The 144179-nt window shown below is 47.2% G+C and overlaps 1 protein-coding gene across 1 annotated transcript; it reads right to left on the reverse strand.

Moving 5' to 3' along the window:
- Window positions 1–32658: 32658 nt before the first annotated feature.
- Window positions 32659–98331, reverse strand: TNC (tenascin C). Its single transcript, XM_040631791.1, has 27 exons — window positions 96393–98331; window positions 92435–93844; window positions 90860–91123; window positions 89793–89908; window positions 88927–89083; window positions 85012–85281; window positions 83845–84030; window positions 83508–83597; window positions 81768–82031; window positions 73414–73686; window positions 72567–72839; window positions 71699–71971; window positions 68940–69212; window positions 66120–66392; window positions 58470–58742; window positions 56639–56911; window positions 50795–50917; window positions 49524–49667; window positions 47257–47376; window positions 45290–45433; window positions 44399–44529; window positions 41029–41161; window positions 39083–39234; window positions 38092–38188; window positions 37007–37168; window positions 34914–35077; window positions 32659–33223 (listed from the first exon to the last, which is right to left on the reverse strand). Exons 1-27 carry the CDS (start codon window positions 96847–96849, stop codon window positions 33113–33115), a joined length of 6606 nt encoding a protein of 2201 aa, XP_040487725.1. The 5' UTR covers window positions 96850–98331; the 3' UTR covers window positions 32659–33112.
- Between the last annotated feature and the right edge of the window lie 45848 nt (window positions 98332–144179).

Genomic DNA, 144179 nt, shown 5'->3' on the forward strand with positions numbered 1-144179 from the left:
TTCAGACAAATCACTTCAATTGAAAGTAAAACTAAAATAGTCACATTTCTAGGATACAACTAGGGAGATGATTGCTTTCTCGACTTGTGATGACTTCCAACAATTTTGTAAAAGAGAGAATTAAAGATTTGGAAGCTTGAGACATTCACAGTGGTCCGATGTTTGTAAACAGACACGTTCTTTGGAAAAAGGAGGGGGAGGGGTCAGGTGGAAGTATCTCTATGGTGGTGACCTTTAGCATAAGGGTTGCAAGTAAACTCTGGGTGCTCTCAACCATTGCTGCGGAAAGTGTATACTGAGGAATCTTTCTGGAAGCCAGTTTGGCAACGTGTATCAAAAACACATAAAATGTGTACATCCTTTCATGTAACAATTTTATGTGTCAGAATTTAAGGAAACAATCTGATGTTCACAAAGATATGTTTATTCAAGTGTTCCTTGCTCTATTACTGACATTTCCATAAAATGGAACTACTCTGACTGTAAAAAATAAAGGAAATAGTCAAAAAATTACAGTTTAGGCATATGGGTGGATATTATTAAACCACTAAAAGCCACGTTTTCAGAGAATATTTAGTGATGCAGGGAAATGCCTCACTACAATGTTGAACCAAAGATCACTAACAACGCATACAATATGGCTCTAACCCCCTTTGAAACTTGACTTCTTTCCAGAGGGTCCCGCAGACACCCTATCCTTGTTTTCCTGTCTTCTGACCCCTGCTTCTCCCCTCCTTCTTATGTCCTCAGTGTGAATCTTTTTTTTTTTTTTTTTTTAATAGCTCAAGCTTCCTTAACCTTGATGTTGTTGATACTGTGGGCTGGACGATCCTTTGTTGCAGCTGGGGGCAGGGCTGTCCTATGTTCTGCAGGACATTGAACGGCATCCCTGGTGTCTCCTCACTAGATGCCATTGGCACCCTTCTTCCAGATGAGACAACCAAAATGTCTCTAGACACTGCCAAATGTCCCCTTGGGGACTAAACCACACATCTCCTCCTCCAGTTTTGTGGTTAGCCGAGTTTGGTGATTATTCAACTCTTCTTGCCAGTGAGAGGTACAAACTGAAGATACTTCCTGATTACCACCCCCTCCCCCAGCCGTCTCCCTGTCTCTGTCTCTGTGTCACACACACACACACTCCCATGCACACCCTCGCACACCCCCCACTCCAGCACACCCTCGCACACCCCCCACTCCAGCACACCCTCGCACACCCCCCACTCCAGCACACCCTGATACCCTCACATGAACACCAAGATTAATTCGCTAAGACAACTTAATCGGAGTGCACCCTCGGCGCGTCCCTCCATGGGGCATTCCCAGCAAGAGCTCTTCCCACCATGGGAGTAGATTCCTCACGGAGCAGTCTTTCCTCTCTTGGTTCATCCTCTGGTGTCCAGAGTGAATGGAGATACTTGCGCTCCTAGAGCTCAGTGATCGGGAGGTGACGCTGAGGCCCAAGGTGACTTTACCATTTGTCCCAGTAAATTCTTATCCAAGCAGATAAAGCTGCAAACCAACAAATGACCTCATCATGAACCTCAGGGACCTCATTAAACCCATTTATCCTGCTCTGGACAATTGGGTGCTCATGTGGAAAAACACCATCCTTCTCAGGACAACGGATTGCTCAGCTGGGCAAACCTTCTTGCTGATCGAACAACCGTTGACTCATCAACATTCGCCCCAGGACACTAGACTTTCCATGTCCTCTAATCCCAAACTATTAGGGCAATCTGCCTGAAACACTCAAATCTGGATCCCCAGACACTCTACAGGTCACCTCCCCTTTCGAGACACAGATACTCCCTCACGATGGCGTTCTCCCTTAAGTGACCAGTAAAAACTCAGCTTTGCCCGATAAATGGAAGTCTCCGGGGGAAATGCAGTCCTCTAGGGCCTGTCTACTTTCAAAGAAGGGGGCACCATCAGAAAGCATGGACCCAATGATGCTTACAAAAAGCCCAGGGGGAAATTTTGACATAGTGGTTTCTCTGCAGCTCTGGTCAGATAAGATTCCTAAGCGATGGTGTTGCACTGCACTCCATGAGTAGAGAGAAGCCAACCGGAAGTTTATGGTCTTCCTGCCCATAGCATGTGAGTGCAAGTGGAACAGAGCAAGGGTCACAAGTTTCAGAAGCAGAGAAAAGAGAAAGCACAGAAACGCACACACACAGACCGTGGAATTATGGTTGATTTCATTTTTGTACTTTTCTGTATTTAAAATTAATATCTTCATGAGGATGTCTTCCTGTTCATCAAAGTACTTAGTCTTCTGATTTTAGATAAAATAATAGGTTAATAGAATTCTCTCCTAGAATATAGTGGGCGACCCAGGATACTGACTTCAAGGGAGGGCCAAAGAAATCAGAGACTTAGTCCTGGAGATTTTCCTTTTTCTGCATGGCTCAGAAGAGCACTAGCAAAAATGACTACAGGCTTCGAGGGTGTGTCATTTGGACCAAGACTTACTTTGAAGTAAAAATGAAAAGGATTGCAATTACTGCTCCCCCTCCCACCCCCCCCCCCCCCCCCCCCCCCCCCCCATGTTTCTTTAATCATCTCATGCCTACTAGGAGATGCACTCAGCAGTGAGATGGGATAGGTAAGCCATGGAGCACAGGACAGGTTACAATGACTAGGCACTAAAATAAATCATACGGCCGATACCCAGGGACATGGACGGATGTATAAACTGAGAAAGCCCTTGACCCAGTAAGTCCCTGTAAAGAAGAAGCCTCTGGGGTTGGCTTCAGCCCTACTACTTAGTATTTTGTGACCATGAGCAAAATGCTTCACCTTTTGACAAAATAGTTTCTTCACCTGCAAAGGGGAGATACGTGGACCTTGTCCGGGGAACCTCTTGAGTTTGTTATAGCAATCAAGAGCGAGGACAGATATATACATGTCTAGGACACAGTTCAAAGGCAGGGCACTGTGAGAATACCTCTCAATGTTTCAAATGTCTCATTGACTGATATTAACATAGATTAAGATATTCAGCCCACACTCAATGTAAATGTCAGAGCTACTTAGCTCTATGGGACTGCTTGAGGCAGAGATAGAGGCATTTGAGGATCTCCACCTTATCTCACAGCACCTTGGCCTGGAGAGGGCCCCCCCACCCCCCACCCCCCACCCCCCGCTTGGAGCCTGGTTCCCACAGGGCGGTGGGGAGGGCTGTGTGGGGGCTGGGTATGCCCGGCAAGAGCATACCTAGAGGTAGGCTTAAGTTCTTAGGAATGCTGGCCACAGCTGCCCACCACCCATCATTAACATTTCGTGCCTAGCATGTAATCCATAAACGGATTTTCCAGGGTGGAGTCAGAAATGAGAGGAATGAGGAGAGGCAGCTGGGGAGGCAAAGCTCCTTCATCTCGTATTTATTTATTGTGTGTCCACCAAGGACACACCAGAGCCAGAACACCCAGAGCCAACGCGATGATAAAGTCCACCTGGTCATTGTACCCATCACACGCTTCAAGGGTTTAAGCAATTTGCCCCAGGTCACAGAGCTCACCAATAGCAGAGTAAGAACTCACACCCAGCTGCATGAATCCCCTTCTGCCTAACGCCCGCCAGCTGAGCCGCTGGAGCGTAGGACAGCATCAGTTCTAGATTTCCTACTATAAATTCTCTCCATCACCTACGCATGGCCAGAGGGCAGAGGGCAAAAGAAGGTAAGAAGAAATGAGACCTTCAATGGTTAGTGTTCTTATTTCTCCCACACAAGCAGAATTTTTGCCTAACTATGCAAAATGCTTCACTATGCAAATCATCCCAGAAGTGGGTTAGGTCCTGGGACTAAATGCTTTTGACTTTTGTTTCTTCTGCCGCTCTCCACGTTTTGATTTTAAGGACCAAATAATCCAAGATTGTCATAATCCAATGTTAATGAATGACACATGCATGAAATTTCACAAAAAAATGACTAAATATCCTTTTTAAGAAAAAACTTAATTTGGGGTGGGATGACTTGAGGCAGTAACTTCCCACTTTTCTTTGGCTTTTGAAATACAAAGTGGGGAAAGTCTGTCAAAACAGATTTTGATAGGTTGGGGGAAAGATTTTTCTAAAATCCCTGAGATGCTCAGGATTTGAATAGGGTTACAGTCCTTACTGCTTGTGAACCCACATGCCCACTAGCCGGAAATGTAGTATTTCTTTCTTTTTTTTTTTTTTCAGACTCCCCTAATTCTCCAGATTTTCCAAGAACCTTAGATGCTTACTCAATTCCAATAGGATTAATTTTTTAATAATAATTTTTTATTATATTATGTTAGTCACCATACAGTACATCCCTAGTTTTTGATGTAAAGTTCCATAATTCATTACTGGGTATTATACGCAGGATTAATTCTTTTTCTAAATTCCAAGCCCTGGGGGAGCTGGATTCTCAGCACCTGCTTCTCCCCACCTCACGGTGGCGCTGTGGTAGCTCAGTCCTGCAGAGCTCCAAGGGGGCTTTTCCGGTCCCCCGTGAGGTGCTTGCTGGCCCAGCTCCTCGCCCAGGCTGCAGATCTTACCGTCTTCAGAAGGAATCGTTCTCTCCGGTCACATCCACAGGCCTAGGCATTTTTGTCCACATCGCTACGGTTTTCCCCAAGTGCTATACCCGAACTGGCTTTCCTTGTGTTAACTGTGAATGTGGGCGAGCTTGTGTCTCACTTTTCTAAAGACAGCTTCATTTCTAGTGCCTGTTGTTGGTCTCTGAACCTCTGATGGGGTATGGGCCTTCCTGTCCTCACCTTCCACCTTTTAGAGTTCTTTCTCACTTCAGATCTCAGGGGGCAGCAACTTGGTCCGCTGAGCCATCAGCTCCCCGGAGACCTGCCCTGACCTCCTAAATGAACCGACCCCTCTCGAGCTGCTCTGGGGACAAGTAGTCTCCATAATAACAGCTCTGATGAAATAATACAAGATTCTGTTCCTGATTTCCTCTTGCCCCACAGTGTCGTCCACACTTACGAAACGCAGGGAGCCCAGAACACATTTCTTCTAAGCGATTTCTTTTTCCATATCTTAGTAGAAGAGTGACTAGCATAAACTTCAAATCCATCCCTTCCGATGCGTTCAATCCATCTGACACCCTGTGTGATGCCCTGGCAGCACGGGATTGGGGATATATTCCATGATACTGTGAAAAAGCGTGTTATCTGGCGTCTGAGCGGGGGGCCTTTGAAGCCTGGCTCTCCGTCATCACTTATATGACCGAGTCATTGTCATCTCAAAACACTGTTATCTCAAGGATTCCTCCCCTTGCCTCCTGTTTCCCCCTCGCGGATCCAACACCCCCGCTGCACCCAGATTGATTTGTCCAAATGACTGCTCTTCGAGACAGGCTTTAAAAGAAAAAATTCCCCTTTCCTATATTCGAGTTTTCTGCACTGATCACGCAGTCCGTTTGTGCTTTAGAAAATAAAGCAGGGGGCATGAAAATAAACCACGAGGGCATGCCTATGGCAGTTAAAACGGAATGAACTAGAAGTAAATGCAACATCAGGGCTAGATCTCCAGATCTTTCGGATAAGTGAAAACGTGGTGCAGAGACGTTCGGAATGGTTCTGTGTATGTTCAAGTTTAGATAAACGGAGAGTGAAATGAGTTGAGATCTGAAGGGCCCAGGAAATCGTACTTCCCTTCCCGGCCAGAGTTCAAAACCTTCCCACTGCAGGGGCCACAGGTCAAGCTCTCTGTGCAGCCTCTTGAGGGGCTCTTCTTTGGGGCTGAGGTGGGGGAAAGGGCATCCTCTGTCCCTCCCCTGTGACAAGCTGGGGGTGAAGAACAGCAGAGCACCCTGGCAAATTCTTTCTCGAAAAAGTCCCTAATGCTTCGATTACTTTTTCCCTCAGAAGAATTAAGTATAAACGTTTTCCTAAAGCCTGCAAGTGGGTCATGGGGCATCTTGGCCAACTGTTCTCAAGTCTTAACACAGAATTTCGAGGCTTCAGAATATGGGGCATTGGATCGGTTTGATGGGTATCGCGTTACAGGTGCTTTCTGCACAAACTCCCAGGTAGGAGGAGACCATGCTGTTAACATCATACACCACATTAAGGCCCAAAGTTTTCCCAGTCAGGACCCACTGGTGTTCCTTCAGCACCCGGCTCTTCTGGGTCCAGCCCTGTGCTGGGTGTTCAGACATGAACAAGGGCAGACTCCCAGCTTTGGGGGCATCTGGTTGGAATGACCTCCCCGGTCAGTTCTCTGCAACTGGCCTCTACGCACAGGCTAAGCCTCCCAGGTGTGATGGCATCTGTGTGGATGGCACCGCCTACGTCCCCACGTCCAGGCCTTTGCTAGGTGTTTCCCTCTGCTTGCAGTGACCGTTCTTCTCCCAGCGAACATACGCTCACCCCAAAGGCCAGGGAACCTTTGCGGATACCTGGTGCACGGCGTTTCTCCCACCTGACTCAGATCTCTCCTCTGTACATGGTGAATCCTTCTTCCAGTCGGCCCGGGGTTGTCCATGTCTCCCCCATCGGACTAAGAGCTCCTTGATGGCACAGCCCTTGGCTTTTTATTTCTGTGTTTTCTAAGATGCCAGATGCAGTGACTGGCCCTGGTCTGTTGGAGGAACATCGAACTGTGTCTTTTGGGCCACGAGCGGCATGGCCCTTAGTACACACCACTGCCTCCCCTCCTTCCTGAAGGCGTCCCTTATCCTGAAGGCCCTGAATTCTCAAGGGGTGTCAGGAAGAGCGGCTGTCCGGATGTGTGGAAAGAGCACTGGGCAAAGCACCGGGAGGCTTGGATTTTCACCCCTGCCTTGTGAGCTTCCTGCTCTAGGGACAATTACTTCCCACGTCTGGGCCTCAGTCTCTGCCTGTGGGGGGCCTGTGGCTCAGAGCTCTGAATATGTCTCTTGCTCTTTGCTGTGCTGCTTTCGGATCAAAGCTCCCCTGTGTCTCTGTCTCTCTTTCCCCTCTGTCCTTCCTCTTAGGTGCGTAATAAACCAAGAGTTTACAGTAAAAGCACAGGAAGAGCTGAATGATGTGTTCTCTTCAGGAAAGTACCTGGTCCCCCAGGGAGCCAGAGGCTGCCTCAGGAGCCCCATGCCTCCCGAGCTGTGGGTCCTGAGGGCTTTCAGTGTAGACCCGCCAACCCAACTCCAGCCTTTGATGTGGCTTTGACTGTGCATGATACACACCAGCTGCCCTGATTCAGAGCTGCGGAAAGGCGTGTTGCTCTCTGCCACCGACCCCAGGGATTGAGCAGTGGCGGCGGCGGTGGGGGGGTAGAGATGGAAGGGCCATCGGGGAAATGGAAGAGATTGCGACCCTAACAGCCACACCCCGCCCGATCCCCAGACTCCGGGCCGGACCAACCTGCTGTCCACCGAAGAGGAACTCTGTGCACTTTGAGAAGCCAGGCAACGCTCAGAGGAAATCCCTGGAGACACCACACATTGAATAATCAGCCCCCGAATCTTCAGAGCAGTCTGTGCTCTTATGCAGACCTGAGGAACCCCCGTTTATTCATTCATGTCTTGTTCTTTGTAGAAATGAAGGCGGTGGAGGAGCCTGAAGATATGGTTTCAACTCGTGGCTTTCATTCAACTCATTCATTCATTCAGCCATTCACTCATTCACTGACTTAGCAAAGGGCTGAGGACCTTTGTGACACACGGCGCCGTGCTGGGAATTGGGGGTGCAAGGGTTTTAGATCGACGATACAGAGAGAGAGAGATGAACACAGTTACAGTATAGATGTAATACAGATCTACAGAGACAGCTATAACTGGGCCCTTGCAAAGCTCAGAATCTGGCAAAGGACACAACATTCTACAAACAGGCACAATTAATTGTGGTATCGCCCAGAGGGAACAGACTGGGGAACCACAAACCTATAAAATGGGGGAATTGTGATTTATTCCAGGGGTCGGGCAAGGTTTCCTGCATCGCCATTTGCTCGCTGAGTCCAAGGAAAGGAGGTGGCCAGCCCCCCAGTCCCTACCACAAACACCTGTCAAACTAATTGTCCTGTGCGTTCTGAAGTCAGACTGCTTGAGTTTCTCGTTCTGTCTCCACTCCAAAGTAGTTTAACAGAGTCATGGACCCAGGCTCCTTTGTTCTCCCTGCCAGCCGTAGCCCGAGAGCGCTGCTTTGTTTCAAGGGACGGGAATGCTGTTCCTCCAGGTACCACGACTGTTTTGGGGTGCAAAGCATGGAGGCACCAGATCCTAAAGGGGGCATTTCCTTTCCAAGAGGTTACCCAGGGGTTCCAGCCACTGGATTCTGTCTACCTCTCATTGGCCAGAACTGGATCTTCCCACTCCTCCTAGTGGAAGGGCCGTCTAGGGGAGGCAGGAGGATTTTTACAGTGGGCGCTTTGCCTCTTTGAGCCGAATCAGAGGAGACTGGCTGGGAGACTAGCTGTGTCTGCCTGAGCTTGGACTTGCTTTTGGTAATCTGTATCTTTTCTGCTCTTTTGGCAACACTGACCAGCTTTCCTTTCTGGCAATGAACCTGCTCGCAGGATAGTTCATGTTCTGCCTTCTTGAAACCAAAGGAGGGACCTTCAGGACTTGGAATCCTGAGCAAGAGAGACAAAGATGGAAAAAAGAGTTGTATGTTTATTCTAAGGCCTGGTCAAAACGACTGGTTATTTCCTGCTACCCAGCACCCTGGAACTGCCCAATTTCTGTTCTTTTTACATTGTGTTTTCTAGTCTTCCCTCCTCCCCGCCTCTCCCCACCCCCAGCACCCAGCTCTCCAGCTTTTCATTTGAAGCTCATCTTAGCAGTCAAGTTGGTCGGCTTTTCTGCTTTAGGTCATTGCCCATATGTCTGTGCCCTCCCCTGCCTCCTCTCTTGTGACTGTAAGCTCCTTGAGGGCAGGGCTGGGTCAAATTCATATTCAGGTCTCTTGCTCCGTGTCCATTATAGCCGCAGCAAGGTACTGGGAATTATTACAGGACACGCAAAGCAGAAGACAAGCGTCTTGGCCATGGAGGGATTCCTGACCATGTCTCCAGAACCTTTCCAGAATCCTACTCGCTGCACAGACGTCGTGACTCCTTATTCTTCAGTAAGTTCTGACTCCTGGACTCACGCTCCGCTCTATATCACAACAAATTCTCCCCCCCCCCCGCCCGCCTCCTCTTCCCCCTCCTTTCCTCCTTTGTTGTCATCTTCTTCTTCATCACCATCGTCATCATCGTCATCACCATCGTCATCATCATCGACTTACATTAAGCATTTACTCTGTGCCAGGCCTGTTCTAAGCGTTAGGTAAGACGATGAGCCTCTTGCCCAGGATCGTAGCTAATTCAGGGCAGGGTTAGGGCTCAGACTGGTCAATTTGACCCCATACTTGTGTTTTTGACCCCTCCCTCCCTCAGCCACAAAGGGTCTGGGGATGGCGGGTAACTTCTCCAGCCGTGCTCCGCCTTCAAATCCCCCTCCCCCGCAGAGCTCTGCAGTGCCAGCTGCAGCGCACACAGACCCCCGAGCCCGAGGACCGTGGCGCCGAGCCGTCCTCCACCCGGCCCCGCCTCTGTTCCACGTGACTCGCCTGACGTTCCCACCCAAACACGCGCCCGCGCACCAGGCGTGCGCACTACGTTCTCGCTGCCCCAAACGCCCGCCCCCGACCCACTTGTGGAAATCACACCCTTCACTTGAGACCTATGTCAAGTGATAGAGGCACGTGAAATCCCTCTGGATTCACGCCCCCTTTCAAAGTTGGGCTGCTCTCTTTTCCAGCCTGTGCAGAACGCCTTACTTTCCTCTGGGGTCTAAGGAAGCTGTGTAGGGGAGGGACCAGGGCCTGGGGAACAGACACTGTTGGAGCCCCTTACTAGCTTGATGGATTTGGGCAAGTCATGTGGCCTGAGTCCCTTGGTATCTGTAGAAAGGAGACAGTAGTATATACCTTGAGAATAGGAGACAATTCTCATAAAAGGGCTCATGCCCTTGCCCACCTCACCTCTTCTGCTACCTCTGCCACCCACCCCCTCTCTGAGGCCAACTTGCTAAGCAGCCCACAGGCCTGACTTTCTATTATCTTCCAGAGACTAGATCATCTTGGTGATAATGGCACTAAGAAATGACACTACGGGCTGTTAATCACTTTTGTCTCCTCTGCGAGGGCACTCATTGACCTTGATGTAATTTCCTGGCCTCCCGATGTCTCGGTGCCCCAGTGGCTGGTGAGAAGCACCCTGGACATGAATGTCTGTCCCGCCGAAGGTGGAAATCCCATCTTGATGGTCTTGCCACACTGGCTTATCGGTAAGTCAGATAAAGGACATTACAGACCCTATGTGGAGAAGGGGAGGATGTGTGTACATGTGAAAGGAGAATGACCTGGGCTTAGTTATGGGACTGCCTCTAATTCACTGTGTGCTTCCTCCAAGGTTCTGCCCTTCTCTGGCCTCAGTTTCCCATCTGTACAAGGGGATGGAGGGACTCCATTCCTAAGCAATGTCTACCTGCATCAACTCATTAGGGTCTATGTGCCCGTTTCAGGGGACAATGCTGGCTTTAGAGGCCCCATGGTTTTGAAGGAGGGGTGATGATTGGTGGTGGAGGGGTGATGAATTAGAGGAGTCCAGGATATGTGTGGGGGTGGGTGGGGGGACGGTGACCAATTCAGGGGTCTGCTAAGGGACATCTACCTAGGGACAGTCACTGGGAATTCAGTGCCACTTTGAATTCTTGAAGATTCTCTAGATAGCCTTTGTAGATCACCCGAAAGGCAAGCAGTCGGTGGTCACTGAGTACCTACTGTATACCTACGTGTTACTGATAGGGACCTCACATTTATATCTTATTTTTTATGTGGATAGTTGAGTTACTCAAATACTTTATCTCAGGGCATCATATGATCTTTGGTCCAAACAGCTTTCTTGTTTTAATTTTTATTTTATCAATATTATTTTTCTTCCCTGCACCCTCACTCCCCTCTCCCACCGCCCACACCCATCCTAAAAATGTGTGTATATTTTTGAGCATGTGTCATGTTTATGGTGAATGGGTAAGCTTTTAATTTATATATATGATGCTATGATGTGTATTTCATTCAGTTTCTCCTTCCTCCACTCAATGCTTTAAGACTCTGTCCAAGTCTTGTTGCTAATGGACATAGTTTTAGGGGGTGCACAGCGAGACTCTTCATCACATGGGATTAGTACTACATCGTATCACGAAGATTCTGTCAGTCTGGTGCTAGTAAGTTATTCGTGACCCTCTTTGCTTGCTAAATTTCCCCTTTTTTAATAGATCAGGAGCAGACTCCAGGCTGCGATATCTGCAGGCAGCACACTCCAGCTGAAATTAAATTAAAATGTAATTTTAAAAATGTATTTATTTAAATGGCTTCTTCTAATTTTAATAAGCAACTCTGGTTTTCTACTTAAAGAAATGACATTCCCTATTTAATAGAATCTAAAATGTGGCTGATTATGAAAACAACATTATTCTATATTCCATTAAGAAAGGAAAAATAATTCTACTAATTAAACCATCATACATCACCGAGGGGAAGAAACATGCCTGCTTTCAAAAATGTTAAAATGTGAACAAATATGCATCCACTTCTGTTTCCTTTAGCAAATAAGGTTATTTAAGCAAAGAAGAGAATTGATTGAATGAAAAAAATAGCAAATAAATGACAATAGTCATGATGAGCAAATTTGGTAGAAATGAGGTTGCAGATGTGGGAGTGACCGGAGTTTGGGAAACACTGAATTGTGCCGTGTAGGTGGTCCTCATACCAGCTTTGTAAGGGGCGTGTGCTTACGCCTGGTGAGCAGACAGTTAGGAGTTGTGGCCTTCCCAAGACCACGGCGCTGAGAGCAAATCCACGCTCAGGCAGGTAGGTCAAAAGTCCCTGCACCCGGGTACCAGCAGTTCCTAAGTCGGGAGCTCTGAGGGGCCTTGGGGAGTGCCCAGATCTTGTCCTCTTTCCCTCCCATCTTGAGTCCTTTGAAGCACCCGAATGCTTTCGTGTCAGCAACACCTTCACTTCTGCTTGAGTATGACCTAGTGGATTCTGGCACTTTTCTCACGGTAGCTACCTTATCCGTGAAGAAGTCGAACGATGAGGAGTGCACATTTCTGACATCGAGGCACCCACTAAGGGATGTATGTTGATGTCAGAGAATGTTCTAATTACCGTGGCAGAAGTAGCGGTTGCTTTGTTAGCAGTAAGTTCTTTCACTTTTATTTTTGTTTGACCCTTACCACCATCATGAGTAGATATTCTCTCCCTTTTTCAGGGGGGAAAACTGACAATGTTAACTTGCCCCAAGTGACACATTAATTATTTAATAATTGGGAGAACTATAAGTAGACCCACAAAGACACTGCCTTTCTGTTTATTTATTTATTTTAAAAATTTATTTATTTGTTTGAGAGAGAGAGAGTGGGGGGGGGAAGAGCAGAGGGAGCTAGAGAGAGAATCCTCAAGCAGACTCCCTGCTGGGTGTGGAGCCTGACTCGGGGCTCAATCCCAGGACCCTGAGATCATGACCTTCTGAACTGATATCAAGAACTGGCCACGTAAGCATCTGAGCCACGTAGGCGCCCCTCTTTCTCTCTCTCTCTCTTTTTTTTAATTAAGTTTCTATTTTGAGATAATTGTAAATTCACTATTGTAAGAAACGCTAACAGAGAGAGATCCCGGGCATGTACCAAGTTTCTGGATTTACCACTTTCTCCCTTGTAACACCTTGTAACACTGTAGTCCCGAGTCACAGCCAGGACGCTGACATTGATATAATCAAGATGCAGAACATTTCCATAGGTCTGTCACCTGTGTTGCCGTTTTAATAGACACCCCCACCTCCTTGTCCTGCCTCACTCCCCCCATCCCATCCCTGACTCCAGGCAACTCCTGGCAAAACTGCTGTTTTGCATTTCTATAATTGTGTTGTTTCAAAACGTTACGTAAGTGGAATCATACAGTACGCAACATTTTGAGATTATTTTCCTCACTCAGCTTAATTCTCTGGACATTCCTGCATGTTGTTCAGTGCATCAGTAGTCAGTCTGTCCCTCTCTGTTACTGAGTTCCATGGTCTGCAGGGACCGAAGTCTAACCATTCACCTAGTGAAGGACATCTGAGGTCTTCCCAGTTTCTGGCAATGACAAAGCTTCTATGAAGAGCATTGGAGGTTTTTGTGTGAAAATAATCTTCATTTTTAAAAAAGATTTTATTTATTTATTTTGAGAGAGAGCATGTGCAAGCACAAGCAGGGGGAGGGCAGAGGGAGAAGAAGAGGGAGAGAAGCTGACTCCCCCCTGAGCCCAACACGGGGCTCAATCTCAGGACTCTGAGGTCATGACCTCAGCTGAAATCAAGAGTCAGAGGCTTCATCAACTGAGCCACCCAAGCGCCCCCGTAAGTCTTCATTTTTGAAGGCTAAGTGCCCAAGAGTGCAGTTGCTGGGCTGTATGACAGTTGCATGTTTATTTCTTCAATGAAACCGCCAGGCTGTTTTCCAGAGTGGCTGGGGTACATTATATCCCTTACCAGCAATGTCCAAGTGACCCCAATTCTCTGCCTCCCCACTAACATTGGGTTTGGTCACTAATTTTTATTTCGGCCAATTTGTTAGACGTGTAGCTCTACCTCATTGTGGTTTAATTCACTTTCCCTGACGGCTAACGACATCGAGCATCCTTTTCTTATGCTTGGTTGCTGTCTGGATATCCTCTTTGGTGAAATTCTGCCTTTTTTTTTTTAAATTCCTGAATTGTCTTTTATTCTTCCCCAATATCCTTTCCTTTAAAAAATAAAATTGTCCTGAGAGAATTGTAGATTCATGTGCAATTGCACGAACTGATACAGAGATCAGTAATAAAAAGATGAGTAATGTGAGCAGTGGGCAAAAGATGTGAAAAGGCGTTTCTCCCAAGAGAATGTACAAATGGGCAAGAGGCACATGAAAAGATGCACAGCTTCATCAGCCATCAGGGAAATACAAATTAAAACCGCAGTGAAATAGCTCTCCCCCCTCCCAGTGTGGTTGTAATAAAGCAAAAGACACAAAGTAGCAAGTGTTGGTGAGGATGTGGAGAAATCGAAACCCTCGCAGCTGCTGGTGGGAATGTAAAATGGTGCAGCTGTTTTGGAAAACAGTCTGGCAGATTGTCAAAAGGTTAAACGCAGAGTTGCCATACGATTCAGCAATTCCATTCCTGGGTATACGCTCAAGAGAATCGAAAACTTTCGTCCACACAAAAACCTGTGCGTGGATATTCCCATTAGCATTATCCCTAGCAGCCCCCAATGGAAACAACCCGAATGTCCATCAATGGATGAACAGATAGATAGCATGTGGTCCACCCATGCAGTGGAACCTTGTTCATCAAAAAAAGGAAATAAAATATCGATGCACACTACTGTAGGTGCTGCGTGAAAGACGTCAGTCACCAGGGACCACCTACAGTATGATTTCAATTATAAGAAATATCCAGAACAGACAGGTCTATAGAGACAAGAAAGTAGATGAGTAGTTGCCTAGGGCTTGGGTCATGGGGGTATTAGGAGATGACAGAGACAGGGAGCAGAGTTTCTTGTTTGGGATAATTACAATGTTGTGAAATTATGGTGATGAAGGTACGAGTTCGTGCCACGGAACTGCACACTTTACTCGAGGAAATTGTGTGGTCTGTGAATTGCATCTCAATAAACCTGTTATCCTTTTTTTTTAAAATTTTATTTAGTTATTTGACAGAGAGAGCAAGAGCTTGTGCAAGCAGGGGGAGCGGCAGAAGGAGAGGGAGAAGCAGACGTCCCCACTCACTGGGAAGCCAGATGCAGGGCTCGATCCCAGGCCCCTGAGATCGTGACCTGAGTCCAAGTCAGACACTTAACCGACTGAGCCACCCAGGTGTCCCAAACCTGTTTTCTTTTTTCTTAAAACAAATAATACAGAGATTCTGTATACTCTTTACCCAGGTTCCCCCAGTCGTAATATGTTGCAAAGCTGTAGTGTGATAGAATCCTGAGACCGAGATGTTGAGGTTGACACGATCCACGGATGTTATTTACATTTCCCTAGTTTTCTCATCTGTGCGTGTGTGTGTGTGCGTGTGTGCATGTGTGTGCGTGTGTGCGTGTGCGTGTGTGCGTGTGTGTATGTGTGTGTTTAGTTCTACACATTTTATCACGTGTGTAGGTTTGTGTATCCACCACCACGGTCAAGAGACCAAAGGGAATATTGCCTCTTTTAAAGCCTGGCTCACCCTAGATTGTGTCTGAAGCCGTGCTCCACAGACCTTTAGTTCGGCCTCACCGTTACTAACCCAAAGCAAGAAGTTTGCCTCCGAGCATTTCCTTCTTGCTTGTCAAAGGGCAAGAGTCACAGAAGGCCATGAATTCCCACCCACACCGGAAGAACGGAAGGTTGGGATCGCGGGCACCATTCATCTAGATTCTAGAATCACCCACACTTCTGAAAGAGTAGGAAATGATCTTACCAAAAGGAAGAAGGTGAATTCTGGAAGGGGGGGTACGCCTCCGTGTCTTCACTCCCCGCTTTCTCCTCCCACCAATTTCAAAAGCGATCTACCTCCCAGGCCTGGTGGGTAAGTCGTCAGCGCTTTCGGAGAGCCGGTATTTAGCGGCTCGCCCCGAGCACACGCTGTCAGGGAGAGGACTGGCAATGATTCATCTGTACTAATCCCTGTGTTTTCATCAGCCTTGCTGCTGTTCGAGGGGACAGCCCCGGCCGTTCTTCCACATCATCATCACTTTGGTTTCTCTCAAAATGTTTGCTCAGAAAAAGCCCAGAGTTTGGCCTCGGTTCTTTCTGGGCTTCCAGGGGAATTTCCCGTCCTTCTCGGACTCCAAGGGTGAAGTTGCTAGAAGGTTTGCTTCTTACCTGGCAGGGCAGAAGGTAAAGCTGGCTTCTGCATGGATTGTTGTTGTCGTTGTTGTTGTTAATCAAAGACAAGCTTGCTGTGTTCACATCATTTGGGACGAAGAGCTATGGGAAGAAGGCGCTGATAATTACTCTCTGTCTCTCAACTGTGATCCCGCTGCCCCCAAATCACTGGGCCTGTCATAGCTGACCACGTGCTAGTCCCAGCTCTACCCTCCGCCTGGATTTTGTGACCCAGCCATGATGTGCCCATCTAAAACTTAGCTTACGCAGATCCGTGCCCTACAACCCTAACTGGGGCCCACAAACACTGACTTCATCATCTGACCCCACCCTTGCAAAACCTCAAACTCTGACACTCACGATCTCCGTGAAGCTTCGCACTGTGACCGGAAGGATCTCCTAAAGGAGTACTCCTACTAATCTTACTACTAATATCGCGATTAATTGAGTAACTTTGTGAGACAGATAGAAGCTCAAAGATGCCAAAAGACTTGTCCAAGATCACAGACTGTATGGCCATAAAAATTTATAATAAATGTAAATTTCTCCCCTTTAGCCATGGTTTCCTTGCAGCCTCCTACCTCCTTCAAGTTCATTATCCCAGAGGAAGTACCTGACCTCCTCAGTAAGACCACAGCCTTGCAAACTGGACCTTATCAAGAAGGAAAGGATGACCAGCAGGCTAGAGATTCAAGGAGGAGTTGACGCTGAAGCTTGTGACTGAAGGCAGTCTGATGGCAGAATTCCCTCTTCCCCGAGGGAGGTCAGTCTTTGCCTTAAGACCTTCAACTGATTAGATGCAGCCCACCCACATTATGGAGAGCAATCTGCTTTAAAGAAAGTCTAAATGTTAACCTTATCTGAAAAGTACCTTCACAGCAACTTCTGGATGTGTTTGATCAAATATCTGAGTACTATGGTCAAGCCATGTTGACACGTACAATTAACTATCACAGCAGCTAAGGGTTTTATGGAAAGAAGAGGGGACTGAAACAACCTATGGGGGCATTTGGCCAAGAAAAGAAAAGCACTTTAGATAAATTAAAGAAACATCCAGAACAGAGGGTGGTTCTTGCTAAACTCTCTGCTTGGGGAGCTACCCAGCAGAGCCACCTCGAAGGACATGGTACCATCAGGGCAGCCATCTCAAAGTAACCATGGCAACATGGTGTCTCTTTGGCCCAGAGAGGCTTGGAGGGTTAGCCATCTGCAGCTGCCTTTGGTTCCTGTGTGTGCAGACAGCTGGGTGCCAGTGACAAGATCCATCACAGCAGAACTGAGGTAGTTCTGAACAGCAGGCTGCAGAGATAATAAACCGCTTGGGCTGAAGCCGAATGGATTCACTGCCAGGCCTCAGAAAGTTCTCAAGGACGTGGCCCTGAATCAGCCAAGCAGTGCCCGACTTCACGCAAGCAGAGAGAGAGAGACACACACACAGCAGACCTCAAGTTTCACTGGCTGCAGACTTCAGATGCAAGCCCTAGCAGGTCAGCGTGCAATTGGGTAGATCAAGGGTGTTGCTTCTGACACGAGCGTTGAACTGGCTTTGTGCCTGCGGGCCCCAGGCTTGCCTTCCATTGTGTGGTTGCATAAACCACGCCCAGGCGCCATCTTGGAGGGGAGTCGGGGATGGCAGGCAGAAAACCATGACTTCGAGATTGGATCTTGTTCTCCCAGAGAGACTGAGAAGTTCCTCAAGAGTTTGTTTAAACTATTGGCTGGAATAGAGTATAAATTATATAGAATTTAAAGTCCACCTTTTATCTGTGAACTAGCATGAGGAACTACCTTCATTAGAGACGGCGATGGATTTCAGAATTGATGTGTGATTACCGTTGTGACCTTGTTGTATTAGTAAGCGGTAAATCCGGGAGTGAAGGCTAGCTCTTCATTTCTCCAAACCAGAGTTTCATGCTGAGCCCCAGACAGTGTCAACATGATCAACCGACACACTCCGTGAGCCTCTGCGACCACTGGCCAGCCTTGATCCTGTCTTCTGGACACCCCCCTCTAGCGTGGACTTACTTTGAGGTCAGCTTAGACTAACTGAGGGAAGGACATTTTCATCATTCTTTGTATAACCCACTGCTATATTCTGATTACTTTTATTTTGATAAATTGAAAAAATACAGAAAAGTGTAAGGCATAACATCACACATATTAATGCTATCTAAAGCAAGAAAAAAATGCTAAGGTTTATCATAATTGTTTCTAGTTTTTTTAGACATGAGCAAAGCATTACAGATGTAATTACTGTCCCCTTTGACCTTTACCCCAGACCCATTTCCTTCCTATCTTCCCCGGAAGCTACCAGGTTCATGAGTTTGATGTGGACTCTTCTAGTCCATTAAAAAAAATACTTTTATACACACAATGGCACACATCTGTGAAAAATACAGAATATTTGGTGTGTGGTTTTAAAGTCCAACCAAAGGGTACCCAGATGTATATATAATCTGGGAACTACCTTTTCCACTCAGTCTTAATGAAACTCCGTATTAATGATTTACGTGTACTGCGTTTTATTTGCTCTTCCTGATGGACATTTAATTTTTTTCTACTTTTTAAATTTGTAACCAGAATTTCAGTGGGCATCTCTGTACACGTTTCTCTGGGCGCCCACGGATGTCTCTCTAGGGCATGTTCTGGAAGGGGTGGTGCTGGCTTTCTTATGCACGTGTGAGGTGGGAATCACCCTAGGGCATCAGTTAACTTGTATATGCATCTGTCTTTCCACCCAGACGTTGAATTCCTTGAGGTCAAGGGCCATGTTTTATTCGTCTCAGCACCTGACACCCAGTGTTGAGATAAATGATTAGATGCATGAATGAAAGCAAGCCTCCATCCCTCCCCCTGCTTTCCCTAAGCAGCTTCCCCCTCGCCCTAGCTTGGCGACAGCACAGGGAACTCCCTGCCACAGCTTACAATGCATGTTGCGGGCACCGTCTCATTTAATTACCACAACTTTGTGAGAGGTGCCGCCTTGCCAGTGATGACATGGCGGCTCGGAGAGGCGAGCTCCTGCCGACATGCCGTCATTAGGAATAACGGCAAGATTTGAAGGAGGTCTTTCCAAATCAGAGCCCGTGGCCTCTCCATTCCCTTCGGCTACCCCTCCAGCAACGGGATGGGCTCAGAATGGAAACAGTCTGATCTTTTGCCTTCACAAACATGACAGCTGCCTCAACAATTCTCTGTCCTTTGCAATAAAATCTTGGTTCTCTTAGAGTCTGGGGAAATCACCGTCATGAATTCTCTCCCAGCTTTGAGTATTTAACCCCTGTCTTTCTCTCTCGAGCCTTGAGAGTACAGGTTCCAATCGTAAACTGTGAGCGGTTGCTTTGGTGTCCCTGAAGGCACCTCCACAGGTCTCGAGATGGGAGAGCGAGACCAAAAACTGAGGCAATGTGCGCAAGGTGACAGCAAATTAGAAGTCCGGCTGAGGTCAGTACCGGGTCTTCTGTGACGGGGTCTGGTGCCATCTGATCTGGCTTTTGGATTATCTGATGAGGTTGGCTCTTCTGCACCAGGGAGGAGAGCTGGGCGGTGCTTGGCTTTGCTGCCTCGCTGGTTTCAAGGGCAGTGGGCAAGGACCGGCTCTGGGAACAGACATCATAGAAACCAAAGAATGTGCCTTCAGTGAAGTCCAGCTTGGAAGGCACCAGATGGACGCTCCGAATGATGCTGAATCCACTGGACTGAGGCAGGGACTCCGTGAGCCAAGGTTAGCCAAGTGCTGTAAGAAAGAACTCCGTGAGCCCTCTGGCCAAATGCTATAGAAATGCTTTGCTGCCTCACGTCACGGAACACTGCCACTGGTGGATTTGATCTCTGCTCTGTGGCGTTGTCCAGGGCATCAGGCTCCTTCCCTTGGACTCTTTCCTCTCCAACACATAGCCTGCAACGCCCGTGTCCAAGGTGAATAGGGAACCAGTGGGGAGGTGAGGCCGGTCAGGGGCAGAGCTCGGGCTAGAGCAGGCATGCCCCACTCCGAGGCCAGGGGCTGGTATTTCTACCACACTGTCCTGCCTCTCTGATCCTGTATGCTCCTCTCTGGAAGGGGAGCCATATGGCCTGCTCTACCCATCCTCGGTATCGTGATTGCAAGGACTGGAATATGTTTTATAAATGGGAGCGGCCTGCAGATATAAGCATGGCTGTAGGTTCTTTGCTAAATGACAGCTAAGCATCCTGCTGACCCCAACCTGGAGTCCTTTCTCTCTGGGCCCTGGAAATAGATGACGTATCTGAGAAACATCGTACACGAATGGAAGGACAGTTGCAATGTGACCACAGAGGACACGGTCAATGTCACCGTGAGTCTGAGGACAGGCAGCATCGCTCCCAGGCAATGCTGGTGAACCCGTGCTATGCATGCATTCTGACACCTCTCCCAGCTCCTCCCGCCTGCAGTCCCCGAGCTTACATCTGCAAGGTCAGTTGTTGACCTTGAGCCTGGACGACAGCACCATTGGATCTTGGCAGGGTGGTTGATTGGCCGGGGCCTGCCATTTGGAATCCAAGAAATCTGGATTCACATCTTGGTTCAAGTGCCTAGTGAGCTCACTTTCCTCATCTATAAAATGGGGAGAATGACTTAGAGGGCTGTTTTAAGAACACAATGAGCTCATTATGAAAACTGCTTAGCAGTTGAAAAGAGGCAGCACTCAGGAAAGCTGCGGTTATTTTCATGCCAAATCCAATGTGCTGGTGATGCGTTCTGGGCACTGGCAGAAGGGTTGAGTCAGACCTTCACCTTGTGGCTTCCCTGGTGGCCCCATTTTAGTGAGCGGCCTTTTGCGTCAGTGTCCCTGCCCATCCCAATCCTTTCCCTGAATCTTCGCCGGCTCAGCGGAGGGAGGCCCAAAGACTCCATCTGGTGAGGCCAGATCCCCAGCCGCCACTGCCACCCGAAGGCCCATTGACAGGATTCCTGGGCTAGGCTCTACCATCTTGACTGCCCAGGCAGTGGAGTCTGAAATCTAAAGCTTTCTGTGGCCTCTTTACCCTCTGGCTCGTCCTAACCTCACTGACATAATCTACAGCACTTCCGAGTCTCACTACAACTATGACGAGTTTCTGCCTCAGCCCATCCGGCCTAAAGCAGAGCCAGAGGCCAGAGCTTAGAGATGCTCCCGGTGCAGGAGTGAGGGTGAGAGGAGGGTGAGACAGGGACGAAGGACGGCCAACGTGGGCTGTGCTGTTCGGGTCCTCCTGTGGACAACTGTGGCTTAGTCCCACCGGGGCCCCGTGAGAAGGCACGCTGAACGTGCTTCCTTCCGTGAAAGGAGAGGAACCTGGGGCATTCATCCATTCATTCCTGTCCTTCCTCGGTGGAGGGTCCCCAGGCCTGTCCTACCTCCCACTTGGAAAATGTCCTTGTGTGAGATGGGAGTGGCTTCCCAGGCTCTGAGGAAAGGCCTGAGGCAGAAAAGCGGAGAGGCTGAGAGGTGAGCTTGCAGAAGAGCCCGTGACCCTGCTACTGCGCTGACGTCAGGGACCAGGGAAGGCGCTAGAATGTCTGCTGAGGCCATGTCCCTTAGCAGGCTGTTTCCCACTCCTAGCCTTTTTTGCGCTAACAGTTGCCCTGTGCCTTACTAACGGGCGAGGTGCCAATGTCACCATCCCGTCTGAAGGAGCCTCCCTGTGGTCACTCCTTCCCATGATCCCATGATATGTGTCTTTCCATCAGCCTTCTCTGGCAGCCTGGCCAGTGTGGCCTAAAGCCCACCAGCTCGTGCATGTGTCCTGGTGTTGGATCTGTTCAAACAAGACCAGTACCAGACCGGGGCTGGGCTCATTGCAGAGAAAGAGGGTCAAAGGTCAACGCCAGTCCAGAAAGCAGGCCCAAAATGCTAAAGCTTTGGTTGCTTATCAGGTGTCAGGGTAGAAGGTGTCAGAGTCGGACACAGCAGGCCGGGTAAGCAACGAGCTGGAGAACCAGGCAGCAGGACTTGGGTGCTTGGGACGACGCAGCAGGCCCCCTGTGATTTCCGCACACAGTGGCGGGCTGGCAGGAGGCTCTCCCGGGAAAGGACAAGTTTCACCTCCTGGTCCTGCTTGGCCATGTCAAGGGCACTTCCGTGTATGTGGGTTCCACTCCCACGATGGCCACACCGATGATGTCATGAAAGTGTGGGAGAAGCGGTGACTTCCATACACATCCCCGCGAAGATGGCATTTCCACCGGAGGTCGCTCATTCCGAAACCCTACCGGCGATGCGACCGTAGGACTTGGAAGGAGGTTCTTTTCGTGTTCCGGTGCAAAGGCAACACAGCCTGCGTGGCCCCTGGAATTCGGGAGACTCTGGAATGCGGAACAGCTGGGCAGTACCGTCTGTGGACCACGGTTTTCCAAGCCGCCGGTGAGGGCAGCCACTTCTCTATGCGACCAGCTCGGCAGGACCGGCTCGCCTGCACACGGTGTGAGTCACCTCCGGTCCGTGGGCAGGAGCTGGGGCTGCAGGTGTTTCCTCCTCCCGGTCCCTGGCTCCATTGTCCGCACTGCGGGAGAGGCATTAGGTCAGCGGGAGCTGGCGGAGTGGTGTGTCTGTGGGCAGAGAAGACGTGACCTTTTACCTTAATGGGTCTTTTCTAGCAATAAATAACCTCTTGGCTTGCATTGTTTCTACCGTCAGGTTCTGCCGTTCTGACAGCGGAATGTGAAAGGTGGAAGGCACGTCGGGTTTACTCCCGACGGTGACCAACTGCAGCATATTCATTAGATTCAGTCGTCTCGGTGGGTCCCAGACGACAAGGTTCTAAATTAAACGTTCCATTTTCATTCTGATCCCCCTAAATAAAGCACAACAGTGTGGTGTTGAAGTTCCCCAACCTTCCCCTGCCTCAGTTTTCCTCCTCTGTGTAATGGGTACAACGATATCGCTTACTGGCAGGATTTCAGGTTCCGTTTTCAGGCTAGGAAAGCCCACATTGGGAATTCGTGTGCCAGTTTACATCTCTGATATTCTTCTCGCTTACCTTTTTGTCAGAAAGATTTGTGGATTAAACGCAAAGCAAAATCAGCCTGTTGCGGTGAAAAAGGGAACAGAAATGGGTGGAAGAAACTAGAAGGAATAGATCCGCCGTGGACCGGAGCCACGATGATTGGAGTAAGTGAGCAATGAGTTTGCCCTTACTGTCCTTGCAGCTAAGGCAGTGGGGGGACACACTGGGTGACATGCATTTCACCTCCCGATTGCCCCATCAATTACACATTCGTTTGCAGACGTACATTCTTGGGGGCAGGGAAGGGGGACTAGATGCAGTAGGAGTTTATAATGTGTGTCCTTTAAGAATAAATGGCTTCGGGTGCAGTTTACTGTGTCTGTATGTCCAGCTTTACTAACGAGAACCTGCTAAAGGCATGAATCTTCTGCGAATCCTCCAGAAGATCCCAGAACGTTGCCTTTAGCCGCTGAATGTCTAAGAGGAAATCACAGTGTGAATGAAAGAGAAATGGGAATCTTAGCTGTCTCTCACAATGAGCAAAGGTATCCTTAAATTGTGGATTTCCTTCTCTCCTTCTGCCCCAACCTCTTCCTTGGAGCAGCCACCTGACCCAAGGCACAGGACCTCACCTGCCTCGGCTTCCTGCTCAGGTAACTGAGTTCCCTCATGTTTGTTCCAAGTATTGATCAGCCAGGCAGATGTTTACTGTTTATTTCCCTCGTGTGCAGGATGGTCCGAGGGAGTGGAAGGAACGTGCCGTTTGCCGACTGCCTCCTACATGCCACGTGCTTTCTGGGACACTTTATTTTATTTAAATTCCATTAGCCAACATACAGAACATCATTAGTTTCTGATGTCGTGTTTAGTGATTCATCAGTTGCATAGAACACCCAGTGCTCATCACACCACCAGCCCTCCTTAACGCCCTTCCCCCGGTTACCCCATCCTTCCACCCACCTCCCCTCCAGCAACCCTCAGTTTGTTTTCTGGGACACTTTATATGCATCATGGCATTTATGGAAATCATACCAGGTAGTTACTATGATTTCCAATTTATAGATGAAAACATTCCAAGCTCCGAGATGTCCCACAACTCCATCAAGGTCACACAGCTATTTCCAGAGCAGAGCCAGAGCTCGAAACCACCAATCGATCGATTGATTCATGCATCGATTTAGCTAGGGCTATCTTCCTCGCCAGGTGCTGCGGATACACGGTTTGCTAAGAACTGATTCCTGTGGGAGAAGGAAGGGAAAACTGAGGGGGGGGGGTAAACAGAGGGGGAAATGAACCACGAGAGACTATGGACTCTGGGAAACAAACCAAGGGTTTTAGAGGGGAGGGGGCTGGGGGATGGGCTAGCCCGGTGTTGGGTAGTAAGGAGGGCACGTATTGCATGGAGCCCTGGGTGTTATATGCAAACAATGAATCATGGAACACGACACCAAAAACCAATGATGTACTGTATGGTGACTAACAGACCATATTAAAAAAAACAAAAACAAAAACTGATTCCTGCCTCCAGGACATCCAGAGTCTGGTTGGGAAGGCACTTTCCTGCCCCGTGTCTAGCGGTCTTGACATAATCAATCTCCAGCCTTGCCATCAAACACAGGTATCATACGATGGACATGAAGCCACTTACATTCCCCTTGAACGCTCTTGGCATTTAGATTAAGTGGGAAGAAAGGGTTAAGGAGAGAGCGATATCGGGGGTCAAATGATAACATGATATCCCTCCTTTCCAGAGATGTCCGCTGTGCCAGCCTCTTGGAACTTCTAGGCGGAGTTAGGAAGTGGAATCTGACCCCAAGCAATTTCTTGCAGCAAGTATCTCGGCCCAGGAGTCAGTGAGATTCCCCGGCAGTGGGTCATGGTTGGGGCTGCAGGTGTCTTTTTCTGTAAGGAGCTTGCTTCTAAGAAGCTCAGTAAACCTAGAATTTTTAGGAGATTTAGGGTTTTGCCAGCTTGCAAATGTGGCTCCCGGGCACGTTCCCCGGAGGAAGGGCTTTGAGAACAGTGAACACTGTGTTTATGTCCTGTCTCCCCGAGGGGCTGCCTTCTTTAAATAAATCTGCGTTCTGTGGTCTCTTAACCCTGTCGTGATGGGCTTTCCTTTTGCCGCATTTGAGACCCAGGCCGGAGGCTGAAAACCTGGGGCAGGAGCTTCTCAGCAGCTTGGATGAGACAACTAACTTCGCTAGAGGGAAGGATAAGTCCACTGGGGGCAGGAAGGGGCATTACAACGCTGCTTTCGTGACCGTGTGAACCTTGAGACCTAGGAGCCCCCCGGGGTCAGGAGCCCACTGCTTCTCCGATGGCTTGTCTGCTCCCTGGATGGTTTTGGTCGTGACAAGCTCTTCTCTTACTTCGGTGCCATTTGCCCCCGTGTAGATGTCACCATGGGACCCGAGTTCTTCCTTCTGTGCCCCAACAGGAGGAGTCTGCTTTCTCTCGTCCAGGCCATGCCTGCAGAGATTCTGAGACTGAGGTGATGTCCCTGCTCGTTATCCCATGTTTGTCTCTGAAGGACGTGGTGTTTTCAGTCTCTTCACTATCTGATTGAGTGAGCACCGTTCTAAGGGTGACAGCCGGATGAATGAGCTGTCTATTAAGTGAGGGTAACCCTCTTACACACTGGGTCTGGTGTGACCTGAGAGCCCCTCCTGAGAACTTGTGGGCAGTTCTTGTAAACTGCTGTCTGAATAAAGAGATCGGAATTGTGCGGTACGGGGCTCCTGCGCTATGTGCCGGGGACGTGGTGTTGGACACAGCAGAGCAAGCCAGCCTCTCGTGCAGCTTAGAGCCCGCTCCGTCCGGACCTAGCCCTGTGCTGCCCTTGGATGGAAGTTCTTTGCTGCCTCAGGACTGGGCTTTCGGGTGGAGAGCGATGCTTTTTCAAGCCCAACTCTGATGCTCCTGGAAGGGTGTGCAAGTGGAGTGCAGTCTTTAGCCTCTGCTGAGCTGGGTCTGCCGTGTGGACCAAACACCTCTCACGCACCTGGGGCCTGCTCCAGTCTCTCCTCTGCTCACTGCTTAGAAGGCCTTGATGGTCAGGTGGTAGATACACTTCTTTCTGGAGAAGCTCTTGAACCCATACCTAGGGGAATTTAGTTTATAATGATGCTTCTACCATCCCTGGAAAATTCTCTCTGTGTCTCTGTCTTTGTTCCTGCCTCTGCCTCTTTCTCTCTCTGTTTCTCTTTCTCTTTCTTTTTCTCTCTGTCTGTCTCTCTCTTCCTTTTTCTCTCTCTGTCTCTCTCCCAATTTGGTAAATTTTAAAAGTTAATTCATGTAACCCTTAATTCATTAACCCTTGCGAAATGATAGTTCTCAGTGTGGAGGGGGAGGGCAGAGCCTCCGTCCAAAATTGGGAAGATAGTCTCCAAGGGACCACATGTGTGGAAAGTCCCTGGACAAGAGACTTCGGTTGGATACAACCGTGCTCCGTCTTTCAAATGCCTGATATTTATGGTGTTTTCCATTTACATATCCTGCTGGATTTCTCCCTCCTTGGCTGGGAGACAGTCTCCGCCCCTAGCCTGTGTCCCCAGGAGAGGCTGCTGTCTGGGGCTCTCGACAGAGCAAGTCCTCTGCTGTCTCTTTAAACCACACGTCAGGGTCTGACCTGCTGGGGCGATGGTGTGTGAGCAGGAACTGGATTTGAATCCATACTGGTTGCGTGACAACTTCGAGAAAAATCACTTCTCTGAGTTTGTTTCCGCTTTAAAGGATGATGTGGGGACAGAGCGGACACTCCATGAATTAAACAGAAAATAAGACGAGGCAGTTAGGGCCTGCTTGCCTGTGTTCCTAGGTCTGGTCATGTATTCGGTTAACGTGTAAGAGCCGGGAGGCCACAGAACGGGCTCTGTGCGAGGTGTGGACATACAGCCGGGGGGCAAACACATATGAAGTCCCTGTTGTCACGGAGCTTAATTTCTAGAAGTCATACACGTAAGTACAACAGCAGTGAGTCAGGTGGAAATACGAGTTCTGGGGAAAGAGAAGAGTATGGAGGTTGGGGAGGGCTTGTGTGTGTGTGTGCACAGGTTTGCACACGTGGAGTGCACGTATGTGTTTAGTGGGGCAGTGAGGGAGAGTCTCATGGAGCAGATGATGTTGGGAGGTTGCCTGAAGGAAGTGAGAAAGCCGGCCGTGTGCGTGTGTGTGCACGCACGTGTGCAAGAGCATTCCAGGCGAAGGCTCTGCAGTGGGAGAGTGCTGGGGTCGAAGAACTGCAGACAGGCCAGTGCACCTGCATTGTCCTGAGATGGGCTGGCGTTCCGAGCAGTATCGACGGACAGATCACTCCGGGCTTCCAAGGCCACTGTCATGTCTCGGGCTTTGCTCTAAGCCAGAAGGCAAGCTTGGAGGGTTTGGGCCGGTGGAATGAGGTGATGTGACTCGGCATTTTACGAAGGTCGCTCTACACCTCTTTGGGGGTATAAGACTGTCTCAAGGAGCCAAGGGCTGGGGACGCAGGGCCCGTGGCTACGTTTCCAAGGCCCACGCTGTTCAGGGTGATCCAACGGGATCACCATCCAAGCCAGGCTTTTGAGGAGAGACAGTCAAACAGTAGCAATGAGAGTAGGACCCAGGTCCCATTTCCAGAAGGGCCTCACTCTGTGCTGGCACGGTAAGCAGTAGGAAAGGAGAAGTCCTGAGGCTGAAGGGCCCCAGCAAGCCAGAGGAGCCGACAGGACAGTAGAAATAGTGTGGGCTTGCCCTTCACTCCCAACGATAGGGGATTCGTAATGGAAAGTATGTTAGTGAACCGACATCTCTACACTGGAGACTGAACATTCCAGAGAACGGTGGTGGTTCCTGCGGAATCTGGGTGGGGACTGGACTCATGGGCTCGAAGCCTTCCCTCCCTGTCCCCCATATTCCTATCCCCCCACCCCAGTGTACATTTGCAAGAGGCGAGAAGCAAGAGGGTTTGTGGCGGTTGACATAAGGTTTTGGGCAGCCGAGGGGGACACAGAAACAGAAGAGACAGCCTGCCATGTCCTGCTGCCCCTGGGCAGGATTTGAACCTTTTACGGAGCAGGGGATTGGAGTGAAGGTGGCAGTTTCCCTGGAGGCGTCTAGGAGCCTGGGTCTCCAGCCATGGGAACACATCCGCTAGGAACACCTCCTTGCGTGCCCTCCTAAAGCCGGGGGAGACTGCCACCTGCTGGCTGACATGAGTATTTTACCCTGAGGCTCAGCTTTGGACAACTATCAATTTGAGAGAAAGAAATGTGTGGTTGACATTTTCTCCAGGCTGGGTGCTGTCCATTTTTCTCTTTCAAAGCATCACAACTTCTCATCAGGTTGTATCTTCTTCATTCTAACACTTAGGGATACTCAGAAAAATAAAGCAGCTCGACCAAGATCGTTCAGTAGTTGGAAAACGGGATTCAAGCGCAGCTCTGCCTGCAAAGATGGTTACTTTAAAGAAGTTATGATCCCATTGGCTTTGCAAACTGGAAAGTGTTATGAGGGAACCAGCTTAAGGCGCGTGTCCTTGTGTACCGAATGGAAGAATGGATAAAGGAAGAAGTATGCCCATAGATGCTCCTCGAGGCACTTGGCCTAAGGGGTCAGAAGATCTAAGGTTGCAGTCCTAGCTCGGGCACTTGAAGGTCAAGTGAGCCTCAGAGAAGTCATTTCACTGCTCTGAAACAGTTCCTTACCTGAAGCTGCAAATGTACTGGGCTAACGTGGGAGCTGCTCATTTTGACTGTGTGTGTGGGTGGGTGTGTGTGTGTGTTTCTGAGACACACTGAAAGCTGTTTTCCAGTCTTGGTGAGGTTGGAGTGATTCTCAAGAGGAGACCCCTTTCCTGCTTCCTTCCTGAGCTTTATTTTTTTTTTATAATAATACTTTTTTATTATATTATGTTAGCCACCATACAGTACATCCTTAGTTTTTGATGTAACGTTTCATGATTCATTACTTGCATATAACACCCAGTGCACCAGGCAATACGTGCTCTCCTTAATAGAGCTTTAAATTCGCTTGTGGGACTGGCAGTGAAGGGAGGAGGACAAGGGGAGGGAGCCCTCTGCTGGCCATAAGTATACCACACCCGCCCAAATCCTGGTGGTTTTGCGGGGCAGGGCACCTGTGAGGCCATCCAGCACCCCACTGAGGCCAGAGGACAAGGTAGCAGGAGCAAATGCCTTTCTTGTATGGGAGGGGGCCTTCCAAAGAGCAACGCTGATTTCGTCACTCCTGCCCTAAACACCATCGGCAACTCTCAGCTGCACTCAGAGGACATAAAGCCTTTGGGGCAAGCCCCCGGCCCCCCACCACCTTCACCCTCTGCGTTCTGCCATAGCCTCGCCTTGGCATTAATTCTATTCTAATCACAGTAACCTCCAAGGAGCTTCCCTGATTGCCCCCCTCCCCCAATCCAAAGTCCGAGGAGCAACGCCTAGTCCTATGGGACCCTATAGCCCCCCGGGTTCCTGAGGCTTATGGGGCCTTGACTTCAGCTCCACACACCCCTACTGAGCCGCATCTAGAAGACACTCCCTGCAGGAACTGAGAGCAGTTCCGGAACTGGGGTGTGGACGTGGAGCAGCTCTCTGGGACCCCAAGTCCTATGGGTTTTCCTTCCAAACGTCTCTCAGAACCGTATGCCCCATCTCCATGACCCCATAGCCACTCAAACTCCATCACCTTGCCCTTGCGCCCCTGCAGCCCCTCCCGTCTTGCAGGCCGCAGCACAAAGATGGTTTAGAGAAAAGATATGATCATAATCGTCCCCTGCTTAAAATTCCTTAGTAGCTTCCCACTGCATTTAGGAAAAAAGATCGAAATCCTCATCCTGGACCAAAAGAACCTGCAAGATGGGATTCCTAGCTTGCTTTCTGCACAGTCTGGCCATCTCAGGGCCTCTAGAGATCCTGCCTTCTTCCCTGGTTAATGCCTGCTTATCGTTTAGGTCACGATTCAGATGTCCTTTCTCAGGGAGCCCTTCCCAGTCAGGGTCAGGTCCTCGTTAGATATTCTCGGAGTGTCTTGGCTTTGTTCCCCAAGCCTACCCTGTTTGCTTGTCTGCTGTGGTGGTTGTTGCCGGCCTGCCCTGGCATGGAAGCTGCTCGAGAGACCAGGGCCCGTGGTTATTTTGGTCATATAGTGCTGGGCCTGTGGGGGGTATTCAGTACTGACTTTTAAGCAGAAAGCGGAAAGAGAATCTTGGGGGAGAAGAGAGAGCCAATCAGCACAACCCACCAGGGGCCGCCACCCTGTACTTGGCGTTGGGAGCAAATGGCATGGGAGGGGCAGGCTGAGAGAGGGAGACGGTGGGATGGATTGTCTCAAAGGGCAGGGATGTGTGGGCAGACACTGTGGTGGCCGTGGGGCAGCCAGCCTCCTTGGCTCTTTGATTTGCATTCCTTGTTCAAGGCTAGAAGTCCCTCTGCAGGTGTCCAGTGGGCAGAGTTCAAGTTAGGTGCCCCCGCTCCCACAGGGAGGAGGAGAGAATATTTTCCCCTGTGGCTTCCACGGTCGGAGGCCTGAGTGCAGCGAAAACAGCGGTGCCCAGGATCCCGGAGAGCAGGCCTGTCTGTCAGGGTCCCCGGGAAAGGCAGGGGTAGGGGGACTGTTTCTGAAGGTGCAGGCAGGGTGGGGGAGAGCCACAAGGCCTCGCACGGCCCCGGGTCCGGCAGCAGCTGTGGTGCAGGGACCATCCTTGGGCCTGAAGGGGCTCGAGGGGGGACAGCTATCTGACACCTGGAGAGACCGCTGAGTGGGGTCGGTCAATGGACAGGTGCTGTGCCTCTCCTAGGAGGGAAACTGTCAGCCCCTTGGTGATGCTACAGTGGTGGGGCTGGAAAATAAGATCCCTGACCCCCACCCCCATCCCCCAGTCTCCTGCTTTCAGTGTCCCAGCACTTCCCATTCTGATAGCCAGCCAGAAACCTGAGGGCATGGGGTCCCCTGATAGAATTCATGCGGGGTGGCCTCGAAGGGTACAAGCAGGGAGAAGGGAGGGGAACAGTTGGAGGAAGGGCAAAGGGAAGGCCAGACTCCCTGGGAATTCATTCTTAGTGGATAGGTGGTAGTGGAGAATTGCGGGAGCCCTTTCAGGATGGAGGCGTTTGCTTGGACAAAGCCAGAGTCAGCCCCTGAAGGCCATGTTAGGACTGGTGAGCTCATGCTTGGACCGGGATGTGGGCAGCACTGAGCGTGTTGGCTCAGGCCCTCCGGCCTGCCCATCCCCACATGGGGGCGTCTGCAAGCTTCCCAGGGCCAAGGTTAAGGACTCCTGTGTGATGGGGAATTTGACTCCAGCGTGGCTTCTGGGAAGTACCTCACCCGCCTCATTACCTCTGTATTTGCGGGGAGGGGACAGCGGTGGGGCGCAGAGCCTCCCAAGGGAGCCGTCAGCAGAGGGTTAAGCCTCCCGCTCGAGGCTTGGTTGTTACAGGGAGCCCGTTTGTTCGGGTTTACACAGCCAGGCGAGTGTTGCTATGGCAGAACTGCGGGCGACGAGTCTTATGATCTGGGACAGCCGATTGTGTATATAACGTGACAGCATTTATTAAAGCAAGATAAACTCAGCAGCTGAGGATCTGGCCTGAGCCATAAATTCTTCTCGGCCTCATGTCTGAGCCATCACATTCCATTTGAATGAGGCCTATCAGCCCAAACATTTTCATTAAATAAGTCCCTTTGCTGAAAATCCCCTAGAGAACCAACTAGGAATTGCTCCCCACCCCCACCTTCCCCCAACGCACCCTGTGTTCAAAGACAAATGTGTAATGTGTGGTTCTAACTGGATATTCGACCTTCCCCGAGTACAAACAGATCTGCTGTGCTGGGCAGTGAGTTCCCTCCATCACTAGATGCATTCAGGCTGAGGCTGGGGGACACGGGGTGGGAGGGGGAGATCTTCCTAACAGACATTCCTTCTAGTTCTAAGATCTTGGGATTGTAGGAAAGATCCAGCTGGACTTCCCCGCACTCCATCATTCCCTAACTCACGGCACACAGGGCCCCAGGGAAGGAGGGATTTTCATCAGGGTCCCGAGGGAGAGCAAGAACACTGGGGCCGGAGACCTGAGTTGAAATCCCAGTTCTATGATTACTTGGGTGGGTGGCTGCGGGCAAGTCACTGCACTCCTGTGAACCCCGGCCTGCCATGTATAAAGCCACCGTAGAGACAGCTAGTCCTTACTGGCATTTACTCTACACCAAGAACCACGTTAAGGGCCTCGTCTGGATGACATTTATTTTTTCCGCAGAAATGCTATGCAGTTAAGAAGCGTGAGTAGCCCCCACTTTTTTGATTGGGAAACTGAGGCACAGAGAGGTTAGGGAACTAGGGGATGGTGGAGCCAAGATCTGAACTCAGGTAGTCTGCCTCTGGGCATGTTAATTCTTGCTGGATGACAACTATTTCCTCATCTACATCATGGAATTTCTAGAAGAGGGGTATAAAAGCATCTCTGAAACCATAAGCTCTTAGTCTTGAAAATACTGAGCAAGAAGCTGAATCTCAAGTGGTAACTTTTTCCAACCTCGTTCAACTTTGTTCAAAAAAGTGCTTTCTTTCCCAGCCTGTAGGCCCTCTTCCCTTCTTCCCTTCCTCCTCACTGTTCCTTCCGGGCCTTCTTCCTTCTGTTCAAATACATTGGCTTTGGTGGAATTCAGGCTCAACAATGAAAGGCAAAAACAACAGCCAAATTTAAAAGTACTTGTGCTTTTATTTAAAAAAAAAAATACAATCAGGTACTGTCCAGATGTGTTTTGGAAAGGAAGATCTCTTTAAAAATTCTTAGTTTTCATCGTCATTATAATTATATTAATAATATTAATCATATCCTTAAAATCGAAACAGTATTGCTTTTCTGGTTTTTGTTGCATGAAATGTAAAAAAAAAAAAAGGGGGGGGAGGGTGGGGACGGCCTCCCATGACAGACACCGAATCATCACGAACAAAAATAATGATACTTATACAGCTTTGTGTAAAATACAGCTGGTTCTACCACAAACTACCACTGTACAGCCTACCCCTCTCCCATTCCCAGAGCCACCCAAGAGAAGGACAACCACCGTGACGCCGTCCCTGGAAGATGTTTGCCAATTCAAACAACGAAACAGACACCTGTGGAGACTGTCGTCTTTGGTGCGAAGGAAGGACTCGCAGGGTCGGTGAGGCAGTGCTCCTGCCATCGGCCCGGTGATCCACGGTCAGCTTCATCTCCTGCCAGATACCCGGGTGTGGCTTGATGGTTGGACGGGTTGTATTGAGACTTTGGTAAAATCTGCTTCTTCCTCTGGGCCCTACTCCTCTCCCAGCCAGTTAGTTGGTCCCGGAATTTACGCCCGCTTGCGCCTGCCTTCGAGATTTCGGAAGTTGCTGGGTCTCAACTTCATCTCCGCAAACTGGATGGAATATTCGTGGCCCTTCCAGTGGAACCAGTTAACGCCCTGTGAAAAAGAGAAGACCTCCGGATTGGTTTCCACTAGGCAAGGTGTTCCCTGACCGCTGCTGCTTGGTCGACGGGAACAAAGGGAGTTCTGTTTCAACCCGACCATTTGGTAGCTCAGTAGCCCAGTCTATACTGATCTGGGTAGTGAGGGCTTGCAAAGCTGCTGGCTGAGTCTGACTCGATTTTTTAAATTTCAGTCAGAAGCCACCTGCGTTTGCATTGAGCTCTGAGGGGCCGTCGTGACACAAAATCGTGGTTCGTGAAACTTGCCGTCGGTAGGAGGAGGTGCTGAAGGAATTCAGGTCACGACTGGAGGTTACAGAACGGACGAGCTATATGCAGGGGAGTCTCTCATTGCCAGGATTCCCGTGGGGTGTTTTAATAAGGGTTTGTCCGGAATGGCAGGAGAACACAGGTGGAACAAAATCTTACAACCTGACCTAGAGGGTTAACTCTTCAGGCTCTTACTTGAGACATAAATGGTCTTAACCAGTCATCAGAGCTTTCTGGGCCTCAGTGTCGCCATCTCCCCCCCCCTTAGGGTCTGATAGTGCCAACCTCGAAAGGATGCTATAGGGGTTCAGTGGGTTTGTAAGGGAGCGATCAGAGTGCCGGGCACGTTGCAGGTGCGAAGTAAATACGACTTCCCTCATCTCCAACAGGGAAAAGTATCCTTGGAAATTGCGCCAAAGGTTTTTTTTTTTTTTTTGCCCGAGAAAAGATTATATTTGTGTCCAGACCCTCTTAAGGCCACGTTTGAATCTCCCACAGAGTCTACAGATAGTAGAGTCTGCCCGTCAAAACCCCCAGGGCCCCTTGCCCCAGCAGGGGAGGGGGGTCGGCTTCCAGCAGTGCTCCTAGGAGGCCATCACCTCATTTTCTGACCCCTCTTCTCTTTAAGCGGCATTGGGCTGTGAAGGGGGTTAATGGCTGGTGAAATGAGGCAAGAAAAGAGAGACCCTTTATAGGATTCTAATGGTTTGACATCCACCGAGCGCGGGCAGTCTCTGACTCTGACGGGCGGCTGGGACGTGAGAACGGCTGGCTCGGCCCGTGACCAAACGTGTCTGTGACTACTCAGTTCTGGGGAGCACTTGGTGCCGGGCTGGATGCAAGCCCTCCTCGTTCTACGCTGGGGACAGAGGCCGGAGCGGGAACGTGACCTCGCCGAGTCCACACAGCTACCGGGGCAGAGCCAGAGCTGGGACGGGGCTCCCAGAACTCCTTTGTGGCCTCTCACGTCAGCCCCCATTGGAGGGGAGGGGGATGGAAAAAGAAGCTTCCTTCTGGGCATGTGTTTTTGTTTTGTTTCTGTTTTTTTCCCAGGAGGACTTTGTGTCACTCTGCGGCAGGGGACGAGGAAACAAAGGTGGTACAATAATGCTAGAGTGAAATGCTAGTGTCCTGGGGGCAACATCATTAAGGTGAAAAGAACACCCCATTTTCGCCCCACGTCAGCTAGATGGCCTCCACTTTATCTACTTTCCTTCTGGAGTTCAGACGAAGGTTCGAGGATTTTACCTGACCTGCAGTGTCCCCGAGGTCCCTCCTTGCTGGGAACAGATGTGACACCATGTCCCGGAGGTCGCTGCCCCGGGGTCTCAGCGGGGACCGAGGGGCTCAGCTGCCCACCTGTCACCCGCGACCAGCTTCCCGAGCCCTGCTCCCAACCCTCGCAGTTGGCTCACCTGACTGTGGTTGTTGTCCCCGTACCTCCCCATCAGGTTGACGCGGTGACAGTTCTTGTACCAGAAAGCCCCCTTGTAGGACAGAGCACAGTTGGTGATGGCTGAGTCCGTGTCCTTGTCGAAGGTGGAGAAGGATCTGCCGTTGTGATAAGCCATGGAGTCGCCTGCGGAGAGGAAATACAGATCTGAGGAGTCCAGCCGGGGTTTTCTCGTGGGCTCGGAAGGGCAGACCCGGGGTGGTGACTGAAAGATCCTGGGGTGGGCTCCCTTGAACCCTGGCCCCAGAATTCGTATCGAACACAGGACTGGAGGGAACAGGAGAGTCCCCCGCCCCCAACCCAAGGGCTCATTTCTTTTAGAAGCAGCATAATGTGGTAGGAAGAGCCTTGTGGGTGGCTTTGGAGGGTCCAGCTCTCACTCCCTCGTGTGACCTGGCCCACGTCAAGCCTCTTGCTGAGCCTCAGTGTTCGAATCTTCTAGAAAATGGAATTAGCACATGGATTCCATCCACCTCAGCGTGCTGTTGGGACAATCAACGGATATGAAGGTAGAGGGGTTTGCAAATAGCTGCGATCCTTGTTACTTTTATCGGGTTTTGCGTTCCTTTACATGACGGAGCTCAGAGAGGGAAAGGCGGCACTGATATTTTGAAGCGAGGTACAAAGCGTCTCAGATGCCTCTTTAACGAGGAAGCGACCGAGAGCAGGGAGGTATGGGTGAAACAGGATGCCCCCCCATGGAAAGCAGGCAGCCACAGAGGATGCAGCTCTCCCAGGGCTACCCTAGTGAGGGGGCTTTGGAAATAAATGCAGAGAGAGGCGGGTGGAGACCGCATTCCTGATGCTCAGGGACACCCCCCTCCCTCCCGCCCGCTAACAGTATCCTTCTTGCCTCAAGTCACTTCACTCAAAGAGATATTTATTGCCAGGTAATGAAATGTCAGAATTCTCTGAGGGACACAAGAACGAAAACAGTTTTGGCCCCTGGCTCTCTCTCTTCACTACCGCCACACTGATCTCGAAAGAGCCTGGTCTCTCCTTAGACGGCCTATCTTTCTCTGGAGACTCTTCCCGTTATGGATGTTACCTCCCGGGGCTCAGAGAGGCTGGAAATGTACCACAGCTTCTGTCTTTTCTGTTTTCATGGACATAATTGGACGCCACCGCAAAGCTGGGAAGGATGGCTGTACTGTTAGACCTGATCCCTCCTCGTTACCAAGCACACCTGTCTGCCGCCAAGCCTGCCCCTTGGGTCCACATCAGGCAAATCACCCAACTTTTCTGGGTCTCAGTTTCCTCATCTGTGTCATAGCAACATTGTCCTGGAACAGCATCCATGAGAACTGGAAGGGCGTAATGCTTGCGGAATATCCGCAAAAGGGAGATGCTCCCTCATAGGCCTGAATGCGTGTGGCTTCCTTGTAATTCCTCCTCTCATGTCGAGCCAGAAAATCACCCAGAGGCCACTTTAAGGCCATGCCACCTGCAAGATCTGAGCTACGTTATGCACCAGACATGAACCGCAAAGCCACTTGGCAGGTGGTGAGCTTCTGGCCACGGGGGGGATGTGGGCTGTGGCTGGATGGCGGCATGGCGGGGATGTTCTTGGAAAAGTGCACGCAGCTGGGGGAAGGAGTGGATGGCCTGCTACTCAAATTGTGGTCCACAGACCAGCAACATCCGCGATAGTGGCACGGCCAGGGAAACCCGTAAGAAGCGCAGAATCTTGGTGTGTCCACCCCGGCCCATTAACGGGATCCCCGGGGGTCCTACACACACAAGAAATTTAAATAAACTTAGATGCACTGGATTAGGTGAGTCTTCAGGCCCCCAACAGACTGTCTATCCATCTAAAGTTGGTATCTAAAAATGGGCAAGAAAGAGACCGCTTTTTCTGATTCCCAGCCCTACTCTGTGTTTTGGTGACCAAAGTATCTACCCAGCTCCGCTCAGTTGCAGCTCGGGACTAGTACCAAGCAGGAGTCAGAGATGTGTTGATGTGGTAAGTGGATGGATTCATGAAGGAAGGAGCGAGCTGAACACCCAGGGAAGGCTTTCGAGGTCTCGGAGGCGGGGAGCGTGGCGGTCCCCTACCTGCGGTCCCGCTGTAGCCCTCCACCTTCAGCCTGTAGCGAGTCTTGGCATCCCCCACGCTGAACTTGTCGTAGACGGCGTACGCGGTCTTCCCGTGGTCGCGCAGGTCCACCCGGAGCTCGTACTGCCCTTGGGCTGTGATCTTGTGTAGGTTGTCCAGCCCTGCGGAGGAGAGGTGCGGGTTACAGACGCACGAGTGACTGAGGCCGTTGCTCCTACTCCCTCCCCCCGGGAGGAGCAGCGGTTGGGCTCCAGAAAGAGGTTCGCCTGGCAGAGACCGGGCCTTGCGGTTTGGTCCGCTCCTCGCCGGCACGATGCCAGGTGAGAGAGGACGCTTCCGAGCCTCAGGTAAACTCGGGGTGACGTCTTTGCCCCGCCCACCCCCTAGCGCACTGTGAAGATCAAAGGAGGTAAGGTGGGGAAAGCTCCTTTTAACCTCCAAAGCTCCTTGCAGGAGAGAAGCCGTGGATGCCAACTGGGTGGACATTCCCCAGCACAGGCACCGGAACACGGAACAGTGCCCCCTGCAGGGAGATGGTGGCAAAGTGCGAGCTGCACCGATGGACGGATGGGTGAACGGATGGATGGATGGTTGGATGGATGGACAGATGACGGCTTGGTGGTACTGTGTGGGGAGATTTCAAGGGACAGCTCCACTGCTTATTGGCTAGATTCCTGTGGACACGTGACTTCATCCCTCTTTTCCTACGTGTAAGACAGAATTTTGTACCTTGCCCAGGTGCTAGGAGGCTCAAGGTTATGGCTATAAGGCCCATCTCAGCACCCAGAGCCCAGGACGGAAATGGTTAATAATATCGGTGAGGACGAGTCTGTAAGAGGTTCAGTGAACGACTTCAGGTTACGCTCATCCTTCAGCTCTGGTCGTTGGCCCTCCCTGGATCAGATTTTTATTTTTAATGACCTAGAGAATTTAAAGTCTTTTCCATGGAAGGGTTGATAGGCCGTGTCTACTACCAGAGCTACTGTTTCCTCCTAGGCTCCCTCTCTCCCATGGGTTGCTGTAGCTTAGGAACAATGACAAGGAAGGCAGAAATGGGACACACACACACGCAGGGCTGCATTACCGAGCCAGAATTCTTCTCTGCGGTCCCCAAACCCAGCAGCATAGGCTTTCCAGTTGCGGTAGAAATCCTCACGTCCATTCTTGCGTCTCAGGAACACCTGGAATATAACCAATGAATCAGGGCATGCTTTAGCTATTGGAAGAAAGAGAAGGCATCCTTCTGGGAGGAAGAACATCGGAACTGTGGGAAAAGCGCCAGTCCCCAGCTCTGTCCATCACTAATTGGCTGTAACTCTGGGCAGGCCACCTCCACCTGAAAGACAGGGATTAAAAATACCACCCAGCTTTGGGTGATGGCGATGTGTCCAGGTGGGCTCATCACTTGTTCTAAATGCAACACTCTGGTGTAGGATGTTGATGGGGGAGAGGCCATGCGCGTGGGACAGGGGTCTGTGGGCACTCTCTGCACGTTACGCTCACTTGGGCTGTGAACCTAAAACTGATCTAAAAATAAAGTTTAGGGGCACCTGGGTGGCTCAGTCGGCTAAGCGTCTGCCGTCGGCTCAGGTCATGATCTCAGGGTCCTGGGATCCAGCCCCACGTCAGGCTCCCTGCTCAGCAGGGAGGCTGCTTCTCCCTCTCCCTCTGCCCTCCTCCCTGCTCTTGTTTTCTCTTTCTCTCTCTCTCTCAAATAAAAAAGAAATGGTTTATTAATTTAAAAAAATACTACCCAGCTCGAACAATACTTCACATAAAACTCTTAGTGGTAGATAGCAAATGCTAATTAATCCGCATAATGGGCTCCATGACCACCAACATATTTGTGCATCACAGAGTTGTTTGAGAATCAGATCAGATAAATTACAAGTAAATCATTTTCTCCTGGTTTTTATCCCTGGCTTCTTCCCCATTCCTTCGTTTCAGAGATGGTTCCTAAGCGTCTCTGGATGACAGGCACTATCTTGCAAAACCTCCAAACATTGGTGTCTGAGAACACGGGGAGGACCTGCCCTCCTCCCCGGACCCCACGCCTGAGAGGTCGGGATACTCACGATCCATCCACCCCCATCAGAGGTCATGTCACAGAAGACTTCCAGAGCCTGGGCCTTATCGCCATTCAGATAAATGGTGTAGAGGCCAGAGGTCGTGTCTCCATTCAGCATTGCTTGGGAGCAGTCCCTGGGGAATGGGTACAGGAGTCCAACTGCGGGATAAGANGGAAGAGCGGCCCTCTGAGAGCAGGCGGGTTGGGATAGGAGCATTCAGACTACGGCATATTGGCTAGATGCCTACGAGCACGCAGCTCAGCCTCTCTCCCACTCTGTTCTCCTGTGTGCGAGACGGGATTTCGCAGGGCTGCAACGAGCCTTTAGATATAAGCTCAGTCGCTTATATTCCTGGAAGATGCTAATGGTATCGGTGGGAGGAGAGCCGAGCCGCTGTGAGGAGCGAGTATCACGCTGACCTTGATCTACCTTGAGCGGCCAGGCGGCACCTGGTGAAGACCCAGGTACTGGCAGGATGGCCGGGTCTCTAGCACCAGTCGGTGGCTCGCCGTGGATCAGGGCACTCTACGGGGCATCTAATAACCGTGCTTCCCAACTTCTTCAGAGGATTTGGGAGCCAAAGCCAAGGATTCTAGTCTTGAACTTGCACTCCCTTGCCTCGGGACCCTGGAATGGTCATTTAACAGTTCGGAGCCTGGGAGAGACCAAACAAGAACGCCTGGGGAATCTCCACGTGCAATCATGTGCCGTAAAAACAATGTAAAACTTGATAGGGGTGCCTGGGTGGCACAGCAGTTAAGCATCTGCCTTGGCTCAGGGCGTGGTCCCAGCATTGTGGGATCGAGCCCCACGTCAGGCTCCTCTGCTGTGGGCCTGCTTCTTCCTCTCCTGCTCCCCCTGCGTGTGTTCCCTCTCTCGCTGGCTGTCTCTATCTCTGTCAGATAAATAAATAAAATCTTTAAAAAAAAAAATAAAAAATAAATAAATAACTTGATAGAAATGGACAATCTTGGGGCCGTGCTGAGCAGGTGGGACAGAGAACGGAGGGTTCTGATCTGGCTGCCTTCACCTGAGGCTGCATCATGAGCTGTGTCCTGGTTTATCTCCCGGCCCCGGTCTGGGAGCATCTTTAGGGCACGATCAGCACCGGGTGTGAGGTCTGGCCAAAGGGGCTTTGGCTTCTGCAGCTCCCTCAGTAGGGGTGCGCAGAGTGACCGGAGTGAAGTGTGAAGGGCAGGAGGCAGGGCGGGGCTGCACTCTGTGTATCCCACGGTCAGGGCTGTCCAGGGGCCCAGTCCTCCCTTCCTCAGGAATGCGTGTGTCCTCTTCATGCACCAGAGAAACGCCTTGCACATCTGTCATCTGCAGACGACCCCTGGTGGCAGGGCGCAGGGCTGCTCTCCGGGGCCTGGAAACCCTGAGCCCAGATCTGCCTCTCGCTCGTGCTAGACCCTGGAGTCATTGAGTCTCTGGGAGCCTCAGCTTCCCCGGCAGAGACCTGGGCCTGATGATCCTACCAGCTTGCCGGCAGGACTGGTTTTGATTTCAACCATAGACAGGCTTTGTGAAGGTTGACATGATGAAGGAGAAAAAAACGGGACCCGGCTTCCAATGAGCGCGGCCCACGGCCCCACACTGGGCTAGGAGTTCAGACACAGCACAGGGTTCTCGTGAGGAAGGGATGCTTGTGAATCCTACTGTATAGATGGAGACACCGAGGCTTGCAGAGTGGTGGTAACTTTCCTAAATCACCCAGAGCAAGTGGTGGAGATGGGGCTTGTATCCAGAGGTCTCCCTACTGGCCCTCCTTCCCTTTCACCACGAGGCCCTCAACCTCCTGCACCCACATTCCTCGGGCTCTCAGGGAGTAGCAGGCACTGATTCTTTTAAGAGATTTGATGGAAAAATTCTGTCAAAGTCAGAGAAGTGGAGGGTCGGTCTAGTCTCACAAAGTTCGATCTCAAGGCCCCACTGCACCCTGAGCCCCTTACTTGTGGTAAAGATGGTCTGGACCAGCTTGCTCCTCAGGGGCCCATTCAATGCCTGGATCTTGGCTGTGTAGTGGGTGGAGGGGCTCAGCTCCGCCAGGCTATAGGAGGTGGTTTCTGGACCCAGAATGACTTCCTAAGGGCAGAAGAAAGAATATAATAGTTATTTGCCACATAAGTCCTCAGGGTACAGATGAGACATTCATTCATTCACCCATCCATTCATTTCTTCATTCAAACGAATCCACTGAGTCTCACTCTGTGTCAGGCTCCATGTTCACTTTTGGGACATCAGAGATGGGGAAAGTGCAGCATGAGCAAAGGTCCTGAGGCCAGAAGGGGCAGAGTAGGAGGTAATGACCTACCTGAACCACACTTGGTTTTGGGTGCTGGACTGGGGGAAGAAGTGGACAAAGACCAGATTACAAAGGGCCTTGAGTGCCAAGCCTATGGAATCCGAAGTTTATCACGATGAGGAATGTGGATTCCCAGAAGGTTTTTGAACAAGTGAATGAAGTGAACCCAGCTTAACTTGGTTGCAACATGAATCACACAAAGGGCAAAAGGTTTAGATTTTGAGACCAGTGGTCCCTAATACGGCTCTTTTTCACAGTCCTCTGGGAAGCTTTAAAATAATACACCACCCAGGCTCCATCCCAGACTGGCTGCTTCACAAGAGCCAGAAGGGGGCTCTGCCAGGTGCGTATGTAAGAAGCTCCCCGAGTGATTCTGATGCAGTCAGTTTGGGGCTCTCCTGAGTCAGGGGATGACTGGAGTAGCTCAACAGGCATGGCACAGGGAAAGCCTGAGCCGACCCTGCATATCTCTTTCTAGAAGAGAGATGTCCAGGAGAGGCGTGTGTGTGCCTCTGCCGCCAGACCTCTTCTAACTCCCCCCGTAGTTTGGGACTGCTCACTGCGACTCTGTTCAGAGGACATTCGTTTCAGCTTTCAGGAGGTCTTCCTCCTTTTCAAATCCTCTTTCTAGCTTCCAGTGCCTGCGAATTCACCTTTTAGCAGATGACCTTGGTGTCTGGGATTGGAATTCACCGTCACCACTAGCAAACCCAACCCAACGGTGTCTGCAACCTGCAAACACGGTCGACGAGGTGCAGGCAATAATGAGCCAGTGTGGACGCCCCTGCAAGGTCTTCTCGCATCCTCACTCTGGGCAGGTGAGGTTACCCTGATTCTTGCATGAGGGCTGAGGGGCTGACTTCCAGAGCAGCTGACGGACTTGCTCTCAAGCCATTATTTGTTGGTGGCAGGGGCTGGTCTTACCTCCTGTCTCCCCACATCCTGTCCAGAACTCTCTCCTCCTACACCAGCTGATTTCTTGAGGGAAACATACAGAGTCGGGGACTGGACATGCAAGAAGGTAAGTCAGTAGGCTGACCCTGGCGACCCAGTGACCTTTATGTGGCCCCCAGGTCTGGTCCCTGGGGAAGGATCAGGTATAAAGCCGGGTTCATTCAATGACATGGGGATACAATTACCGCTCAGCTCTCTAGGCTGCTGTGCAAAGCCCTTTTCTAGGCCATCAGGGAAGACTGAAACGAGGCTCAGGACTCGAGGAACACTCAGTCCTAGAATGCTTGCTGGGAAGGGACTTGCAAGGCTGGTGAGTCCAATGCACTCATTTTTCAGATGGGAACACGACACCCAGAGAAGGTAAGGGACTCGCCTCCATGCACACAGTGAGTTAGCTCGTTGTTATGCCAACTCAAAGAAGGGCCATGGTGGTAACCAGAGGTGTGTGTCCGCTTCTAGTGAAACATGGCGGACTGGAAATGCCAGTTTAGCTCTGCTTTCTTCTGAAAGCCCCCACAGTGAGAGTGAAGGGATACAAAGTACAGGCCCATGAGGATGAAGTGGAGGACAGACGAGACAGACAGAGGTGTGCGATGTCCACAGAATCCTGACGGGTGGGAAGGGGTGCGGTGGGGTGACAGCGAGGGGGTAGAGCCCAGCAGGCTGGGGGATAGCTGGCTGAGCTGGGTGGGGGGCGGCGGCCTGAAGCTGGTTCACAAATGCCACAGGGCCCAGCAAGTTCAGGAATGGAATGTGTACAAAAGCAAAGAGGCCTTTGAAGGCCAGTGTGGGGCATGGCTGAACAAAAGTTTGTTTAACAGCATAAATAAGGAACAGACTCCAGCTCTCCCCATCTCCCTCCCACCCCCAGTCTGGATGACTGTCCTTTCCAGTCCAGATGAAAGGCTGAGGTGTACTCTTTGGAGACACCGAGTCAGAGAGAAGACTCTGGATTCAAATCCACCAGGCCCAGCGGAGCTACGCGGGACACAGAAGTGAAGGTATGCACACAGTGGGGGCCCAGGCTCTTCCTCGGGCTATGCTCCTAGCGGCTTGGTTTGAAGGGGCTGGAGGACCCTCTAGAGAGGAGGACTAGCTCAAGAGAAAAGGCTTACAGAACTGCTACATGCGAGTCCCCCAACTAAATTGCTGGGCACCTGCTTACTCTACGGTGAGCCCCATTAGTTGACAAACCCCGTGTCTGCAACTGGAACTCCCACTAGGCTGTTTCATTCTCGGCTCAAGTACAAAAGGACCCTCAGACATTGGGCGGAAGTCTCCAACGTGAAAGATAAAGACCCAAACCAAACAACAGCAGTGAAACATAAAGAAAAAAAAAAGGAACTTTGAAGAAATACTATGTAGGTTGTAGAATAAAATGCCAGTAACGTATATTCTTAGAGATAAACAGAAGATGATACGTGGAAAACAAACAACACGCTAGAGAAAGATGGATGAGCAGGGAATCAGGAAAAGATCTTGGAAATGTAGAGTGCGATGACCAGTATGAAAAGTTCAATAACAAGTTTAGAAAATAAAGTTTTGAGATCAAGTTCACTTGCGTGAAAGGAAGGGCTAAAGTTATTTCAAGTTGGAAAGTAAAAGAAAAGATGTTAATGGGTAGAGAATATAAATAACCATTGCTGTAAATAGCATTAACAGTTGTCCTAAAAACACGGTGATGTATGTTTCAATATCTGAGGGAACGATGCCATCTGCGAGATTGTATATACGGCAAAGATGCCAAAGACGCCCTTGGCTTTTGCTCAGTAAAACATGAAAAGACCATGCATCCGGCTCCTAAAATGTCCTCGAGTCTTGTGAGCCCTGGTTCTTGACCTTGGCGGGCTATCAAAACTGGAGTCTGGTTAAAATGAGACAGGGGGCTGGAGCATATGATCCAGAAGGTCTGGCATGGCATCCAGTCCCTGTTAATTTTTTTTTTTTTTTCCAGCTCCCTAGCTGCACGGAGATGGAGAAACAGCCCGGGGTGATTCTTCTCTCCCCTAAGGATCATGTACAAGTTTCAAACAGCAGCGGGGAGTTTATCTACTTCAAGATACCTTGACTGTACCATCGACGGATTCATACACCAACAGATAACCGGTGACAGGTGCCCGGGGGGGTCTCCAAGTGAGGAGGGCAGTTTCTGACTGAACCTCAGTAGCAGTGAAGTCTCTTGGAGAATCGACATCTGCAGAAGATAAGTCACTTGTTAGCAAATACGTCAGCAACTCTAGGACAAAAACCCCTTGGCTGGGTTATCAGGAAGCCTGGCTTCAAGTCCTTTCCCTACAGTTGATCTATATGACCTTGGGCAGACCTCCCCCATCTGTAAACGAGGAGGCTGAGTCAGAAGACAGAATTCTCTGTGGCTCGTTTCATCCGAAGGGCCAGATTTTCCTGAGCCCAACACACTCTTGATTGGCCTTGGGTGGATTTGGGGAGAAACACACAGCTGTGAACATGATTCCCAACCCCTCTTGCTCTTCAGTAAGGGGACAGATGAATGCTGATATTGGCGTTCATCCCTACCGAGAGGACGCTTCTTCTCTTTCCCTGCTTGCTACAGTTTGTAAAAAGATCCCAATGTATAAAAACCCAATGCACATCTAGGAAAAAGTGCCTGAAAAATCCTTCTCTTAAAAATATTTCCCTGCCTAGAACAGCCGTCATTAAATACTGGGTTGAGGGCCAATGGGGACTGGTTTTCCACTTAAAAAAGCCCTCCTCTTAAAACCGTTTCCTAGTCCGTGGGGAGAACAAGGTCACTTCAGTTCAAAAGGAAATGGTGTGTTTCTCAAGGTCCCGATTGAGTGGGCACTGGTGAACTTAGCTGATGCTGATGTCATCACATTGCAAGGATCTGACTTAAGAAAGAAGGGGTTGGAAAGCATGACCGTTCGAGATGGAGGCTGTGGGTGGGCTTCTTCCAGCTCCTGGCGTCTCTGTACCTGTTGTGAACTTGGTAGTGATGATTGAGCTCTTCTGGGGCCCTTTCTCTGCAAAGATCCTCAGCGTGTACTCCGTGGCAGGCTCGAGGTCGGTCAGAGCGTACTCCACTGTGTTCCCGGACACCGTGCGCGTAATTTCTGGCACTGAACATGAAATACGCACACTGAGACGGTTACCGCTTCCCGTGTGAGCCATCAGCACACTTGGCACACTGCGCACACACCTACTTCTAGCAGAAACTTTCAGTGACCCTGCAGAAAAGCAGGTCTGATTTCTGAAATGACTCACACCCTGTTCTCTCTCTTGAGCGCTCACCTCATATACAAAGGCTTTATCATATGGAGACTAGATTTTTCCAGGCACCAAATTGGGAGGAAGGGGCCTGGGGGTCAGGAGGTGTTTCCACATGGTGCTGGCTGCAGGAGCTCCCAGCTGAGATGGAGGAAGAGCTGGAGGAGAGCTGCAGCTAATGTCTCCAAGCCTCGGGCTCCCAGATTGAACGTGTCCCGTTACTGGCTTCCCCCTCTCTCTCACTTACTCTCATGTCCTTTTATAATCTGGCAAATGTTGTTAAATCACGAGACTGGAGAACCATAAAACTCGGGCAGCTGCAGACACTCTAGAGCCTGGTTAGTGCCTCTCAGACCCACTGGGTCAAGGCCATGGTGGAAACCAAAGCATGGTGCCAGGTGCGTGTGTTTATTTCCTGATCACAGGTGACCGACCACCTTGGCTGGCCAGGGACTGAGAGGTTTGCCAGGGTGTGGGACTTCAGTGTTAGAACTGGGGAAGTCCCGGGCAACCTGGGATGAGTTGATCGTTCTGTTTAGCATCCATGAAGCTCCCTCTCCTGGACCAGGCCCTTTTCTAGGTCTGCGCACTCATCTCGTAACCCCTGCGAACTGTGCTCTGGTTTCCTGTAGGTACGACACCACCAGCTTCCCTGACTCAGAGGAGCTCGCTCATCAGGGATATTTAAGAACTGAAGAGATGAATGAACGAGTGAATGAATGAATGAATGAATGAATAGAAGAGTAAAAAGAATAACCCCCCAAATCTCTCTTCCCTCACTCTCCAACTTGTGCCATGCTCCTAAAGATCTCTCTTAGCTAGTGGCCCAGGGCTGACCGAAGATTTTCAGAGGCCCCAGGCACGGTTACAGTGCCCCTTCATGTTGTCACTGCAAGTCAAACAATTCTGAACCGTAAAACAGGAAACTTACATATGCTTTGGGATTCAGACAGTAGAGTCTTTTTCTAGGGTAACACATGACAGAGGCATGAATTCATTCACTCAAAGACAATCTCTTTCTCCCCTCTCTTACTTGTATTTGACCTTATGTTTGGGTGGCCACGGTGTGTTGTGCCCCAAACATGTGTTCAGTCGGCCAACTAAGTAAATTAATTAGCACAGATGTCTGCAAAGACGAGGAGCAATAATTTCTGATTTCTCCATCACATCTGTTACAACTGGCCTCCTCCGTAGCCTCCAAGAGGCCCAGTGGCTCCTGAAATAGCTTGTTTAAGACTCCAGATTCCAAACTCCTTCTTCCTAAGAGACGGGAGCTGCTGCCGGAGAGGGAGGCTCATGGTGACAGGCAGGGAGACTAGCAGGAGGCGGGGGACAGGCTGGGGGAACGCATGCAGGCTGCAGACGTGCCCTTTGTTTTCCTTTAAATGGCCTACCGGCCTTCCTTGGTATGAACACGACATGGATGCTCTTCGCTTGTAACAAGCACAAGAGGATGGGGAAGGCCTCCCTTGCCACCCTCTGGCCAGGCCCTCTGCAACGACCTATCCAGCCCTGGCCTTCAGCCCATGAGTCTATTCTGGGAGCCGCAAGGACATCACTGGCCCTTCCAAGCTACCCAGGTATTTTTGCCATCCTGGGCCAAACGTGGCAGGGAAGACGAGATCAGCACGACAGACACTCCTCCTGGTGGGGAGGGTCTTAGACATGGCCTTACCTCTCTCCCCTGTGTAGGAGATGACGTAACTATCCACAGGGGCGATGGCTGGCTGCCACATGGCCAAGGCTTCCGTGTCGGTGATGTTGGCTGTCACCAGGCCAGATGGGCCATCCAGAGCTGCAAAGAAAGATGATGAAATGTTGGAGAGCTAGGCAGTCGTGGGGTCAGACATCAGACCACAGCTGCTCTCTCACTGCTCCTGGACTCCTGGTGTTGGGACACGGCACCTGGTGTTGGGACACGGCTCCTGGTGTTGGGACATGGCGCCCGGTGCACGGACAGTTCTATGTCCTGAGTCTGGCACCAGGACGCCCTGGGTTTGAGTCATGATTCCTTCCTTGCTGGCTGGGTTCTCTCGGGTCTCTCTCTCCCCACTTGTACAATGGGGATCCTCATTCTGTCCGGCTTTATCCTCAGTGTTATCCTGATGCTCACGTGATGGTATAGGTGGGAAGGAGCTATCTAAACCGGAAAGGGCTGAACACATGATGAGGGTTATTCTTATTGTTCATATCACTGTTCCCAGGGAAAGAGCTTAGAAAAACAGGGAGCCCCCCAGAGTCAAGGCTGCAGGAGGCTCTTCTGGGCTTTGAACGATAGCTCCAGTTAGGTGGCTGGTGGGCAACATGCAGCCAGGCCCCAGAGGCTGGCGGTCCCCGGTTCTACTGTGGCTTCTCTGCCTGGCGTCTGTGTGCCCTTCTCCAAACCTCATTTCTTCAGGTGTCAGAGAGAGGCTGCTAGAAGGATGAACTAGACATTGCGTGTGTGAAATGTGCTGGGGCAGCGCTCGCTCATGGCGGCTGCTATTACTAACATGACTATTAACATTACTGGAGTCTTCAACATGATTCCCAAATGACTTGTACTGACAAAGGGCGCTGGCCCGTTTAACAAACCCCTGCGATGACCCGGCATCCCTTTCTCAGAAACGAACCTAAATAGGACTATTATCCTCTTGCATTTGCATTTATGACTCAATTATTCCAAGACAACGGCCCTGGGAGGCTGGAGGACAGCTGCCATCAGCTCATTTCAAAGACGAGGCTCCTGAGCCCCAAGAGATGTGAAGACCGGCCTGAGAAGCAGGAGGAGGCAGAGTACTTTTGGGAGCCCCCATGGTCTACTCCCAGCTCCTTCCTGCTTCAGCCTGTCTGTACAGAGTTTCCTTTAAATGCCCAGGACAATGGGCCTCGGGAGGGAGTGCATCTAGCCTTTGCAACTGGAGAGTCCCTGAATGAAAGGTTTCTATGGGGGAAATAAGGGCCTGTGTGGCAGGGCGGACAGGACTCTGGGTTCAGATGGGATGTTATAATTGCATATAATCAACTTTTTTCGACTATCAGGATATTTTTAAAATTTCCTATGAGGCCCATTCTTTGGATCCCTTAATGGATTAGACTGGATAATTGCTGGACTATCAAAGGGTAAATTGTTCAGAGACATGGCTGCCCGAACAGAAATTTTCCACTTCATTCTCCTTCAATGCAATTCATTATTTCCCCCTCCTGACAGTATGCTGTACAAATCAGGTTATAATAGGAAAATAATCCTCTGTTTTAGAAGAACACAGGGCTTGGAGTGAGACTGACCTAAGGTCAAATTTGCTTCAGCATTTACTAGTTAGGTGGCCTTGGCCAAGGTGTTTCATGTCCCTGGATCTCAGTTGTTTCCTCTGTAAAATGGGAACGATAGTAGCCATTTTCATGGTTTAAATGTGAAGGGTTTAGTAACAGTGCCTGGAACACAGTAGCTGCCCAATCAGGAGTGGTTATTTTATAGCTGTCACCATTACCCGACTGGGATGCACCTGCTTGAAAGGGTTCCCTCAAGGGGCAGGGAGGGAAGGGGGGGATTAATGCCCACAGTCATTTACATTTCAGATGTTTTACATAAATCATGTCATGCGATTCTATGGCCCCCTGCAAAGGAAGCAGAATTGTACCCATGTGACAGAGAAGGAAATTAGGTCCTAGAGAAATTCACTGACAGCTCATGTATCTAGAAGTGGTAGACTTGGCATTTCAGTTCAGGTCAGTATGACTCCCCAGCATGTGTTCTTTCTTCCACACTAACCCAAGAAATGAAGGCCCAGGGCGGTTAAAGATGAAATCAAGGTTACCCTGCCTATAAGAGGCCAGGGATGGGCCAGAAATGAGGTCTTTGGCACTCCAAATTCACTCCATTTTCCACTAGGATTTCCCAAATAAAAGAAATTTTTCCAGCTGCTGAGTCATGAGCTATAATGCAGAGGGTGAGAAAAGCACCTGTGGCGAACGATCCTGAGACGGGTTCGCTTTCCTCGAAGCCCTTCATGGCGATGACGTTGACAAGGTATTCGGCTCCAGGTAAGAGCCTCACCAGCCTGGTCTGAGTCTTGGTTCCATCCACGGTTACCACTGACGGCGTCCCTGGAACATGGCAAAAGCAAGATCGGGAATGGTGAACCTCACTGCAACTTACTGTTGCCCCAAGAACGGCTGCATCTGATTTGGAAACGAAACTAGATCTTGATCCAATACCATTTTCTTGACTTCCTCTCATTTGCTCCTACCCTCTGGCATAAGAGAAGAGGTCTTACTTATTGTATAATGCTTTTTTTCCATCCGTACAGATGCCAAAAACTGAGCCAGGAGGGGAAAAAACATGAAGTCACAATGTGCTAAAAATGGCAAGTTTCCGTTCAGTAGAGGGCTGGCATGTTTTTATTTATTTATTTTCCCCACAAAGAATATGAAAAGCTCACTATGTAATGTATATCTGATCTATTTAACCCATCGTCTTAGCTTTGGAATATACAGACTCCCTTCCTAGCAGAGATCCTACTCTTTAAGGAAAGAAGATGGTCATAGTCAAGAGCGTACTCTTATATTTATTAAAAAAGGCTGCAATTTATATTTCTTAGAATTTCAGGGCTGGTGAGGAGCTTACATACCAGCTGGCCAAACTTCCATAGAGCTGCTACAGCACCTCTCTAAAGAGCGTCAGCCATCCTTTCTGGACACACTTCTACTCGCCAGACTGTCTTTGGGCAGATCTGATGGTGCACCCCCCCTTCCCCCACCGTGGTCTTTGTTGTGGCCCCTGCGCTCTGAACTAAAACTCCCACTGCTAGCAGCAAAGCCACAACTCCCCATCTATCCTGAGACAGACAGATTTGAGGACTGAAGGGTAAAACCTCACATATATCCAGGTCAGGATCTGCTTTTCAGATGAGCGTGCCCAAAGAGAAAAGGACCAGTGTATTTAGAGTCTCTGCCGCTGTTGCCAAGCAACACTGGGGTCCGTTTCTCATAGGAGCTGAGGGTTTCAAGGCTGGAGAGGGTCTTCATCAAATGACCCTTTACAAGGGAGCTCTTCCAAGGATCTTACAGCACTTTACAAATGAAATCCACAGAGATGGTCTCCAATAGACGGAAATAATTTTCTTTGGTCATATGTGGGAGGATGGGAATTACCTGAGTCTCTTCACTATCCCACCTGAACCCTCCAGTTGCTCCCCAACCCCCAAAGCACTGCACCCCCTCCACCGCCCTACCTCCTGCAATGGGCACGTAGGTAATCCGGAAGCTCTCCACCTGGGCAGAGGGCGCCATCCAGCGGACAGTGGCCGAATCTTCGGTGATATCTGAGAAACTGATCTCCTTCGGAGAGCCCATGGCTGTCAAGGAGAAAGCACAGGAGAAACCCAGAAACAGTCAACTATCTTGCTGGTCAAAGATTCCTCCTGGATTCCTTACCCAGGAAAACTCGGCCTCTAGAGTTCGTGTCTGAGCCAAGCCTTTAGGATGGAGAATGTGGGGATCTGTGGTCAAGTTGTGACTTGATAGAGACAAGTGTTCTCTCATTCAGGTACAAGGCCCAGGGCCGCAGAGTTGCCATTAGGTTTCATTCAAGTAGAATGTGAACACCACAGCTGATGTCTGAGGAAGTGAGGCTGGGCGGTTTCACGGCTGGGAAGATGCCATCCTATAATTTCTCAGTTTTAGCATTTTTTTCCCCCAAACCTTTGCTTTCTAGTTCCTTTTATTAAATGATAACCAGGACTTGATAAATGTGCGGTTCTTTGTAACTGATAGGGATCAATCCTCATTTAGAAACCCCTGAGAAGAAGGTGCGGTTATAGCCAATTTACAGAGGAGGAAACTGAGGGTTGGTTCTCCAACGCACATTGTTGTGGTGTGACCTTTCTGGGCCCAGGACTGGGCAGCAAAGCCAGCACGGCCCGGGGATCCTGGAGATAACATTGACATGGAAACTGACCTCGACAAACCCATTCCCAGACCTGGATCGAGGTCCAGAGTCGGGACAGAAAGCGAAGTAAACAGCTCCTGAGCACTGGGTCTACCTGCGGGGACAGCCATGCCCATGGGACCGTTTCTGCTACATAAATACCTTCCCCTAAAACCCAGTTTCCGTTGGCTTTTCTCTGTGTATTTTTTGGCTTAGCTCTTTGCCCTCTTCAGCTGACCATGTTTAACCAGAGAGATCAGGAAACAATTTTCAGGTCTCCAGGGAGCTCATTTCCTCATCTTTTCCCTCTCCAACCCACGTTGATCATTAAGTTTTAAAACCCACAGCCCACTTGGGGGGATGTTTCTCCCCCTCTCCATTTTTGTTTCTTCTTTTTGGCTTTCTCCTGTGACCTTTTCTCCTGGTAGTCAGGCTCTGCGGCTGACTGGGGTTTTGCCCTCTCCTTGGAACCAAGCTTTGGAAACCACAAGGGCTCTGGAGCCTGGAAGATCTTGATTGCGCAAATACCGCGGAGGGCCCTGGCAACCTGGGGCGGTTCCCTTCACTTCTGTGAGCCCCAGTGGCTCCATCTGTCCGGTGGGAAAAGTCATGCCCACCTACAGGCGTATTTTCAGGATTAGCAGAGCTAATGGGTGGAAAACCCTTAACAGAATCTGGCAGATAGTAAGAATTCAGTAAACGTGATTCTTGTCTATTTCCTTCCCCATCTAACTCTTTTCCCCAGGGGCTACCCTGGGTTTTGAAGTAACTCCCAAGAAAGAACTAGATAAGGTTGGATGAAGATAAAACCCAGTGAGGTGTGTAAATGCAGGCACCGTGACTCTCCTGTGGCTAGCCTGGTCCACGCCGCCCTTCACTCTGACTGCAAACCTCAGCACATTTTAGATGTATCTTTGTGGCCACAGCCCTTTTTCTCGAGGTGCCAGGTTTTCTCATCTACAAAATGGCAATATTATCTGCCCTGTCTTAGAAGCCGTAAGAATTAGTAGCGTCATACATCCTGTGCACCGGAGGGCCATGCTTGATCAGAATGGCAGCAGGAAAATATTATGCCCAATAACCTGACGGAATGGCACAGTAGTGATGGGAGTCCAGGCTCAAAAGTGTGATATTTTTGGAAGATAGGCCTTCCTTGGTGTGGAAGATTATTTGTTATTTTAGCGTATCTCATTCGGTCATAAATAGTGCCCATAAGTCTCCAGCACCGCAGTAGAGGAGATGGTCAACGGGAACCCGAAGATAGAGCCTCACACAGCAACTAAATCATACTATTGAAAACTCAGGGGATGCCTGGGTGGCTCAGTCATTTAAGCGTCTGCCTTCGGCTCAGCTCATGATCCCACGGTCCTGGGATCGAGCCCGCATTGGACTCCCTGCTCAGTGGGGAGCCTGCTTCTCCCTCTGCCTGCTGTTCCCTCTGCTTGTGCTCTCTCTCTCTCTGTGTCTCTGTGTCTCACTCAATCTCTGGCAAATACATAAAATCTTAAAAAGAAAAAGAAAACTTGAGAGACACAAGCAAGGCAATGCTTCTGTCTCTCTTTCCAAGTGGACGCTTGGTTTTCAATAAAAACCCCATTAGGGAAACATTTGGAATTGCTAAAAACTCCCAAGGAGGGTGAGGAGGGCCTCTATCTGCAATTTGCATAAAAAGTTGCCTCCCCAAATCTGGAGCAAATGCCCATTGCTTTAATTATGTGGCCATGGACAATCATTTTAAAAATTATTCTCCCTTCAACATGTTTTTATGGAATACTTCCTATGTGCCAGCTCCCGTATTAAGCTCCGGGGACAGCTACTGGAGCCAGTATGGTTTAAGAGCAAGGATTTGGGGCTTAGGTGGACCTGAGTTTGAATTCCATTCTGGCCTTCCTAGCTAAAAACACCTTACTCCGTTAGGTCTCAGCTTCCACATCTGTGAAGTGGGGCTGAATGAGGGGCTCCCTGGGTCTGGCTGTGTTATGGTGATTCACAGAGATAAAAGTGTGTCAGTTGTCCTGCTCGTGTGGCAAGGAGTGCATGCTTTATAATTGGTGGCTACCGACTTTATGCTTCATGGGAGTCAGAGCCAGAGGCACGGAGCATCAAGAGCCTGTTCATATGGAAGGGAAGATTGCCCAGCAAGGGTGTCTGCAGACCTTCTGGGTCAGGCCCCCGCACACAATGCCACGGCAACTCAGTGGTGTGCGGTTTCAAGTGCATCTGAACTGGAACTCAGCAGAGGGGTTGCTAGGTTGTCTGGCTGGGAAAGGAACAGTGGGATGGAAGGGGGCACATCCTGGGAGACGGGAGACTACCCCCACTGGCCTCCAGGGTGGAAGGGAGTACCGAGGGTATGTGTCTGGGGGCGGTGATGGGAACAGCTTAAGGAAGCATCTCAGGCTCCTCGCTAAGCACTATAAACTCCAGAAGAGAAAGACAAAGTCAGCATACTTTGTGGTTGGATTTTTAACTGTTTTCTGTCTATTCCAGGGCCCCTCCATTTGGTGCCCAGAGGCACATTGGCCTTTAGCTCCGCAGAGGCAAAGCTGGTCCTGGCAATTCTGGGCTTTCCAAAGAGGGACCACGGCTGTGGGGAAGAAGTGGCTCAAACCATGGAAGGGAAGAGGAGCCACTGCAAATCCAGGGATCGACCTAAGTGTCCATCAGTAGGGGGCTGGTGAAGTAAATAAGCATACGGGACTCACTCTCAGATCTAATAAGCAAGGAACACACATACACCAGAGTGTGGAAGGGTGCTCCCTGCAAAAAAATTTTTAAAAAAGTATAGGTTTTTGTCTAATTTTGTCTATTTGTACAGACAAGAAACTGGTAGTATTGACTGTCTCTATATAGACCAACTAGGGAGCAGGGACAGAGTTGAATAGAGACTTTGGTATATGTCCTTTTTGAATTTTTGAATTTTGAATCAAGCGGCCCATTAAAAAAATAAAATTTACATGAAAACACCCAAACATCATAACATCCTGTTATTATGGGCAAAGAAATTAAATACTTGACATTCATGATCTTATTTAAACCTCACGGCTGAATTCTGAGTTAAATGCTGTTTGCCAGATGAGGGGACCGAGGCTCAGAGAGGAAAGGAGACTTGCCCAAGGCCACACAGCTGGCAGAGCAAGGATGAGACTCCAGGGACTCTGCCCAGAGACTTGAGGCCAGACCGCTACGTGCGCTGCCCCTAACAGCCCTCTCTGCTGCTGGGCACTCGGGGCCAGCAGCCTGCGCTCTGGGAGTGAGAGGAGAACCTGCAGCAGTTTTTATGAAGCTGAAGAGGAACAGAACATCTCAGGGAAGGATTTACAACTGTGCAGGGGAGGAAAGAGGAGGAAGGATGGAAAAACAAAAGAGAAAGTTTACAAAACCGACGAGGTGATGGTGGAATTAGACATATGCTGTCTAAAGGAGTCACTGGTCCTGTCCTCTCCTAGTACCGGAGGAAGCAGGCCATGCGCACACACACGCACACACCCACACCCACACACGCACGCACGCACACACACACACACACGCTTCTCTCTGGCTGTGAAATACAAAGCCCCAAAATAAGAAATCAAAGAAAAGGCTTTCTGAAAGAGCAGGGTCTTTCTTTTTTTTTGTTCTTACAAAAAAAAAAAAAAAAAAAAAACCCCCAAAACCCTCAAAAAACCACCAAAAAACCCTCTTGATTATTCATTCTTTTTTTTTTTTTTTGCTTTAGAACTGTAGGGCCTCTAGCAAAAAGATTGGCAAAACAAAATCAGTGATCAGAAGTAAACTCTGAAAGGCAGTGTTTATAAACCAAGGTCAAAATCAGGCTCTGTCTGGGATCTGAAGTTGTTTTATGGCCAGCCACAGGGAGGAGGAGACAAGGACCCGCATCCCAGGGATAGGGTGTCCAAGTTAATAAGAAACAGGGTTTTTCCTCTGGCTGGGCTGCTGTCTGCACTTCAGCGTTTCCTCTGCGCCCACAGATACTGATTACGGTTTCTGTAGGTGGCTTCTCAGAGCCCAGTGGGTCCTGCAACTTGACATGAAAATACACCCATCTCTGTGCAAAGAGAAGGTGTCGGCTATTGTGTTCTATGCCCGTCGGAGGGGGGAGGTATGTACACTCATTGGTTATCCGTCACCCAGGCTGCTTACATTTAATAGTATTAAAATAAGTATTAAAATAGAATAATAAAATAGTATTAAAATAAGTATTAAAATAACTGCGTCTGGGTTCTATCCCCAACCTGGCCATTGTGACATGAGGCAAATCACATCTTTCTGGGCCTCAGCTTCTTCAGGCACGACCAGAAGAGGCTGGGCTACTCCCTTTCTTAGTCCCTTTTACCTCTCCCTGAGATTTTGTGATTCTTTCTTCTGATCCCTCTTCGAAGCACTCTGTCTCTAGGGAATGCTATGTTTCTCCTTGTCCCTTCCTTTCAGGAACAAATTCAGCGCACCTGTTATAGGTCTTGGCCTCTCAAGAGTCCTGTTACCAATCAATCCTTTCTTTTTTCTCCTTGAAACAATCATATGGAAAAGGGTTTTGCACTTCCCCCTCCAGTGCTTTTCAGAGTTGTTATGAGTATCTATCGTATAAAATCATGAGCTTCATGAAGAGCAGTCTGTTGACCTTGCCAGCTCCCTCCTTTGATCCTTCCTGAGCATGGTACTGATTATTCACACATTGCATCTGATAAATATTCATCTTTATGGGTGGAGGGACCACTTCTCCATTATCCCCTGCATACTGTAAGGTCAAACATTTGCCCAGAGGTACTTCTGCATTAAAAAAAAAATGATGAGCTAATAGGCTGAAAGAAGGGTCTTTCGAATTTAAAAATTGCAATAATTGTAATGATGATGATGTATTAATGAAAAGAATGTAACTCCAAACAGCTTTAATTTGCCGAGCCCTTGCTATGCACCAGATCCTCCGCTATGGGCTCGCCATGAATTATCTCATTCAATCCTCCCAACCCCATTAAATAAATGGCATCCCGGTCTCCTTGCATAAAAGCTCAGCCACACTGTCCACATTCACACAGTCTATAACTGAAAGAGCCTGGCTGCATTCAAAGCTCTTGCAGTGTCCCAGCCCTGTGAAAGAAGACCCCTGCATCACGACTGTTCTCGGTTCTCTCCTGTTTACGTACGGTACCTGTGGTTGCTAGGGCACGGACTGGTTGGGATCGCCTTCCATTGCTTATTCCATACAGTTCAATTTCATACTCAGTGGCCTCTCTGAGACCAGTTATGTCCCTGGTTCGTTCGGGGGCAAGTAGGGTTATTTCCAGTGGCTCAGACTGCTTTTTGGTATCTCTGATTTTGAGAACAAAACTGTCGAAGACCCCTTCATCAGCTGTCCAGGACAGACGGAAACCATCTGGGGTGGCATCTGAAACCAGAAGGTTGTCCACCTCTGGCTCGGCTTCTAGAGGAGAACATGGTGGGAGGAGGAGAGAGAACATCATTTACCAGCTCGTGCGGTCTTCCTCTGCAGGGGCGGGGGGGGAGGGTATCAATAGGCCGTGGCCCTGGCTCTCAGGGACAGAAGTGTCCTGAGATCCCGAAAATAAACTCATTCAACACAAACAAGTAGGTCTAGGAGAAGGGAAAGATGGAGTTACACATCCAATACAAGCCAAATGGATGCTTGCATATGTGAGTTTTGTCTAAAAGCAATTCTATCAACACATCTGGACTCAGCTTTGGCCCCTCCCACGCATTATTAAACAAGTTCAAAGCCAGTAACTTGTTTACACTTGCTCTCTGTCTTCCAATGGCTGAGTGCCCATCCTCTGTGAGACCTTTTTCTTTTCTTTTTGAAAAGACAAATAAACCAGTATTAGCGATCTGTAGAGTTGCCCATGATGATACTGCTGATTATATTTCCCTTGATCCTGAGCAAAATGGCTTTTAAAATGTTATAAATGTTACGGTCTTTTTGCTTTTTTCTTGGAACTCTTGGACTCAAGAAGGCTCCCACTCTTGACTTTGCTGCTTGCTTTTTAAACCATTAGACAAGCGTTCAGAGGGTAGAACTGAGGCTTGGAACCTCTTGTGCTCCGTACTTTGGACTCAAGGTATTATTTTGGATTGCCTTCACTAGACAAAACTCATTGTCAGGGAAAATTTAGAGCTGAGTTTCCCAAAGTGTACTCACAGCAAACTATTCCTGTTTGTTCCTCTTCCTAAAAAGGCATCCAATGTCAAATAAGTTTGGGAAATACTGCCTGGGGTAAGTCTCTCTTGGAAGAGACACATGCATATTGGGATATTCTGTAAAGCCTTGTTGTCAAGGATCCTATTAAACTGTTTCCAAAACTTATCTGAACATGAAATTTTTTCACCAAGCAGGACCTTTGAATATCCTATGGAACTAGTAAAATCTGGAAAGACTTTGGGAAACACAGATTTTTAACTGTTAAAGTTGTTAATGTTATATGTCTCTAGGAATTATTATTAGTCTTGAGAAAATTATGGATTTAGTCTGTGTCAAAGAATCTCTATGACATTAGTGTTTCATAGGTTCGCAGTTGGGTTTCCAGTAACGAGCCCACCTGCTGAGTTTATCAAGATCACAGTTGAGAGGTTGAGATGGCAAATGTTGTAAATAAGTTTTTGAAATATTCTCGTTGGTATATTTCTTTTGAGAAGGCTGAAACATAGCTGTGGACCAGCCACGATGGACACAGAACAGGGTGATGTGGAGTAAGCACACAAGAACTATGGACAAGACATGGTCTAAAAGATTTGGGATGCCAAGTGGCAAACATTTTGAACTTCTCATTTCTGGAGTAGGAGAAGAGGAGTGCTCAGTTGAGACACAAGACAAGGGAGAGTGTGGGGGGAAACACAAAAGAGCAGGCCACATCTATGGATTACGTAGAGAAAATGGACACGGATGTTAAAACCATGGTGATGTGGTAGATGGATTACACGGAAGAGAACCAAGGAGGGGAGAAAATGGCTCACTTGAATCCAAATACCTGTGATAATCTCAGCCCTCAAGGGCTTGGTTTGGTGCCCTTGGGTGAAGCCAGAGACCATAACCTCATAGCCAATGCCAGTTATGAGGCCTCTAAGCTCCAGCTTCCTCTGGGTTCCTGAAAGTGTGAATTCCTGGGGGTCCAGCAGCTTCCCAGAATCCACCACCGTTACTAGGAAGCTGTCAAAGGCATTCTCCGATGCCATCCAGGAAACTGTGAACCCGTAGGGATTAATGTCGGAAATGGTTAGGTTTTCCAGAAGGGGCAGGGCCTCTGAAAGAAGGGAGGAGTGAAAATAACTTAGGTTAGCAGCACTCACCTTGCGGGGATAGCACACGTCTCCACGAATACCGACAGATACCCAATCACTAAATGTGTTAAATTCTCAGAAAATGAATATTTAGTAAGAGCTTACTAGGGGCCAGATGATGTTAGCTCGTGTAAATCTCTCCACAGGCCTACGAGACAGACACTATTCCCATTATGCAGGCAAAAAACCCTGAGTTTCAAAGAGGTTGATTGGCTTGGCCAAAGTCACAGAGCTAATACGGGTTACAGGAAGGCTTTTAGCTGGGTCTCACTCCAAAGGCCATGATTTCTTTTCNCCCTACAAAATTGGATAGCTTTTGTTAGGTTTGGATCCCTTTCTCTGCTTCTGAAGGTCTTGAAGAAAATCAACTCCCCCTGTCCCCCAGATATACTTTATACTTCCTTTTTGGTATACTTCATATGTTTCTATTTCACTTCTAGTTTGCATTTTGAAACAAGCTGATGAGGCCCATTAGTGATACTCATCCTCATAATATATATGAAATAGAGGGAGGCGGTAAGATTTTTTCATGTGCCAGAATTAACAAATCATGGTTGCAGCCCAGGAAGGAATACTAGGATTCATTAACTCTTTGGCTGCTTGTTTTCCTGGATAAAGTTAGGAGATAAAGACATGTCTGGATCTTTAGTAAGTTCTGTTGTCATCTGTTCGTTCATTCATTCACCAAACCTGTGTCCCAGGCACTCTTATTTCTTAGGTGCCAATGGGTCTTCACACACTGGGATTTCCAAAAGGACTGAGCTTATATCACTTAAGTTTCTAAGTGCCATTATTTCCCAACTGACCAGGCTTCATGTCCCCTCTCCTATTTAAACCTCACAATGACACTGTGAAGTAGTTACTGCTACCTGTCCCCTCACCCTCATGACATCTAAGGAAACAGAGGTCAACGACTTATCCAGGATCACACATCTACTGGGTGGCTAAGCTGGCCTCCCTCCCATGCCATCTGATTCTAAGCTCAATGCTCTTTGCACATCCCGAGCCAACGTCTAATTGGTGGACCCCGTCAGGGCTGGCAAGTCTGGAAGCATAAGTAGGATTGGTGGGGAAGGTCCGGCATCTCTAGCAAAACAAAACATGGTATTGGTGAATGTGTTTGTCATCAGAGGGGGCATGGGGCTGGGAACTCCATGACCAAGCCCCACCTCATTTAGAAGCACCTTTTCCATTGCTTCTAAATAGAAACGTTCAAAGAGATAAATGACTTTACACTAATACCCAGAGTCTAATCCACGGGATGCAAAGAAAAATGTTTAAAAAAAAGATTTTTGGGGACTGAATGAACAAGTGAACGGATGCCCTCATTCCTGAAGCAGAGATTTAAATTTTATTGAGGCTTGGACCTGTATTTATTTAACACACTTGCTGTTTGCTTTGAGGCTTTTTTTTTTTTTTTTACCATGTAAGGATCTCCCCCAAATCATAACTCTTATCAAAGGCAGAGATGAAATTGCACATCCTGTGCAAACAGGCTTCTCTGTCTGCAAGACAAGGGTCTCAAGTTCTGTTGCTGAGTTTTGTTTAGATAAATGGCGCCTCATCCGATAGCTAGCCCCTTTGCACCTCTACCCCATCAAAGCAGCGGATTCCAGTGAAAAGGAGGGCGTTCAGGCTAATTAGTCAATCAAGGGCTTGTTATTTATAGCCATTCATGTTCAGCTTTTTTTTTTTTTCTTCCTTTTTCTTTTTAAAAAAAATATGCTTCTTTTACAACTCAGGGTCTTTTCACTTCAAGGATTAGCTGAGACAATGCTGTAACCAGATCTAGGATTCCCAAGACTAGCATTCCCAGCCTGCCTTTCTTCTCTCTGTTCTGTGGGAGGTCCGGTGCGAGGCAAGGCAACAAGTAAGGGCCTGACTGACTGGGATCGGTGGCTGGCCATTCCTCCTTTCCTGCTCACCTCATCACTTTGGGACCCGAGAGAATGGAAGTCCCCACCGCTCCCTCCCCCACCCCACTCAGAACGGAGCATGCTCTGTATTTGAAGACTTGTCTGAACGACTGAATTCACAGTAGGCAACGGGACAGAAAATAGACCCACTGTTCTGATCTCCCATTAAAACACATTCTGCGTTCTCTTAAAAATCGTAAGAAAGTCATGATTTCATACAAATAATTGCTGAGTTTCTATCTAGACTTGTGGATTATTTTTCAGAACACTGCTCCCCCCTCCTATTGCTAGGAAATGGAAAGAACCCAGCATCTGTAAGACGCCTGCTGGATACCAGGCTGTTAAAGTTCATTGTATCCATTTAATTCCTGAGATGAGGGCTGTCCCAAGTAGCTGTCGGTGTCCCTTCTTCATTCATAAGGAAATCGGAATTCAGAGCAGTTAAACACCAACCAAGGTTATGCAGCTAAAAGGATGTGGGAGAAGATCAGAAACCACTCAGGCCTGATATCAAAACCCTCATGTGTCGAGGTCATCATGGCAGCCTCCAATTAAATATTTAATTGAACGTATTAACATATTTATTGGCAGCAATTTAGATGCTGGGAGAGGCCTGGTTTAATGTGAGAATCGGAAAGCAAAGTCAGTCTCCTGAAAATTATCATTAGTGGGAGGCAAGAGACTTCTAAATATTTCCTGAGGTTTGTCAAGCTAGAGATTTGGTAAATCGACACCATTTGCAGTCTTTGCCATTGAGTTGGGATAATCTCAGGCAAGAAAATGTAAAGCCATATCTTTACGAGATTCTTACGTGATTCAAAGAGACGTTGGAGGTCAAGTTCAATAAATGGGTAAACTTTAATTAAGTTTGGATTGATCTACTATTCTAGGTCAAACCTTCAGTAATCTGTTGTAGATGCTGATTTAAAGACAAAGCATTTTTTTAAAAAGAAAAAGATAAATTATTGCATTTCTGGGGCAGGTGGTTTATAAACTGCCTTATGTAGCATGATTTATGGACAAAATTCCTGCTCTTGGCTGTTACTAACTTAGAACTCACTCTACAGCCAGAATCACTAAAATACGGATCAGCTCATAAAGCTAGGCAGGGAAATCCCTGGAAAGTTTATGCAGCTGTCGAATACATGGTCTCCATTTCCCACAAATGGCTGCAAAACACCCGTCTTTGCCATGGGATCTGCGCTCTCTTCACTTAGACGTTTACATCTGGAGTGAAGACTGTATTTGGGGTTGAATTTAGAATGCCTGTCCCCTTTACCCTGTTCCCCATCTCGGAATTCTAAACAGACAAACAAGAACCTCTGAATGAGTACCTGTCATGACAAAGGCAGTGAGGGGCCTGGTGGGGTCCCCAGCCCAGGTGGTCCCTGCCACACTAACGTCATAGCCAGTATTCTCCACCAAGCCTGTGACGTGAGCGTGCTGTGTGTCTCCTGAGACCGTGAATTGCTGGGGCTCATACAGCGAGTGAGAATCGCTAACATTGACAACAATCTTTGCAAAAGGCCCGGCTCGAGTGGTCCAGGACACGTTGAAGCTGTCAGGAGTAATACTGCTAAGGGTTAGCGTGCCCAACTGTGGCTCTGGTTCTGAAGGGACAGGGACATGGGTGAAAGAGAAAGAGAGAGACATTATTAGAGGAAGCAGTGGATTTTTCCAGAATGTAGCCATAGGACATGAAAGTGCCAATCCCTCCAAAGACAGAACATCAGGTTGTGGCTACACAGGCATTGACTATAATCCTAGAGAATATACTGCTTTCTCTGCAGGCATGATGTGTGTTCTTCATAAGGACAGACATGACCATTTGCTGGCCATGTATAAAGAAAAGAACAAGCCATTAGAACGGTAGGTAGGAGTAATATAGAATAGTAAGGGTGAAGTTCTAAGGTTTGCAGTGGGGCACCAGCTCCGTAAGATGTTCTAGGAAAAACAGCTTTATAGTGAAGTATTTATTGATATTCTGTCTCACCCTAGAGATTCACAAAGCATGTTAGCATTTTATAGCCTCTGAAACGCTGGTTCTATAAAGAAACCTACTTAATTTTGTGTAGCCCAGAACTTCATAAACTTACTGATCAATGGATATACCCTTTCTGGGAAATATTCTTTGAACATCTCAAGGAGCAGGTGCTCCACTGAGCACATATTAGAAAATGCTACTTTGAAGATTCCTTATTTAGTCTTCTTTTGATCTGTTTGGATTGTACAAATTAAAGGCTAATATCCATACAAGAGAAATTCTCCACAGTGTTTAGAAATCTAAAGGTTTCCTATACACCATAGGGAAATCTGCTTCCTACCTTAAATACTGCAAAGGTAAAATGGCTTTCATGAAATCATTCCTGGTGTATGCAAAAGGTAAAAGAAAATCTAGCTAGGTGTTGCACTTTCTGCCTAGAAAATTCACTTATTGGATGATTTGCAAAGCTAGCTGGTTCCCCTGGAGGTTAACTTTCTCTTGTTCCTTAATGACTAGGCGATCAGTGATGAAGGGATTCATTTTTAATGTAGGGGGCCTGTACCGCTAGTTTTCAGCTGGGATGTAGACAGTCTGGCCTCTTCAATGCACACTTATCAAGTAATACTACCATTAAAATAAGTTCAACTCCAAATGTATTTTAGAAGGAGGCAGTAGTCCTGGAAGCTTGAGGTACCAGGGCCAGCTTGTAGGCTTAGGAAGAGAAGCAGACTATTTCCTCCAAGGACTTGGGAGTTGTGTGGCTGCAGGTCCAGTATTAGGAGGAAAGAAGGGGCTCACCTGGAGGAACTTTAACTGAACAATTGCACAGCATAACTCAATGCCATAAAGTCTCCAAGAGCAACAAGGATCTGGCTCAGAAGCAGAATATAGCCGTAAGAGACGGCATGGGATCTCCTCCTTAGCAGTTTGCCTGAGAAGCTAACGATGCTATACTTTTTAGCCACAATGTTGGCAAATTACCTCAACCGCACTAAAGGTAGAACCCTCCAAATAGGCCTCTGTGTGCTCTTTCCCTGTATTTTGCTGTGGAAGCAATCTCTCCAAGTAAGGATGCATGTTAGGACTCTTCTCATGCCACCAGACAGAGACTGGCAGTGGGAACACGTTCACCATGCAGAGTAAGACCTAAGTTCTCATGGCCAGCTTGACCTCCAGTTGTCTCCCAAAGGGTGCGGCCAAGCTGAAAATCGAGGAGCGAGAAGAATGTCTTGGGGGGGTGCGGAGAAGGTAGGCGCAGTGTTCCATGCAAGCTGGGACAGCTTTCCCTCCCCGCTTCTGACCCTTCAAAACAATTCCTGGACATGCCGTCTGCTTCCAGGAAACAGATCTTTTCAGAAATTTAATGCTCTGAATGTTTACCACATGCACCAAGATTTGGACAAATGACAGATGAAAGAAGACTGACATTTCATGACAGGTGTCAGTAGATGACAAAGCATGCTTTGTAGGGAAAAGAGAACAGTCTGTTTTTGTAGGGAAGGCAAGCAAATAGAAGTCTCAAGAACACGATGAGATCAATGAGTCCTCTCACATGTGTTAGGGTCTCTTCTCTGCATGCTACTGGCGCTGCTGTTTAGAATCGTGGGCGAGAGAAAGAGGATGTAGAACATTCTATCAGGGGACCGAAACTGGCATGCACGCACCTCTTTGAAGAGGACACAGGCAAACTTTGATTAGACCACAGGCAGATGATAATGGGTGGAACTGGAAACGATTATTCAAGATCAGATGGAAGGATGATTTAGAAATTCAACCAAAGCAAGTCAGGTTAACTCTATATACACACACAGAGCAACTCCAGATGTGAGTGCCTATTTAGGAAAAAGAGGTTGAAATAAAAGTTCCTTAATTTGGGGTGGGTGGTCTTTTTTTTTTTTTTAATTTTAAAGCTCTGATTTGGGTAGCCCTATCAAATTTGAGAACGATCTGGAGGAACTAGGAAGATGAAAAATAGGTAGCGAGTGATTTTTTTTTTTGGAATGATCCTCAGAGGAAGTTCAATGGAGAGAGAAGAAGCCGTCGTAGAAAATACCTGTGGTTGCCTGGGCCATCAGAGTCTGAACACGGTGCCCGCCAATCAGCCCATGAAGGTGGGCAGTGTAATTAGAAGAAGCTTTGAGGTTGGTGATGACAGAGCTGCGAGACGCTGCAGGCACAGAGTGGACCACCGTCTCCTGGAGGTGGTCAGAATGCCTAACTTCTACAAGAAAGCTATCAAAGGTGGCCTCTTGGGCTTTCCACGAGAGGGACACACTGGCCCAGGTCACATTTGAGATAGTGAGGTGGCTAAGGAGAGGTTCGGCTACTAAAGCAAGCAGAAAAAAAAATATATATGAAAGCGTGTCAGTTTAAAACACAGTTACAGAGTCAAAAAGCAAAACACATAAGACTAAATCCATAAAGTTTTAGACTTCACCCTTCAATAAAGGCATTGATCCTTTGTTGAAACCCAGATTGAGCCATGAGAAACGAATAGATGGGGTTGGGTAGTTTTCTCCCCTAGGTTTTGGTGTACTTGAATCTGGGGATGGTGGGGGGGGAAGGGGCGACAGCTCCACCACCCTGCTGTAGTCTCACATAGAACGAGGACAGACCCTCCCTCAGCCATGGGTGACTTAAGCGACAGATGATTTTGATGTTATGATGTGAACGCTTTTCTTGGATTTCCTGATTCACAGTCCAAAATGTGCTAAGAATGCTATTTAGAATGGATAAGCCTCTCCTTTCTAAATTCAGATAGAGAATTCTCTTTTGCTGCATGCCAGAGAGCATCTCATGCAGTATGTATATCACAGACACCACAAATTTAAGTAAGAGCGGCTTATGCTTTGGTTGACCAAGTTCCTTATTTAAACATGACTACTTCTGTTTTTGAAATCAACCATTCACTCTCTGGGGGCAAGACAGCATGCTCAGGTCTTTGCTCCTAGAGGTTGTGATGAATCGGGGCGTTCTGGATTGCACAGCTTCCTTGTGCTCCCAACTGATCAGTAACTGCTCTTTTTCTTTTTTCTCCTAACATTTTCCCAGTTGGACAAAAAAAATAGCACCAACACAATTTCATTAAATCACTGGGATACTTGGCAGACAACTTTCCAAATCAAGGACAACTCTGGCTTTTGGTATGGAAGGGCAGAATTCTTTTCTCCAGGTTCCATATGGCAATCAGGACCAGACTACATTTAAGGCTGCACATGTCCTGGTCAGTAACAGGTCAGGCAAGGGGCTTCATGGAAACCCACCATTTGGGCTGCTGCTGGAAGAGAGTTAGGTTAAGTAGTGCTCCAGCCTCGCATCCTGGAAGAGTTAAATGCTCTATGGCTTGTGCCTCAGCAGGCCAGAAGGAGCGGCTTCACCTTGCAAAGAAGACTCTGGAGACCTGGAGAGAGGGTGTCAGACATGGGAGAAAGCAGATGTACCTGTCGTGGCTGTGGTACTGATGATTTGGGTCCGGAGGCTGGGAGCGAGTCCCGAGAGGTAGATAGTAAAATGATTATTAGGGTGTAGCCCTGAGATGTGGGCAGTTCGCTCAGCACCAGAGATATTATATTCCATTGTCTCCAAGAACCTATTGGAATCAACAATTTCAATGGTAAAGGTCTCGAAGGCCCCATCGGTGGCTGTCCAGGAGAGATTGAAGCTCTCAGGAGTTATGTCAGAAACAGTTAAGTTTCCAATTTCAGGTCCTGTGGCTGAAAAAGGGGGCAGGAGAGAAGAAAAAAAAAATCGGGGGTTAATGATTTGGCTTGTGTTTTAAGACTGAGGCTGTTAATAGAACCATGGATGCTTAGAAGGCTCTGCTAGTTCAGGGTTATGGTGAAATGCAGCAGGTGTTACCCAGCGGTGCCGATGGGAGAGAAAGAGAGGATCTGTTAACAGGAGAAGACCAAGAGGAAGGTTGGGCAGTGAGATTTCCCTGCTCCGGAGCTGCCATACATGATCGGCTGGCTGAGCTTCCGTGCGTGAGAAGCCATCTAAATGACGTCAGCAGGAACTGTGCTGCCTAAGCTCAGATGCTTCAGGGAGCCCCGCCGCAGGGATGCCGGCCATCGGTCAAAAGATAGGCACGCTGGGGCGCCTGGGTGGCTCAGCCATTAAGCGTCTGCCTTCGGCTCAGGTCATGATCCCAGGGTCCTGGAATCGAGCCCCGCATCGGGCTCTCTGCTCGGTAGGGAGCCTGCTTCTCCCTCTCCCACTCCACCTTGCTTGTGTTCCCTCTCTTGCTGTCTCTGTCAGATAAATAATAAAATCTTCAACAAAAAAAAAAAAAAGAAAAAAGAAAAAAGAAAAAAGATAAGCGAGTTGGCAGCTCCCAGTCTCTTGAATTGCACTCAGGAGACCGCAAGTTACTTGGCTCCCTCCTGGGGGCATCCTTTGCTTTGAGGGAGCTCCCATCTATTTAAATGAAGACTGAGTAACGCTGCCATTAGCCTCCCAAGGCGGTACCCTGAGGCTTCTGCTTTTGTGACTTAGAGGGAACTGCCAACTTGTCAGTGTGGTTCTGGGTATGGTCTTCATACCCTGACAAGGACCGGCTGTTTTCATATTCCGTTGGAACAGCTCATCCTCTCTTAACTGCTTCTACATGGGCCAAGAAAGCTACTACTGCATTGCCAACCAGGAGAGCTGAGCTGAGGCAAGGCACTCAGGCCACCCTGTTTGGCCAAGAAATAGCATTTTGTCTGGGAGATGGGCCTACCAGTGCTTTATCATGCAACAGGAATGAAACAGGCAGAGGGCAGGCAGAAGCAGGGTAGGGAGAGCTCGTATTGCTTCTCTAGCAGGGAAGAAGGCCTTCCCATCCCAGCGGATGTGGGAGACACAGATCAGATGGAATTATGACCCTTCTCCCCTCCCACCAATTCATCAGAAACAAGAGTGTTGCTATCATTAAAAAGGAAAAAAAAAACAAAAACAAACCACACACATAAAAGTACTAAGGGCACCCAAACCACAAGATCTGAAGGAAAGACCAGAAATGGAGGTGATTTCTCTTGCCTTCTGGGAAGGGATGATTTATGATCCCTATGTCAGATCAAAGGGCCCTGGGTCCATCCTGGGCAGCCTCAGTTGCAATTCCTGGGCATTTCAAGGTCATCATTCAGACAGTGGCTGTCTGCATTATGTTTATCTCGGCGAGAATTATTGAAATGATTGAGGCTAAAATGCAGAGCTAGCTTTTGCTAGGATCGAGGAGGTGGATGGGTTTGCATGGAAGTTTAGTTGTAATAATTATCTAAAAATGGGGCAGGCACTTGCAGACCCAAGCAAGACAGCCTCTGCTGAGCTTCCAGCCAATGGAGGCACATAGGAAGAGGAGCGACGGAAGACAGTGCGGGGAAGGCCACGCACTGCAGTCGGCTCCCGGGGAGCACTGAAGGCCTTGCCGCTGGGGCAGAATGATGAGTCAAGCTCAACGCATGCTCCTGGGTCGGCACTGGGAGTGCGTCACACCAAGGCCAACACTCCAGGGAGCACCTCTTGATTAAAAGAGCAAAAAAGGGCATCAGATGTTTGACATTCATAGCCTGGGACATTCCTTGCTTCAAATGCTGCTGTGTGGACTTCTCCTAATGAATGGCTTTTTCTTTGGTGCTGTCTCCAGTCATAATTGTGTGATTTTTTTTTTTTTTTCCTTTTTGGTCTAGCTATTTGCTAATTTGGTGTTCTAACAATGACTCAGTATCTGAGAGAATTGCCCAGAGGAGAGTACTTCAGTTCTCTTATTATACTCAGTGCATTTTAAAGAAACATTTAAATTAAAACATTTCTTTTAAATGTTAGAACAGCAGTGCCCATGCCCTTGAGGGATCTGGGATAGTAAAGAACCGTTTCCAACTAGCAAAAGGACTCTCTAAAGTAAATAATCTGTGCTCGTACAGGGCAAGGGGCGGCCTTTAGTTCTACTCCAGCCCTGGAGAGAATTAAAACCACCAGGCTGTCTCCCGAAACAGAAAGCCATCATTCAGAAAGAGAGGGACTGGCAGGACTAGGTAAAGGCTAGGAGAGGCTGGAGACTGGAGGTCAGAAAAGGCAATGTCTCTATCATTCATTCTCGAAATGGCAGGGGCTTGTAGACCGAGGCACAGCTCACAGGGACGGCTCCAAGCATGTGTGGCCAGCCACGAAGAGGCAGAAGGGAAGGACTCAGACATGGAGAGAGGCTGACTTTCTGCACAGTCTCTTGGAGAGGAAGCAGGGTGGCTTGGGGAGGGGCATCGGCAGTGGGAGGAAGGTACCTGTGGAGGCCTCGGCAGAGAGCACCGGTGTCCTATAGCCCCGGATCACCCCGTAGATGGTGACTCTATAAGGGGTGGCGGCCTTGAGGCCCGGGACGGCCACAGCCCGCAGGCTGCCGGGCACCGTGAGGTTCTGAGCTGTCTCCACCCAGTTGGCCTCCTGCACTTGAATGACAAAGTGCTCATAAGCCTGGTCAGCTGCGGTCCAGTTGAGTTTGAGGCCATCCCAGCCAGCCTCGGTCACGGCTAAGTCTCCCAGCTGGGGGAGCTCCTCTGAAGAAGGACAGAGAGGTATTTGTCAGTTCTGCAAACCACAAAAGGAGGAAACCAAACGTCCCACAGCCCGGCTCTAGGGAAGACGGAAAGAGGCATGAGAATTTTCGTGGGCATGTGTGGTCCTTCTTGGTCCCTGGGCATTTATTTCCTGCTTGAGCGGCCGTAACCTGGCCACAGCTTTCTTCAGGATTGAAAATGGTCAGAAAGGGGAAGATCCGCATGGCTGATCCTTGAGATGGCAATGCCATCCGGTGGGCCACTCCACAGCCCACTGGGAGGTCTCTGGGCATGTGTGGCCAGAACCTATAGGGCAGCTGGGAAAGAGGGCTCACGGGTCAGGGTAAGGGGGGTAGGGATGGTTAAAAGTGCAGGCTTTGCAAGCAGCTGGGCCCTGGCTGGAATTCCAACAATGATATTTACCAGCTGGGTGGTCTCGGACCTATCACCCAGCTCGTCCCTGAGTCTTACTCTCCACACCTATAAAGGGAGCTGACAGTGACTGTGTGATGGCTCAATACCATTTATAAACCCGAGTGTCATACCCGACCCACAAACTGTGCCCAGTAAGTGGCAGCTCAACAAATACATCATTGTTTAGATGTTTCCCCTTGGAACTTCTCAGCGGTATCGGAGACAATTATTTGCCTCATTTCGTGACTTCACGTTGGAGAGACCGTCTTATTGCTGGCCACCTGCTATCGGACTGGCTTCATAAAGTGTATGCTGTCTCGGTCTGGACAAGTCTGATGTTTTATCTCTGGACTTGACTCGGCTTTCAGGGATCAAATGTTCTGTGCTGGATTCTTGGCTTGGTTCTTTCCCTCCCACCCTTCTGCAAGTACTTTGTGCCTGAATGAAGAATGTCGGCACCACGAAGCAAAGCCATTTGTGCGAAATGAGTGCCCACTTTTAATTAAAAGTGATTATGTTTTGCTTGGTAAACGGTGCAGAGCAGGGTCCACTATTTATCTTTCTACCACGTAGGAGGGAAATTTAATGTAGTTCTTTTTGCTGATTTAGGAAGTCTGGATTCTGGACATGGCAAAACCCACTGCTTAGTGGAACACCTCTGAGGATTAAATGCAATCTCTCAGACTCCTTTTAAAGGCTAAAGGGGCATGGATTCGAAGTTAGAAAAGAAAATATCTGTAGGGATTTCAGCCAAAAAAGTGCACCCGAGGTACTTATTCCCAGGTATTTTAGGACTCCGTGTACTGTGAGGGTCTGAGCAGACTCGGCCTGTTAGAGGGGCTGATTCAAGCTGTACCACGTGACTGTGGTGCTTTTTTTTGGGGGGGGGGATCAGAGCACGAAGTCCCCTCTGCCTCCCTAGCTCACGGAGAAGAGCTGTCCATTTATCTGTCATGGAGTGGGGTTCCTTGTGAGATTTCACGAGCAAAAGGAGTTCTGTTGCTCAAAACAAAAGTTTGCATACTACAGATAGAGACTGTTAGCATCCCGGATCCAGACCACACGGGCCTCAAAGCCCCTTTTGCTCATTTGGTCTGAAGATATTTCAAGCAGCACAGGACAATATAACCTGGCCAGCTTACGTGGATTGCGACATCGCCTTTCTCATTATTGGAATTGTGTGTCGTTTCTAGCAAGGACCAAATTTCCTTGGTATACGTGAGCAAGAAGAACAATTTATTTGAATTAGGTTATTTGGGTGCTATTATCGAAACACAGGACTTATAGAGAAGGGCAAGGACTGAGGGCCCAGCATAAATACCCTACCAAAAATTTGGCCCATTTGCCCCTTTTAAGGCTGTTTCTAAAAACCTCACGAACAGTAGAGTTTCCTATAACAGATGGAACAGCATATTTCCAGGGGACAAATTGAGATAAATTGTTTTTCCTCCCCCAACTGAATGAAAAACATTGAAGTCACATGTGGCTGTTCTTTATGGAAATGTGCCTGCTGCCCTGAATGTCTTTTAAGGGGAGAGAGAGACTCGGACGGTTTCGGCTGAAGATGGCCAGATCATTTCAAAGGTTATTCCATAGAGATGTGCCCACAAGATGGACGGCAGTCAGGGACTCGGAGGCCACTCACGATAAGATTTCTCTAGAAAGTTTTGACCTTGTTCTTGTGCCAGAGCCCGACTGTTTCTGCTATTTTCATTATGATATGTTGCTACCTGATATATTTACCTATTTGCTGTTCAGTATTTACTACAGGGTGGGAGCTTTGCTAAGCACTTTCCGTCATGGTTTCATTCAGTGCTCAGGACAATGCTCTCAGGTGGGGTATTATCTCTGAACTGGAGGTGAGAAAAGAAGGCTCAGAAACGTCGAATGATAGATCCAAGAACATCCAGCCAGGAAAGTGGAATTCCAACCCAGACCTTCCTGAGTTAGAACTTGCATTTGCGCTGCCTGTCAGGAACATTGGCATAAAACTCTGACGCGTGGGGAATGTTCTCTGAGCCAAAGAGAGGCTGGCTCAGTCACGTCCCTGGTGTGGGAGGAGGGTCCTATACCTGTGACGGCCTCCACAGCAAGGGGTGGAGTGCTGTGGCCTCTGACCTCGCCGTGCAGGGTGACCGTGTAAGGAGTCCCGGCCCGGAGGCCCGGGACTTCCACAGAGCGCAGGCTGCCCGGAACCGTGAGACTGTGAGCTTCCTTGGCCTGGCCAGCCTCCTGGATCTCAATGACAAACTGCTCATAGATCCCATCGGGGGCGGTCCAGTCCAGAGTGAGGCCATTCCAGCGAACCTCGGTCACTGTGAGGTTTCCCAGATCCGGACGCCCCTCTGCATGAGGACATAGAGTTGCTGGGTTACTAAAAAAGGTAATTGCAGGCCGGGATCAGGTGAGAGGACACTTTGGCTGAGGCTGGGATGAGTTGTCTGCTGAGTGTTGATTACAGATGCGTGATTTACCTCAGGTGTTGAGCACTCTGCCTGTTGGCACCAAAGCCAGGGTTTTTCTCTTTGGTCTCTGGGAGTGAAAGATAGTTCTAGGAATTGTTCATAACTTCCATTCTTAACATTTAAATGGGGCTTTGGGGAATCTCTTAGTGTGTTCTTAAAATGAGCTCAGACCACTTTTTTTTTTTTCCACTTGCAAACTGCTTTCCAATTTCTTAGCTATTATGACTGCAACTTGCTTCGAAAGAAAAGTCACCTCTCACTTTTGTAAGGGAAGAGTAGGTGGAATTTTCCATGGAATTGGCTACCATGCTAGACTAGACAAATAAGGGATATGACATTTGGAGGGAAGTGGGGATGATTCACCGGTGTTCCCCAATGTGGCCGAGGCTGAGTCCAGCTTACAGCAGGAAGAGCTCTGATCCTTCCTGAGCAGAGACAAGGGGAGGAAGCAGATTAATGAACTAGTCTACAATACCTGTCAAGACTTCAACAGAGAGAGGAGTCGTGCTGAAGTCCTGCGTGACCCCACGGATGGTGATGGTATAATGAGTGGCTGCTTTGAGCCCGGGCAGGTCCACGGACCTCAGTCCTCCCGGGACTGTGAGGTTCTGGGCTGCCTCGACCGAGTCAGTCTCCTGTACCTGAATGAAAAACTGTTCATAGGCTCCTTCCGGAGCAGTCCAGTTGAGTCTGAGGGCATCCCAGCCCACCTCGGACACCGTGACCTCTCCCACATTGGGAGTTTCCCCTGGAGAAGGACAAAGAACGAGTTTAATGACCAAATCACACAGCAAGATCCAGGGAATCTTGAACACCAGAACAGGCTTTACATTACTTAAAAATATAGGACTTTCTTTAGATAAACATGCATCATGCAGCCTCCTGAATTTGAGAAATAGAGCAAAGAGCATGAGGTCTAGAAAAATATTTGTCATCTTATTTTATTCAAGAATGGCCCCAACCTTCCGTGGACAGGGAGATTAATTTCATGACTTTTTTTTTTTCCTTTTAAATACGATGCCTTCACATCCCTTCCCAGGAGGGAGTCTGTTTGTGAAGCTAAATATCCCCGCCACTGGGGCTGTGTGTATTGTCCCCAGGCAGGGCTCTGCACAACCCCAAAGGGTGTTGTTCACATAGGGTGCGGTGTCAAAGGAGCCCCTGGAGTCACACAGCCTGACGGCTCCCCTTTGTTAGACACCAGAGCGCTACAACTTGGGGCAGAACAAGTCCATTCAAAAGTGAGTTGCGTCCGATGATCCGTGGGTAGTTTCCTGTTAGGGACAAAAGAAGCTAGAAACGGAAGGGTGAGAGAGAGGTACCTGTGGAGGCCTCGGCAGAGAGCACCGGTGTCCTATAGCCCCGGATCACCCCGTAGATGGTGACTCTATAAGGGGTGGCGGCCTTGAGGCCCGGGACGGCCACAGCCCGCAGGCTGCCGGGCACCGTGAGGTTCTGAGCTGTCTCCATCCTGTTGGCCTCCTGCACCTGAATGACAAAGTGCTCATAGGCCTGGTCAGCTGCGGTCCAGTTGAGTTTGAGGCCATCCCAGCCAACCTCGGTCACGGTGAGGTTTTCCAGTTCAGGGGCATGGCCTGAATAATGACAGAGATGGGTCAGTTAAGCCATTCCTCAAACCCCTTTCCTTCTGGGAACCCAGAAATGGCAAACCCATTGCCAATGCTGCAAAGGCCTGTGGTGGGGGCTGGGGCGGGGCCGAGCGCCATGTTTCTCTCACTGTATCCATCCCCCAGTGCTGCTGTCGCCATCAAAACATCAACAGAAAACTCAATATAATACTTATTTGCCCTGTTGCCTCTTTGGGTGTGTCTTTTGGAAATGGTATTTTCCTACTGACCAGTGTCCGGTGGATCTAGAAAACTCTACATATCCATGTTAGTAGTGCTCTAGGCTTTGGTTTCCATTTTGGAATGTGTCTCTTATCATAAGGATGAGATCATAAGGAACAGCGTCTGGCTCTTCTCAGGGTTCTTGGTCTGAGCTGCTCAGCCTTCTGTATTTTGAGAAAATTGGCTCCTCTTAGATTCCCTTGCTTTTCATGCTTCCTCAATCTCGTCTAGGAGATCTGTTTTATAGTCTCTATGCTGGGATTTTAGTCAGTTTCCGGGGCTCAAGTCAGTTTACATAAAACCACTTCAGGAAGATCAGAGATAAATGAACACGATCCAAGGAAGGCCGTACTGAGGAAGGCGAGGAGTCTTTGCAAAACCGCCCCTTACTAGAGAGAAAGACTGAGGCTTTGGACAAACAGAGCTTATTAACCTCAGTTAAAACCGAAGGTGCCATCGTCATTCATCTCCTGAACACAGAAAGTACAGCAACAACACACCTGTCTGATTACCCCTTCCAGGTGATAATTTGCCCAGGGCTGAGCTTAAGTGGGCTTGGTGTGACCTAGAGGAAAGGATTTTCCCTGGAAATGGATCCTGTAAATAACAGAGCAAGAACTGCCTCCAGCTCACTGAAAGGAACAAATTGTTTCTCTATTCATGCCTCCCATTGGCTGCTGGTTTCAAAAGAGCCCAATGTGCCCATCAAAGCACGCTTCTAACTTAAAAATCCTAGCTTGATTGGATTGAAGATTTCCTTTCTGAGGGAAAAATATTTCTTTTCAGGAATCTATTTAATTCAGACTTTTCCAAGTTCTGGGAAAGGTTTTCCTTAATGTTTCATGTTGACAAAGCCTGCACTCCTGCAAATCTTGTTTGATCTGGAACAGGGGTCTGCAGACTATGATCTGAGGGTCAAATCTGGCCTACTGCCTGTTTTTGGTAATGAACTGCTAACAACAGTTTTTTATATTTTTTAATGGTTGGGGCAAAATCCAAAAAGAAGACTATTTCATGATATATGAAAATACAAATGAAATTCAAATTTCGGTGTAATAAATAAAGTTTTATTGGAGCATACAGCCATGGTTGTTCATTCATGTATTGTTGATGGCTGCTTTGGTGCTAAAGGCCCCCTTGAAGAGTTGTGACAGAAACCTTACGGCCTGAGAACTCTAAAACATTTACTCTCTGGCCCTTACAGAAAATGTTGGCCATACCCGATCCTGCACTACATTCTATGGGCTCCTCATACAACCCAAATTCACGCCTTGAAGCTCACCCGAAGCCCTGTAGCAGTTCTTAACCACACAAACGTGACCCCGATGAGAAAGACAGCACCTAACACATCTCGTTTTGGGGGAAGAAAGGGAGAGTCAGCCATCCTTAAACCCCTTGGCCCTTGTGAGGCCAAGAGCAGTGCTCCAGATGTAACAGTCGTCTCCTTGACCTTGGGATTTAAGCACAACTAAAATCAGGAGTGTGTCCTTCTCAAATATTCTAGTAGTCTTCATGCATGAAGAGATACAGGACAAAAATCAGTCTAAGCAACTCTTTAAGGTTAGAAAAAATTAATCCTATCAACCACAAATGCCCCCTATGACTCATCCCACTTTCCTCTTTTTTTCTCCTCCTGCTGTCAAAACTGCTTGTCAGGAACTCGGATGGCACTGACAAGTTTCCTCTTTATGTGAATTAAGTCACTGTCTTTCCTTCTTGGCTAACCGCTTTTTAAGCTGTCTCTCTGATTCAGACATAAAGCTTTTTTTTTTCCCCCCATGAAAACCATGTTGCAGGAGAGGTGAGGAGAGTTACCTAACTGGGGCAGGGAGGAGGGCTTATGGATGGTCTATGAAAGCTCTTGCAGTAAAGATGGATGGAGAGAGGACAGGAGGGGATGTGCAGTGGGAACTCTCTCTTCCTGACAGAACCATCTTTTCTCTTTGGATCGGCTTTTTTTTAAATGCCACTGACTCTATTATATGACCACCCCTCTCGTCCTGTTTCATCCGTTCTTACAGGTGACAGAGTGACTTTCACGTAACGTCATGTTGCTCAATAAACAGTAATAATCAGGGTGATATTTCCACCAAAACGTTTGACTATTCTTCCACTTTTTTTTTGGATCATCAGTTTATCTTTAGTGAGCCGTGCTGTGACTGTTCCTGTTATGGGTGCTATTGGTCCCCTGCCCCCCACCCCATCCTTTCACTAAACACATGCTAGTCAGATAAGTAAAATGAATGGAATTGATAGATAAATTGAAGGGAGAGAGATAATTATGAAATTAGAGGGAAAAATACTAATAAAAATACAGTGGACAACAGCTGAGGTGGGGACTAAGAGGTTTCACATAAATGCAGATTCTACATTTCAACAGCAAATGACACACTGGTGGCCTTACTGTCCCAGAAGCCCAGTGTTTCCGCTGTATAGTTCCACGCTGGATTTCTTGGCATTTCTTTATGAAAAGGCTGTTGTCTTTTTCTTACAGCTGTGCACTGGCATCCACCCTCTGAACAATGTGAGTGGGCCTGGGAAATCAGAATTTCGAAATCCCATTTCTATGCTCATGGTGGGTTGACCAGCTGGCCTGGAGGAATTTCAGGCTGTGCCAACTTAAAACTTTCAGATGCGCCAACTTTAAATCTTCCACCATCTTGTAGATGGTAATTATCAAGTGCTAGCTGATTAGGAATTCACTTTCAGTGTTCACTGATGGGAGAGAGTGCTTCTCCCACAGCAGGTGGATGGCCAAATTCAAGCCTGAGGACCCCAAAGGGTAGATTTAATTGCCTTGATCTCATCTTATAAACTCAAGATTAATTAAAATTAAAAGCCTTGCCTGCCTTTAAACTTTTCAGTGACTCTTTATCACTGTCAAGAATGGAGACCAAGCCCACTAGCATGATACTGACTGCCCTCTGTAGACCGTCTCTGATGATGTCTCCAACCCCATACCTTGCTGTTCTCCTGCTCCATCATAGAGCAGGACTGGACAGCTTGTGTTTCACTACTATGAAGTTGCTCATGCCTGTGAGCTTCTCACATGCTGTTCCTCCTGCTGGAAATGTCATTACCCCCTTCTGCACTTCCTTTCTTCTTTTCCTCTTTGAGGACTCAGCCAAGTGTCATGTCTTCCAGAAAGCCTTCTCTGATATCCTTCCTTCCCCTCGCTCAGGTTTGGAATGGGTCCTTGTTTCTGCTCCCATAGCTTCCCACACTTCCCTCTAAACAGACTGGTTATATTCTTATAATTTTGGTTTTGATTCTCTCTTTCCCATTGCAAAGGGCTTCACTGTGTGCCTTTCTGTTCTACACAGACACCAGCATTCCCTAACCCATAGCAGTTAAGTAATAAATATTTGTTGGATGATTAAATATTTGAATACATTCAGGTTGCTCCATGAATAAATCAAAACGGCATCACAGCAGAATGTTCCCTATTACTTGCAGCTGTGACTGTAAGAAAAATCCCACTTTTCTGTTTCCCAAACCCATGAGAATCACTGGGGTATCACTGGTGAGTCTTCCGCTGGTATGGAAAGATGCTTTATTGGCCTTGTATTTTACGTAGTCTCTCTGCTTTATGTCCCTACTGCTCACCTACAAATTCATGGCCTCCGTTTTAAGCAGGGTTTCACTGAGTTTATCAAAATATAAATGCAGGGGGTGGGGCATGGGGGAGATGCCGGGCATGGGGGAGATGCCTGGCACACACTAATTTTCCTCAACATTAATGGGATTCTACCTTTCTCTCGCTTTCCTTCTCTCTCTCTNTCCCTCCCTCGCTCTTTTCATCACCCCTTTCCTTTCTCCCTCCCTCTTTTCCTTCCTTCCTTTTCTATCTAGAGTAAGCTTAATTGAAGGCAGCAGAATAACTTCCCTTCCCTTAATCCTAAATGGAGAGAATTTGGGTTGTTAATACAGAAGTAGAAGGAAAAGACCAGGAGAGTCAATGGAACACTACCAGTCTGGAGTAGCTGGGGTTCCCAAATGCTTGTGAAGCACATGTCTTGTGCTTGGCTGTGTCTAAGGCACTGGGGACGATGCAGCACTGGATAAAGGAGGTAGAGTCTTTACCTTCTGGGCGGTAGTAGGAGGCAGGTCCTAGGCAAGTAAGCCAACTACTGAATAATGTCGGGCCAGATAAGTGTCATGAGGAACTCTGCAGCACCCTGAAGGGGTAAATCAGGATGGGAACACCATTTCAGACTGGTGGCCAGAAAAGTCTACTGAGAGGACACTTGAGCTGAATAAAATGAGGGAGATGCCGATGAATAACTGGGAGAGGAGTGGTATTTAGGCAGCAGGAATAGCATGTGCAAATGCCCTGAGGTAGAAGCAGGCTTGGCATACTCAAGGAACAGCGGGAAGGCCAGGGTGACCAGGGTGAAATGAATAAGGGGACGAGTGGTGGGAGTGAGATCAGAGAGACTGGAAGGGACAGATTCTGTAGGGCCACGTAGGCTGTGGTAGGGTCTTTGGATTTTATTTCAGGTGTGATGGGCAGCTAGCTTACGCATACTTGTAATTTGGTTCTGTGTCAAGGACAAAGCTTGCCCTTTGGCTCAATTTCATGGCTAGAGCTCTGGAATTCCCTGGGAAAAAATGCTTTGGGGGCAGCCAATTCCGCATCTTCTCCATAAGATCCACAGAAAATGAGCAGCACTTTGCAGACTTCTGCTATTAAGAATCTGGTGATGGGGGCGCCTGGCAGGCACCTGTCGGTTGAGCATCCAACTCTTGGTTTCAGCTCAGGTCATGATCTCAAGATTGTGGGATCCAGCCCCGCATCAGGCTCTGCGCTCAGCGTGGAGTCTGCTTGAGATTCTCTCTCCCTCTCTGTCTCCCTCTACCCCTCCTGCTCGTGCTCTCTCGCAAATAAATAAGTAAATCTTTCAAAAAAAGAGATAAAAAAAAAAGAATCTAGTGATGCAGAACAGGGAATCCCTTTCTTCTGAGGTTTGAACCTGTGGCCCTTTGACATCGTGGGACTCAAAACCACACAGTACCTTTGCCCAAGAGCTCCCACGTGATCTGTTTCTGTTTTCTTCCCATATGTGTTTTCTTCCCATATGTACAAGGCCAAGTGCCTCTACTTGTACTTATTTCCATAATCCACAACAGAGTCCTGTTTGCCTTTATGTGTCTGTGCAAAAGCTTCCTCCCATTTTAAGCCTATCCTGATGCCCAGAAATCATCCTGTGCTCCCGCTGCACCCTCTGTACCCCCAACTCTAGCAAGCGGAGTGTTGTGTTGTTGTCTGTCGGTCTGTGTACCAGCAATTTCCCTGGCAGCACAGATCTGTCCCAACTGATCTACTGTCCACAGAACTTAGCACATGGAGCTCATCTGTAAACATTATGGGTCAAGGAATGTAGAGGACTTGAAAGGATAGAATTCGAGAGAAGGAAAGAGATGTCTACCTCACTTTTAATGAAATAAAATTGTCCTATGGAGAAAGCCCTAGGGAAAAATATTCTGCAGACTGTGGGGGAAGAGCCAATAAAAGGGACTCTGAACATTTTTCCTGTAATGAAAGATGTCTTTAAATAGACAACATGATTTTTTGGAAACCGTATTAAGGATGTGTGGCTGGGGAAATGAAACCACTGAGTCTCTGGGATGCCAAAACTGGGCTCTTAGTCAGAGACCAAGTAATCCAGCCTGTGGTTCATTTGAAAGCTTTCATCTTCCTGAGCTGCTGAGGCCTGGGGGCTTCCCCACTGGAGACCGGGGATAACCTAGCTGCAGCCAGAGGGTAAAATGATTGAGTAGAGACAGGAAACTCTTTGATAAAGTATTTGTCGAACTCAGGGAAAGATGAAGAGAGAGACAGGGCAAGTGAGAGAAGGAAGAGGAGGAGGAGAGGAAGTAGAAAGAAAGAAGAGAAAGAAATTTCTTTCTCTGTTTTCCAGATTCATTTGCTGTCCGTCCCTTGACACCTTATGACAAGCTCATGTTTATAAAGCTGACACATTCAAATCTCTACCCTGGATTTATTTCTTCTGGATTCTATTTTGCCCCTCCCTTATCTGATTGAACTGCCCCTCCAGAGCACCCTTGATGATCATATCATAGCTGGCTGGGAAGCAGTGCGCGCACAGAGCACACTTTAGACTCTCTGAAGAGGCTGCTCTTTGTCCACCAAATATCCATTCTCTCTCCCTTATAAACAACCACAATTTTATGTGGGCAGCAACAAGCTGAGCCAGACTGCCTTTCCCAGACTTGCTTATAGTGTGGAGTGGCCCGTAAAATATGAGGAGAAATCAACGGTGAGGTTTCTAGAAAGACTCATCTAAGAGGTGCTCCTTCTTGGTTTTGGTTCTTCCTCCTTCAAGCTGCCTAGTACACAGATGTGAAGGCTGTACTGTGGCAGCCATATTGTGACATGAAAGTGACTTTGGGAATGGAGCCAAGGACTAAGAATGGTGGAACAGAAAAAGAGAAGGAGCCCAAGCCCCTGATACCTTGGAACTGCTATGCCAGACCTGAACCACCTAGCCTCAGATTTACCTTATGAGAAGAAATCAACTTCCATTTTGTTGAAGTGACTGTTTTTTGAGTTCTCTGTTATTTGCAGGGGAAGGTACTCATACATGACAAAGACTCTTCAAGGCATTTCCAGATTTGCCCATCATTATGACCCCTTTTCTGCTTATTGAGATTGAGTTGGACTAAAATCTCTGCCATGACAGTTTCTCCAGCTGCCCCTGATTCTCCCAATCACCCCCTTTCCTTGATGGTGTTCCATCTAACATCTGATAACATATCTGATATCTGATAGTCTTCCCCACGGACAGAGAGCAAGAGCACATGAGTGAAAATAACAATGCTAAGTACATGACCCACTTTCCCCTCAAATGTCAGCACACTACAATGTATTCAGTGGGTTCTCAGTAAAGACTAATTAAATTGAGACTAAAGACTATTACTTGTCAAGCCCTGTAGAATTAACATTTTCCACCTAGACCTCTTGAATAGTTTGGGGCCACAACTCTATGCATATATTTTTTATATAGGAAGAATGGACTTTTTTTCTGATTATTTTTTCAACTTAGCTACCGAGGAACTGTGGCAGCTGGTACGAGGAACAGGATATTTGGGCTAGAAGGAACACCAGAGATCAGGATTTAGCCGTCATGGAAAAACCAAGTTCGCCTCTTGAAGACTAGGAGAAAAGAGAAAATGAGGAGGGCGCTGTGCAAGCCTCAAAGGATCATACACAACTTTTCAGGTAACCTTAGAGGGAAGTAAAAGACCTGGAATAAAAACATTTAGTGGGATGGGTGCCTGGCTGGCTCAGTCGGTGGAACGCGTGACTCTTGATCTTGGGGTCATGAGTTCGAGCCTCATGTTAGGTGTAGAGCTTACTAAAATAAACAAACAAACTTAAAAACATTTAGTGGGAAGTAACCAAAGAATTATTACCAATATCTTGGTCATCTTGAAAAAAAATAAAGTAAAAAGTAAATTAATTGTTAGGCTAAAGAGGGAGGACAAAAAATAAACAATTTAAAATACTCTGTAAAATGCACAAAATTAATTAAAAAAAAAAGAACCAAAGACAAACACAAACCCTGATGCTTTTAAGTTCTCCCAGGAAGAAATATTTAAAAAACGCTAGTGAGTCCCCAGCAAGAAGACTCTGCTGAATCAGTTAACAGAGTTTGAAAAGAGAAGTCAGTCGCTCCCTCAAAGTGCTATGTAGAGAAAGTTGTGCATTTTCTCACCTTCCCTTATGGAGACAGCCTGACTTATGGGTCTGCAAACCTCAGAATCAACAGAGCCTCTGGAGGGAGTTCAGAGGCTGACCTCACCTGTGGATGACTTCACTCGTGCGGGTTTGCTCTTGTGCCTGCCCTTCTCCGCGGTAAGGAGGATGCTGTATTCCTTCCCGGGTTCCAGGCCTCTCAGGACATAGGAAGTGGTGTCTCTTGGAAGTTTCACCTCCACTGGCTGGCCTGAGGGCAGGCTGTAGTTGAGGCGGTAATGGTCAAACTTGGCCGAAGGCCTCCTCCAGAGCAGGGTCAGGTTGGTCTCTGTGGTTTCAGAAACCCGCAGGTCCTTGGGTGCGTCTATGTCTGGGAGGAAAGCAGAGAGATGAACAGGCCTCAGGCTGGGAGGCAGGGCTGCTCCTGGGGCTGAAAGGCAGCTCTGGGCTAGGATCCTAACTCTGCCCTACAGGGGGCTGTGTGCCTGCAGGTGACTGTCCCATCTGGGTCTATTTTCCCCTCTCTAAGATGCCACAGTACAGTGCCTTGTTGAGTTTTGGAAGATTAAAAAGAATATTCTGGTATATATTCATACCATGAAATACTACTTAATTAAAAGCATCTAAAAAGAACTGACCGTTGACACAAGAAACAATTTGAATGGACCTCGAGAGAATTAGACTGAGTGAAAAAGCCTATCGCGGCAGAATACATTCTCTGTATGATTCCTTACATGTAGCATTCTTGAAATAACAACAATACAGAGATGAAGACTAGGGATTGCCCAGGGTTAGGGAGAGGGGGCTGGGAGGGAGGTGCCTGTGGCTATAAAAAAGGGGACAAAAGCGACCCTAGTGATGGAATTATTCTGTGTCTTAACTGTACCAGTGGATGAAAAAAGTTTTGTGGGATAAAATTGCGTAAGACTAAATACGCACACACATAAAAATGAGTTGCATGCACCACTGGTGAAATGTGCATAAGGTTGATAGATTGTATCAATATCAGTTTCCTGGCTGTGATATCGTTCAGTGGCTACACAGTTGTGAACCATTGGAGGAAACTGGGCAAAGGGTTTAGGGGGATCTCTCTGTATTGTTTCTCGCAACAGCATGTGAATTGACAATTACCTCAAAATAAAAAGATAAAAAAGAGTGTGAGTGTGTGTGCTCAGCACGGCGCCGGCATAATGAGGAAGTTCCAGGAGCATGGTGTACATCCTCTTTGCACACCAGACCCCTTTTCTTCACAGTGCCTGGGGCAAGTAAGGAGGAGGCTGGTGGAGAAGCAGAGGGAAGAGTTTTCTTTAACAAATTTTCCGGTGGGTGGGTGGGGGGTGGGACTTGAGGAAAGAATCAATAATGGCTTTAAGTCATACAGCTCCTCACCACCCTCCTCCAAAGGCTGGAGCTTCAGGATGTAATGGGTAAGAGCAAAGTCTGTCTGAAACTATGTTCCTGCTCCTTATGGTCTGTAGGACAATGGTATGCTATAAAAGTCAGGTGTTTTCTAAGAGAAAACCTCCCAGATGTGTTTGGATTAGTCCATGGTTTATTAAAAAAAAAAAAAAAAAAGGAACTGATTACCAACTTAAAAATAATTTGCAGGTTTCTTATAGAATCTGGTTCCAATTTCTCCTAAAAAAAATCTCATTTCCCTTCAGGATCATTTAGATGCAGTGTGCTTATGTTACTTCTGAATTAGACAGCTGGGTTAGATGATCCTAGGGGCCCCTTTCTCTTCTGTGCATCCACTGTTTCTTTCAAAATAGGTTTTCTGCCTCCTGGGCCCCAGCGCGTCTGCCAGCGCCAGCCCAGCGGTGGTGAGGATCCAGGGGTGGCTCACCTGTGGCCGCGTTGATGGTGGCCGGATCGCTCTCCTTGTCTGCCTTCACAGCGGACACTCCGATCCCATATTCGGTTCCCGGCCTCAGACCTAAGGGAGAATGGGCAGGTGGATATTCAGACCCAAACTGGAAAGACTTTCAGAGGGTCATCAAAATAGCCCTGAGCTGCCCGTCGCTGGAGGCTATGATTTCTGTGTCTGGTATGTTCTACAGACTGCCTCGCTCAAGTCCAAGTGAGAGGAATTGCTGGGAACCGCACTTTTTTCTGTATGTGGAGGGCTGCAAAATAGGGACATGCCCCCCGCGGGCGGGCTGGGTCTGGGATGCAGAGCTCACCTGTGAGCGTGGTTCTGGTGGTGGCTTGCTGGCTCCTTGGGACTTCGACCTCGGCATGGTCACCTCCGGAGATGGGGGCGTACTTAATTCTATAACTGTCAACGGCCGCCTTGCCATTCTTCCATTCCAGGGTGATGCTGTTGTCCGTCTGGGAGACGCGGCGGAGATTTCTAGGAGCATCCAGGCCTGTTTGGAAGAGGAAAGGACATTTGCATCGAAAAGACCGGCACAAGGAGCGTGGGAGTCTGACAATACAAGCTGAGACATGACAGGCACCTGCCATTGGAGAAAAATGACAACATCTCCCCCCACCCACCTCAATACCTGATCTAAATAAATACTGCATATTGAGCACCTTTCCTCATTATTTTATTTCATTTTATTTTATATTATTTTATTTTTTTTACCTTTCCCCATTAATAATGTGTGTGATATTCTAGTCATTCACATGCTCCTCAGATTTTATGCTTAAAAAAACTATACAGAAACTTACAAATAAGGTCTGTGAGTATAAGAACTGATCTGTTGTGCCCATCACTGTATTTCTAGTAATTCATGCGGTGCTTACTGAGCTCTGAAAAAATATTTATTGACTCAATGATTGATGGACACATTGGGACTTCTAAGAAAATGCCACAGGGTCACCAGGGTGGCTCAGTCAGTTAAGCCTCCGTTTTCAGCTCAGTAGGGCTCTGCGCTCAGCAGGGAGTCAGCTTGAGGGTTCTCTCTCCCTCCCTCTCCCTCTGCCCCTACCCTCGCTCATGCTCTCTCTCTCTCTCAAGTAAGTAAATAAAATCTTTAAAAGAACAATAAAAGAATGCCACAGGCTCAGAGGTTACAGGCATCTTTCTCATTCATGCTTTCCATAAACTGTATTTTATTATGAAAATATTTATTTGAATCTTATTTTAATCAAAACTTCTTTTGTCTGAGATTATCAGACCAGCACCTTCTGGTTTTGTTTTTTTTAGAAAGTTATTTGGATATTGTTTTTTTTTTCTTTAAAAAGCTAATCAATTGCTACAATATTTTAAAATAAACATTTAAAGGAATAATTTCCCTTTCTATTTTCCTACTGTCAAAGGAGCCTGGAAGACTCTGCAGCAGATTGGGACACAAGTCTCACAACCCTTCTCTCCTGGCTGTTCACCGGGGAAGGTCTGCTACCTGTCGTGAAGGTCTCCTTGGCCGGGTTGCTGGACATGTCACCCCTGCGGGAGATGAGGGACACCTCATACTCGGTGTCCGGCTTCAGGTTCCCAATGGAGTACTGGTTCTCATCGTGAGTGAGATCGATGGTGGTGCGGTCGCCAGGCACATCTTTGATTCCGTAGGAGAGCTCAACGCCATCAATCTCGGCCAGGGGTTTGAACCAAGTGATCAGGGCTGTGGTGTCCATGACATCTTTCACCTCAATCTGGCTGGGGGCGTCCAAGCCTGTGATGGGCAGACAGCAGGGTGGTTTCAGAGATTGGGGCTGGGGCCAGGGGCTTAGCAGAGAGGGGCTTGCAGCCATCCAGCTCCATGCATGCAGCTCAGTGTCTCCTGACCCTCTGATCTTCTTTTGTCTTTCTGAGTCCCCACTTCCCATCCGACAAGCTCTAGGTAAGGATGATCAGAACCGCCCTGCTGGGTTTCTTGTTTTTTCCAACATGAAAGGAGACCATGCTTGTAAAGCACCTAGCACAGAGCCTGGAGCATGGCAGCTACATGAGAAATGATCGTGGCCCTCTTATTATTATCATTATGGTTCTCATGAATTGGAGAAACATGCTTAGGGCCTTTTTTCATTTAAAAAACATTGATTTACATCTGAAACTAATGATGTAGTATAAGTTGGCTAATTGAATTTAAATACAAAAATACAAAATAAAAAGCATTGATTTCGTCTCTCTGGCTTTTTATTAGGCAAAACTCCCTGAATGGTCGATAACTTCTCCATCACAATTATGGAGCCCAAAAGCGAGGCCACCCCTGACTTGGCCAGGTATGGAGAGTTACTTGTGAGGAAAGAATTCAGGCAGGAAGTCACGGCTTGTCCCAAGCCCCGCCATCCTTGTGCCTTCATCTCAGCCCTCCTCCCTTCCCACCCACCCCTGTGTTGTCGTGCTGTGCTGTGTGCTGTTGTGCTGTGATGGCAGGTGTGGCATGCTATTTCTCAACTCCGGCCTCTGCACTTGCTCTTCTTTTGTGTCTTCTTCCTGCGATTGCCCCTCCTTCTCTAAAAAATCTCCTATTCATCCTTCAAAACCCCACTTAAATGTCACTTCCTAACGAGAGTCCTCTTTGACCCTTGTTGTAATCAGGTGAACACATGCGCCCTCCCCAACAAGTATAAAGCTTCAGTTTTTGTAAGATGAGTAAGTTCTTAGAGATGTGCCAGACAGCACAGTGCCTGTGGGTAACAGTACTCATTGAAAGAGTACATCTCGTTCTAAGTGGTCTTTGCACAATTAAAAATAAGAGAATCCTAATGCACTTTTTTCACTGTTCTGTAAAATATTTCTCTATAATTTATTCAAACTGTATTATTCAACTTAGGGTCTAAATTCATTTATTTAGAGAGTGGATCTTTGACCCCTTTTAATCCCTGGCATAGCATCAGACTTTGTCATTTATGTCTGAATTCTTTTTTTCTAATTATATAAACAATTTTAATGCAAACATTAAAACAGACGGAGAATTTGGCAAATGCCTAAAATTAAGATTTTAAGGCATTTAGTCAATGTTTCTTTATTTCTACAATTTAAAAATAGCTACGTTTGTGTTTTCAGCATTGGTTGAGGAAACAATATCAAATGAAAGGAACTTCAGTGTTATCTAGAGAATGAGAAGGAGGAATAAGTCCTATCTATGAGAAACCTGCAGAGTCTATTTTTTGAATTCTAAGTGTTGATCCATCCATCAGTCTCAGCTAATGGACAACAAACCCACAGAATGCAATGAAAACAAAGCTACAATTCAACAGTGAAGCTGCCTGTCCCCTGTTCTTACAGGTGCTAGCAAGCACCCAAACCACACCTGCTACTGTCCTCAGCAGCCCTTTCGTAAGAAGCTGGGATTGAGTCAAGCTCACTGACCCCTCCCACCCCCCAGATTTGGGACCCTTGAATAGCGGAGACTAGCACTGCTGTGGCTTCCTACACGCCAAGCATAGTGCCCTGTCACGTATGTCTGAACTCTCATGACAACCCTGCAAGGACACTATAAACCCATGTTCCTCATGGTAGGTCATAGGCTTATAAGAAGTAAAACTTCACAAGGTGATGGTGAGTGGTGAAGCTGGAATTCATACTCAGGTCTGTTTGGGTCCAAAGCCCACGCTCTTGCTCCTTTAAATGTGAATGCCTCTCGGGATGCCTGGGTGGCTCAGTCAGTTAAGCATCTGCCTTCGGCTCAGGTCATGATCCCAGGTTCCTGGGATCGAGTCCCGCACTGGGCTCCTTACTCAGTGGGGAGCCTGCATCTCCCTCTGCCTGCCGTTCCTCCTGTTTGTGGGCTCTTTCTGTCTCTCATGAATAAATAAAATCTTGAAAAAAAAAATGTGAACGCTTCTCAAAAGCATCCAGAAATGGTTGTAATACAGCCTTATATTGATACGAGCAGGAAGGAGCCACTTTGTCACCCAAAATTTAAGGTCCTTTAAACCTGGATAAAGTTCAGCTATCAGCAAAATGAACATGTAAGTGTCTGCCTCTCAGTGTTGATATTTATGTGATTAGGGAACTTTAGCTGCTGGGATGTTTGTCCTTTGAGAAGAACAAAGCAGCTAATCCCCAGAATTAGATTAAAAAGCAAGGGGCAGGTAAATGGTTTTTTGCAGTTTTGGTGTGCCCTCTCTATAGCAGGCAAGCATTTGCTGGATCTTTTCTACGCCCTTCTGGTGATCTAATGATTTTTTCCTGTCGATACCTGTTCTCTACCTACCACAGAGGGATGGTGTCAGAATGACGGAAAACACTTGCCTATAAAGGAGACAACGTAGGAGTTGGCTCTGAGCTAGGCAAAATGTGCAAATATTTAAATGCAAGATGTTCTTTCTTGTCATTAGTCAACAGATTTAACTTTTCCAACAACCTCCTGCCAAAAAGAATCAATTGCTTAAACAGTTGGCACAGATGCTATCTTGAAGAAGATAAAGAGGTTTTCCCAAATGGCAATGCAAAATAATTTTATTTATTTATTGATGTTTAAAATTTTGCTTCTTGGTAGGACAACTCCAAATCCAGATTTTCTTTCCCCCCCTCAGCAAACGATCTAGTAGTGCTAAATTCTATTCTACCCCCAAGAAGTTCTGACATCTTTATTATTGAGTGACATTTAGTTTACGTTCCTATTGGAGATATGGGATGAACATTCTACATAGATGGGTGCCTTGTCAATGCTAGTGGTAAAGGGGTGAAAGTTCTAACACTGGATCCTCACTGACAACTGTGGCCCCATGGTGGCCCAGTTGTTCACCATGTGGCATTTGTATAACTGATTTCGATTCCCTAAGCCTCAGTTTCTACTCTTGAGAAATAATAACAATAATATTTGCCCTAGTTCTTTCATAAGACCAGTGTATCAGGTTGGACGATACGGTAGGTTATTTATAATGGTCTCTCTTATTGATCTTCCTATACCTGTGCCCTCTTTGAGATGTCACTTTGAGGCTCCTCTCATCAAGGGACAGATCTGTCCCCACCCCTTAAATGTGGACTCGCCTTGAGATGTGCTTTGACAGAGTGACACAGTGCTCAGCTGCCGTGTGAGCAGGCCCAGGTTAGCATACACTGGAGGCTGAGAGACCATGGGAAGCAGAAAGGCACGTCCTGGTTGAGGCCACCCGAGGCCCCCCAGCCCCCAGCCCACACAGATGCAAAAGCGAGCCCGCTCAAAACCAGAATTGCCCAGCTGAGCCCAACCCCAAATCACCAATGTGCAGAACTAGTGTTTTAAGCCACTAAGTTTGGGGCTTGTTTCTCATGTAGCAACATCCAGTTGATGCAGAGCTACGTAAGAGGAGACGTCCTCAAGCAGAGGCGCTCTGGGGAACAGTCAGCTTCATCACGGGTCTGTGCTAGTAAAGGTGATACTCACGGGTGGTGGTCACCCTCTTCAGGCCCGGGCCCCGGGTATTGTTTTTCACGATGTGCAGAGAGATCTCATATTCTTGCCCCGGGGCTAGGCCAGTCTGCCGGTATGTGGTCTCTGGCCTCCTCAGGCTTTTGGTGATCTCTCCCTCATCTTCTTTATTCTGAAAGATAGGAGCACCTTGGTAAGACCTAAAGAAGGTTCCGGCCTCTTCTTCTCTGTGACTCGCTCCTTCCGCATCCACTCCTTCACTAAGCTCTCCCCAGGCAGCAGATCAGCATGGCAGGGGCTGAGGACACACAGAGGATAAGGACATTCCTCGAGGTGGCTTCTCCCTCTTGTAAACCTCTCTACTCGCTCCTTTGACGCTCAAGTCAAGTGCCAGGATGTGAGAGCCAAAGCAGTCTAGAGCCACAGATTCAGTTCTTCCTTTGATAGACTGAGGAGCGAGCATCAGAGAAGTTGTGTGGCTGTCCCACTGACACCCAGCTAGCTAGTGGCAGAGCCTGGGCTCGGACTCAGGAACCTGCTTTCCTGCCTCTCATGTGCTCTAAGGCCCAGAGAGAAGGGATACTCAATCTCAGATATGCCTGGAGGCATTTGGAGACAGAGCTCATTTGTTCCCTTCCGAGTAGAGATTTGCCAGACTGAGGAGCAAGGGGACGGCTCAGCATCTATTTGAGCTCACAGCCCTAAAGGGCTATGCTTACTGACCCATTAAAGTCACTTAGAATATATATGCACACATGTAGGGGCTAACTAACTACAGCCCCGTCTCCCACCAGAAGCTAAGGAAATAAAAGTCTGTAGAGCGCTCGGACTGTCTTTCAGATCCTTGAGGTCACATACGCCCGCTCCTCTGTGCTCCTTACCATATTCCGGAAGATGATCTCCCACGTTTCAAAAGCAATGTCCAGGGGATCCCATTCCACTTCCACAGATGTCTCCTTGATGGACTTGAACTTTAGGCCTTCAGGTGCAGGCAAGTCTGTCAGGAAGAACAGAGGGAAGGATGGCTCCGTGTTGGGGGTGGGGAGGAGTGGACGCAGAGGTGATTCCCCTAAACCCACCCCCGTCAGAGCTGGATTCTATTTTTGACTACTTCTGGGATGCTGTTTACGACGAGGCAGTGTGACAATTAGCATTAGGGTCCACCATACGATTAAATCCTGGCAGTTTCATATGGTGAAGCCATATGAACCCCGGATGTAGAATCAGACAGACTTGGGCTCGAATCTAAGCTCCACATTACAAGCTTTGTGTGCATGGGCAAGTTGCACAAAGGGCACCAAGCCTCAGCTTCTCCACTCGGGAGGAAGAGGTAAGTATGCCTGTTCTTGGGAATGTTTTGAGGACTGAGCGGTAAGTTGCATGTTGACCGCTGGGCACGGTTCCTGGTGCATGGCACATTTCAATACGTGGCAGCCAATGTTATGTTTACTAAGCAAAAATAAGGACCAATTTCTAGCCACAACTTGCTTTTTAGGTATGAGGGGAATTATACTGATGTTGGATTCTTAAAGGAACAATTGAACCCTAATGTTTCTACTTTTTTTTTTTTTTTTAAATATGTAGACAATGAGCTTCTTAGATAGGTAGTAGTAGAATAGAGTGGGTAAGAGCATAAACCCGCAACCAGACTGCCAGGGTTTAAATCCCATCTTATTAAGAGTACGATTGGGGAGGAGCTGCTGACCATTTACTCTCAGTTTTCTCATCTGTAAAATGGGTTAATAATTGTCCCTATCTCACAGGGTTATGGTAAGTTAAATGAATTACTAGATTAGGGGTTTCTTTAAAAAAAATTCAGTGCAACGATGAAAGGACAGCAATGCATACGGGGCAAAGGTGCAGCAGTGACCCATGGGGGTGGGCCATGCACTGGGCAAGCCGAGGGCAGTAGAGGCTGCGGGGGTGGGGGTGGGTTCTGCGCACTCACACGTGGCCACCCTGGCGCTGACAGGAATGCTCTTCTTGTTCTCCAGGATGGCGAAGACACGGATAAAGTACTCCACGCCGGGCTCCAGCTCCCGGATGGTGGTGGACGTCTGGTCCCCGGGCACGCGGAACTGCATTTCCAGGCCGTCCTCGTGGGTGGGTGTGTACATGACCAGGTACTCTGTGACCCGCATCTCATTGTCCCAGGCCAGGTTTACGGTCTCTTCCGTCACTTCTGTCACGATGAGGTCTTTGGGAGGGGACACTGGCAGGAAGACGAAAGGACAGCTTGGGTCAGGTGGTGTCAGTAAGGTCCTCCATAAACTCTCTCTAGGTTTGTTTCTTTTCACTTGTCCCCTCCACTGCCAATCACAGAGTTCTAAAATCCAGCTTCCATTAAAATGAAAAACCTGTCAAGGACATCCTGCTGTGATTCAACCTGAAAACCTTTGGTGACCTTCGGGTTAAAGTGCTGGGTCTGCAGTGTGGCCTTCAGGCTTCTTTGTGACCTGGCCCCTCCGACTTCTCTACTCTCTGGACCTTAGCTCATATTCAGGCCATTTGCATGGGAACAGGCAGCCTGAGCTTGGCTCCCTGCTCTGAACTCGAGGTCCTACATCGTCAGTGCTGGAAGGGTATCTGGGGCTCATCTGGTCCAATTTTTTCATTTTCTAGATGTGAGTGAAGCAGAGGGACTGGCCTAACTTTGCTTATCTCATCAAATTTGGGACTCACACCTCCTCCCTGCCAGTCTGGTGTTCTTTCCAACCAGGCTTCCCTGCCTTGGGCCCATTAAATACATTTATTTATGCATATCAATGATACCTTTAATCAGGGCAGAAATTCTGTATTACAACAGGTATAGTCTGGGTGGATGCGAGGAGTACAAAGAAGAGCCTCAACAAACATGAGCATTATCATTCTTGTATTTTCACTCAATCCAAGTTTATTGAGCACTTACTGTATACTGTGCCTAGTGTTTTCAGGATAGCGCTCCTTGAAGGAGCTCATAATCCTTGGGATTGAAAACAGTTATGAAAAAATGAGTTAAGAAATGGGTCTACCTCGTAAGTGATTAATTAGCATTTACTCTCTTGCTGAGAGTAAAAATTCAGCTCAATTGAATGGACAGTGAGATTACATAAAATAAACTATAATCTCACTGTCCATTCAATTGAGCTGAAACTTGCTTCCCTCCAAATAAAGGGATTTAGGTTATTTTTAGTTTGGTGTCAGTAGAGGTAGGAGAGAAGGTTCATATTTAGCAAAAAAGGCTGTTTTCATTTCATCTACCTCACCACGGGTGTTACTGGGTGTTACACTCGGTGTAGACCAGATAGGTAGACTCAAATAACAGCTCTGAGACGTATTAGCTAGGGGTCCTTAGGACAATTCTATGACCCTGCTGAGCCTCTGAGCCTACTAATAGGCAGCCCTGTGACAGGTGAATAATCAGGGCCCCTGCAAAGGTGTGTGTGCAAGCTGGGGCGCAGGTGTAATACAACGTGTAGCTCTCCAACCCGCACCAGGGGCCCGCTCAGGAACCAAGGGCAGGTGGTTCAGCTCAGGGACTCACCGTCGGAGCAGTCCTCCCCAGCATGGCCCTCAATGCAGATGCAGCGGCCCTCCACGCACTGGCCCCAGCCGCTGCAGTCGTTGGGGCAGGAGCGCCTCCGGCAGTCGGGGCCCGCAAAGCCCTCCTGGCAGACGCACTGCCCGTCCTCGCAGCGGCCCCGGCCGTGACAGTCGCCAGGACACCTCCGCTCCTTGCACGCGGCACCCATGAAGCCCTCGTGGCACACGCACTGCCCGTTCACACAGCGGCCTTGGCCGTGGCAGTCCCCCGGGCACGCGAGTTCCACGCAGTCGGGGCCAGTGAAGCCGTGCTCACACTCGCACCGCCCGTCCACGCAGCGGCCACGGTTGCTGCAGTCCCTGGGGCAGCGCAGGTCCCTGCAGTCTTCCCCGGTGTAGCCGTCATCACAGACGCACATGCCGTTCACGCAGCGGCCGTGCTGGTGGCAGTCGTTGGGGCAGCTCATGTCACCGCAGTCGTAGCCCTGGAAGCCTGCCTCGCACACGCACTGGCCCTGGACGCAGCGGCCCCGGCTGTGACAGTCGTTGGGGCACCGCAGCTGGCCGCAGTCCTCCCCAGTGTGGCCCTCGTCGCACACGCACTGCCCGTTGACGCAGCGGCCGTGGCCGCTGCAGCCGTTGGGACACTGGAGCTCGCCGCAGTCAGCTCCCGTGAAGCCAGCGTCACACTCACACTGCCCGTCCACGCAGCGACCGTGGTGGTGGCAGTCGGAGGGACACCTCTTCTCGCTGCAGTCGGGCCCCGCGAAGCCTGGCTCGCACACGCACTGGCCCTGCTCGCAGCGGCCCCGGCCGGTGCAGGCGTTCGGGCAGCTGAGCTGGCCGCAGTCTTCGCCCGTGAAGCCCTGCTCACAGTAGCAGGTGCCGTTGACACAGCGGCCCCGGTCGAAGCAGTCGTTGGGGCAGATGAGCTCGCCGCAGTCCTCGCCCGTGAAGCCCTCGTCACACACGCACTCGTTCTCCACGCACCGCCCATGGCTGTGGCAGTTGTTGAGGCAGAGCGGCTCGTTGCAGTCCTCGCCCGCGAAGCCGTCCTGGCACACGCACCGGCCGTCCACGCACCTGCCGTGCTCCTCGCTGCACGCCACCGGGCACACCTCCTGGCTGCAGTCGGCGCCCGAGTAGCCTTCGAAACACACGCAGACCCCGCTCACGCACTTGCCCTGGTCGTTGCAGTCACCGGGGCAGGCGGGCTGGCCACAGTCCTCGCCTGTGAAGCCCTCATCGCAGATGCACTGCCCGTCCAGGCACTGGCCTCGCAGGTGGCAGTTGCCGGGACATTCCGGCTCTGAGCAGTTGGGGCCTTTCCAGCCGGGTTCGCACACGCAGCCGCATCCTTCCGTGCTGAAGTTGCCCCGGCCGCTGCAGAAGGGCCTGGTGTCCAGGCGGCCTGCAACGAGAGAGCAGAGGCCGGCCGCTGAGCATAGGGAGCTGCTTTCTCTGTTACCACCTGCCGGACCCAGCTTCCAGTGCAGCTGGAAGATGGTGGTACCCTCAGGTTCCATCTTGCTTGAAAACTAGTTGCTTTAAGTGTGAAATCAGAGGGAACGGACATCCCATTAGAGTAGGTGTGAATTCTTAACCTGTACTCTCTGAAACCGTAGACTCCTATGCAAAGATTGTGTACATATGTGTGTAGGGGTGTGTGTGTGTGTGTGTGTGTGTGTGTTTCCACCCCCGGGGAGAGGATCCATAGTTTTTATCAAATTTTCAAGTATTCCCATGACCCCGGTGATTACAAATCATTGCCTTCTGGAATGTATTATGCTGGGCTATGTAATTTCTCCTGCACCTAGCCAAGGTCAGGCACATAAGAGAATAATTGTTTCACACAAGAAATATTTGTTGAACTGAACTCAATTCTGATTCTGGCTCAGTAGCTGTGCTGCATTTGGAAAGGGAGAGAGATGCTCTGGAGATGAGTTTCTTTATCGGTCAAGTGGGACCAATTACCTACTTCCCTGGGGTGTATCAGGGTCAAGTGAGGACATTGCAGACCCACTGTTGTTCTCATTGTGATATTCTCCTGCAGAGTTTTTTGGGTTGACTCAAGTCGGTATGTGGGTTTACGGGACCGAACTTTCAAATTTTCCATTACTAAAATGAGGCAGCATACAAATGGCTTTCTAATTCTGTCACTACAGCTTATAATGTGGCTCTGCCCCCACAAGACTCATGTGCGTCTAGCTTTTTTTCCTCCCCATCCTGAAGGCTGCAGTGGTGGATGAATTGGTCAGGGCTGACATGACTCCAGCTCTTTGAAGGCGACATCACATCTTGGCTCAGCTTGCAGAAGTAACTGGTGTAGTCTCCATGGAGCCAAGGAGAAGAAACAAAGCTCACTCCATTTTCTCTGCACCCCAACACAATTGTATCAATATGTTTTATCTCTTTCCTAACAGCAGGGAAGAAGGCAATTGAAACAGTTTGAAAGATGAGGATCGTATATTTTCATGTATGGTAGCCACTGGACACATGTGGTTATTTAACAACCAGATTGTGGCTAGTCTGAATTGAGATTTGCTATAAATGTCAAATACATATGGGATTTCAAAGACTTAGTTTAAAGAAAGGAATATAAAATATCCATTAATAATTTTTGCATTGATCCCATGCTGAAAAGTGGACAATCTGGTTGCACTAATTAAATAAAATAGTTGATTAAAACTATTTTCACCTGTTCCTTTTTCATTTCTTTAATATGACTACTGGAAAAGTTAAGAATACATTCCTGGCTCATGTTGTATTTCTCCTGGACAGGATTGCATTAAACAATTATTTCAGCCCATTCTTTAGCATTAATCCTTATTGTGTAATTCCCATCTACATGTTGCCAGGGAGCTGATGGAAGTGGAAGATTAAGTAATTTGTACATAAAGAAAACGTCCCCCCCCACCCCCGGAAACCTAGAGCATGCCCTATAGTCCTCTCCACTTACAGTGATTAGGTCTACTCCTGAAATAACCCATCAAAGTGCTTTCTGGTCATTTTTTCGGGGTGGCAGAAATCAAGGTGTTCAGCTCCAATCTGAAGCTGCCCAAACTCCTGTAGCCCTGTCCAGTCTGGGCAGTGAAGATGAAGACAATTCTAAAGTGGCAAAATCCCTGGGAAAAGGATGCACTGGATATAGGCTATCTGGGGGAGGGGGGCGCGAGCTCCGGAGACGACAGGCGCACTCAGAGCTCCTTTCTCTTATTACTCTTGGTGTCGTTTTGTGCCAATTGGTTAACTTCTTTGAGTCTCAGCTGTTAGATCTGCAGAATGGGAGTATTAAACCTTATCTCAAAGGGTTGTTGGAAGGGTTCCATGAGGTAATGAACTACAGTGCCTGACGCACAGAAGAGGGCTCAATGTGTACTGTGATGATGATTGTTGCTGCCATTAAACTGGGACATTTTTTCCAGTTCCCACACTTTCTACCTCCACACGCAGCACTGTGTCTTTGTGAGAACACCAGGGCGTGGGATACCGTGGTTTAAGTCCTAACTCACCTGCTTGCGGCAGGACTGTGAGGAATCCCACCCTCCTTCTGGGCCTTAGTTTTCCTGCCTGGACAATGAGGTGATGGGGCCGTATCAGCACCTGTCACAGAGTGATCTTGGTCAGGGATTTCACAATATGTTCATAGGTTTTGGGGTAGAGAATGTGTAGGTCTCATGGTCAAATAAATGTTAGAAACTGGTCATTAAAGTGAAACAAGGTTTTTCCAAGCAAGACTTCTCAGAGGCCTAGAAACTCCTCTGAGAAACATTTGTCACCAAGACTCTCCAAGAGCAGAACAGAGATGGTTACATTCTCCACATTTATTTGACCATAAAATCTCTTCCCAATGAACACTTTGTGAGGCCAGTTCCCCAGGGAACCCGCTTTGGAAACAAAGTGACGGATCTGGCCATCCTCCTCCTTTCTCTGTCTGGACGGTGAGCGGCCGGGCGTACCTTCGGCAGGCTGGAGACAGCAGCCAGCTCCTGTGGTGCACTGCTCCCGCAGGGAAGACACCAGATTCTCCAGCTCCTCCAGTCTGCTCAGAAGCTCCTTGACGTCAGGAGCCGAGGCGCAACCACAGGCCCGACGGGGGATGTTGATGCGATGTGTGAAGACGATCTGGTTTTCCCCATCAACCGTGTGCTCCTGGAAGCTCTCGCTGGGCTCTGATGGCGGGGCCAGGTCTTTCTCCCCACTGGCTGATTCCAGATCCACCGAGCACTGGGAACCGACAGGCAGCTTAATGTTGTAGACATGATTAAACACCACTGGCTGGTGTTCCTCCGGCAGAGTGACATTCACCCCGCTCTGTCGCTTGTGCCGGATGACCTTCTTGAGGACACCACCTTCGGTAGTGAGGGTGAGCGAGGCTAGGAGGATGCCCGCCAACAGCCGGGTCATGGCCCCCATGGTGGAGGTGGGTTTGGCTGGGGGGTTTCCGCACTCCTGCTCCTAGGGCGTCTCAGTCTCAGGCAGAAGTGTGGACGTGGAAGCCCAGAGGAGAATCCAGATCAGTGCATTCCTGCTCTTCTTGAAGGAATTCTCTTCTGCAAGTACATGAGGGAAATCAACAAGCTCATTAGTAGCCATTGCTAATCGACTCTATCAAATAGCGTCATTCCAAGTGAATTTTGACGTTCTATCTCCTGTGTTTGAAGCTCTCCTGATACTCCTTCATTATACCCTGTAGTGTTGGTACAAACTGGTCTGTCTTGAAGGAATGATTTTCACTCACTTACCAACTTCTGGAAATACAGGGAGATGGCAGGGAATAGGGAAAAGGGCAAAACTTTGGAATAGCATAGACCAGACCGCCAGGCTGGATCTCAGCTCTGGGCCTGTGCCTTTGGGTAAGTCATGTAACTTTTCTTTGTCATGTTTCTCTTTCTGTATCGTGAATGGCTAATGTCGGGGTTAAGATAATGATATAAGTAAAAGCATAAGTAGAAAGCTTCCACAGATTTATGAATCCCTTCGATATTTACTTGATGAGCCCACTGAGCGAGTCATTGTAGTGCCATGAAGCCATAGTCGCAGCAGACATGCCGTAACTCCTGCCTCTTATTATTGTCCTCCGGTCTGCATTTAGTAGCACCTGCTGGTTCTCTTCTACTCTGGGAGGCAGAGGTTCCAATGATGAACATGCTAGAAGGCAAGGCGAGCTTTAATTCCAGCCCAGCTTCTTAACTGTTATGTGGCTGTTGGAACAGTGCTCTACATCTTTGAGCCTCCGTTTCTCTTCTCCTTGATTTATTTCTAAAACCTTAAAAAGTCAGGTTTTTTGGAGAATCTGACAGAATGTTTCTAACCCAGTTGTCCAAGCTATGATCGAGGGCAGGAGATGGCTCAGGAAGAATGTCGATGAGCCTCTGGTGTCTTCTCCAATCTACAAGTACTTATACTATTCTCACTGAGTGTTATGGACTAAATTCTGTCCTCTCCTCCCCCCAAATTCACATACTGAAGCCCTAACTTCTCATGGGACTATATTTGGTGATAGGGCCTTTAAAGAGGTAATTAAGTTAAAATGAGGTCAGAAGGGTGGGTTAGTGCTGGTGTCCTCAGAAGAAGAGGATCACCATGTGACAGAACTCTCCCTCTCCCTTTCCCTGTCCCTCTTTCTCCCTCTCTGCTTGTGCACAGAGGAGAGGTCATGTGAGGACACAGTGAGAAGGCAGCCATCTGCAACCAAGAAGAGAGGCCCCCCCAGAACTGAATTTTCCAGCACCTTGAACTGGAACTTCTACTCTGTAGAACACGTAAGAAAATAAATTTTTGTTGTTTAAACCAAAATAACAGTCTGTGATATGTTTCCATAATAGCCTGAACAGACTAATACATTGAGTTTTCCATAATAATCAGAGTTCTGTGGAGGTAGAAATAAACGTAAGACCAACTGTCTACCCTCAAGGCCTTAACAACAGAATTATAAATAAAATGGAATCACACGTTCAATACTTAAGGAACAAAGCAAGAAGGAATGCAATATACTGATTTTGTGGTATAGAGTATTACTGCTGACGGAATTGGAAAACAAATGAAAAGAATTGTCAAAGAGTGGTAGTTGGAAAGGACAGAATTTAAACTGAGCCTTAAAGAGTGAAAGGATTAGATAACCAACAGAGTATGGAGGAGATTATGCTATTGTGAGGCAGTTCTTACTTTGCTAAATTGTCTTATTAATCTGCCTTATGACTATTTATCAGTATGGACAATCAAGGTAGCAGAGGCAAGGGCTGTTGTCAAAGGTGGTTGAGAAATTTTTGAGTAGATAGGAAGACACGGCTAAACCATAGAGGGTTATACTATTGACCTAACTATGCTCTGGATGGATGTGGGAATGACATATATAAGGAATGAAGTCATTCATACTCCTCTTTAATTAGAAAATAAACCTGAATATAGTTCAAGAAAATAATTGAGAGGTATTCGGTTTTTAATCAGTCGCTTCACAAATTAGCATTTTTCGATGCCCCTGCTATTCTTACACTTGCTCATTCAGCGTTAGCTACATATGTCAAGCAGTATTTGGAATGCTTATCCTACAGAGGTTCTCTTAACTTTTTTTTTTCAGAAGGATTTTATCCCAGTGACAGAATGCATCAACATGATCCCAGTGATTGCCTTCTGCATGACAACAGAAAGTGTCTGTGAAATCTGGAGCGGGATTATGGCAGGGAAAACTGAACTGAGAAACATCTCTGTAGGACTGAGCAAGGGTCTGGGGACCGTGAAAGCACTGGCTATGCATTTAATCAACTTCCTATCTACACATCCCCATCACATCCTAATTATATTCGTACTTGGTATTTTACCAGCTATCCATGTAACAGCTACTTAGGGCATCTACTCCCTGGCTGGGCAAAAACAAACAAAACCCCAAAACTACAGCAACAAAAAAAGGAAACAAACACTTTTTTTGAGTATGCTTTCTTATTCAAATTACTTTCCTAAATAAGAATGTGTGGATCTGTGATGTAGGCCAGCCTGTTGAATAAAAATTATTATGAAGAAGAGAAACTTGGCAAGTTCTTTTTTTTTTTTTTTTTAAGCCAGCATAGCCCATCTTATTTGTTTACTGGACAAATATTCATTAATTGCACACTCTATTGCAATCACTTTAACTCTCTTTGCCTTCCACAAAGTCCTTCCTTCCACCCTCTTCCCATCAATTCTTAGCTTTTTCTTTCCTTTTTTTTTTTCTTTTCTTTTCTTTTTTTTTTTCTTTTTTTATGAGAAAGGGCCATGGGCCAAGCTTGAAATGCTTTTGGACTTTAATCCAACACTTTTTTGTGTGTTGCTAAATGACTTAAATTTCCATCTAAAAGGCCATTAGAGTTGCTGGTTGAGACTCCAAGGCAATGAGTCTAGGGTAATAATGACCAGAGTATGGGTTGAGTGAGGATTTTTCACTGCTGTATGTAAGAGACTTACATTGGCACAGCCAAATGCTGCATTGTTTGGAGGAAGGAAATGTGATTCTTGAGAGTTGTGTATTTCCCATTGGCTCATGGCTGTCTGAGGGCAGGTGGATATTTTTTGTACTTTGGAAAAGACCCATTACATCTTCAGTGTGGAGGAAAGTGCCCAGGTTTTATTTATTTTTTTTAATATTTATTTATTTATTTATTTATTTGTTTGTTTGTTTATGTTTTTATGTTTTTATTTTAATGTTTTTTTATTATATTCTGTTAGTCACCATACAGTACATCCCTGGTTTCTGATGTAAAGTTCGATGATTCATTAGTTGCATATAACACCCAGTACACCAGGTTTTAGAATTAGACATACCTGGGTTCAATGCCACTCATTAGCTCTGTGACTTTGACAATGACTTATCCTCTCTATCCATGACCTTATTTGTAAAATGTGAGTGCAAGTCTTTCCAAAGGGACTTATGGATTAGAAATCTGTATAGAAAGCAGCCAGCATGGTGACAGGCCCATAGTAGGCACACATTAAAAAGTAGCTGCTCTTTTGTTGTACTCCTAAGAACAAAATGTAGCCATGAGTTCAGGTCAATAGCTTCCCTTTGCTTAAGCCTGAGCTTGATCTCCGCATTGTATACTGTCTTAAACTCTGTAGCAACCTGGATCTAGATGAAAGAGGCACTGCAGAAACTGCTGATGGGGGGAGGAGGTAAACCTTACGAAGATCAATTTTCTAGAACTGGAAATGTTTACACCAGAGAGGAAAAAGACAGGGAGCAAATAATAACCTTTAAAAATGTAAAATATTCTCATATAGACAACTGGCTGGTTAATGTCTCCCTTGAGGATAGACCTCGGGATAATTATTTTAGATTGTAGTTTGTGATAACTTAGGTTAGACGTGAAGAAGGGTCATGTTCTGACAGCAGGGCTTTTAAAATTTCAGAATGGACGACTTATTCTATAGAGACTCTTTAAAAAGCACAAGCAGATTGTTATCTTTATAGGAAGTGATCAGGCAATGGAAGGTCTGGAAACTATCTTGTAGGAGGAATGAGTGTGGACTGTGTGTGTTTATCCTGTAGTTGAAAAAGCCAGGGTTGAGAAGGATAGGATGACCACGCATAAATCCTAGGGAAGCAGGAGCTGGCTAGTCCCTTGTGTCCTCAAAGGACAGAACAACGGCCGATGCGTGTTTATGTTGGGGAGGGGAGTTGGTTACAAGAAGGCAAATTTCAGCACAAGAGGAGAAATATTTTTCTACTTGGAACTCTCTAACAGAAAGGGCTTCTTTGAGAATATAGCACGATCCAAGGCACTGGAATGTAGGTTAGTGTTGAAGAATAGCTTCTGTAGACACACTGTCTTGGGTTTGAGTAACTGTTCAACTTTCTCTTTCTTGGGTAAAATGTTATCTACTACCCTAAACCAGAGTCACGTCGTCATTCAAATGTGATAAAGGGGTTCTCAGGAGATTCTTGTGAAAAGCGCATGAGATAACGTGGGTAGTAGGGACGGCAGAGCCTTAACAGCAGCAGTTCATCGAAGGGAAGCTTTTGTAGGGGAAAGCATGGCCTTCAATTAATATTTTTTCTAGAATTTTATTTCTCCCAACTCTTGCAATCTATGTTGGCATATGCAGATCTGTTTTTTAAGCAAGGATAAAAGTTCTGCAGTGACAGATTCCTCCTTCAGAGTTCCCAGACCAATACACTTTGGAAGATACGGATGTACATATAGACCCAGGTCTACCTATATTTTATGATAACATTAAAGGATCTAGTTGAGTATCAGTGTTTGCAAAAGAGAACAGCAGGAAGAGACACAGCCTTTGCATTAGCTCGACACATAAGCTGCCGGGGTTACACGTTTAGGACAAATGGGCTATTTCCAAACTTTGCATGTTGCCCTGCTCTTTATCAGCATAAATTCTGGGGAAAGAAAAGTAGTGCAGATCAGATTTTGCTTTGTATCTTTATCAAAAGCAATTTATAGATCCAAATAAACTGCTGTGCTTTTTTGGGGGGGGTGAGACTCTTTAGGTCCGTCCATTCCTGTTAATTTCTCAAAACATAATTAATCTGGAGAGAAAAAATACCATAAACATTTCCCCATGAGATAGAAGGTTCAAGAAGAGGTAGAAAACTTTGAATGCATTGGTTTAGAGCCGTGGTGTCCAATATGGCAGCCACTAGTCACAAGTGGTTGTTAAAATGAAAATGAATTAAGATTAAATATAATGAAAATCTCCATCCTCAGTGTAATACTCACAGTTCAAGTGTTTTATAGTGGCATGTGGCTAGTGACTATAACATCAGTGCAGCTACAGAACTGTTCCATTGCGGCAGGAAGTTCTGTTGAGCGGGATTGCTTTGGAGGACTGCTTAGTGATATTAAATCCGTGGTACAGACAAGGAAACTGAAGCTCAGAGAGGTCAAAGAGAATCTGTATGATGTTGCTAAGTGTCCTGTCTCATGAAAATGGGTGAGTACCTCAGGTACAGATGGCAGGAGGCTAGTGTGAGAAGATGGCGCCTGTGTGGTAACGGAGCTAAACATAAGCAAATACGTGTGTGCAGTATAATTTCCTTTATGTTTTTGGACCTTACATGTTCAAACATATCCAGGTACAAGTGAGAAATGACCTTTACGGCTATTGTCCTCCTCAAATCTGAAGGGACATCCACCTTGCCCCAGGCCAGCATCCTTCTCCTCTACTCCCTATCCTACCTTGGGATAGTAAACTTTTTCTTCTTCCTCTTCCTCCCTCCCTCCTCCCCTCCCTCCCTCCCTTCCTTCCTTTCATCATACTTTTGAGCCCCAAGTTTTCCATGAGTTTCTTCTCCTCAAATCAAACCAAAGATAAGCTACCTCAAGGATCACTCTGGCCATGCCTAACATCTTGTCCTGCTCTGCCTCACCCTTCTCTTGGAAGCTGGTAGAACTTGTCAGAGATAACTTATGGCTCTCCTTCTGTTGACCCATACGGTACTTTGTTCCAGAGTTTTTGAGAGGACTCAGTCCCTTCCCTTCAGCAATATAAACCATTCTGTTAAGCAGCTAGGTGTGGGAGAAAGAGCCTGATCTTTGGAAAGAAATAGACCTACGTCAGAATCCAGCTTTTCCACTTAGTAGCTGCTTCTTGGGGCCACTCACTCACCCCCTGGGTCTCACGTGCCTGGATCCCCTCCATGGATATACCTACATCTATTTCATGGCGTTTCGGGAGAACGGAATGAAGTGAGAGGTGAGATATGTCAAGGTACTAGCATAGTGTCTAGCACACAGTAGGTGCTTTCTATATGGTGGCTAATAATAATAGAAGCGATCATAACACTAGTCAAGCAGAGAATGGGTCAGAAAGAAAACTTTGCATCTAGAAGGGATGGGAGAATCAGGGAGATACATCATGATTATAATAACAATATAACAGGTAACAGCAGAGACTGGTCAAAGTCTATGCCTGTTTAAAGTGGAGGGAGGCTGCATTCTTTCGAGGGGCTTAGGAAAAACACTTTGAGCCATCTGAGACAGACCCGAAGGAGGGGTGGCAGTTTCGAAAAGTGGGTGGATACAACCGCAGTAGGTGGGTAGGATTCGGAGCCTGTGGAAGTCTAGAAAGGGAACAGAGAAAAGGCAAGGGACTTGGAATGCATGGTTGATAAGGAGAATAAAGAAGATGACAAATGCCTCCCTTTGTGGCTCCCTGCTAGAGGCAGAGGTGGGGGTAATGTGGATGAAATACTGAAGGTTAGTCCTACTGGGGTGTCAAAGACATGCAGGGTAGTGGAAAGGAGCGAGCACACAGAGCTGGTAGAACCAGAGTAAGGAATAGGAGTACATGAAGGGTCAACGTGAAGAGCCGGCACTGAGCCCAGTAAGCAACGTTGTATCTGAGGATAGTGTCCTCTGCTGAGAGGACTAGGTAGAACATAAGCTTCTGTCTTTAGTCCCTGGCCTCCAAATACCCGGCATATTTAGGGTTCCCCCTCCAAATTTAAAGAGATTAAAATAATGGTCCTGAAGCCTTTTTTTTTTTTTTTTTTTTTTTTTTTAAGTTGGGGAGGGCATTAAACTGTTAGGACTTCATTACAGTTGCAAGATAAAAATTAGTTCTTGGTTCACCTTCTCCGGTATTGGATGTTGCCAGTGTAGGATCATTTTCCAGATCCTGGCAGTACAGATTTTTATTCAGAACATTACTCTGAGGTAACCCTTCCTTTAACAGGTGAGGACAGCATGGTCGGTATCATGGCAGCCATATTCCAAGGGCTTTCTAGTTAATAATTTTATACTTTAAGGTGCCTCTTGTCTGGTTATCAGATCTGCCCCCACCCCATCCCCGAGAAGAGCTGTTTGGTAGCTAACCTCTTGGAAGCAGCATGACAGAAACTATCCATTATTTATAGGCACCGCACCACAGGACAAAGACCACTGCTGGATGAAGCAGTCAACAATCTTTGAATTTTTTCCTGGTCACAGCTGGAGAATAAACAATTTCATTTTTAGATAAAGATAAAACTTCCAACTGGCTAGAATCATATTTCAGAATTAGTTACTTATGACTTCATTTTTAGTGGCTCCCAGAATATATCTATCTTGTTGACTTAGGCACGCACATGGAATACCCTAGGTTGGGGGCAGCAAGGAGGATTTTCCTACTGTTTAGAAATGCAGATGAATCTCTTTCCACCGCATTTTGGCAACACATGAGGCAGCTCACACCAAATTTTTCTTCTTGCTTACAGGCAAGAGAATTTTATCGTACACAGTCATTTGAGCATGGAGCTGCTTACATGGGCGTTCTTAAAGGTTCTAGAAATTCTTCACCCCTTGTCCTTCCCAACATCCATAAATTCCTTCTTGGAATGTGTCAGGAAGAGAGAGGAGCCAGGAAACAGCCTTAAGTGTGGATTTTTTCCGAGGACATCTGATCCTTATAGTTGAGTAAGGCCAGCACAACCTGTCCTAAAAGAATTAAGAGAACTCTGACTGCCAAACCAAAGCACCTCCAAGCCCTAGGTGTTTGAATTCCAGCACTGAAAAGCATTTATCCATTCATGTAGCATGGTGACTTAACTGGTGCCCAATTCGGACGCTATTGGAGCCAGCAATCATCCCAGAGGCCTGAGAATTATTTCATTTGAAAAACTACTCATTCTTGCATTCAACAGAGATGAACTGAATGAGTGCTAAGATAGCCCAAGGGATAGTGAGGTGTTTCAGAGACCCATGACGGATAATTCTTGCTCTCATTAAGTTCACGGTCCAGTAAAGGAAACAGACACATCGACAGATAATTACGGGGAAGAATGATAAACGCTAAAATTGGACAATTATCCAGGAAGAGTCTGTGCAGTGTTTGAGAATATCTGTTCTAGAATCAGTCAAATACTATTGAACCCTCGTTCTGCCACTTGCTCTCAGTTGGACCCTTATGGAATTTGCCGTTTTTGTAGGTCCAAAATGGTTGGACAGAAGGTAACTTCATATGGTTCCATCTAGTAGCTATGACCTTCGATAAGTAACATTGCCTCTCTGAGCCTCAACTTTCTTGTTTGTAAAACGGTAACACTAATATCAACCCCACAATAAAGTTCTTTCAACTGCAAGTGGGAGAAAATGAGATTAAATGAGGTAATATATGAACCCATTTAGGACAGTGCCTAACAGGGGAAGAGAGCTCAGTAACCTGTGTGTGTTGTTATTGTGTGATGGTTTGTGTCCTTGGTTTAGAGAAGGCAGTTAGGGGAAGGCTAGTCTCTGAAGGATGAGAGATTCGTAAGGGAATGCGGGGGAGCCCCCTCTTGCCCACTACTGCTTTTTCCTTGGCAGTGTATCGCTGTTAGTGCGTCAGTTTGTCAAGTGTCAGGGGTACTCTGAAATCCACAAGGGAGTGAGCAGGCTCAGGCTACAGCTCTGGTTTTCCTCCTGGTTTATCTATTCTCATTCAGTAGCAAGAAAAGCAAGTCTGTGAGCCTAGGGTGGGGCTCTTTTCTGGGAGGTCAGTACCCCGGCCAAGAGGCAGTGCTCCTACTGGGATGGTTGTCCATGCTGTTCCGCCAGGGATTTCTCCAGAAGAGGCTGCTTGCGGTTTAGTCTTTTAAGACACTGCTCCTGACGGGAAACGTTTGGCTCAGCTTCTCGGCACTTTCCACAGACACAGACAGGAGTTGATAGAGTGAAAATCAGAGTTGAGCAGGGCTTAAAAGCAATGGTAGAAGATCACTGAGTCTGGGGGTGGCAAATCTGTGGCACCAACACACATCCTTCTAGTATACGTGGCAGACATTGCTAATCAGCACCTATACTTTTCCGCAGATCCCCGCTTCAGCACTGGTATGAATACATCGCGCCAGGCAGCCACATCTGAATCAGGAGAGGCAGTACATGCCATGAAAGGGAATTACTGAACTGAAACATCAGAGAAGGTCGGTAGCTAATTAGTGGTAAAGCTGATATTAATACCCAGAGATCCTCCTTCTTAAGTCAATGAATTTGATTGAGGTTTATCTCTTCCCCCAGCTTATTGAAAGCCCTTCAAAAATAAGTCCATATGAGAGGCTTCTGGTAATTCTTAGTCTGAAGTCATTGTAAAGGTCCCCAGAAAGAAGTATCAGCGATAGGATCTTGGAGAGACTCTGTGTTAAGAGATTTCCAGGTTTCTTGGTCCTGTAAGGTTTCTTTGGTTTTCTATCCATCCAATCAACCATCCATCCATACATCCATCTGTCCATCTACCCATCCATCCACCCACCCACCTATCCATCCACCCACCCATCCATCTGTCCATCCGTCCATCCATCCATCCATCCATCCATCCATCCATCCATCCATCCACCCATCCATACATCCACCCACCCATCCATCTGTCCATCTATCCATCTATCCATCCATCCACCCATCCATCTGTCCATCTGTCCATCCATACATCCATCCACCCATCCATCTGTCCATCCATCCATCCATCCATCCATCCATCCATCCATCCATCCATCCAACTATCCATCTTTTCAGTACATATTTATTAAATACCTACCATCAGTCAAGCCTTGGGTTAACCATGAAGGATACCACAATGAAGAAGATCAACGTGTTCTAATCATAAAGCTTACAATTTTCTCCTAAAAGTTCACAAATGCAGTTGATTTTTAAAAAATTTTTATTGTTATTTTATATTTTTTAAGAGAGAGAGAGCGCACGCAGGGGGGTAGGGGCAGAGGGAGAGAGAATCTCAAGCAAGCTCCACGCCCACTGATAGACAGATGGGAGCCTGACGCGGGGCTCAGTCTCACAATCCTGAGATCATGACCTGAGCCAAAATCAAGAGTCGGATGCTCCACTGTCTGAGCCACCCAGGCACCCACAAATGTAGTTGATTTTAAGTCCATGTACTATGGATTTAATATTTGTGATATTCTTAAGAAGATACTGTGATAATGTTTGTGCAGATAGAGAACGTGGCACATACTCTCAGGCTGATAGCAAGAGTATAAGTGTTAAGATTCTTTTGAGGGCCGCTTGCTGTTTACTTAGTACGGGCTGCACAACATGATGAATGCTAGGGAGACTAGGCAGAAGAAGGACTTATTCTCTGTTTCCAGAAATATCAGAAACTAGAACATACACAGCAAGGTTCAGTAGCAGTGCTGGTCTGAATGAAGGAATTGAAGCAAGTGTCACCCTGAGCATGGAAGTTCCCAGAGGGCTTCCTGGAGGAAGAAATGCTTAGAACCACCAAATATTGATTGAAAAGGCCTTGGAAGATAAGGAAGAGGTTGAAATTATAACAATGATAATAAAAGTAATAAAAATGTCATCTACGACCATTCCGTGTGTGCTTATTTTGCCAGTAAGCATCTTAGGTTTCCAATTTTAAATTCTCACAAAATGGTATGAGGCAGTATCTTTATTCTCATTCTGAAGATGAGGAAACTGAGGCAGAGAATAATTATGCGGCTTCTGTAAGTTCAGACATGTATTAGGTAGTGGAGTCAGATGAACACAAGTCCATCCAAGTCCAGACAAGTGCCCTGAACCACGGTCTGCTACAACCTTTTGTGCTGGAGGGCCAAGGAAAAAAGTGATGGTTCAAGATCAGTCCCAAGCTCTTTCTCCATAACTTTCAAACACCCGGGTCAACAGGGAAAATCTTTGGACATGCTGTCATATCTCAGTTACCAATGAGAGAGGGTGCCAGATGCCTTGAAGGCTGCTCAAGAGCCCCTTTGCCATCTCTGAGTGGACAACTCTATGTGTCCTTCAAGATAGAGCTCAAAAAACTATCTATTATTAGAAGTTTCCTCGGGTAATTTTTTCCCTCTGAATTCTCCAGGTTCTTGATTTGATACGATTTCCATCACATGTCATTCTAAAATTGATTTTGGGTGACTTTATTATGTATGTATATCTCCTTCCAAGACACACTAGGCTCCTTCCCATGAGGTTCCAGGCAACACCTCAAGGGTTCTTGAGAGCCCGGTACTGTCCGCTTTGAGACAGACCTTCCATAGGATCAAAGTAAACTCAACTAGACCTTTGGCAGGAGGTGAACTGGACCAGGCCTGTGATAGAATCAGTGTAAAATTCTGGTTTCAACGTGAATGAAGCTTCCTGGCTTATTAGTCAGCAATTTTTCCCATTTCAATGCAGTATTTGTTGTTGTTTAAATTTAGGTCACTCTCTCTCCTTTTGAATTTTGACTTTTCACTACTTATTTTTCAGCTCCCAGAGATTTGAGGCTCTCCTGAGGCCGTGCAGTGGGGAGTACAGTAGATCAAAGGGCTAGAAGATGAGCTTTGAGGCACAGTCCTGCCAACCACTCACTACGGGACCTTGGGCAGGTCCCATCCACTCTCCTGTCAAATAAGCAACAGTGTGCATCACCAGTCCTTCACTTTCTGGTTGTGGGGACCTGTGATCCATCACTAATTTGGCAATATTTCTGCTGAACTTGAGTTGGATTTAATTTTAGATCCATGTCAAGTAGCCAATGTTAAGTACAGCCCCCGCCCCCCAGATACTGTTTCCTTCTTTAGTTTGGCTGAAGCGCTGGTGGGGCTCCATGGCTTCCTTCTTCCTATCCCCCAAACAGAAGTTTCCTTACCAACCCAATTAAGCTCACAAATCTTAATCCATAAAATATTTCCATCCAGACACAATAATGAGATTCATATTTGTGGTTTAGTATACCTAAGAAAAGCTCAGATGAAATATGACTAGATTCATTGATACATTCAGACCACAAACTGCCCTGGTGTGGTCTGGTTTCAATTTTTGAAATAAAAATTCTGCAGAGCACTTGCTTTCTCTCTCCTCTTTCTTGCCTAGACAGAAAGGAAAATAAAAAGTGGGTCCGACCAAGTGGTCACAATATAGGTTCTTGTAAAATTCTGGAAAATTGTTTCAAATGTAAATTTCAATTCCTTTCCTAATGGAACAAGGACCTCCTCTGGCCTTCATCCAGAATTTCAGGAAATCTAGTTGACGCCACCGGAAGTAGTTCTTGAGCTCTTGAGCCAAAGCAAGAGATTAGAGATTTGTCTAGGAAGGATGGGTTACAGACTGACTCAGACCTCAGCATTAAATAAGAGACCTAGAAAGGGCTCTGTGACATGGTGACCCCAATGCCAGAGATGTAGCCCTGGAAGACTTTGAAAATTGTTAAGGAGGCACTGTGATAGGATAGAGAAGAACATAGCCTTTAGAGCAGAAAGAATGGAGATCAAACTCTGCTTACCTGCTGGGGAACCTTGGACTAAATCCTATAGTTTTCCTGAATTGTGGCTTCTTAAGCTGTAAAGTCAGGATATTTCCAGGGTTGTTGGAGACAGTTAGATACGCTACCCAAATGTTAGTATCTGGTTTCCTTCTCTCTCCTCTTCCTCTGTGGCTTCCCTTATCAGGGAGCTCCACAACATCAGACATATTAAAAAAAAACAGACAGTAATATTGTAGAGGTGGTTCAAACATTGAGAGGTTGAACTGGTTTGGGACACAACTGAGTTTCAGCTTACGTGTCAACCCCAGTGAGCTGATATGGCCACCTGGCACCATGGCCTCATTTGGACTCAGGGGAGAAAGTGCTGTGACGGCTTAGCAATGAACGCCATGGGTACCGAAGTGAGGGAGTGTTGATATATGTGCCAAATAGTTGGCATAACAAGACTAGATGGCTTTGGCAATCTTTTCCAAGCCAATGTGCTGATATTCGAATGAATGGAATGCCGTTTGAGGCCTGAGTCAGAGGGAACCAGATGGAGTCTCTGACAATATAAAAAGCCTGTACGAATCAAGTACAATAAAATTTGATGCATTTTGATAGAAGCTGACTCCTGAAATGAAACCATGCCTCTAAGATTGGAAGCAGAAAAGCAGACTCTCAGGGAAAACTAACACTGCTCGGCAATTAATTTGTCTGATACCCACGCAAGGAAACATACTTTTGTTGTCTGCTCTCTCTTTCTCAAATGAGGCCATTCCAAGGCTTCAATAGAAGCTAGCATTAATTGAACACACTTGTGCCAGGAATTGTGCTACGTGTCTTACTTGGGTTATTTTGTTGAATCCTCTCCAAGACCTATGAAGTAGCCACCTTTATTCATTTACTCATCTGTCTATCTATCTATCTATCTATCTATCTATCTATCTATCTATCTATCTATCTTTATTTTTCAGTTCAGGGATAAGGAAAACTGAGGCCCCCACATCTCTAGCTCACATGACTAGAAAGGGGCAGTAGGGATTTAATTCAGATGGACTGACTCACGTGTCAGAGAGACCATTCCTAAGCCTTGGTTTTGCTGCCATCCTTGACTGATATCAAAGTGTGGTCTGCACAACGAAAGCAAAAGGGCAAACTTCAAAAGGACCCAGTGGTCAGGGTCCAGAGTAACTACTGACAATGAAAGACCTTCCTAACTTCCAGAAAGAGTAGGGGAAGCTGCACATGGAGCCTGAAGAACAGAGCTATTTCTCACCTCTGACTTGGGTTTAATTAGCTGTATAACGTTAGGCGGCATTTTGTAAAGTGTAATCTACAACCTGTTGGCAGGTATTAAGGCAAGGGGGAAAAAAAGATTTCCTAGTTAAACATGTTTGGAAAATGCTATTTTAAACCAAATGCTATTTTAAACCAAACAAATTATACAGCTTTGTTGACTTCAGGGTTTTCCAGAGTCTTTAATAGGTTTGTGTACCTCGGCTATCTCCAAGACGGGAAGAGGTTATAGTGTTTTCCAAACCTACTTGATTATTTTGTGTTTGAAATATGTCACGGGATTCAGTTTGGCGGCACACGATGGGGAAAGTGCAGGTTTAGAACAAATCTACACCCTCCTCCTTCCCTGTCTTTACACATTAGATGGGAGTAATGACTGCATTCGACCAGAGCCAGACTCTGAGTGCGAGGCTTGTGGGTGGAGTCTCTCTACCAATGTAAAGCATGAGTGAGACAGTATCACATGTATTCAGTGCCTGGAACTTTTAGGTGCCCCCCCCTGCTTTTTTTTTTTTTTTTAAGATTTATTTGTTTATTTGAGAGAGAGAGTACATGAGCAGGAGGGAAAGAAGGAGAGGGAGAGAGAATCTCAAGCAGACTCCATGCTCAGTCGGGCTCAATCTCATGACCCTGAGATCACAACCCGGGCCCAAACCAAGAGTGGGATGCTTAACTGACTGTGCCACCCAGGGGCCCCTGCAGATGCCCTTTAATTGTGATGGCAACCTTAGGAGTTAGGAAGTGCTGCTCGTATTTTACTGTTATGAGAGCTGAAGGCTTCAGAAGGTGAAATAACTTGCCCAGCCAGTAGTTATTGGATTCAGAATTAAGAACTCAGTCCTAGAATTCCAAATCCTATGGTCCTCCCGCGACACCAAGTTATCTTTTTAAGCAAGATTCATTTTTTTTTTCAGTTTAAACAATAAATATTTATGCAACAAATATCAGAGGGATACCCAATATCACTCATGCAAGTAGAATTGTCGGATCGCTAAAATGGGGCCCCTTAGTAGGGTGGAGCTGGAGGAGTGCAGATAGCCATTTTATGTACAGTTTTGAACTTGAGGGAGGCACAGAGCCAAACGCACTATAATATCTATGTCTAAGGCAAATCTTTAAAGCCCCTGGAAACAGCCTACTCTCTTTGAGTCTGGCCTGGAAAGAAAGTGAGTAAGTGAGAGGAAGATAAAGTGAGAAGTAGCAGACAGAGGAGCTTAACAAATCTCTCCTTTCTGGAAAACTGGCCCTCATGGTATGTACAACCAAAAAAAAAAAAAAAAAAAAGAGTATTGTTTCCAAGAAATCAGTCAAGGCGTGAGAGTGTTTCAGAGGGTCTAAAAATTACAACTTTCATTTTTGAAAGAATGGACTTATATGAATAAATAAACAAAATAAGGAAAAGCAGTGGGAATCCCTTCTGGACAACATTTAATTCAGCACATAGCAGGACAATCAAGAAATTTAGCCTGAGAGAGATAAAAGGCAGAAGCGGTTCCAGGGGAAATCGAGGATGAATCATACAAATGAATAAGTCTTCTGTCATTCTTCGAAGCTTCTTTCAGCATTATGTTTTTGGAGGGGGACTTACTAGATGAGCCTTTATTTCTGTTTCAATCTCTTTCTATGTATGGATATAATATACACCTTGCTAGGGTGTGGTGATTGGAAATTACGTATTTAAATTGAGCATATTGGCAGGAGTCCCTAAATTTATTTCTAAGTGACCAGACAGTAAATATTTTAGGTTTCACAGCTAGATGATCTATGTCACAAAGACTCAACTCTATAATTGCAGAGAAAGTAGCCACAGTCATGGCATAAAGGAATGAGCATGGCTGTGTTCCAATAAAACTTTATTTATAAAAATAGGCTGCCACCTGCTCGTTCCCTGACACTTGCTGGAATATAGTAGTAAAACCAAATACAGATTGAACTGGACAAGAAGGAAACTAACATTTTGTTGAGAGCCAATATATACCTGTTTTGTGCCATACCTTATGCTGGAAGCTTTTCATACATGCTGTCATTTATCTTGTCGTTTGTCATGACAACCTGGTGAGGTAGGCATTATGCATACCTGGAAGTTAAATGGAGACTCAGGGTGGTTCAGTGACAGCTCAGAGGGACCGCCAGCATTTGGACCCTAATTCTGAAATGCGTGCTCTCAACTAACTACCCTGGGCTGATTCATCAAGCCACTTCCTGTAGTTCATCCCAGGTGAAAATTTAAATTAGCGCTGCTCAATGAAGAGAGAGATCAGAGCCTGAGCAGACACCTTGACCTTCCATTTCCTAGATCTTTAGCAGCAATCTGGTGGCTGTCTATGTGTAACCACCAAAATATTTGACCTCTGTCGTTCTCCCAGAGCCTCTGGCTGGACCTCAAGTTTTATACGCTTCCCCTCTGGAGAATGCTTAAGCCAAGGTGTACTGTTTGCAAACACTTATTAGTTTTTAGGAAGATGTTGGCAAGTTTCCTTTGGCCTGAGATGGGATTCCTGAGTCTGCTGAAGCCTGGTTGTGCTCATCGATCATCTCAGCCAAAAAGAGTTGCTAATTAGGGTGACACCCTGACTCTCTTTACCTCTAGAGCTAGGTTTTCTTGCTCTGGGCATGCCTGTTTCAGCCTGAGTGGTTTGCTGGGCTTTTTACCACAGGCCTAGATGAGTGAGAGCTAATGTATAGTCCTTTTAAAAATGTATGAAGCCTTGTGCTCTAGTGCAGAATTTACCAGATTACATTCCAAGATGTTTTTAGGTACATGTCCTGTGGAAAATGGCATTTGTGGTCAAATAACTTGGGGGACACTGGGTTAAACAAAGCTGAATGGGTTAACTGCTACAGGATTTCTTAGCTCATGTACTTTTCTCTCCCAGATCTCCCATTGGCTTCTAATCACACACAGAATAAAATCTAAACTCTTAGCCACTACCTACAGAGCTCATTTCTCTGTTTTATTCAGATCTCTGCTTAAAAGTCATCTCCATGTCTCACCCTATTTAAAAGAGCACCCCACCCACCCCCATCTATCTCATTTGTCTGTTCCCTCACTGTGTTTTATGTTTCTTCTTAGCAAAAACCTGCCTGAAATTGTACTCACAAGTTTATTTGATTCCTTGCTATCATCTACTTTCTTCCACCATAATATAAGCTCCATGAGGAGCTTAAAAGGATCTTGCATGTCCTCTTATCTACTGTATCTCCACCCTTGGAATATGAGCTAAGAATTCCCAAGTACAGGACACAGTGCCAAGGGTCCCCTAAACCCCTTTTTCCACAGAACACTTTTACAGTTGTATCTCATGAGAATGCTGCTCCATAGGCCACAGTTCCAGGAACTGCTTGTCTAATGGAGCCTTAATACCCATGACCATTTCAACGACAGGTAGCAACAATGACAACAGAACATTAATACCCGAGTGTCAGTTCTGTGCTAAGCAATGCACTCATCCTTATGCCATTTAATCATCACAATAACCTTCTTGAGTAGGTGCTACTATTTTGCCTTTACTATGGATGAAAATGAGGTTAGAGAAGTTAAGCAACTTGGCCAAGATCACGTTGACAAGAAAGGAGCAAGCACTTGAACCTAGAACTAATGCCAAAGCCATACTCTGAACCATTAGAGGATCCTCCCCCTGCACTGTGAATTTCTCCATGTCCTAAGATAGAGAGCTCTTTGTCTCTATCCCTCTCTTGAGTCCTTCCCTTCCTCCCACTGGTTGTAGACTGATCCTTGTTATAATCTCCAGATACTAGGATCTCTTGTGACTCAGCTTCAAATCCCCAGACAGGCCTCCTCTGTCCTTGGTACTGGTTTTTCCAAATCCCAGGCAGGGAATGCTTTGATCCCAGAAGCCTCCTCTGAAAGCAAGGGCATTCCTTGAAGTCTGTGTCCTGAGATAGTTTCCTGTCCCAGAACAGGGCTGCCTTCCTCCTGTCGTATGTCATGACATCACTCTGCACAGTTGAAAGCCCAGAGGGCAAGGCATGAAAACAACTTCAAGTTCCGGGCTTTCTAAATAAACTCTAGTGAGGAAGGAGAAGTCAAAATCTGGGATACAGCAAGAACTCCTGTCTGTGGTTGAAGATTAATTTTATTCCAATTGTGCTTAATTTCAGATGAACCAGATATAAATTTTCCTTTCAAAAACATCATTGGCAGGAGGAGTTGATCTATGAGCAGACAGGCAGTTCCAGAATGATAAAGGTGATGACAGAAAAAGATACAGGATAGAATGGGATGACAAAAAAGGGACATCTCATCTACCCAGAGAAGGGAGATGGTTCCTGAACTGAATTTTTTTTTATTTTTATTTTTTATTTATTTATTTTTTAAGAAATTATTTATTTATTTGACAGAGAGAGACAGCCAGCCAAGAAAGGGAACACAAGCAGGGGGAGTGGGAGAGGAAGAAGCAGGCTCTTAGTGGAGGAGCCTGATGTGGGGCTCGAACCCAGAACACTGGGATCACGCCCTGAGCCGAAGGCAGATGCTTAACGACTGCGCTACCCAGGTGTCCCTGAATTTTTTTTTTTAAAGATTTTATTTATTTATTTGACAGAGATAGAGACAGCCAGCGAGAGAGGGAACACAAGCAGGGGGACTGGGAGAGGAAGAAGCAGGCTCATAGCAGAGGAGCCTGATGTGGGGCTCGATCCCACAACGCCGGGATCACGCCCTGAGCCGAAGGCAGACGCTTAACCGCTGTGCCACCCAGGCGCCCCCTGAACTGAATTTTAAAAGGAGATTATGAGTAGGTGAGAAACATAGGGAAGGATATTCTAGGAAAGAGGGAGAGGCATTTGCCAGGGCATAAAAAGCATGAAATAGTTGGTGTTGAGAGCATGGATTACAGCTGAAGTACAAGGTCTGTTTGGAGGCCGGAAGCCAGACCATGAAAGAAACTGAATGCCAGGTTAAAGATCTGAATTTTTCCTGTGGCCAGAAGAGAATTATTTGGAAATCTTTAGGCCTGGGAATGTTTACCTACAACCCAGGTTGAGGGATAGATTGAAAGGAAAGGCTCATGGGATGGGAGCCAATAGGGAAACTATTGCTGTGGTCCATCTGTGAGATGCATGACCTGAATTAGGATGATGAGGGAGGGGATGGGGAGGCAGTGAAATGATTTACCTGTTAAGGCAATAGAATCTCCAAGATTTGGAGTGTGGTGGCATAGTAAGGAAAAAGTGGAAAGGGAGAAAGAATTAATCCAAAATTTTAGTTTTCATTTTATCCGCTAAGAGAGGAATGGGTTGGGGAAGGGAGACAATGGATGAGTTTCAGATTTTGTCACTTTGCGTGTCTTGCCTTTGAATGAAATATATTTGAAGTCATTGCCTCGGACGATCTTGTCCTTCAAGAGTAATTATGGCTTCCCAATGCACTAGGACATCTAATGCAAAACACCTGGCCCCACCTTATAAATGGATGGGAAATTAAATAAGACACAGCCCACTCTAGTGGCTGCCATAATTGTTGACTGCCCATCAATAGAAGGGCAGGTGGGTTGGGTGAACTTGTTACTGATAAGAAGTTGTCAGAAATAGGTGACATTGGAGTGCTGGAATGGTAGAGAAGTTCTGAGATGGGCCCCAATGATACTGTCCCTGCTATTCACATCTTTGTGCAATTCTCTTCCCTTGAGTGTGGGATGGCCTAGTGGCTTCTTTCTAACCAACGAAATATGGCTAGGGTGATGGGTATCACTTCCACAATTAAGCTGTACAAGATTGTGATGTCTATTTGCTTGTAGGCTCTCTCTCTCTCAGATGAAACAAATGCCCATGTTGGAGAAGTCCATGTGGCAAGGAACTGAGGGTGGCCTTGGGCCAACAGACCTCAAGAAAGTGAATGTAGCCAACAACCATGTAAGTGAGCCTGGAAGCTAATAATTCCCCAGTTGAACCTTCGGATGAGACTCTAATTCTGGCCAACACTGTGAGTGTAGCCTCAAGAGAGACCATGAGGTAAAACATCCAGCTAAGCTATGCTCAGATTCCTGACCTACAGAAATTACAAGATAACAAATGGGTGTTATTTTAAACCACCAAATTTCATGGCAATTTGTTATACAGCAAGAGATAACAAATACAGTGGACTCTTGCCTCAACCCACATGTGCCAAAGCTGTTCAGAGAATAAGACTCTGCTGATTTTCCCTTCTTAAATAATATATTAACTCTGACATTTTTTTATATTGTCCCTGGCTTCCAAGAGCAAGAGTCAGAAGACCTCGGAGCGAGTCCTGACCCTGTTGCCAACTGGCATGAGATCTTAGAAGGACTTTTTCCCCCTCTGAGTCTCAGCTTCACCATCTTCCAAATAAGGGGAGTTAAACCAGGCCAGCAATTTACAAAAACCTTAATTTTTTTTTCTTTTGCCACACAACTCTTTCACCAAATGACATTTCATGAGGAAGCTCTGTGCACAAAACAGATAAAAGTGAAGGGGATTATGTTGAAATCAGATAGAATGGAACCCCTGCTTGGCCTCCCCATTTCTCCACGGCAGTCCCCAAATCATCTTGGAGGAGTCTTTTCAATCTAGTCTCCAAGCCCCTGGCTTAGAGGCTGTGGAAAGCCCTTTTAATTTCAACATTCTATAGGTTCTAAGGAAAAAAAAAATTTAACAAACTACCTACCAGATACAACACTTAAGTGAGAACACTCTACTGTGACATCTCGGCCTCAAGCCACCTCCATGTGACCATCCCAGGACCCAGGGCACAAGGGTGCCAGAGAGCAGCCTGCCTCCCCTGGGGGCAGCACCAAAGGCACAAGTGCCCAGCATGAGCTGACTTTTACTTCCCCGAGCTCCCCAGCAGGTGGGTTCTCTCCCGCTCCCTGCGGACTTGCCTCTCCCAGGCTGTTTCCTCCCTAAGTGGAAAGTCATGGCTTTCTGGTCCGGATGTATTCCCATGCTCCCATGAGTACTGCTGCTGCTGTTGCTGTCATTCTGTATCTTGGTGCCTACACCGCATGCAGTGTTTGGGAGAGGCTCTGGCTGGCAGAGAGTCCAGGGCTGCTTCAGGCTCTCTTGTTCTGGCTGTGGTGTGTCACTTCTGCAGAGAGGCCATGTGCGTTCCTGCTGGACCACACGCCTAGAAAGTTCCCCCGTGCACTGCTACGAGCCAGGAGTGCCTTATGCTGCATCTGTAGGCTTAGAGTTCTGAACAAAAATACACTGACTTGTGCTCAATATTCAGTCCCCGCCATCCTTCTTTTCTTCCAAGTATGGTTTTACCCCTGAACACATCCCTGGGCGATAAAATTTGAGTTCTACTCCTCCCAAGGATCCCCTTGCCTGATGTCCACCATTGGCAATTCTCTCCTCGGTTAAGCATTGCCCTCCCTACTGAACTACCCTTTAAAAATGTAAATATTCCTTTAGAAAGTAGCCTGCTGTCTTTAACCTCCTTCTTATCTGAAAAATGAGAAGGCCTGAGTGCTAAGTGGCACAGCGAAAGAAGTGTAGTTGCGGGAGTTGTGGGCACGCCATCACTTTCGACTTGGCGCAAGTGACCACCTTTCTAGGCCTCAGTTTACCCACCTGTCAGGTTATCTATAGCTGCTGGGACCATCTGAGAGCGAGGCAGGGAAAAGTCATTTTATACATTTATGCATTTATGTGCATCCTACTTTGTTACCACCTGACCCAGCATAGGAAAGGGCTTCATAAGCCCCAGAACGCAGGTCAGGGCCAGGCAGTGCTGTGCCACCGTTCCATTTCCTTTGGGAAGGCAGAGAGTATCTTCAACAGTCACTAACTGAGGGCCTGGTACCTGTCAGCAGGTGGCTAGGCCTTGGGGAACCTGAGCACCAGCATGACACAGCTGCTGCCTCTCTGAGGACCTTGACCTCACAGGTGTGCAGTCAGGTGGGGCGGGAGAGGTGATGATCAAAGTCTTTATGATACACAGAGGTCAGTGGGGGAAGCAGAGAGCTGTGCGGGAACTCGGGAGAGGGGTGTCTGAGCCAGCTGCAGGCCGGGCATGGCTTCATGACACAGCACTTACTTGGGTGTGCACCTGCCTCAGGTCTCTGGCTGCTGAGGGGCCTCGGGTGGGGATCAGGCTTCACCCTGGGCCGCTCAGAGTCCAGGAGTGGAAACACATTGCAGTAGGAATTATTTAATTACAGTTTGCACAGGAAGCGAAACCAGAAGGAGTTAAGTCAGAGATACCACCAGGGGCTGCCCTGCTGAAGAGAGGAACACTAGGGTCTGAGAGATGAGCTTTTGATTCCTTCTTAGCTTTGTGGTGTCCAGCCCCCTCTGTTGTCAGAAGACAAGAATTTACGGGGCCGAGCGTGACATGCGTATCCTAATGGGTATAACCACATGTTCGGGACTTGGAGCTGGGTTTGAGTTCGGGCTTAGACATTTGCTGTCTGTGTGGTCTTGGGGAAGACACTTAAACGTTTTCAGCTTCAGGTTCCCCAGATTTGGATGGGGGGCAGTTACACTGGCTGGATGGTTGAGGATTCAAAGGCAAAATGCCTGTAGAGTTGCTAGGAAGTGGGGGCTATTACAGTCTCCCCAACACCCGAGCTAGAAGACCTTTTTGGACCTGTTCATTCAGAAGTTTGTAGCAGCCAACTCACCTTCTCCAGGGAAAGAGTTACCCACTGGTTAGTTCTGAAGCAAAGCTGTCGACTTTCAGAGCTTACAAAATCTCTCTGGCTCTTGGGGGGTGGGGGTGGGTGTTAAAGGACCAACGAAAACCATGTTACCAGTTACCATGGCTACAAAATTACGAATCTGTGAATTTCAGGAAACTTAAAAAAATCTGAGACAACTTGGCCTTTCTTTTTCCGCTTCCATTCACAAGTAGACTAGTAATGCATGTGGAAGGGCTTTCCTCACACAGTTTGCTTTCAGTGTGGGCATTTTGTTTATATTCCTTGACGGAGCGTCAAAGGATGCAATGATAGTGTTGAATGCGGTTGTTACTAAATAGAGGCCAGACAGGAGACAAGGCAGAAGGAAACAGGAAAACAATTCTAGGCTTAAGGGCATTACTGAAAGAAAAGTCTGGTCACGAGGGTTAGAATCTGGTAGGCACACAGACTCTTCTCCTCTACCAAGAAGTCGCACGGCATGTGCAGCCCCTTTATGGTAAGGCCACTGCTGCCTTTTGTTTGGATGGAATTATTGCCTGGAGATGGCAGGAGTTTGATGGGGTTTTCCCCCCTTGGAAGGGAGCCTTCGTCTCCTGTTTCCCACATGCTGGAGATGTTCAGGTTGGCCGGGTTTAGATTCAGGGAATCCCCTGCAATCTTCTCAAAGCAAGAACCATCACCCTCCTCTCTAAGACTTCAGGGGAATTTGTGGCTTGGAACCTACAACCCTTTATTTTTTGATCGTCCTGAGATTCACTGCCCCAAGGCTGGGCACACTAATCTCACTCTGTCCCCCCTTCAGCCCTTTTACACCAGGTGCTCGGTTCACCTGGCTCTCGGAGAGGGTGTGGGTACAGATACAGTCCTGCTTCTCCAGGCAGAGCTCCAGACTTGCCAAGCACAGCAAGTATGTGCCTCCTTTCCTGGGGTGAAAACCAACAGTGATGACCTGACTGCTACCTTTAGTGTCATTCTCCTCTCTCTCTCTCTTTCTCTCTCTCGGCTGAAATTCGAACTTTTCTGTTTCCAGGCAGAGAATTGTTCCACTATAAGCTGACCTTTTCTGAGCACCATGAAAAATGATATATGCAGGGCTATTCTGTAAAGTCAACAGATATCAATGCCAGTTGGGGGCTTCTCTACTACCGTCTGGCCAATCATTGGAAGAGATCATTCAAGGTTCTCTACGGGGTCAGCCCGGCCTGACTTCACCAAGCAATGCAGCACAGTGGAAAGAAGAGTAGAGTTTTAGTCAGAACGTTTGGGTTCAAAGCCAACCCTGCCCCTCCTTTACGGACAGCCCTCATGTGAGCCGTTTAACTTCTCAGGGCTTTTGCTCTCTGTCCATAAAATGGAGTGAATGATTTATAACCTGCAGTGTTAGAGTGAGAATTAGATGAGGAATGACAGACAAACTCTATCACGTATGTGATACACAGTTAGCCTTCAGAGTTAATAATTGTGTGTCTGTGTTTTATCCTCACTGCAAGGAATTGTGTATTTGAGGTGAGCTAAATGTCTGGTACCTACTTTCTACTTTTCAAACTAAAGTGACTTCAGTGTGGAGGGACTTCTGCTTTACACCAGCTAGATAGTTTTTCCTGTGAGGGAACACGGCTGTATGTCTACAGAAGCCCAGGGGAAGGAGGCAGTAGGTGTTCTTAGTTCGCTGCGAGCATCAGAAAGGGTAGGATTAAGAGGGACATGTTTTTCATTCTGTCAGCTTGAATTCCCTTTCCAAATTCCATTCTGGTTATATGATCAGGCTACTGCTGTATTTATGGGTGGCCACAGTCTGGCTGGAGGGGTAGGTTTAGTCAGAAAGGAAGTTTTTTTTCCTTCTAAAGGCAGCGAGTGCAAGGAGCAGCAGCATTTAGAAGGAACACGGTGAAATGTGCTTCTGATTCGGGGATCACTGGGACCTGGGTCTGAAAACTGGCTCTATCACCCTGCGTTCTAGGACTCTGGAAAAATTATTCATTTCTCTCTACTCTTCAACCTGTTTTCATCCATTAGGCACGGTCCGTTTCTCAGAGACGTCTAATGGATGTTTAGTGAGATGATGTACACAAGGGGGCTACAGAATAGAGCAGGCTCTCAATAGATTTTGGTTATGGTATCATTAAAATTAATTAAAATCAGCGTCCTTTGTTAAGCATTTTATACGTCCCATACTCTTGTCTACTGTCCTGCTTGGGGAATCGTACTGATTCCCGTTCCAGGTGGGGACCCGGAGGGGCAAACATCCCCGCTGAAGTGCAAAATTGCAACCTGAACGTGCACTGCCTTGCTTCATGATTTTTAACTGCATTGGTGTCATTCAAGGTTCTGTGGAAATGTCCCAAAGGCTAAGAACAATGGGGCGAGTTTCAGACCCTCCACTCCCACTTCCACCAAAGCAGCCCCACATCTACCTGTCATGTGGGAGTTCTGCTGCCAATTTCATCTAATGAATATTTCCATGGCTAAATATAAGTTCGAAAACCACTGTCTGAAACATGAATTTCAGGTAAGTCCTTATAAATTGAGAAGCAAGAGAACTAAGAGAAACCCCCATTTATTGAGCCCTTACTATGTGTCAGGTGCTGGGTCTGCCGTATATTATCTCATTTGGACGTCACAAGAGTCCTGAGAGATAAAGACTGTCATCTGCTTTATATGGACAACAAAACTGAGGGCTGGGAGATCAGTAACTTCTTTGGGGGGAGGAGGCAAGCAGTTAGTAGAAGCTGAGATAGGGAAGCGAGGTTTTTCAAACAAAGCATAGACCAAAAAAAAAAATCTTTAAAGACTGTAGAGTTGGTAATACCCCTTTTAATCCCTACCCATTCACACTGTTCTGAGCAAACCAGAGAATATTCATGCCACGCATGCTTTTTCCTCCCCCAGACGCCGTCACCTACCTGGTCAGAGCACAATCACATCGACTGTAATGGACTCAGATACACATGATGCCAGCAAACTTGCCACAGGTTTCTTTAGCGCTGAACAACCCCCCGCCCCCCAGCCCTCAGCTGGGCTTAACCATATCGGAGGACAAGGAGGAAAGCTGCCTAGGGTGGGCAGCAGGGTTTCTTTCTAAAGTACATATGGGAAAGCTTCATAAAAAAAAGGGGAAAAGGTCCACAAAACATGAAAAAGAGGCATTCATTCTTCAAGTGGGGCTCCCTGCCCCGCTCTCACTCTGGACGGAAAGCATTTCCAAGGAGTCCCCTGGCAGCACCGTACTTTATAGCTGACAGCTTTAGACTCTCGCGAACACCCAAACTCCAAACCTTGTGCATTCTGGCGTCAGAACTCGACATTTACATCCGGCCCTGGGCTGCTCCCTTTCCCCTCACCTGTGCCGAAACAACCTCCTGCTTATAAAATACAGCCAAGTCTCCGAACTGCCAGCCCACCGAGACCCCCTCAGACCAGTGAGATAAAGAGAAGGGGGAGGGGGTGAGGAACACAGGAGAAAGAATCCAAGATCGCCTAAGTGCCTCTTTCAACTTCCAAAGTGATGGCAGTGTTTGACAAATGACAAGGATTATCCACACTTCTGGTTACTGAGCACTCACTCTCCCAAATGCTTTATGCCCCATTTCCTCCTCATCATGACAACAGCAGTTATTGTCCCCATTTTAGGTAAGTGGACACTGAGGCTCATACAGGTTGCGGATTCTCATCAGGGTAACATCTTTGATGGTGGCGGTGGGGACACCAAAATGACTGACCCCTGGCTTCAAAATCCGAGCTCTGAATCCCCTTACAACACTGATGAAAGAGGGGAGCCCCTGTGCCCTTCTCAGAGTCTGACAGGTAGAGCTTCCCAATCCTGGGGCAAGGGGTTTCTCAGGGCTTTCTGTGATGAGAGGCGAGGAGGGGGAGGTGATTCTAGAAAGAGTCAGGGTACTGCTGGCTCTAAGCACCCCCAGACATGCACAGGTATCCGGCCCAAGGATCAGTGAATCGGGAGATACCCAAGGCAAGTCCCCCTGCCCTTCAGAATGGAAGCTGGTGTCCACACCTTGTAGTGTGTAGTTACCCATCCGGCCCTAGGAGTCACCTCCTCCTTTCTGTCCTCCAGCCCTCATCCCTTCCTTCGTCTAACCACAGGGAGGATGTGGTGGAATGAGGGATGGAGACCACACTTTTGTAAACTGCAAGGTGAGCACTGTTAAGATATACAATTTTATTGTTCTCTCTATAATCCTCTATCAACCTTCTCTTAACCTATCCCAGATAAGGCCATGAATGACCTGGACACCTTCAAATTCTACCTCTCTCCCCCTCAAACAAAAATATTCACAGGTGAATCAGCCAGGCAGGGAGTTAAGAGAAGATTCTTACTTTTCCTCTGAAGAACGCAGAGATAAAAACTTTACAGAAAGTTCCTTCCACATGCGACTGTTCATAGAACTAAAACAAACCCCCCAAATCGACAAGGATGGAAGGGGTAAGCAGAAGACAGTCAAGGTGCATCTGATCATAACAAATACCCCATTTTGCCAGCAGCGAAGACAACAGCGAAAGTTTGACAACTATGAACCCACAACTCCTTTGGTACCAGGAATGCAAACGGTGTGCCATAATGATCTTTGGGGATGAGGGTGAAACACGCTTACCTTTCCGGAGTTGGGAAAGACCTAGATCCTTGAGTGAACCAGCTCCACGCAGTCCGTCGTCCCTGGGTGTGAGCGGCGGGGCTCCCACGTGCGCTGCCCCCAGTGTCACCCCCCGCCGCACAGTCTTTGTGCGGAAGAGAGGCCGGTGTGTGTCTGCGCTCGCGGGAGAGCCTGTGACAGTAGGCAGGCTGTGGCCAGCGCAGACAGCTTTGGCTGGTTTATATAGCGGCTCCTGCCTCTGTAATGGGACGCCTCGCCTCCAGACATCCTTTCCTACTTTTTCAGTTGGTGAATTAAAGGAACAGCCCTCCCAGCGGAACAGGGTTAGCTCATGAAAGACGCACTCACTCCCTGCTCCCTGCCAGGAAAGGAACCCATTTGCATACAATTTATGGCGAAAGTAGGAATTCCAGCTTCCCTCGTCTGCCTCCTCCCCTTCTCCACCCCCGACCCAGACCCAGAGCAGCTGTTAGCTAGGTGTGATTTTTGCTTTGCTCCCCAAACGGATTTTCTAATTGTGAGACAGAAGCCCAGGGAGCGAGAGGGGGCAGGATCGGCAGCTCTTGGCTCTGCTACTCAGGCGGGCTGGAAACGCGACCCGGGGCTCGCCTGGGCTCTGGGCGGCAGCTGCTCAGTGGCACCTCCGAAAGGAAAGGGGCCGAGCCCAGTTCCTGGAAAGAGGAGATTGAGCCCTTCAGAAGCCTGGGGCGTTTGGGTTCCCCTGGGCGGGCAGAGAGATAACCCAGGATTAGTTCTCAGCAGGTGGGGCAGCGGGGCAGCGCAGATCAGCCCGGCTTGGTCTTCTGGGGGAGGGAGCCATGCCCAGCTGCCCAGAGGCTTCACCGTCCCAGCCCCAGGGCCCTCGCAGGGGCAGCTTTTTGGACAATGCCCATGCCCCACGAGTGGGCCTATCTTCTAAGTAGCACCCCCTGGGGAAAGCTCCCTGAAGTTTTCTTCTCAGTGCGGAAAGGTGTCCAGCACAAAGAAAAAAAAAGGTAACAACTTAATCTTGGAGACATAAGCTGCGCCTTTGCTCTCCAGCCTGCTGTGGACTCTTTCCAAGCTCTGAGTCATCCATTCGTTTGGTGGTTAGCATGCACCGAGGATCCGCAGGGCACACACAGGCATCCGGGGCAGTGGCGAAGCAGCTAGGGCAGGGCAGCCACGCTCCGGCGTGTCACAACACACAGTAGTTTTGTGACAGTGGAGGGAAACGAGGCATCATGTAACCTGTGGCTCTCGTTGGACCCACCCTTATTAAGTCTAGAGTAGGTGCTCCGCGAGGTACTTTATGGATATTATTTCATTACAGACTTACTCGCACCAAGCAGCTGCTGACCCCTTTTGACAGACGAAGAAACGGAGGTTCAGAGAAGTAATGGAAGTCTACTTAGGGACTGCACCTGGGAAGTGTTTAGATGACAACACCGGACTCCATAGTTCTTTCTACTGTGCACCACTGCCCAGGAACATTGTTAGATGATATTTAAATGTTTTATGGCCTCTTGAATTATAACACTGCTTGTACAAAAATCACTGCCATATTTAAATAGGGAAAATATATTTCTTTGTTCCATAAGAGCTAAAGGGGAGATCCTTGTGGGGGTTTTTTTTTTTTTTTTGATTCATTACTAATAACGGAGGCTGCAATCATCTGCCTATTTTTAATAATGAATGATATAATTCCCAGAGTTGTTATTATTATTGCTGTGGGCCTCAGTTTCTCCGCCTGGGAAAAGCAGGACGAGGTTAGGTCATCCCCATCATTGTTACGGCTTTGGCGTTCTAGGATTCTCTGCTTAAGTGACCCTCCCAGACAGCAAGAAAGCCCATAAATAGTCATGTCATAAAACAGCTCATTTGAACTTTTGAACATTTTGGCTGATTCAAATGTTGGTTGTTTTGGAAGTTTTTAATTCTCTGTTTTAGCCCAAGTATGTTGCAGTAGCACGAGACTGTGTCTTTCAACTCCTACTGAATGCTTCCTTAGCTCTTGGTTTCCCAGACTCGACCAAGTTTATCTCCCAGGGTTAGGGAATAAAACATTAGAACAGTATATAATACATTTCATATGGCATATAGGCTATATTTACACATAGCATGTAATCAATACACGTTTGCGATTATGTGTGTATTTAACTGCAATAAGAAGGCATGCTAGAAAACTGGGTAATAAATATGACTTCTGGGAATGTCCCAAACCTGACCCTCCCACTATTCCACAGCCATTGACTGGGGTCAGCTACAGGTGGCTTAGACAATCAGAGGGAAAACAAAGCCAAATATCACCAGGCTGGCCCTCAAGGCAGGAATAGGCCCGTGGGGCAAACACACAAGAGTATGACTAAGCAATAAGTTACTTTCATGGAAGTATATTCTGACAACATAGAAAAGAGATGGCTAGCTTTATTCATGTATATTTAGAAGGGACAGTAATTTTAGGAATTTTCTCCAAAACCCATGTGGCATCTTGAGCCACACCCTGGCTTTTCAGTAAGGGGGACCCAGACAAGGACTCCTTTCCATCCATCCCTAGGCCTTTTGCCGCCTCTGTTGCAGGCGAAGGGGTCTGCATATGCTCTCCAATAGCTGAACCTTGGTTAATGCTGTACTCTACCCAGAATCCTCACCTCCGTCTCTTCACGTTGGCTTATCATCCACTTCTGATCCAGCTTCACCACAAAGCTTCCTAAATTTCGTCCACAAGAAGTGCTTCCAGGCACCGCAGCATGTGGGAGCTCTGTTGGGACATACATTATTTGAACATGGTAGACATATGTCTAGTTTTTCCCCTTACGTTCTAGGCTTCCAGAGGACATGAGTCACACCTGCTTTTTCTGCACCTAGCACAGAGCCTTGGGCATTCCAGACACTCAGGAAATGTTTACTGAATGAATACAGTAATGGAGGAACAAGTTGAATGTTTGACATACTGTGCATTATCATTAAAAATCGTCCTTTTTCATTCATAGAACATGAGAGGGTAACTAGATTATCGTGTCCAACACACCCACTGCACAGATGAGGAAAGGGGACTCACAGAGGAGAAATGACTTGCCCAAGGCCACCATGGCTGCTTTCCACCCTAGACATTACAGCCGATGAGGTTTCTAGAATTAATAACCATTCATCCTCCTCTTTGGCAGAGCCATACCTTTTGGCATCCAATCTCTTATAGTGTTATCCTTCTCGGTACCGTAAGCACTTTCTTCCACGTGAGAGGGTGGAGTGAGGGCTTGTAAACACCTCTGCATTGAGTTCTCCGCCAAAGACTGATGCTGTTGTTGCTTGTTTGTAATCCTCCCTCACCGGCTGCTGGTGGCGGCTGTGGTTTGGAGGCCAGAGGGAGCATGAGGGTTTGCCTCAGGTGAGATCATTCTCATTTCCTTGAAGGTCTGTGAAACGTAATGCTTTTTTTTTTTTTTTCCAGATAGATCAGCCAGTGAGCAAAATGTTGACCAGGACTAGCACTATCTGAGGCAGTCAGGCATCCATTTCCTTGAGAAGTCTGGCACCCCCTTCGCACAGGACCCCTTGCTTCCCACCTGCTTAGCCACTCCTTCACTGTTCCCAACCTCCTCCTCTTCTTGGGATTCATCTAGTGTGATAACTCCTGTCCAGAAGCCCCAGGTTACTCCACATATGCCAGAAATCTCTCCCAAAGCAACGAAGGAGCTCTGACCCAACACAGTGGGCCAGTCATTCAATTAGATGCATTTGTTTAGAGTCAAGGTTCCCCAACCTGCTGTCTGCAAGTCTTTGTTCAGTGCTCTTCGTCATCTCTTCTCATTTTTCCTGAGACAACAAAGGACGAAAAAAGCTCAAAGACACCATTGAATGAGTTAGAAGCTAGAGGAGGGCTTTCCTGCTTGATGGAATAGGGCAAATCAGCTGCATAATCAACCAATAGGTAGCTTGTCTGGTCAGCATAGCAGAGGGGATGGAGCTTTGGCTTGGAGTGGATTCGGGCAAATCCCTTCCTTGCCTTGGCTCTCAGTGTCCTGGTTACCAAACAAGCCACCCCTAAGGATCTTAGCAACTTAAGCATTTTAAGTAAAATAATCAAAGAAACAATTTGAAGGGCTCAGAGACTTTGCAATTCAATTCCCTGTCCCTAGAACAACCTTCCTCCTACTTTGTCCACATAGGGCAAATTCCTATATTATTTCTCAAGATTTACTTTATAGTACTTCCAAGAACATTTTCATGACCTTCCATGAAGAGAGAAGAGCTCCTCTTCTATTCTCATCCAGATTTTCATTTTTCATTTTTAGCACATTGTGTATTTTACCCCAGTAGACCATGAACACTTTGAGGGTAGGCACCATACTTTTCCTCTGCTTATTAACAGATCTGTTCATGGTTGGTTCTTATGCCATGCCACTTCCTAATTATTGTGAATATCATTCCTGCACATCATGGTTCTTAGAATGGCACAGACCCACAGTAGATTTAGGAGGTAAACAACAACAACAACAAAAAAAACCAGTTTCTTGGAATGATTTATTAGACGATTGGAGACTTTATTATCATCACTGATTTACTCACCTATTTCCCCACTGAGACTGTGAGAGCTGCTTCAGGACAAGAGCTCTTCTTTCTATCCCAAAGCACTGGGAAGTCAGTTAATGTTCCCATGAAATGACTGACTAACTGATTGACTAGATGATGGAAAAGGCATAAGACTGGTAGTTTGGTGTTTCATCAGCTTGACTATTTACAAGGTGAATTACATCTTGAGGAAATCATGTCCCTTCTTTGAAACTCAGATTCCCCATTAGTGAGACAGATAAAAATTCCTATCATAAGTACCTCCCAGCATTGGTTTAAAGATGAAGGAAGAGAGTGGAAGAGAAATTGTGATGATTTAGACAGATTTGGGGGAAAATGAATGATTCTCCCCCTAAAATCCCAGTCAAAAGCTCATACTTTGCATCAATGAATTGCACTTACGGAAGCAAGAATCCCAGGTTCTATCTTAAGTATTTCTCCAGGGCTAACAGGGGAGAGAAGGGAGTTGAAGCTACCTGGTGTTGTCTTGTCTTCTAACACTTTCTAAAGAGGGCTTCTTACCTGGAGGCCCAAGGGGAAGAGGGAGGGTTCAAAAGATTAGCATTGGCCCATGCTAAGCTGGAAGGTCTGAAGTTGTGGATTCTCTACAGATGGCTGGAGAAGTGGTTTTGGGCATGTTCCGTGGTCTGAGCCCAGGCTTCAAGAACAAATACAAGTGAGTCAAACCATCTTGGGGCTTCATGCAGGTCACAGAGGGAATACATAGCTTTGAAGGTAATGCAGATTGGGTATCTAGACTGAGTTGCCACAGCTGAGTTAGATACTTGTGAGGAAGTTAACTTGTCCCTCTTCCTTATTCATCTCCTTGGTTTTTCTGAGATTTTGTTTGTGGACGATAGACAACAGTAGCTGTCATTTCTTGAGTAGTCCCCATTATGTAGTTTATGTATTTTAAGTCATTCGCATGTATTCAGTTCCGTGATGTTTACAATGAGCCTATTAGACAGATACTGTCATCATTCGCCTTTTGCAGATGGGGATTGTGAGGTACAGAGATGTTAAGTACATCGTGCCAGACACATGAGTAATAAATGGCAGCAAGAAGAAGATCCAAACTCAGGCTGTAAGCTCTGTCCTCAGCTTTCTATTACTAGGGGTGCTTCCTTACGTATTTAACAATTACCCAAAGGCAAAGATGACATGCTTGGACTCAGATGGACCTCCCTGACTAATTATGGAGTTTGTGCATAAAAATCTAATGAGGCAAGAAGAGCTTTGGTGAGCGCACCTGGGTGGCTCAGTCGGTTAAGCATTGGACTCTTGATTTCGGCTCAGGTCATGATCTCAGGGTTGTGAGATGTAGTCCCGCATCAGGCTCCTTACAAAGCTTAGCGTCTATCTGTCCCTCTCCCTCTGCTCCTCCCCCAACCCTCACTCATATGCTCTCTCTCAAATGATATATAAAATCTTAAAAAAAGGGGGGGGGCTTTGGTTAAGTATCTCTGGGTGCTCTAGCAGCAGGGCTCAGTGAAAAGTCCCCACTGGTCTCTGCTAATACTGGAATTGTGAAAGGATCTGGCATGGATTTGGTTCCCGTCCTAATTCAACCACTAACCAGCTATGAAAAGTAGTGGGGCCTGGGCCATATTACTTGACTTGTGTGTTAAAGGTCCCTCGTTTGTAAAATGGGCACAGTAAGAACTGATACTTCTTAGAGTTGCTCTCGGGATGGAAGGAAATACGCTTAGTCAAATGCTCATGCTTGCTACACTCTGAGTAATCTCAAAATGGTGATCATCAGCTATTACAGACAAGTCATTTATTCTACTCTGGGCCTTTACTTTCTCATCTTTAAATGATAGAAAAGATCATCTCAGAGTCATGTTCTAAAACAAAAGTGTTGGGCCGCCTGGGTGGCGCAGTCGTTAAGCATCTGCCTTTGGCTCACGGCGTGATCCCAGAGTCCTGGGATCAAGCCCCACATCAGGCTCCTCTGCTGGGAGCCTGCTTCTTCCTCTCCCACTCCCCCTGCTTGTGTTCCCTCTCTCACTGGCTGTCTCTCTCTGTCAAATAAATAAATAAAATCTTTTAAAAAAATAAATAAATAAAACAAAATTGTTCACAAAAAGAATGTACAGAGATTGATAAATGCCTTGAAATTCCCAGGTTACCAAACTGAGTGCACTGGCTACTTTATTTACTCAAACAGCCTGCACAGATTCCCCCTCCAGCCTGCTATGCACATGCAAAACACACACACACACACACACACACACACAAGCTTACTGAATATTCTCCTGAAGGGATGAGAGACATTCATCTGGAAGAAACAGGGTTAACTTCCTTCGAGTAGTGGAACCACATTTGCCTATCCCTTCTGCAGTGGGCTTTAAGGCCCCTGTTCTGCCATGGTTTTCCAAGTCTTGGTGCATTCTGTTTCCTCAGTGATGCTGGAAAATTCTCCCCCATTTGGAGTCAGCTGGATGGTATCACTTGCCTCAGAACTGAAAGCTCCCTTGGCAGGGCCTAGAGGTTGATGGACTAGTACGGGGTATGGGGTCACTCTCCTCCTTGGGTAGCAGTCGTGGGCTGGCCTTTATCCTGACTGGGCAGTCTCACCGCGATCCTTCCCTATGCAGCAGCCTTCCAACAGCAGGAGGGGTGGCAAATACACCCACTTATATTTGCTAATAACATTACAAAGCATTAACATTACTTCTGTTCTCACACCTAGGTTCCCCCCACATTATGGGGGGGAAGAGTGAGGTGAGGAGAGGTTAAGAGACTTGCTTAAAGTCACATAACCAGTACGTGGGTTGACAGAGGGTCTCCCCATGCAAAATACTGGGCTCCTTGGTCGCCACTGTGGAAACTGTCTATATGGAGTATTATTTCATCAGTTTTATGAGGTACAGTGGCATCACAGAAGCCCATCACCTGAAACCGGATAGACTTGGGTTCAATCCCATTTCTGCCATTTATTAGTGTGTGAAGTGTTTCAAATTCCTTCTGTGAGCTGTGAGCCTCGTCTGTGTCGTTGCCTGTAAACTCCCCAGAACCTATAAATGTTACCCTATATGGCAAAAGGGACTTTGCAGATGTGATTTAATTAAGGATAGTGTCCCAAGGAGATTATCCTAGATGCAATCACAAGTGACCTTATAAAAGGGAGGCAGAGGGAGACTTGACTGCAGGAGAGGAGAAGGCAGAGTGACCAGGGAATAGAGATGGAAATGATGCGGCCACATGCCAAGGAATGCTGGTCCCTACCAGAAGTTGAAAGAAGCAAGGAACAGACTCTCCCCTGGAGCCTCCAGAAGGAACTGGCCCTGCGGACAATGTGACTTTAGCCCAATAAAACTCATTTTGGACTCTGCCCTCCAAAACTGTAAGAGAATGAATTCTTGCTTTTTTAAGCCACTAAATGGGTGCTGATTTGTTACAGTAGTGACAGGAAACAAATACAAGGACTCAATGGGATGATGTCTCTGCCTGGTGCACAGCAGGGCCTTCAAAATGGTCATTCCATATCACTGGATTTTCAAATATCTTCTTATTGCAGCTCCTTGAATATGACTTTTTAGGTACTGTCTGGAAGATGGGGAAAGGAATGGAAGCTGGAGGGACCCCAACCTCCCCCATTAGCCTGACAGTTTTGAAGTGGCCTCTTGATGTGGGAGTTCTGCAGTGTTGAGTGATTTAGTCCAGAGACAGGAGTAAAACTGGACTTACACATCACATCCTTATCATTCCAGAGTCAGCCTGACCCTCATAAGTGTCAGGCTTATCTAGGTAGCTGCCCATCTATAACTCTGAGGCCCCATCGCAAGCATACTTTGTCAAGCTGAAAGAGCTAAGAGAGCGGCGTGCTCGAGGAAGAGATAAGAAAAGGAGGCTTCAAGCAGTGGTCTGCTTTGCCCACACACTGTGAGTTGTGGTCAGCTGAGGTTAAAATCCAGCTCTGCTGATTCTCAGAGCAATGTTTCACATGGAGGAAGCGACTTGTCTAGATTTCTGTACGACTCACAGAAACCAGGAGTTTATTTCTTAGAAAATCCTTCACGTAGAGCTGCTTCTTAAAAAAAAAAAAAAAAAAAGATTTTATTTATTGATTTGAGAGAGAGAGAGAGCATGAAAGAGAGTGAGAGCATAAGCAGAGGGGAGGGGTAGAGGGAGAAGCAGACCCCCACCGAGCAGGGAGCCTGATATGGGACTCCATCCCAGGATCATCGAGCTGAAGGCAGACGTCTAACCAACTGAGCCACCCAGGCGCCCACCCAGAGCTTCTTCTACTTAGACAGAGAAGAGGTAAGAAGGTGGGTGAGAAGAGCAAGGGGTCAGTCACCCAGCACTGCTCTGCTCCCCTGCTTCTGTGCACGATGCACAAGTCCTCTCATCTGCTTCCCTCAGGTTTCCAGTTCACCCAGTGACCGCATCAGATGGAGCTGTGTATCTGGGGACCATAGTGAGGTGCCAAGCCAGTCTTTCAGACACCATCTCACAGAACCGCCTCTGTATGGGAAGTTCAAAGGCTTTCTAAATTCTTTAGAACACCTGCCCAGGCCAAGAACGGACCTGACTTGCAGAATGATGGTACACGGGGACTACGCTAGAGTAAGTATAGATACGTGACTCACTGTTTGAAGACTTCCTCCCTGGAAATACTTTATAAGGAATTATGGCAAAGCCTTGATAATCCCCATGGATGGGAGGGGGTGGGGGCCAGAATGAATCAGTGCGACAGCTGCATCGCAGAGGACCAGCAGAGGGGTGCTTACTTTGAAGTATAGTCTGCCAGTAGCTCGTCTGACTCAGTATAGTGTTGCCAGTGAGAGATCTTCTGGGAGCCTGGTTTAATGAGCTGAAATCAGTAGTAAATGGATGCTTTTAAAGGAAGTGGAAGTACTTTGGCTCTTCAGCAAGTTGTAGTCTTGTTTGCACACAGTTAATCTAACAGGTGATTTATGTGAAACTGCTGGCATTTGACTACCTTTGACCTACAAAGATGGCACTTATGTGTTAGTTCAACTAGTGAACGTAGGCCTTGCTAAGTTCCCAGGACCACACCTGGGCATGCACAGAGCACAGCCACTCACTTCTAGGGATGTAGGCTTGCCCAGTGAGGATATCTGCCATGGCCAGAGCTGAAGGAGGCGTGCAGTGGTGTCCAGATATTGTGGAACACGTAAGACCCCTGGGCACGTGAATGAACCAGGAATAACTCCCCACCAGAGTTGAGATTGAATTTTACCAGATACTTGGTGACTTTTATTATTATTATTATTATTATTATTATTATTATTATTTTCATTTTACCAGTTAATTGGGTGAGGACATAGAGCAGAAAGGCAGGGTTGAGAGAAATGAAGAGAAATAAAGAAATGACATGTTTCTTATGCTCCAATGTTGCAGAGTATTAGATCTACTCCAGGGCTATAGGCATAAAGCTACCAGCTATGGCCAGCCACAGAAAATGCCAATTTCCTTCTTCCTTCCCATGGAGAACAATCACAAATGAAGGAATGAAGGAAGTTGCTTTAAAGGGCAGTTACATGATGTTTGGAGACATGAGACCTAGAAGTCTGCCAGACTTCTCAATGTCCAGGGACCCACTTTGGAGGCTACCACTGGCTAAGAAGTATCTTTGGCTTAATAACTATTTTCTTTGTGCATCGGCTGTTTCCTTCTCCAAAGGCGCTGAGGTCAGAGGATGGAGAGTTTATCTCTAAGACTTCTGAGTCCTTTTGCTCTCTCTAACCCAAACATCTGGTTTCCTTTGGGTAGCTGAGAAGAATGCCCAATGGCAAAATCATTCTCTAGGTCTTGAACGATCCAACAAGATTTAACCAGCATCTTGAGCAGTGACTGGCCCATAGTAAGCATTCTGTAGATATTTGTTTTATGAATGGTTGAATCTAATTATCTTGAAATACAAGCTTGGATGTGAAAAATCTGGCTCATGCTTCTTCTTTACAAAAACAGCCAATTTAATTTAGTACAGAATTATTGATTGTCTATGTTTTTCTGTAGCAATAAAAATAATGACTGCAACCTTTTGTTCCTGATTGTTGGATGTTGCATGAACAGAGTTGGCAGTGGTTAGAACTGCTGAAGCTTATAACTGATGAGTTGAGTAGGAAGATATCAGACTGGGAATTTTGTCTGAGGTGTAGTTTGGTGGCCAATGCCCTCCTTCTAATATGTCAATGTCTTTATTTTACAAATTTTATCTATTGGACTCAGACATGTATCCCACCTTGGGTATCTACTGGTAATGGGACCATGTCACAGGGATTAAAAGGTGATCCATTCAGCTCTGCAGGTGTTTATAGCCCCATGGGAGAAGACACAGAAACAGGTAACTGCAGAACAACATGGTATGTGTTGTAGTGAAAGTCACTGCAAGAAGCTATGATAGGGACACAGGGGTACAGAGAACCTAATTTTTTTCAATGCTCAAATGCTTCCAGCATCAGGAGATTCATTATCTTACAGGAAAATGCAGGGAAAAGGGCGCAATTGACATTTTCTATTCACTCAGCTTTTTAAAAAATGAGTACCTATTATGTGCCATGTTCTAAGGTGCTGGAAAGGCAGGAGTAAAAGGCACAGTCTCCACTCTCACTGAACTTTCTGACTCATGGGTGAGATGACCATTAAACACATACATACACAAAAAAGCATATACTCATAAACAAAACAGTGATGAGTGTGGTAAAACAAGAACCAAGTGACTGTGAGATGCTCTACATTGGTTTCCATTTCCTGGACTTAGGTCAATCCTGAGGGGTGAATATTTTTTGAAACTCATATTTTTTTATTTTTTTATTTTTTTAAAAAAAGATTTTATTTATATATTTGACAGAGAGAGACAGCCAGCGAGAGAGGGAACACAAGCAGGGGGAGTGTGAGAGGAAAAAGCAGGCTCCCAGTGGAGGAGCCTGATGTGGGGCTCGATCCCAGAATGCCGGGATCACACCCTGAGCTGAAGACAGACGCTTAACGTCTGAGCCACCCAGGCGCCCTGTATTTTTTTAAAAAATAATTTAGTCTTTTAGACAAAACTGATTTCTGTAGAAAATACGTAGTCATTTAAGAAGGCCTTGGTATTGATAGGAAAAAAATATATAAACTACTTTTCTGTATTAATGATAATGGTTTCCTTTGCAGTTTGCACAATGGGGATGTGAATTTTTACTCTACTCATTTAAAACATATTTATATAATATTTATTTTGTGCTATGGACTTCAGTGCGTTACAGGTGGTAAACTCATTTAATCCTCATAACCTAGCAGAGAGGTCTTACTATCAGTATCATCCCACTTCACAGTTAAGGAAATAGCTCAGGAACTCGGAGAGGTTAGGTAACACGCGGAAGGTGGTACAACCCGGACTCAAATCCAGCCTCTCTGGCCCTGCATCCCTGCTCACCGCCACTACACTGCGGTGCCCTGAAGAGTTACCAAGGCAGAAGAACCCCGGCATGTGCCCATCTCACTGGCGTGGGAACTGAGCATTTTAATCTCTATTCCGCTGAGGAGTGAGCTGAGGCTCCCCGTCGTAAAGTGCTCTGTCCAAAGCCACTCGGCTGGTAAGTGTCAGAGCTGGAATGAGATCCTGGCCTCGTCCCATGCCAAGCACAAGGCTTCAGCTCCACGTCATCACTTAGGGTATGGGCCACCCCGTTCAGGGACAGAATATTGGAAACACAGTCACTGAAACATGCTCCTTCTCCTCAGCCTACTCTTTACTTCATAGGCCTTTAAGAGGCACCACCCCTCAGGGGTTAATCATGTGCTATCTCATGCTGATTTATAAACGTGGCTTGGTTAGTCTTGTCTCAGTAAAAGCGCGGCGAGTCTGAGTCTTCCACTCAAATCCACCCACCTCTGTCTAGGCTGATGCTGAATGTGGAAGTTCTCATTAAATACTCCCTGGTTTAAATCACAGACTTTGAAATTTTTATGACGTTGCATACGCACTCCAAAATAATGCACTAAGGTAACCCAATGGTTCTGAATCACGCGGACCCGGGTTCAAATCCTAGCTCTGTTATTCTCAAGCCACATGCTCCTGGGCAAGACTGGTCACCTCCCTGAGCCTCTGTGTTTTCATCCATGAAATGGAGGTAAGAACGGCTACGTGTAGGGCTGTTGTTAAAAGTCAGTGAGGTAAAGCACTTAGTACTGTGCTTAGGACACAGGAAGTGTTAAACAGTTGGTAATTATTATTGCTTCCAGATTTTTCTCTTTATTGAACAAATATCAACTGAACAAAGCTTCCTTACCAGCTTTCACTTCATTTCTAAAACTAGATAAGGAGCTGGGGACTTACTGTATTTTATTTTCCTCTCGAATTCTTTCCCCTGCCTTTGATAAAAAGGGGTCCAATTTGTTTCACTCTTATACCAGTGGTTCTGACCTGGGAGGGAAGGGATTCTCCTCCCCAGGGGGCATTTGGAAATGACTGGAGATATTTCTGGCTGTCACAACTTGGGTGGGAGTGCTACTGGCAACTAGCAGATAGAGGCCAGGGAGGCTGCTGGATATCCCGTAATGCACAGTACGGACCCCCACCCCCAAACCAAAGGCTTAGGCAGTACAGATCTGTCAATACTGCTGAGATGGAGGAGCCCTGGTTTATCCCCTCTAGCACCTCACACACACGTACGCACACACGCACACCACAGACTGCACGCAGACATGCTCACACTCACGCACACCCCAAGTCCCCTGTGCACATGGAGGGAACAGTGTGTGGATCTGAGCCCTGGTGAGCTCCAGGATGATGTCATGCTGGGGGAGACCCACACAGGCCTGCGGTGAGACACATTACACGTGGGGGATCTCACCATTTCCGCACAGACCCCTCACCTCGGGATTGCCGCCGCCTCATATCCTGCTCTGGCCCTCCTGGGAACATGGGAAGCCTCGCAGCAGATGGGGTTTCACTTAGTCACATTCTCTGTGGTCAGATCGGATTACAGCCATAGCAGCTCTGGCTCTGAGAGACCCACAGTTGCCTGGTGCTCTCTGGGCTGGCCTTTGACCTTCCAAACGCAAATGTATCCCAAGCCAGGAAAGGAGAGGGGTTCATTTGCAGCTCTAGCTATCAAAGGAGAGAAAGGCGGGAAATAGGAAAAAGCCAAAGGATGCTGGTATCCTCTTTTGAGGGCAGGGACTAAGTGTTTTTTTGTGTGTATATCTTGTGCTCACACACCAGGTGGCAAGTAGTCTGTAATTTCAAAAAAAGAAAAACACATAAGTGATAGAAATCTTCCAGGGGTTTGTATTTCATAGGAAAGAATAACCATTCTTGAGTGGTTATAATATTCCAGATACTGTTACATGTTTAACAACTATTATTTCATGTAACTCTGAAACACTGATGTGTAGATTAACATCTCCACTTGAGAGCAGTTAGAAGACAGGGCTAGTGGAGCTGGCCGACGCACAGGCACAGAGTCATAGAGACAAAGCCAGGATTCCAACCTAGGTCTCACTTGCTTCAAGGCCTGGGTCTTCACCATCAAGCTAGTGCCCCTCACTAGTGCAGAAAGCATGGCTAACACATGAGGAGTGACGGAAGGATCCCAGCCACTGAGGAGTGATGGAAGGATCTAGGACTCCTCTTGGTACTGCCTTTTAGCAAACAGGTAGAACAGGGCCAGTTAAGTGCCAGGGCCTCACATGTCTCCCCTGGGCACACATTTCTCACCTGGCCATGCTGCTGCTGCCACCTTCTGTCTCAAGCTTTGGGTGTTTTCTGCCCTCATTGTGGCCCATCCTCCTAGATTCCTTGCTCTTGTGTTTATCTGATGAATAGCCATCATAGGCTCAACGGTGACACATCTGCAGGTAGAGGGAAAGGGTTGTTATAACAGAAAAAAGAAAAACTTGCACAATTTCTGTAGCTTAACACAACAAAAATTTGTATCTTGTTCATGCAGAGCCCTGCTAAGGGGCTGATTCTCCACTAGGCAGTCATACCAGAATGCTTCCATCTACAGCTGTACAACCTTGACTTCCATGGAGATCGTGCTTAACTTGCAGTAAACCAGCGGAAGTAGAAAGAACAAGGAGGACTGCATGGGTGGGATCATGGAACAGACGCAGTAGTGACATTCCATCGGCTAGAACCCAATCACAGGACCGCACTTAACTACAAGTTTATCTAGGGGTCTTAGAAAAGTGAGGAAACAAAGGTTATGAAGAGCTAGATCATCCCTGCCACCGTGGGCATCAATGAACTTGTTCCTGAATTTGGAAGAGATGGTCTGGGATAAGGAAGAAATTTTGGTAGGTAACAAATCTGGCCATGCCCCTCAGATCTCACCTTTCAGTTGATGACTGATTCTTTCTATGTATAGACCTCCCACCTGGGTAGCAACAGGGACAAGGTGGTGATCAATACTCCCCTGGGGGTTGGATCAATTTATAGGATGAAAATAGAACTCTTCAGGAAGAAGGATCAGTGGGGCCTCTTATTTCTCTGTTCTTTTTTTTTTTTAAGATTTTATTTATTGATTTGAGAGAGAGCGAAAGCAAGAGAGATCACAGAGGGAGATGGAGAGGCAGAAGCAGACTTGACGCTGAGCAGAGAGCCCAAAGAGGGGCTCAATCTCAGGACCCTGAGATCATAACTGACTGAGCCACTCAGGCACCCCATCTCTCTGTTCCATGTGAGTCTACCCATATTGTAGTTAATTCATGGACTCATTTATTCCACAAACATTCATTTCACCATACTATGTACAATGCTAGGCAGCGGGGGCCTAAACATCCAGCCTTTGCTCTTGGGGGGCTTACATTCAAGTGCGGAAAAGATGAGGAATAGGGCTGTTACAATCCAGCAGAATGAGTCCTGTGGCAGAGGCAGGTATAAGCTAGATGAGGATCACCAACCCAGGCTGGACAGAGGATTAGCTGATTTATCCCTACACTGAGGCTTAAAAACATTTTCAGAGCAAACAATTGGGAAAGGATGTTCTGGTAGAAGACACAGCATGTGCAAAGGCAAGGAGGCACAGAAGAACATTTCAGAGCACTGAATAGTTCGGGAGGGATGGATATAGGATCCATGAGGTACAGAGATGGCTGGACTAGATCATGATGAGTACCATGTGCTCAGCAGAGGAGGATGCATTTATTCAGCTTTCCTGACCTTCTGGAAAGGACAGTGTCCACTGGGGAATAGGGAGTTTCATGGAACACAATGGAACTGCCCATGGCTGGCTCTGGTGAGAACTTGCTGCTTGTCCATAATGACTTGGGCATCACCAGCACACCATGTGCACCTCACTAGGCTAGGGACTTCCTCTAGTCATGCCCCTTGCAGCTGTAGTCCACACACAATCTCTGCTACACCTTCTAGCCTCTTACAGCAATTATGCTTGCCAGAGAGGGCACTGATTCTCTGCCCACTTGGGTACCACTCTTGGTTTTCCCAGGACGCTTCAATAAAATGATGTCCTCCCTCCCTCCATCCCCAGGGGACTGATGGCTATTTCCAGCCTCCAGAGAAAAAGATTGAGTCATCGTATCATCAGTCTGCAGCAACCTAACACCCTGTAGTCACTGGCATTCACGAAAGAGACAAATTATGAGGATGCGCTGGGAACTAGCATCTCAGTTTCTCGTTTGTAATCTATTTTTGGATAGGAAGCAGAAACACATGGAAAAGATTTGATAATGTTAACAAATGACACAATAGTAACTAGCTGAGCCAGGAAATGTTTCTTTCCTCACTCAAGTGATGTGCTTCAGTTACACAGACTTCTGGGAAGACAGCCTTGTCATCTTATCTAAAATGCCATTTCATCTTCCAACGCTCAGCCTGAGTGCCACCTGCTCTGTAAGTCATTCCTCGATATTCCACTCTGAATGCCTCCCTATATTTTACTTGTATCTCTGTTCCTTGATTACTCCCTTTGCCAGGATCATAAATAATTCCTTCCATATGTGCCTCTATCATGAGATTATAAAATAAGGTAACATTTATTATGAGCCTGCATGTGCCAGGCACTGGGATAATTGTTTTACACATTTTTTTTTTTTCATGGAATCTTCTCAAATGGACTGCGGGCAGATGTTACTAGTTCCACATTAAAAGTGAGTAGATGGAAGTTTCTAGATGCTAAGCCCTGGAGGGTTTAAAAATGTGTGCCTTTATCTTGCTCAGCGTGCTCCATTGGTATGGCACCACAACAGTAGGAACAAATATTCTCGGAATTCTTCTTTTCCCTACCCAAGTAATGCAATATCCATCCATGGCTTGTTTTATATTAGAAAACAAATTCTAGGAAAGCTCAACAGTGGTGTAACCAAGGAGTCAGAGCACGAAACCTTGGGCTTCTGCCACAGGCATTTACCATAGGACATCTATTGTTCTGTGCTTCATCATGATACAAAGAATGTTCAGTGACGTCGCGATATATTTTTAGGATCGGATTTGCAAACCTTCTCCCAAACAGCTGTGTGTCACAGTGTGGAAAGGGCTTGGGCATCTGGACCACCCTGTGTCCTGCCCTTTTTTGTCCTCTTTCTTGAATTTTAGCAAGCCCAGTGTGCCTTTCCCTTGAAGGAGCTTATGAGACACAACCCTTCCTTGGGTCAATTCCTGATTAAGGGAAATCTTCAAACACCAGCCTCTCTGTGTGTGTGTGTGTGAGTGTGTGTGTGTGAGTGTGTGTGTGTGTGTGTGTGTGTGTGTGTGTTGGAAAGGAGGCAAAAGTGAGGAAGTGGTTTCCACTCAGTAGTCTGGGGCCCACAGTATTGGAAGATTTCCCCAAAAAAGGAAATGTTACAAGAGCTCTTCTTTTGCAGAGCCTGGAGTGGATTCCTTTCTGTTTTTGGAAAAGCAGGTGTGAAAAATCCATTATGTTCTCGTCCATGGTCGGAAGGCCTGCTCAGACTTTTAAAATTGTTGAGAAAGCATTTATCAGCCTCTGTTTCCAATTAGCTGGATGAGTTGGTTTCCTTGCTAAGGGAACATCTCATAGAGATGATGAAGACATCTTTACCATCCCCAGGAGAGGGAGGCTGGGGGTGGCCCTAATGAGTTAATGACAAAGTTCAAGCTCATTTAACTTTTGAAATCATCCTGTTTTCAAACATGGCATCTATTATGAGACTGTATAGTGTCCATTATGAGGTAAAGATGACAATGAGGATATTTATTTATTTATTTAATACATATATTCTGCTCACTTGTTCTACATTTAGTATTGTTCTGGGCAGTAAGGAATTTGGATGAACCACAGGGCTTGCCCTGAAGAGGCTTATAGCCCAGGGAGGAGACAGACAAGTACAGTGACAATTGTGTTCCAATGTGATGAGTGCCATGGTAGAGTGGGTAGAAGATCTATGTGGGTGGGAGTGGGGGGAAAGCTTGCTAAAGAGTGTCACACCTGAACAGAGTCTTGGACGTGATTTAGAGTTACAGAGGAGAGGGAAGGAAAGAAGCAAGGGAGTTGGGAAGGGGCAGAGGGATCACTGGGGTTGGGCCGGTGAGAAGGACAAGGCTGGCAGGTTCTCATGCAGGCCTTGAAAGCCATGTGAAGGATTTCAATCTCTCCTACAGCTAGGTGATGGGAGGTCATTCCAGGATGTCAACAAGCAGGGACAAGAGTAGATTCATGTCATAGAAATATCCTGGCTGCAGAATGAAGCAGAGTCAAGAAGGCAAATTGGAGTCAGGGAGACCACTATGAAGCTGTCAGAGTCATTTTAGCAAGAGATGACAGTAGTTTGGGCCAGGTAGGTGCTGTGGGGATGGAAGGAAGTGGAAGGTTTTAGTGATATTAAAGACAAACTTGCCAGGGTTTGGTGATCGATCAGATGTGGGGAATGAAATAGAGAGAAGGAACATCCTGGAGGTGGGGGCCCAGCAGATGGTGATATTATTTACTGAAGTGGGATTAGGAGAAGAATGAGGATGACCACCATTTGGACCTGGCAGTTCCAGCTGAGGAAAGAAGCCATAGCCATGAAAAGACTCCTCTGTGACCCTCGCCTCAGCAGGACATAGTGTCCACGTTCTGTTCATCTCCAGACTTGGCCTGTGAGTTCATATACATAGAAACCCCTCACTTGGAATGGAGCCAAGGGTAGGCCAAATTCATCCCTCGAAGGGCTCGCATCACTGGTTTGATGTGTTTTTATTCTCATGGTCCAGAACAGTGAAACAGTTCATGGAGGCAATGCCGCCCAGGTTTGCAAATAGTCTAATTCTTACTGCAGTGTCACCTTGGCCAAGTTACTCAGCCCATCTATAACTCAGGGCAGACATTAGGAAGGTGGGGATCATAGTTCCCACTTGACAAATTTATTGTACAGAGAAAAAAGTGTATAGAACCACATGGAAGGGAAGAGGCAAACGAGGAGCTATCTTCTTGGTTCATTCCCTCCTCCTCTTAGTATAAATACTGACAGAACCAACGAGGAGCTATCTTCTTGGTTCATTCCCTCCTCCTCTTAGGATAAATACTGACAGAACCAACGAGGAGCTATCTTCTTGGTTCATTCCCTCCCTTTTTAAGAAAATGTTATTGAGAGGTCGGCTGATGGTTTTTGGAGAATCTGTCTGCATCCAGTTTTGGGGAAATGTTATTGAGAGGTCGGCTGATGGCTTGACAAATTTATTGTACAGAGAAAAACTCCTCCTCTTAGGATAAATACTGACAGAACCAACGAGGAGCTATCTTCTTGGTTCATTCCCTCCTCCTCTTAGTATAAATACTGACAGAACCAACGAGGAGCTATCTTCTTGGTTCATTCCCTCCTCCTCTTAGGATAAATACTGACAGAACCAACGAGGAGCTATCTTCTTGGTTCATTCCCTCCTCCTCTTAGTATAATACATTTACTGGATGCACTGAATGCCATGGATTTAGAGCTCCCCCCCCTTTTTAAGAAAATGTTATTGAGAGGTCGGCTGATGGTTTTTGGAGAATCTGTCTGCATCCAGTGCTGGGGAAGCTCTTTTTCCTCTTACATCTTTGAACCCATGAATACCCAGAATCATCATCCTAGAATCCTGATCTAGTCATGCTTCTTCCCAATGTTCAAAGGATCAAGCCTCAGCAAGGCTTTCAAGGCTGTTGTGACCTATCCCCAATTTCCTTCTTGAGCTTTGTCTCCCGTCCCCACTCCTAAATGCTGATTCTACCCACTGCATTAGCCACAGTATACTTGCCATTCCTGAAACGTGGTGACGGTATCTGCTGCCGCGTCTGCGTGCTACACCTCCCGCCCGAACTGCTCAAACACCACCGGCTCTTACAGGATAGGTCTCTCTGCTCTTCTCGGATCCCTGGCACCCTGATGGTTCTTCTAATAAAATGCTTACTACAGAGTATCTTAATTATTTGTCCATGAGTTTCCCTTTCCCTTCTTAGTAAGCTCTGAGCTCTTCAAGGCAGAACCTGCGTCTTCTTGGCTTCGGAAGTTCCAGATCCCAACCCAGAAGTTGGCACAGACTGGGTGTTTCGGTAAGGCTTACCGAACGAGTCAACGGATAAATAAACCCCACTTGAAACTGAAGCAACAGTAGATAGATGACATG

The sequence above is a fragment of the Ursus maritimus genome, unplaced genomic scaffold, assembly GCF_017311325.1.
Source record: "Ursus maritimus isolate PB19 unplaced genomic scaffold, ASM1731132v1 scaffold_17, whole genome shotgun sequence".
Lineage (NCBI taxonomy): Eukaryota > Metazoa > Chordata > Mammalia > Carnivora > Ursidae > Ursus > Ursus maritimus.

Coding starts and splice junctions, on each gene's coding strand:
- TNC (XM_040631791.1), bottom strand. CDS start 96,849: ATGGGGGCCATGACCCGGCTGTTGGCGGGCATCCTCCTAGCCTCGCTC. Junction 50,918..56,638: donor CCGTGCCCTAGCAACCACAG/GTACCGTACGTA, acceptor TCTCCTTGACAG/CCATGGGCTCTCCGAAGGAG. Junction 49,668..50,794: donor CTACGTGCCCATTGCAGGAG/GTAGGGCGGTGG, acceptor GCCATGTTCCAG/GGACGCCGTCAGTGGTAACC.